This window comes from Poeciliopsis prolifica, unplaced genomic scaffold, assembly GCF_027474105.1.
Source record: "Poeciliopsis prolifica strain line A6 unplaced genomic scaffold, Auburn_PproV2 SCAFFOLD127, whole genome shotgun sequence".
Lineage (NCBI taxonomy): Eukaryota > Metazoa > Chordata > Actinopteri > Cyprinodontiformes > Poeciliidae > Poeciliopsis > Poeciliopsis prolifica.
Genome location: NW_026562502.1, coordinates 81,969 through 226,147, shown reverse-complemented (window position 1 = coordinate 226,147; position 144,179 = coordinate 81,969). Strand labels below are relative to the sequence as shown.

Genomic DNA, 144,179 nt, shown 5'->3' with positions numbered 1-144,179 from the left:
TGTTTTTGCCTCTTTCTAATATTTTCTGGAGGATTTTGGATCCATTCGGTTCAGAAAAACCTTTTGCGTTATTGTTGTCCTCTCCAGTTTTCTATCTCTGGAGCAGCCGGCAGCCAGAGTTACAGATATTAATCAACAATAAGCTGCGTCGGCGTTTGAGAATCCAGGACAAACAGATGAAACTAAAACAAACTCCAAACAGAAAAGTTGCTGCAAATCCTCAGAGAGCGATGAGTGTTTTTATTATTGAGTCTGTGAAGGTCTATCCCGCGCATCGTCTCACCTTCAGCACATCCCCCCCCCCAGTCCCCCCCAGAACCCCCAGTCCCCCCCCAGAACCCCCAGTACCTCCACCACTTGGCCCAAAACTCTCACCGTAGATTTATGACTGTGTTCCTACTAACCCAGGTGAGAAGCAAACACCTTGGTACTTCCTGACTCAGCCGCTTTCCTCCAGCAGACATTTGTCTCAGACGCTGAGCGGTAACCGCGGTAACAACAACCAGTAAACCTGATGGATGACCTTCATCAGGTTCAGCAAAGGTCACCGCTGTTTCTACGCAGACGATCTGCTGCTGTTAGCCGCGACTGAAAAACCCACAGGAAGGCAAAATCTGGCCTGTGATACAACAGTTATTTCATCTTTGGCTTTTCCATCATGAAGTCTCTACTGAGGAATGAACACATGAATCACATGAACACATGAATCACATGAACACATGAACACATGAATCACATGAATCACATGAACACATGAATCATATGAATCACATGAACACATGAACACATGAATCACATGAACACATGAATCACATGAATCACATGAACACATGAACACATGAATCACATGAACACATGAATCACATGTGTATCACAGATTTGAACAAACATCATGGTTAATAATTCATAAAATCTGTAACAATTCACAATTCGTAGCAGTTGACATGGATTTATATTCATCCCCCTCTCAGTCTGACACCCAGAAATAAAACCCAGAACAACCAGTTCAGTCATCAGCAGCAGACCAACCAGAACCAGAACCAGAACCTGCAGCTTGTTGTTCCATGATCTACCAATCTGCTCCAGCTCTTTGCTTCTTTGCTTCTGGTTTCTGTTTTCCGCCGCTCCTTCTGTTGCTCCGGCCCGTTTTCAGGAAGCTGACAAACATCGGTGATGTAAAGAGGCGACAGACTGCAGCCGCGGTCGCCTGCTGCCTAATTACCCAGATTACATCATCACTTCCTGCCCGGCCTGCGGTTTGTCGCAGCTCAGTTTGTTCTGCAGCCACTGAAAGTTTCCCCGTCCACATCCCCCCGCTTGGCCCGATACTTTCACACTAGATTTATGGTTTCCTTGTGACGGCCCAGGTGAAAAGCAAACACCTTGCTTCCTTCCTGACTCAGCCGCTTTCCTCCCGGAGCGCAGAGATTTGTCAGCGTGGATCCGATCCGCGCGGCAGCAGCAGCCTGAACGACCACACAGCGATAAAACTCAACAAATTCAGGAATTTAGATGAGCCTCTCAAGCTTATTACTCATAAACCCCCGAGAGGAAGAAACAATGAGGACAGCCAGCTGGAAAACCCTCAGTGAAGAACAAAGCGGCGCAAACGGAGCCGAACACCTGCAGAACCTCCATCACCGGCACCGAGGTGCCGCTCTCCGACCTGGATCCATCCGGCAGGACCGGCTGGTTCTGGACGTCACACACTGCTGGAGGAACCAATCAGACGCAGGAACACACTTCCTGATTTAATCTCACAAATTCATTAGAACCCGGTTAAAGAAACAGAAACAGACAGACTTTATAAACCTTAATGTCTCCAACATTTAATACAAATATTAAACACTAAAGTTTCTAGTTCTAAAGCTAAACTTAAGTGACTGATATTAATATTAATAGTTATCTGTAGTTCACTTTTGTTTTATTTCAAGTGATTTTAAATATTTGTAGTAGAAATTAAACCAAAACTGTTTAGTGTTTTTGCAGTGTTGATTTCTGTATTTAAATCTAATTAAAGATGTGAAACACGGATAGATATGAACTGTAACTGTTTCATCAGGTTCTGTGGAGAAAAACCCTGAAAATGATTCATTTCATTTCAGTTTCCTGCAGCTTCAAACTGGTTCCTCTTCATTCTAACACGAATGTTTCAGTTTGGGCTCCAGGACTCGGAGCTGAAGCCGTGAAGCGCAGCCAGCAGTCGGACGCACAAAAAGGTCAGAAGCATAAAACCGAGCGGAGGCAGGAACAAAGCGCTGCTGGCGTCGGGACGGTTCTGGTGCCAAGCAGCAGATGTGCTTTGATTCATTTAGAAGACGGATCGTCCATCAGCTCCGTCCCAACACCGCGGCGTCTCCCTGATTCAGCACAGTCCTTCGCAGCAGGCGGACATTTGTCATCGGCTGGACCCGGATCGGCTGGACCCGGATCGGCTGGACCCGGATCGGCTGGACCCGGATCGGCCGCCGGAGCGCCGACAGGAAGGTCGGCTCTTCTCCGCTGAAACGCTGAAGAATCGCAGAGGATGGAGACGTTTGGATCTACCTGCTGGAAGGACAGCAGCTTCACGTTCCGTCTCGCCGGCACCAGCTGATCCGGACCTCCAGCGAGCAGCTGGGCTGACTCAGCGCCGGCCGCTCAGACCGGACCAGTAGCACCAGTCTGCTGACTCAGCGCCGCTCCTGCAGGCAGCTGGCTGCAGAAGGAGGCCAGGAAGAGTCTGGCAGCTGCAGGAGCAGCTGGAGGTCAAACATCCAGGGAGCCTTTTGGGTTTGAGCCACAGAACCGGTGCTGGCCTGGTCCGCCGGTCCTCATGTCGGGTCCGATCATAAACGCCGTCATCGCCCTGAAACATCAGGACAAACATCAGTCCAGTGCTACAGACCGAACCGTCGGCTTCCTGAAGTGAGACGACGAACCGACCACCTGGGAAGGGTCAAAGGTCATCCATTATTCTCCAGAGAAATCTCTATCTACAGGCCTCAGTTAGCAGGTCTAAGGTTAAAGGTCGTGACCCTGAACGTCTGGCTGCCCCATCTTTCTAGAAACAAGATGGCCGCCGGCCTGCAGTCAGCAGCAGGAGGGGGACGAGACTCCTGGGACGATGTCCCCGGACACATGTTGGACCAGGCACGGTGGGGAGGGGTCATGCTGTGGTTCTGAAGTCCAGAACCGTTGGACAGAACCACAGAGTCCAGTTGATTCCTGTTTTCATCAGGATCTGGTCAGACGGTACAGTTGACCAACATGAGGCTCCAGCAGCCAGTATGGACCTGTGGTTCCTCCACTACGGACCTCCAGGTTCTACCGGGTCACGTTAACCGGCTGATCAGTGGAAGGTCCGGTCCGGATTCTGTGGGTTCACCGTATTCTCCTGAGAGCTCTGTGTTATATTTAGCCGCTGGAGCCGCTGAGGTCTGCGAGCTGCCAGATGGCGCCGGAGCGCCGACCTTTTCCAGGTTTTTTCAGGACGTTATGTAATCCTGGAGCTCAGCGGCGCCACCGCCTGCTCACAGCCAACAGATCCAGAGTTTCTCCCAACACGGCCATCTTTGTTCCTGGCATGGTCCAGTGTGGTCCGGTCAGAACCAGCAGCGTTTCTCCCTGCGGCTCCTCCTAGCTGTCAGGAAGACCGAGAGCACGCCGCCGCGCCTGCGCTCATTATTATTATGGTTCTGCACAGAGAAGAACCTCGGCCCACCGGGAGGCGCCGACGAGCCGGAGGCGCCGGGCAGAAAGATGGAGGCAGAGACCTTCGGCCTGCATGCAGGAGGAAACACCATCAGCTGGAGGGAGTAACAGAACCGCTCAGTTTGTCATAAAACAGCAGCAGAAGAAAATGTCTCAGATGAATATCCTCATTAGAAACAAACGCCTGACAGCAGAAGAAGAAACACGACGAGTTAAAACCTTGTCACTCAAAGCTTTTTCTGAAATGTTGGTTCCAAACCAGCAAAACGTTTCATCCACATGGAAACAAAAAGAATCTGATTTTACTCCCCAGACCTGCAGGTTCCCCTGTTACCAAGTTATTCTGCTGCTTGGACACCAGGTGGCAGTAATCACCACAAACAGGTCCTTTAAAGTCTCCAAATGACAGAACTAAGTTACAACAACTCATCATTCATCATCAATAATCTATCAGAAGTTAAAAACAACGTTTAGTCGACGTCTCTTTCTAAGCATAAAAACTTTTCCGTTTAGTTTTCAAGGCAGCAGGTTAATGTTGAGTTAAATTAGCTGCAAATGTTTTATAGAATATGAAACAATTTGCTAACGTTGTTAAATCTACTATATAGTCTAAAATTGATCAAATCGATGCAGCAGTGTTTTCTAGTGATATTTTAGCAGATTTTTCTGCAGGAATTATTCTAATTAAAGCAGATTTGTGCTGCAGGTTAAACTACCTGAACAGTAGTGGATGTTTACGGCGACCCGGACGGAGTCGTTCTGGGTCTTTATTCTGGCGGAACCGCTCCGGTTTGCTGGATTAAATCCTTCCTGTCAATAATAAAGAGCTTTCCTTCGCCACACGTGCCACTGCTGAGGCAGATAAAGCTGAAAAATGGAATTTTAATTTCCACCTCCGCTGCAGTTCCAACAACGTGTGTGCTGCCCTTTTTTCCCTTTCACTGCGCCGTCACTGAGCTAGAAGTAAAATGTGCAAAGGGAACACTTTTCTTTGGCGTTCCTCCGGAGGAGAAAGGAAACCACAGAGGAGGTCGTTTTCTATTCACTCCTCCATCAGCAGGTTGCTGCTTCAGCCGCACTTTCTTCCAGTAGAAATGTATTTTTATCAGGCACACAGCTGGGCAGCAAAGCCCTGAATTCACCGTCTAACACAGGCAGTCATTATTTCACCCTCAGCCTCCTCCAGCCAGAAGGAGCAGGTTTAACCCTCTGATCAGCGCCGACACGCCGCGCCGCGTTAGCCGCCTCATTAGCCGTCTAAATGCCAGCTCATTGGTTAATGTTGTGATGCCCACAGAGTGGGAGTGGGAGTGTTTCTGCCTCAGTGGGCAGAGTGGGGCCTCCCGTTTTCAGGTGGAGCCTCCGGAGTCCGGCTGCCGCTGTGCCCTCGAGCAACGAAACCAGGCGCCTCCTGAAAAACTTCTGCTGTTTCTCTGGAAAACTGCAAAGAAAAAACGTCTGAAAGTTTCTGAGTGGCTGATCTGAACATGTGAAGTCAGAGAATTAAATTTCAAATGAGAAGCAAATGAAGCCGTTTCTAATCTGAGAACACCTCGGAGTGTGAGGTCACGACCGCTGCATTATGCATCTGGATGCTGCTGCGCTCCGGCCTGCAGCCCGGCTTATATAACCTGCACAGTTCATGCAGTGAGCGCCAGCACAAAACAGCACAAAACGCAGCCATCGATCAGCCGGGCTTCACTGGGAAGATTTTACCACCTGGGAGGAAAATGATTACAAAAAACTAGAATATGAATTATTTCTGTTAAGCTAAGTTTATAAATATAAACATTAATAAATGACATAAAACCAAAACTAAATACGGTGTGGAGCGTTTGCCTGATTAAAGGAATCCAGTCTGAAAAAACAAAAACTGTTTTGTTGTCAGTAACTCGAACATGAACTCACATTAAATTCCTCCAGGTTTCATGAATTTAATCTGATTTTCAGTAAACGTCTCTGGATAGATGAGGTTCTGTTCACATGAAATCACTGTCAAAAGTTTTTTATGAGTCTGCAGTCATTTTTATCTGACTAGAAATAAAAAGTGTTGATCTTAACGAACCGCCTGAACTGATGGACTTTATTTGTTTCATTGTTAATTAGAGTTGGATCCAAACGGTTCTGGTTGCATTTTGGATGGATGGTGGTTGGATGGCGGATCAATAGCAGATCAATAGCAGATCAATACGTCGTCTGGCCCATCGAGGCGTTCAGAGCTGCGTTCAGTTTGAATCATTAGAGCCGGTTGAAAGCTGAGGGGTTTCCTCTCTGTCTGGGTCGGATTACAGATCAGGAAGAGCCTTTTAGTCTCCATGGAAGCAGAAAGCCGAGTAATCAGAGCTGTAATTACAGGCAGACGCTGCAATCAGAGCGGAGAGGAGCAGCGCCATCATCATCTGCTGCAGCCGTCCATCACTCCCCACTATAACACTCCCTCACAGCGTCCAGGGAGCGAGTGACCAACCTGCAAAGGTCACAAAAGGTCACGATGCTGACCGACCTGCAAAGGTCACGATGCTGACCGACCTGCAAAGGTCACGATGCTGACCGACCTGCAAAGGTCACGATGCTGACCGACCTGCAAAGGTCACAAAAGGTCACAATGCTGACCGACCTGCAAAGGTCACAAAAGGTCACGATGCTGACCGACCTGCAAAGGTCACGATGCTGACCGACCTGCAAAGGTCACGATGCTGACCGACCTGCAAAGGTCACGATACTGACCGACCTGCAAAGGTCACGATGCTGACCGACCTGCAAAGGTCACGATGCTGACCGACCTGCAAAGGTCATGATGCTGACCGACCTGCAAAGGTCACGATGCTGACCGACCTGCAAAGGTCACGATGCTGACCGACCTGCAAAGGTCACAAAAGGTCACGATGCTGACCGACCTGCAAAGGTCATGATGCTGACCGACCTGCAAAGGTCACGATGCTGACCGACCTGCAAAGGTCACGATGCTGACCGACCTGCAAAGGTCACGATGCTGACCGACCTGCAAAGGTCACGATGCTGACCGACCTGCAAAGGTCACGATGCTGACCGACCTGCAAAGGTCACGATGCTGACCGACCTGCAAAGGTCACGATGCTACCGACTGCAAAGGTCACGATGCTGACCGACCTGCAAAGGTCACGATGATGACCGACCTGCAAAGGTCACGATGCTGACGACCTGCAAAGGTCACGATGCTGACCGACCTGCAAAGGTCACAAAAGGTCACGATGCTGACCGACCTGCAAAGGTCACGATGCTGACCGACCTGCAAAGGTCACGATGCTGACCGACCTGCACAGATCCGCTCAGCGTCTCCTGCCACGCTGCATCGCTTCTAAAATATTTCCACTTCCTGCTTTTGGAGCGCTCTCCGGTCCGCGTGGCATTCACATTCAAACTGAACCAGAGTTCAACCGAACCCAGAACCAGAGGTCACCAACTGGACCGGACTCTGACTCGGCAAACGGATTTGGATTTTCTCTGAACCTCGGTGTTTGACTTCACGTTACTCACTGGCTCATGATGGAGGACGATCAGGGAGGCGTCCCTCAGGGCTCCGTCCTCCAGCTGCTGTCGTTCCTGATCTCATGTCGTCTCTTCTTCACGTGTCGCCTTGTCGGGTTTTTCCAGCCTCATCCTCTCACTCTCTGAGCGTCCTTCCTGTCAGCTCGACTCCATCATCGTCGCGGCCCGCGGGCCTCTCAGCACCACTCAGCAATCACTCTCCCCATCCTGACTCTGAGTTTCATGCCGTCCTGATTGTTGTTGACACATCGATCAGATCTGGTTAAAGACCAGCTTTCAGACGCGGTCGGCCGGTCGGAGTGAAAACCCGAGCCTCGTTATCAGCAGAGTGACCATCGCTGCTTCGCTTCCAGCATCCATCAGCCGCGTCTATCAAGATCAGCCGTTATTCTCAGAGGTTGATCGATGCGCTGCTTTCAGACACTTAGATTTTATCGACGCAGAGCAAAGTGGGACTAAATAAAAAGTCAAAATGGGAAACTTTTAAAGTTTATTCCTCAGATTTTCCTCCTGATCTGTGATCTTATTTTGCTCCATCGGGTCCGATTACCGTTTGGAAGAGACGTGATGAACATCGAATGTGTTTTTCCTGTCGGCTTCACCGTCCTGCCGTCAGTTCAGCTCAGAAAACGAGGAGGAAGTTGATGAGAGATCTCCAATCTGCTGCCTTCGTCGCTTCATTTCACCCAAACACACACAGGGAGCTTCATTACGGACAACCTGGAGCTCAACATCTGTCTCAGAGCCACACGTTACGCAACAGCAGCAAACATTTACACTCAAAACCAGGAATCCTGCTCTGGTTCCTGGACTTAATATCTGACTTCACTTAAAATAAGACAAAACTAAAGTAGAAGTGACTTTATGGGACTTTGTTTTAAATAAATAGTTGCTTAATATGGATGAAAAACGACCAGTTCCACTGACACATCACTTCGTTTATAACAAGATGTTTGTTCTAGAAATGAATAAGAATTCCTCAGTGAGTTTTAGTGTTTTTCAGCCTCAGATCACCCGCCCTGATCCACCCTGATCCACCCTGATCCACCCTGATCCACCCCGATCCACCCTGATCCACCCTGATCCACCCACCCCGATCCACCCCGATCCACCCTGATCCACCCTGATCCACCCACCCCGATCCACCCTGATCCACCCTGATCCACCCCGATCCACCCTGATCCACCCTGATCCACCCCGATCCACCCCGATCCACCCTGATCCACCTGATCCACCCGATCCACCCTGATCCACCCTGATCCACCCACCCCGATCCACCCTGATCCACCCACCCCGATCCACCCCGATCCACCCCGATCCACCCTGATCCACCCCGATCCACCCCGATCCACCCTGATCCACCCGATCCACCCTGATCCACCCGATCCACCCTGATCCACCCTGATCCACCCACCCCGATCCACCCTGATCCACCCTGATCCACCCCGATCCACCCTGATCCACCCCGATCCACCCCGATCCACCCTGATCCACCCAGATCCACCCTGATCCACCCCGATCCACCCTGATCCACCCTGATCCACCCGCTGTGACAAGTTTCTCCTGTCCTGGTTTCTAATGTGACCCGAGGGGGAAAGCGGACGGGTTGCCTCAGCTTCTGAAACCTCCTGTCTGATGCGCGGTTCTGCTTCCTGTCGCCTGCAGTGTGCGTGTCCCGGTTCCGGTGCTGTGACATCGACACCACGGCGGGTCTGGGACAGATGTGGTGGAGAACGAGGAAGACCTGCTACCAGATCGTAGAGCACAGCTGGTTCGAGTCCTTCATCATCTTCATGATCCTTCTCAGCTCGGGAGCTCTGGTCAGCGGCCGCCATCTTGGTCCTGCTGTACAGGACGCAATGCGTTAAATTTGACTTGACCTTTCTCCCCTTATCGCCCCCTACAGGCCTTCGAGGACATCTACATCGAGCAGAGAAGGGTCGTCAAGGTGGTGCTCGAATATGCTGACAAGATCTTCACCTACATCTTCATCCTGGAGATGGCGCTCAAATGGCTCGCCTACGGATTCAAGAAGTACTTCACCAACTACTGGTGCTGGCTGGACTTCCTCATCGTCGATGTAAGACATCGCCTGCTCCGTCACTGTGTGGTGTGTGTTGTGTGTGTGTGTGTGTGTGTGTGTGTGTGTGTGTGTGTGTGTGTGTGTGTGGTGTGTGTGGATATGTGTGTGTGTGTGGATATGTGTGTGTGTGAGAGAGAGAGAGAGATCTGTGAAAACGGGACAGCAGGGACGGAGTGTGTTGTTTCCTGATGGAGGATGTGAAAGTCTTAAGGTTTCAGAAACCAGCATGTTGGAGTTAAACTTGAGGGTTTTAATGGGTTTAACTGGAGACCTGAACAATGAGTGGATTCTCTCGGCTCCGCTGTTAAAACGCCCCGACATCCTGCTGACTCAGCTGAAACACGCAGCCTGCAGCTCGCCCGCTCCCTCTCTCTCTCTCTTTCAAACATGGCGTCAGTTTCAGTAAGTTTGGCTCCATCCTCCTGTTTGCTCTTGAGGCTCTGAAGGTTTTTAAATCATTTTATTTAAATAAGAAGGAATCCTAGAAACATCCCTGTGGAACTTTGTGCTGCAGATTTTCTTCAGTTTTTATCTTCATGTGTTGAAGATGAAACACATGAAGATCGATGAACCTGAATGGAAACTGATCAGCTGCAGATCTTAAAGAAACGATTAGATATGGGGGCGCTGTATTATTATTATTATTATTATTATTATTATTATTATTATTGTTATTATTATTATTATTATTATTATTGTTGTTGTTGTATTAATGAGGTGTAAAGACAGATGTTGTCTAATCAAAGTCCTGTTAAAAGCATCTATCTGCCAGTTTGGTTTAATAAATCCTGTATTTGAGCAGCTCTGCTTTACCTGACCTTAGACCTCTCCCTGACCTCTCTGTGACCTTTCTGTGACCTCTCTCTGACCTCGCTGTGACCTCTCTCTGACCTCTGGGACCTCTCTGACCTCACTGTGAACTCTCTCTGACCTCTCTGACCACTCTGTGACCTCTCTGTGACCTCTCGGGACCTCTCTGACCACTCTGTGACCTCTCTCTGACCTCTCTGACCTCACTGTGACCTCTCTCTGACCTCTCTGTGACCTCTCTCTGACCTCTCTGTGACCTCTCTCTGACCTCTCTGTGACCTCTCTCTGACCTCTCTGACCTCACTGTGACCCCTGTGTGACCTCTCTGTGACCTCTCTCTGACCTCTCTGTGAACTCTCTCTGACCTCTCTGACCTCTCTGTGACCTCTCTCTGACCTCTCTGTGAACTCTCTCTGACCTCTCTGACCTCTCTGTGACCTCTCTCTGACCTCTCTGTGACCTCTCTCTGACCTCTGGGACCTCTCTGACCTCACTGTGAACTCTTTCTGACCTCACTGTGAACTCTCTCTGACCTCTCTGACCTCACTGTGACCCCTGTGTGACCCGTAGATCTCAGTTCTGGCCTACCTGGCCCAGTTCCTCCCGGTGAACCAGGTCTCCACCTGCGGGTTCTCAGGACGTTCAGGGCTCTCCGTCCTCTCCGGGCCGCGTCCCGCTTCGCCGGTATCAGGGTAAGAACCGGCTGACCCGCCCGGTTCTGTGCGGTTCCGTCAGAGGAAACGTCTCGGGCGGATCAGAACCTGAAACGTTTCCTCTGTGTGGATCCCGGACTCGTCCGTTCAGACTGGCTGAGCGGCGCTTCTTTCCTCCTGTGAATAACGAGACGTTTCTGGCCTGCAGCGCCCCTGGATCGCCGCGGCGCCCTGCGCTCCGTTTCTCCTCTTCTCCTCCTCTCTTCCTCTCGGCGTTAGAAGAGCCGCTAACTCCTCCTCTCTCTTCTGTGTCTCTTCCTCTTCCTGCTCCTGTCCCTGCTCGTCCTCCAGGTTTCCTTGGTCAGTCTGGTGGCCAACACGTTGGGTTACTCCGACCTGGCGGCCATCAAGTCCCTGCGGACGCTGCGGGCCCTGCGGCCCCTCAGGGCCCTGTCCAGATTTGAAGGCATGAGGGTAAGAGTCAGTATTAATGTGCCAACACCTGAGCACCAGCTGCCAGCAGCTCCTCCTCTGCTAAGAGGAGGATCCTCGTTCTTCGGACGAGAACCGAAGAACCATGAAACCGTCTGTTGGAGCGTTAACATGATGATCACCAGAAACACCATTCATGCAGATTTTAGTTTCATTATCGTCAATAAGAGCTAATCAATTCACTTTATGTCATTAAACCAGACAGCAGTTTACTCTACAGAACCGGTTCTCATCCAGATCCAGATCTAATTCAGATCCAGTTCTGATCCAGATCCAGTTCTGATCCAGATCCAGTTCTGATCCAGATCCAGTTCTGATTCCGATCCGGTTTTGATTCAGATCCGGTTCTGATCCAGATCCGGTTCTGATTCAGATCCGGTTCTAATTCAGATCCGGTTCTGATCCAGATCCGGTTCTGATCCAGATCCGGTTCTGATCCTGATCCAGATCCGGTTCTGATTCAGATCCGGTTCTGATCCAGATCCGGTTCTGATCCAGATCCAGTTCTGATCCAGATCCGGTTCTCATCCAGACACTTCAAATCCAAATTGAACACGTCCAAGTCACTGCTAATCGCAGCAGATGCATCAATGAATCAATCAATGATGAGATTGATGTGATTTTTTGTATTTATCAGAATAAATCAGTTTCATCTCTCAGGTGTTGAAATAAGGAATATTTCCCAGAATCCTCGTCTCCTGTCCCTCGTCCCTCATGTCATTCTAACCATCGTTTCTCCTGTCAGTATTCAGAGTCTCTTCAGGAGTCAGTATTACTGAGTGGAACCGGGTCGGCGTTCTGCAGAACCTCCAGAACCGAGTCCAAATATTATTGTCTATAAAAACTTAACAGCGACAATCTGACCTGAAATCAGATCAAATAATTTGAAAATTGTAATATTATTAATATTAGTGGAAAGTCATTCACAGGTGAGTTCTGCAGGCGCCGTCGACTCGGGTCCACATCAACCTTCGTCCTCCTCTTCCTCTCTGCTCGGGTTCCTGTGGTGCATTATGGTAGAAACGACTGGAGCAGATGGAACCAGAACTCTGAGATTTTGAACTCAGAATGTTTGAAATGATTTTTAAATGAATGAAAACATCATTCAGGTTAAACTGTTGATGTTCAGATCAGCTCTGATAAGAATCCATCTTCTCTGTGTTGTTTGAAACCTGCATGTCTTCCTGACCCGCTGATGGTCCGGTGGACGGACGCCGACCCAAACCAAGCATCACCCTGAACCCAACAGATCATTATTTACAGTGCGTTTCTGAGGAAATGCTGGATATATTTTGTCTTAATGAAAATCATTCGGTTCTAAATTTAAATATCTGAACTTCTGGTTCCGCCTGACCATCAGAGCGCCGTTCTGCCGTCTGGACGCGGGGCGACCCGGGGCGACCCGGAGCGACCCGGAGCGACCCGAGGCGACCCCCTGACCCGGTCCGGTTTGTGTGCAGGTGGTGGTGAACGCCCTGATCGGCGCCATCCCCTCCATCATGAACGTGCTGCTGGTCTGCCTGATCTTCTGGCTCATCTTCAGCATCATGGGTGTCAACCTTTTCGCCGGGAAGTTCGGCCGCTGCGTCAACCGGACCGGCTTCGTGTACGACGCCTCGCTCATCAACAACCGGTCCGAGTGCGACGCCGCCAACGACACCTCGCAGCACTACTGGACCAAGGTCAAGGTCAACTTTGACAACGTCGGCGCCGGATACCTGGCTCTGCTGCAAGTGGTGAGCGTCACAGAACCAGAACCGCTGACCGGGCTGACTGAAAACCCGGTCCAGTTTGGATTTACATTCACATCACAATTTCTATCATTTCTGAGAAAAAGATTCAACTTTCACTGAACATACTCTGTAAAAAATGATTGATCTCAGGCAACGGTGAGACGTACCGTCTCTTTAAGAGGTAATTCCTGGAGCAAACCGATTGCACCTGCAGCTTGTGTTTGTGCCTTTAACCTTTCTGTTTGAATCGGGACAAAGCTGCTCCCGCCGAGCGCCGCGGAAATCAGAGCCTTCCTCGTTTTTTCACTTCCAGGTCTGAATTCAGACTCAACAGGAAGTGAGAGAAACTGCAGGCGCTCCGAAAGATCACAGCTGTTTTTAGAGCATTCAGAGGCGAACCGCCCACTCCTGCTGGACCGGACCGGACCGGACCGGACCGGACCGGACTGACTCCGGTCCGGTCTGCAGCCGGTCCATCATTTCTTCTCTCTCATCATCTTGTCTTTTCGTTTCTTGGCCTTCCTCTTCCTCTGCATCTTTTCATCAAATGATGCAATAAAATCATTTTGCTGCATCAGTTGATCATTATATTGATCGATTCTGATTGATCAGGCTAAACTTTCATTTCCATCAAACTGAGTTGGAGCCTCCTTATTGTTTCATTTCATATTATTTTATTTCTATGAAAATAATTCTTACAACATTTAAGATAATTATCAAAATTATTTTGTAAAGAAATTAATTAAAATAATTATGTTAAAATTGTCAAATTATTTTAATGGAATAACCTTTAAAAATAATCATTTTAAACTGTTATTTTCAACTTAGAATTGCTAATTAAAAATTATTGTTTATTTTTTATAAAAAAAAATATGAAAACAATTATTTTAATGTAATTTTACAATTTGTTTAATTAAAAATATAATTGTCAACAGATAATCAAAATATCCAATAAACTTCATTTCCAGAAATGTTTATAAATAATAATTATAAATGAATAATACTAGAAGGATCGTTTTTGATTTTTACTCCTTTAATTTTTCTATTTTTCTGAACTTGGTTTTTGTTTTTCTCCCTCCATAATTTCCCGTTTAACGGAACATGAATAAAACCGGTCAGGATCCTTCCTCCCTCCTCTTCCTCGCTCGCCCGCCTCAGGCGTCGGAGAGGCTTTTATTTTTAGAGGCAGGTGAAGCGACGGATCTACAGGTAGAAGAAAACGGTTCAAATAATAACCTGAGCGAAAGGAGCCAGCGGAGGGGATGTGGGCTGGAGAGACGAGTTGAGAGGATTAAAGGTTTAAAGTGAGAGGAAGAGGAGAGACAGAGGGATGAAGATGAGGAGGAAGAGGAGAGTCAGAGGGATGAAGATGAGGATGAAGATGAGGAGGAAGAGGAGAGACCGAGGGATGAAGATGAGGAGGAAGAGGAGAGACAGAGGGATGAAGATGAGGAGGAAGAGGAGAGACCGAGGGATGAAGATGAGGAGGAAGATGAGGATGAAGATGAGGAGGAAGAGGAGAGTCAGAGGGATGAAGATGAGGAGGAAGATGAGGAGGAAGATGAGGAGGAAGAGGAGAGTCAGAGGGATGAAGATGAGGAGGAAGATGAGGATGAAGATGAGGATGAAGATGAGGATGAAGATGAGCAGCTCGACCTGCAGAAAACCTCAAGAGTTTGTCAGAATCCCGTCGCCCTGGCAACGAGTCCCTCAGCACATCTCAGCGTTCTGCCGGTCGGCGCGGCAACCGTCGGCGGGGGCAACCTTTCCATCAGCATCTGGAAAGTTCTGCACACTGTAAAAAATGACAGTTTGATAGAAAGACCAGAACAACAACATCATCATCACTATTATCATCTTCATCACTATTGTCATCATCATCACTATTATCATCTTCATCACTATTATCATCATTATCATCTTCATCACCATTATAATCTTCATCATCACCATTATCATCTTCATCACTATTATTGTCTTCATCCCAGCTGAAGATGAGGACAGTGATGAAGGTGAGGACAGTGATGAAGATGAGGACAGTCTGTCTCTTGTCGTCCTGCTGGTTATGAAGTTTTAGGTTTCAGTTCCTCAGACTCAGACGGTTCTGATTCTGTCACTTTGCTGATCCATTCAGACAGAAAACTAGGTAGAAGTTGGACACGCTGCCACCTGCTGGTGGGAGTTAAAACTGGGTAGAAGTTGGACACGCTGCCACCTGCTGGTGGGAGTTAGAATCACATAAACTTCATTTTAAGCTTAATGAACTTTTGCAATAAATTTTTTAGAAAAGTGTCTTTGTGTAGATTTGGGTTAATTGTTCTTGCGGTTCTGACCCGTGTCCGCTGATCCAGGTGTCAGCTCAGGTCATGTGACCTCCGTCCAGGTGCATCATGGGAGTGATGAGGAGGCAGCAGCTTCGCCGTTTCTCATGTTTCGTAGTTGTATTATCTGAGGATGTGATCTTTTACAGTGTAACAATAATGGCAGGTGGTAACCTGCGGCGAGGAGCTGATTTCAGCTCAGAGTGGCGGCCGCCAGTCGCCCCCTCACATTAAACAGATCTGTTCCTTCACACACATCGTTCCCTCCGCTGTTCTCCACCTGCCCCCCCTCCCTTAACCTTCCTCCTCCTCCTCTTCCTCCCTCCCAGAGGCAGGAAGGAAGCCCTTAAATGGCTTTAATGTTGCTTCATTGATGACCTCGGCAGCAGTTTTCGTCCTGTTAAATCGCTGCTAAGTCGACCTTCGTTTTGATGCGCCGCTGCAGGAAATGAGCACTGCGTTGCCGTGGCGATGCAGAGGAACTCACTTGACCCGCTCAGATGAAGTGGGAAGCCAGGCGACTAGACGCCCGGTCGTCCAGGCGTCGCTCCGCTTCAGCAGGATTTACACCAAACAGCCTGGGAGGCTCGGTGGTGGCAGCCTCATGCTGTGGGCTTCAGGTTTTCATTCATTTTGTTGTTTTTGTTTCCAGGCAACCTTTAAGGGCTGGATGGACATCATGTACGCCGCCGTGGACTCCAGAGCCGTAAGTCAGCGCTGATCTCTGATCTGAACGCCGATTCAGCAGCCGGGGGCTCAAACTGCGGGCCGGGGGCCTCCTGAGGCCCTCAGAGGGATGATCATAGCTGAGGAATCAGTTAATGCAGAAACACATTTAGTAACAATGTTGGGGTGAAGCTCTCACTGACAGCAGGACTTTCAAAGCAAACACAATGGAAACGTGAGGCTTTTATTTGGAATTTTATTCATTTGGATAATAAAAACAACAACAAACATCCAGTTATCAAAACACAGCGAGTCAAATTCTCACTGCATTTTAATTTAAAAATCCTAAATGGAAACATTTCAGACACAGTTTGTTGTTTTTATGTGAGAAACATTTTATGTTTGAATTGCAGTGATTCTCAGATCTTCTCTGCTGAAACTGCTTTGCTTGTTTCATAACTGAACAAGTAAAATGAAAGATTGAAGAAGTTTTTTGAGTTCTATGTAGGAAAATTGAGCGAGATGCAGCCGGACGCTTCGGGCCGCGGCTCCTGATGGTTTCTTGAAGCTGCTGGTTTCCTGCTGCAGGTGGAGGAGCAGCCGATCAAAGAGATCAATCTCTACATGTACCTGTACTTCGTCATCTTCATCATCTTCGGCTCCTTCTTCACCCTCAACCTCTTCATCGGAGTCATCATCGACAACTTCAACCAGCAGAAACGAAAGATGAGCATCAAGCAAAACACGACTTGGATTCATTTCAGAATTTCTGATTTTTTTGTTGTTTCAGTAAAAATAACTGAATTATTTCTGTGTATTTTAATTAGGAGGGCAGGATATCTTCATGACGGAGGAGCAGAAGAAATATTACAACGCCATGAAGAAACTGGGATCCAAGAAGCCGCAGAAGCCCATCCCCCGACCCCTGGTACCAGCAGCCCTTCACAATAAAAGCACAAATTCAGGCTATGTTCAGAATGGAGAAAATCAAAATGTTCCATTTTTCCTGCTGAGAATGAATTCAGATGCCTGTAACCTTCATCACAAGTTTAGATAATCCAGTAAATTAGTTTGATTTGAAATAATTAACATGTTGTTTGCTGAAATGCTACGCTAGCTTGAATTTGAGCCAATCAGAACGATGATCAATAATGTTTCAATCAGTTATTTTAATTTGTATTTTAAAACAGAATACAATTTAGTACATTATAGGTTTGAAATCATTTCTGATTAAAATATTTATCAGATTTTTAATAATTTTGCATTTGTTTTCATCCTCCCTCTACCTGTTTGAGGCTCTCTGGCGCCCTCTGGTGGAACTGAGTTTGAAAAACACGGAACAGAAAATGATTGAAATGATTCACTGCAAAACACAAAATCTTCCACGTGTTATTAGTTATTAGGACAAATATCTTAGTAAAATAAAAGTAAATTTTCAGCAAGAAATATGAGTTTGTTTTAAGTTAATAATTAATATTGAGGGAAAAAATCGACATTATTTCACATTTATCAAGACATTTTCTCAGCTGTGAAACAGAACGAGAACATTTTCTGAAATAAATGAATTTAGTTCATAAAAATCACATTTTCTGAATATTTTACATTCAGTTTCTCTCAGCTCAACTTTTCCCAGATGAAGATCAGATGTTGCTGTGGAAGAAACTTCAAAAATCAGAGGTTTACAAACATGCTGTGCCTCAGAAAAGCTTCCTAACCTTTGACCTTTTCCACTCTGTCACACGTTGACTGTTCCTTTAAAGGATCTGAAATGAATCTTTATTCGGAAAGTTTCTTCTGTCCAATTAAAGATCAGAGTTTAGTTTGGGTAAAATCTCCTTTAGGCGTTTTAATCTTCACTGACTGATCAGACCCGATCAGACCCGATCAGAACCAGGAAGATGGTGCTGAATGGACCAGTCTGTGAGCCGCCGTCTGTCTCCGTCTCCAGAACGACCTGCAGGGCTTCTTCTTCGACCTGGTGGGGAAGCAGGCCTTCGACATCATCATCATGGTTCTGATCCTCTTCAACATGATCACCATGATGGTGGAGACGGACGAACAGTCGCCGCAGATGGAGAAGATCCTCTACTACATCAACCTGGCCTTCATCGTCGTCTTCACCACCGAGTGCAGCATCAAGATCATGGGGCTGCGCTGCTACTTCTTCACCGTCGGCTGGAACATCTTCGACTTCGTGGTCGTCATCCTCTCCATCGTCGGTGAGCGCTGTCGCTTTAAGGCTGAGGCTGATTGAACAATGATCGCCAAGTGATCGGGTCAGAAACCAGATCAACCTCAGATGGTGAACATCAGCTGACTGTTTAGCTAACAGTTTGTTTAGCTAACTCTCCGTTTAGCTAACTCTCTGTTTAGCTAACTCTCTGTTTAGCTAACTCTCCGTTTAGCTAACTCTATGTTTAGCTAATGGATTGTTTAGCTAACTCACTGTTTAGCTATTGGTCCACTTAGCTAACTGTCCATAAAGCTATTGATCTGTTTTGTTGGCAACATCAATAGATCAATGACTGAATAAACCAGCCAGCTGGTAATAAATTTGCATTTCCCCACAGTGGCTGCGAAAAAGCCACTTGTTGGTAGTTAGCTTTACCCTAACTAACTAGCAAGCAAGAGTTCATTAGCAGCTATTTACCGGTAGCCGAAACCATCTCAAGTCACATGAATGTATCTTTGCACAGAAAAATCCCACAAAAAAAAACTACATAGAAATTACATAGACATTAAGGCCAACTTATTGCTTACCCATAAATTTAAGATATTTTAAGATGGAATGTTAGATTTATGGACTGAAGTGTTTTTAAGGACTGGCTGGTTTGGTCTCCAGACGCGGTTCTGTTCATCATCTTTACCGTCAGCAGCTTACAGTGACACCCAGACAACATGATCCTGAGACCGTGTGTGTGTGTGTGTGTATGTGTGTGTGTGTGTGTGTGTGTGTGTGTGTGTGTGTATGTGTGTGTGTGTGTGTGTGTGTGTGTGTGTGTGTGGTGTGTGTGTGAGAGAGCTCCTCCTCCTGTTATCGCTCCGGGGTAACAAGGGGAAGATGGATGAATTACAGCGTCTGACTGATTTGCTCGTAGCAGGAGAGCGGCGACTCAGTCCTCCAGAACCAGTAACTCAGGCTGCAGTAAACCCGACGGGTCGCCGCTGAACGGAGTGAGAGTTTCTACATGAAGCAGCTCACAGATCGACTCCAGATAAAAGCATCTGAAGACTCACAGATTCCCGGTTATTCCCACCAGGAAGGACAGATGATTATTATGTTACCTGAAATGTGCTGTTTTAGTTTTACTTCATCAGAAACATGCTCTGAGTGATGCTTAAACTCCTACATCCTGGCAGAGCACAGAAAGCAAAGCGCTGATCCTCATCCAGGTGTCACATATTTTGTTTTAGGCTGTTTTTTTCCTGACGGTCCAATCGACCCGGTTCTACTGGAACCAGAACATCTGCTCCACCTCTAGCTTCTCTGAGTCAAACCAGCCTGTTTCCCTCCTGGCCTGTGGGGGCGCTGCACCAACAACCACTGCAGGAAAACGACACTAAAACCTCTGAAGATGCTGAGAGCAACTTCCTGTTTCACCAGATGAAACAAGATGGAGGCGTCAGAGTTTAGTGATTTGTCTTTAGTCTTTGGCTGAAGACCAGGAGCCATTTCTGCTGCTATCGCTAGGCTAAATGTTAGCTTTGGTTGGATTTACCCAGAATGCCCTGCGGTGTAGTCACTTCCTGCTTTTGGAGCGTTTCTGGTCCACTTGGCGTTCACATTCAAACTGAACCAGACCCAGGTTTGGAGGACCAGAGGTCAGAGGTCGGTTAGGTTCAAACCTCAAAGCCGAACCGGACTCCGGTTAGCTCAACCGTTCATCCTGATTCCTGGTTGGTTTTGGTCAGTGTGTGTATTTTCTGACAGTTCATCTCAACTTCATTTGGTTTCTTCTTGTCTTTCAGGAATCGTTCTCGCTGATATCATCGAGAAGTACTTTGTGTCGCCGACTCTCTTCAGAGTGATCCGACTGGCCCGGATCGGCCGAATCCTGCGCCTCATCAGAGGAGCCAAGGGCATTCGGACGTTGCTGTTCGCCCTCATGATGTCACTTCCTGCCCTCTTCAACATCGGGCTGCTCCTCTTCCTCGTCATGTTCATCTACGCCATCTTCGGCATGGCGAACTTCGCCTACGTGAAGCGGCAGGGGGGCATCGACGACATGTTTAACTTTGAGACGTTTGGGAACAGCATGCTGTGTTTGTTCCAGATCACCACGTCTGCAGGGTGGGACAGTCTGCTCAGCCCCATCCTCAACAACTCCCCCGAGGAGTGCGACCCCCACCTGCCCCACACCGGCACCACCGTCAAGGGGAACTGCGGGAACCCGTCGGTGGGCATCACCTTCTTCGTCACCTACATCATCATCTCCTTCCTCATCGTGGTCAACATGTACATCGCCATCATCCTGGAGAACTTCAGCGTGGCCACGGAGGAGAGCACCGAGCCGCTGAGCGAGGACGACTTCGAGATGTTCTACGAGGTTTGGGAGAAGTTCGACCCGGAAGCCACGCAGTTCATAGAGTACTCCAAGCTGTCGGACTTTGCAGATTCTCTTCTGGAGCCTCTCCGCATCGGCAAGCCCAACAAGATCAAGCTGATCTCCATGGACCTGCCCATGGTCAGCGGAGACAAGATCCACTGCCTGGACATCCTGTTCGCCTTCACCAAGCGCGTCCTGGGCGAGTCGGGCGAGATGGACGCCCTCAAGCAGCAGATGGAGGAGAAGTTCATGATTTCCAACCCTTCCAAGATTTCCTACGAGCCGATCACCACGACTCTGCGGCGCAAGCAGGAAGACGTGTCGGCCACCATCATCCAGAGGTGCTATCGGCGCCACCTGGTGAGGCGCCAGATGAAGGCCGCCTCCTACATGTACCGGCAGTTCACCACGCCGCGGCACGACCGCAGCGAGGGCGAGGAGGGCGGCGAGGTGATGTTTGGGGAGGACGCGCCGGAGAAGGGGGCTGATCGCCACCATGATGAAGGAGAACTACGGGTCCAGTCTGCTGGGGGTGGAGCGCTCCTCCACCATCTCCTCCACCTCATCGCCGCCGTCCTACAGCAGCGTGACGCGAGCCGCGTCCGAAAACGTCCCGCCGCTCACTGCCACGGCACAACCGGCCGGCGAAGGCAGCGAAGAGACAGAACCGCCTGAAGCCGACAGAAGACGGAAACAGAACCTTAGCAGGAACCCAAAGAGAACAAGTTCTGATTGTCACTGAATGTACCGAAGCTGAGGACCGTCGGATCAGCCGGAACCAGAGCTGGACGATGAAGAGAGGAAGATTCAACACCTTTAATCTTTTCCCATTGGAGTCTGAAAGGAAAACGTTTTTCTGAAAGCAGATTCTGAAGAACCGCCAACAGACGAGGCGTCAGCCTGCAGCGAAACATGACGAGCTCGGTTCTGACCGGTCTGACCCGGTCAGATATCACCCGTCATTTATCACCGCGGCGTCGGGAGGGTCTGCCTCCTTACCGTTCACCGGCCGTAGGACCGGCGGGTCCGTCTGCGTTTCTGGCTCAGACCTGACAGACAGCAGCGCATTTCACAAAGATCCTTTCCTAGTAAAACGTCGTTGATGTTCCAAGTCTTTTAACATTATTACTATTTTATATTTTTAGAGAAAGTTAAAGAGAAGCCTTTGGAGTTGCGCTCGCTGTGATGAACCGTCTGGAAATCGAGAGATAAAACCTCAAAACCCGAAAAAAACAAACAATCTTTTGATTTTCTTTTGGGCGTTTTTTGCACTTTTGAGTTTACATTTCGCCGTCACTTTACTGGCCTTCAGTCAAAAGACGGGAGGCGTTTCTTCTGCTCTGACACCAAAACCAACGAATGCACAAAGAAATCCCAAACTGCGACTCGCCTGGGTGATAATCGCCTAACGAGAGCTGGGCGACCTGCGACCTGCCCCTCAGGAAGATCATGGAAGATCATGGAAGATCATGGAAGATCTTATCGATCTGCGAGGCTCCATCAGATGATGACGGGATCTGAACCGTCAGCAGGTTCAGCATCTCTGGCTGATCCTCATTACCTTTCGGTCCGGTCCGAGTTCGGTCCGGTCCGAGTTCGGTCCGGTCCGAGTTCAGTCCGGTCCGAGTTCGGTCCGGTCCGAGTTCGGTCCGGTCCAAGTTCGGTCCGGTCCGGTCCGGTCCAAGTTCGGTCCGGTCCGGTCCGGTCCGAGTTCGGTCCGGTCCGAGTTCGGCTGGATGCGTTTCTGGTTCGGTTCCGACCCGGATGAGAGCTCAGGATGCTGATGTCATCGCTGGCTGCCAGCAGCGTCCAGGAGAAACCTGAAGCTCTGGTTTGACTCTTTGTCATTTATAACCACGGCAGATTTTGAACTTGTATGAATTTATACAAGTTTATGTAAATGATTCAGTTTGAAACTTTGTCTCTGCACAAGCAGCTGCAGCCGGAGAGACTGAAGTTTTGTTTCCCAGGATGTTTTGACCTTCAGTTGACCTTCAGTTGACCTTCCTTCAAGGTCAGGCCTCCAGTTTGCGGGTTGGGCTGTAAAATCCTCTCTGCTGATGCCAAGCAGCTTTGGTTGAAGGTTGAATTCCTGTTGCAGAAACACATTGAGGCTCAAACTTCACTGCAAAAACACAAAAACATGTTGAGTCTGAGTTGTAGTAAAAATGTCAAAGTTATCTTGAAATAAGATAAAACTAAGAAATGTAGATTTTAATCCAGATAAATCATTTTGTTTCCAGTAATAAACGACTTAAAACCAATTAAAAAATTTTAAATTAGTTTTTATTATTTCAAGAAAACAAAGATGTTTGAACAGAAATATTTCATGATTTGTGTTTTTGGAGTTTTGTGGATCAGTTTGGGTTTGCTGGTCATGAATCAACACAAGAACAGGACGCCGTCCCACAGCAGTGCGTGACCCCGCCGCTGACCTCAGCTTCAGTACAAACCAGAGGTAATTCCAGACGGACTGCTCTGGTTTTGGCACAGAGGATTTGGTTGGTTTTCTGGACCAGAACCAGAAACCCGACTCTGCTGCTCAACCCGTTTCCTCAGCTTTGACTCCATCTCAACATTTTATCAGCAGAAAACAGAAAAGATCAAAAAACACAAATTTCTGAACCTTTTCTACTGAAATATCAGAACAAAAACCCAAAACATTCGATCAAACCTTCTCAGGGAACCAGAGCTGCTGTTTTGGTCCAGTTGGTCGAAATGAACCGGTTCGATCCGGTTCAGTCCAGTTCGATCCGGTTCAGTCCGGTTTGATCCGGTTCAGTCCAGTTCGATCCGGTTCAGTCCAGTTCGATCCGGTTCAGTCCAGTTCGATCCGGTTCAGTCCGGTTTGATCCGGTTCAGTCCGGTTCGATCCGGTTCAGTCCGGTTCGATCCGGTTCAGTCCAGTTCGATCCGGTTCAGTCCAGTTTGTGGCGGATGCTTGTGCTGAGGCGTAACAGGCAGGTTGGTTGGTTCTGGACCCGAGCAGAACCAGGAACCGGGCTGCAGGTTTTTCTTGGACACTGGAATCGTTTCTGCTCCGAGGTTTGAAGCGTTTCACTTCAGTTTGGAAACAGTCAGAGATGAGAATCTAAATTTTCTTTGCTTATTTATTTATTTCTTTAATTTCGTGTTTTGGGGGTAGAGAGCGGAGCGGCCGACGCGGAGCGGCCGACGCGACGCGGCTCTTTATCTATTTGCACAAAGAAACTCAAACAGACAAACTGCTGAAGCAATAACTGTTTGCTGAAACCGGTTTGACTCGGCCGGACAGGATCCACTTCGACACTTTGAGCGCCGCCTGAGGAACTCCTGCGGCGGTGCAGCACTGAAACGGTGTTCCTGTGGACTCCCAGCCAATCCAAGATGGCCGACAGGAAGTGGAGATGTTGGGTGAAGCTGTACAGCGTCGGCTCCGTCCGTCTCACCCGAGGATCTTTACTAAACGACGCTTTAATAAACACATTTTAAATACGACACAAGGTTTACTGGCACCGTCTGGACTCTATTCTACTCGTGGAGGACAGATGACCATGAGGTAAAAACACTGCTGGACTCTCTGAGGCGTTTTCAGGTTGCAGTTGTGCTGAAGGGCTGTTTTCAGTAGCAATAGACCCAGAGTGTGCCTGGATACATGAAGCCAACATGCCAAGCCATGCCGCCCGTCCACTGATTCACTGATTGGCTGCTGCAACATGTGGCCTGTTGGGTAACGAGTCACAGTTTTAACCATTAACAGCCCACAGCCCCCCTCCCAACAGCTGAAATCAGGCGGCTGATTGGATCACTAGCTGCTGATAGTTTTACCTGCAGAAAGGTTCAGATTCACTGAATCAACATTTGATCACTATGAGAAGTCCTCAGAAACCCGGAGACACAGGATCAGGTAAACGATTTGCTGCTCGGTGGTGAAGGTTCATGGAGCAGGAGTTCAGATCTGGTCCGTTAGTTTCTAGAATCTGTCCTGTGATCCATCAGATGATAACAACATTTACAAAGATGATCCTGATTATCAGTCAGTTTGTTTTACCTGAGGAAGCAGATGGAGCATTCATTCATTCATTCATTCATTCATTCATTCATCCTGAACAAGCATGTGGTGACAGTGGAGAGGAACTCGTTGCTGCAGCAGGTCCAGATCCGGGTGAGTATGAGTCTGATCTGCTGGATGTTTGGGAACCGACTGAGAAACGGGAATCATTTCAATAAAACAAAGAAAAACTCGTTTAAAATCTACTGATGGGATCAAGACAGAAAAATCTGCACTACAAACAAAGTTACCAAGTTTCTGATCCAAATATTTAGAGTAAAACTGACTTTAAAAATCTTAACATTAATAAAATAAAACCAGATTTTCTGCCAGTTGAACTTGAACATTAAGGAATTATTGACTGAAGCTGGAAAAGTTACTTATGAATCATTTTTATTTCATGAGTTTAGATTCTGTAGATTCTGCACTAGAATCTCGATCAAGACTTTGTAACATTTAGTTTTGCAGTGAGCGAGGGATACTTTCTATTTCTAGAGGTCTGCAGTTCAGCTGGACGGTGAAGTGAGGGGAACTTTCTGCATGGAGACGTTAAAACGTAAAACCCGGAGCGGTTCTGACTCGGTCAGCGCAGCTTTATGTGAACAGGTCAGTCTAGAGCTTTTTTCCAGAAGTTGTTGTGCCTTATCTGACTCACTTGGCAGCAAAATGCACAACCTGAAGCTGGTTTCAGTGAATCTGGACCTGGGATTCAGGGTTCAGGTTCAGTCCGAGCACAAACCCGAGCTGCCAGCTGTGCGAGGCTAGGTGGCGCTGTGGAGCCCATGTTTGGGTCAGAGGGGCTCTGGGAATCTGCTCCTTCTTCCCTGTTTGAAACCAAAAGCTGCTTCTTCACCTCTGATATCCAAACACGGAGAAAATGCACAGAAACCTGGTTCTTCTTCATTCTTACTGTCGTTCTATTTTTGTGTAATAGATGCAATACAAGCGTTGTGTCACCGAGGTGAGTGATGCTGGACAATAATACAATAATAACGATGATGTTTTGAAGTTTTGTGGATTTTTCCGGGCATCTTCTCACTGCTTCAACCACGTCGCTCCGTTTACACCGCAGCTGGTTTCATGCGGCTGTCGACCCGTTTTTACTCCGATTCCATATCCAGAAGCTCATATCTCCGTAGGACACAGCAAATATTCCCCAAACGTAGCTTAGCTGGAGCTAAACGATCTGCTAAACCCGGCAGAAATATGTGAACTAAATCAGACGGAAGTGTCAGTAGTTAAAGTAGACGGCAAAACCAAAATATGAATTTAAAAAGGTTTTTTTTTGGTCCCGAGTTAAAAACGAGTCTGAAGCTTTTCTTCTGCAGACAGCCGGTGAAACCTGGTGTAAAGAGGCGACAGCCGTGCCTCTGTGACCTCTGACCCCACCCCGCTGTTTAGACACAGTTACACTATTATAACATGAAGATCTATATATAATTATATACATATACTTTTTAGTACTTTGAGTTGAAATACTTTTTAGTATTTTGCAAATAAATGTCTCTGTATATAAAAGAAAAAGCCTCCTGTAATAAATGAACAGAAGTTTAATTCTGGATGACATGTTTGTTTGTTTGTTTGTTTGTTTTTGTTTGGTACCACAACAAAAAATAATGTTTATATTTTATTAATAAGTCTCACTATTTCGGTCTGCAAAGCAGAAATAGACTAAAGATGTTGGAAAAGTAAAATTCTGTCCTGATGAATAAAAACATGAAGGATCAAATCAGAACCGATAGAAAAATCAAAACATCGTCTGAAAACATCAAATGTGTCAAATCAGTCGATGACAATAAACATTTACCAGCACTGGATACAAATCATTTTAATAACTAAAGAAGATTACAGTTCAATAGGATTTCATCAACTTTCCTGTTACTAAACATGAGCTTCACTTAAACTTTGTGACAATATTACACTTACTCATTTTCTCTCTGAGTGACAGGCTGCTACAGTTTCAACAGCAGAGGTCACTATAGAGAAATGAACAGGTAAATTCAACTCGAAATGATCTGGGAAACAACAGAGACAAAAATCAAGAGCCTCAGGCGACCAACACCTGGACCGGCCACCAGGTGGCAGCAGCCAACACCTGGACCAGCCACCAGGTGGCAGCAGCCAACACCTGGACCAGCCACCAGGTGGCAGCAGCCAACACCTGGACCGGCCAACACCTGGACCGGCCACCAGGTGGCAGCAGCCAACATCTGGACCAGCCACCAGGTGGCAGCAGCCAACACCTGGACCGGCCACCAGGTGGCAGCAGCCAACACCTGGACCAGCCACCAGGTGGCAGCAGCCAACACCTGGACCAGCCAACACCTGGACCAGCCACCAGGTGGCAGCAGCCAACACCTGGATCGGCCAACACCTGGACCGGCCACCAGGTGGCAGTAGCCTCCTCCAGGTTTCCAATAGAAGCAAACTGACGGTAAAGTTCAGCTCTTCCTCCTCCTCATCATCATTCGTCACGTGGCCATTAAGACATGTCATTCTTTAGTGAGCAGGAAGTTAAACATGTTATCTGCTCTTTTTTTGAAACGTGGATGTGAAAAGGTTTTGATGAATTGAGAGTTTCAGGATTTTAAACTCTTTCTGCTGTTTCGTTGCTTCAGGCATCAGAACAAAACCTGAAGAATCACTAGAACCAAAACTCAAACACCTCCAGTTTCCATGTTTGAAGATATTTTTCAAAATTCAATAATTTATTTTATTGAAGGAACTTCAATCTGTGTCAGATTGAAAGTGGTGCCATCGTCCAGCAGGGGGCGCTATTGTAATAACTGCTGCCTTCCTGTGACAGTGATACTGATGATGTCATCGTTGGCTTGTGTTGTTGGAGGTGTGATGAGAAATCATGGTTATAATTCTGTTGCCATGTTTGTCTTTATTCCTGGTTCGTTTATGTTTGTTTCATGTTTTTCCAGGCATCTTCTCACTGCTTCAACCACGTCGCTCCGTTTACACCGCAGCTGGTTTAAACGGTGTTTCAGATCTCAGTTCATCTTTGACACAAAGAGAAAACATGACAGTAAAGGTGTTTAATCACCTGGGCAGGGGCGGAGCCTAAGGAGCCTCAGTTGCAGTCATGCATTATTTCAGCAGAAACAGATTCAGACTCCAACACAAACAGAACAAAGACACAAACTGGATCAGGTGAGTGTTAACTTCATGTTCCCTCTGGGATGGAACCAGAACCACCGGTTCTCCTTCAGAACCAGGCTGATACCCGGCTTCATGGATCAGTGGTTCCTCTCACATTCTGATTTCCTGTTTGAATTTTTTTGTTTGGATCTTTTCTTCAGACAAAATCCAAATTTGAGAATGTGGGAGATTTTGAACATCTTAAAGCTGCAAGTTTTAACTGTTTGTTTCACTGGTTCTCTTCATTATGTTCATAATAATGTTCATTATGTTCATAATAATGTTCATTATGTTCATAATAATGTTCATTATGTTCATAATAATGTTCATTATGTTCATAATGTTCATTATGTTCATAATGTTCATAATGTCAGAGAAAAGCAGCTTAGTGAAGGTAAATCAGTCTGACTGCATGCAGTGCAGCTGAATCAGGTTCATATTTAACTGGATCTGAACACAGAACCAGTTTCAATCTGGGAGGAAAAACGTAAAAAAAACCAGAAGGAAAATTCAGACAGAGATCAGATTCTGTTCTTATTGCAGCGTTGGGCCAAAGCTTCAGCATTCATTCAGCATTCATTCTCGATATGTTCAGCAGAATCGATGTGTTTACTGGGACAGACAGAACATGAGGAAGTTCATTTTGTAGGAATGTTGAGCAACCAGCTGGTCCTGATTCTGTCAAAGCTTCAGATCAAAGTGTTTGAAAACATTTTACCTGATTTACATAAAAGATTCAGGTTTCAGTCTTTCCTAAAAGGATCTCAGTGTTTCTGCAGTTTTACAGTTTCCTGGAAGTTTGTTCCAGATTTGTGGTGCATAGAAGCTGAACGCTGCTTCTCCATGTTTGGTTCTGGTTCTGATATAGAGCAAAACCTGAACCAGAGGGTTCTGGTTCTGGTTCTGGTTCTGATACAACAGCAGATCTTTCGTGTTCAGTGATTTATAAACTATCAGTATGTTAAAGTCTGAGCCACAGGGACCCAGTTCTAGACCTGACAGTGGAACTGGGTCATGTGCTCCGTCTTCATCCATCCGCCCATTTTTTACACCTTTGACCCTGTTGGGGTCAGGAGCTGCTGGTGCCAGTTTCTAGTGACACATTTTGGGCGAGAGGCAGGGGTCACCTGGAGAGGTCACCAGTCTGTAACACACACACACACACACACACACACACACACACCCCCCACACACACACACACACACACACACACACACACACCCCCCACACACACACACACACACACCCACACACACACACACTCACACCTCGGGAGAATTGAGAGGACTCAATTATCCTGACAGTCGTGTGTTTGGACTGGGATGAGGACCCACCATGCAGATTCTTCCTGGTTTTCCATGTTGGGATCCTCAGATTCCTGGTTTCAGACTCGTGTCCAGTGGGACGTCTGCTTGGGGAACTGCTGGTTGGTTTGTTGGGATCTGGTTTCTATTTGTTTCTGTTTGTTGAACAGTTAGCGTTTGGTTCTGTCCTGATCTGTGAGGATGGAGAAGTTCTCATGTTGCCTCCAAAGGACAAGCTGAGATTCAGGTCGTTCTGTCAGATTTGTGGTCATCGGGCTGCAGCATCAGGCTGCAGCATCAGGCTGCAGCAACAAGCACAGCAGCAATCAAACCGGAATCACAGGAATTCCCTGAACAGGTTTCTGCACTTCGAAGGGAATTCACAAGGAAAAACAACATCTGACAGTTGAGGCATCCACACTGACTGCATGATATCAAACTCCAACATGACGTAACGGCGCCTCGTTCAACAGATTCTCAGAACTAAAGGATGGGATTTATTTTTGGGTAACGTCTCAAGAGAGGGAGACAGTTTGTCTCAGAGCTCGTTGTCTGTCTGTCTGTCAGTTTCGTTATTTTGAATCTTCAGTGACTTTCTCCCGTTTACAGATCCAGTGATCAGATCCACATTCACCATTCTCTGGAGAAGTTTGCTAAAGTCCTTGGTGGAAAACAGAAGAACTTTATTCTGGTTTAGTTTGCAGGTCAGAAGATAAAGTAAAAAAAAGTCTCTGAATTCTGATAAAATATATAAAACTGACTAAATACCAGCCAGCAGACATCAGAAACACCATGAAGAAGAGGAACAGTCAAAGCCCGATGTTTCCTGCTGGAATCAGGTTCATGATGATGGGAATCATTTTTTTCTGCTTTATAGGACAGTTACTGGAACTGGATCACTGGGACCCGACTGGTTCTGGTTCTCTCTCTGACTGACTGAAGTTCAGAAGATGGACTAAAGCAAGACAGGACAGAACCATCCAGGTCCAACTTCCTGTCAAAGAGAAACAATCACTGTCAACAATATCCTCCATACTTCACCCTGAAGCCTCAGACATGAAGTAAGAAAGCAGTTTCTGATTAATGTCTCTCCACAAAGACATGATGGAGCGAACATTAAGAGGCTGATCTGAATAAAATGTAACTTGATTTTTAACTGATGATGGAGTTTAATAAACACAAAGTATGTTAGAAAATCAGTTTGAATGAATTGATGGATGAAAACAGAAACAACGATTCACTGATGGTTCAGGAGTTTCTACACTGGGAACAATGGATCCAGCTGTGAATTAGAAGAACTGGACCCAAATGATTCATGGTCCAGTTTATCCACTGGGAACATGAAGCTTCTAAACTGGGAGCTTCATGCTATCAGCACCTTCTTTGTTGTTGGGTTTCATTTAACGTCCAGTTTGTTTTCTTGTCTTCATTCTCATGTGATCCTCAGGATTACGGACGTGGATCTGAGAACGTGCAGCAGTCGTTCAGCTTCACGCCGATGATGTTTTCAGAAACAAAAAACCTCAGAATTATAGTTTTGATCGACCCAAAAGAACCAGATATTTAACTTTGTGTCATAGAAATGATCTGCTAATCCAAACATGATTCAAATAATTCAGCTGATTAGTTTGTTTTACATACAAATATTTTTATATTTTTAAACATGAAATCTTTTGGATTTAGGTAATGTGTGCCAATATTCATAAACTTTATTGAAAAGTAAAACCAAAGAATAAAATGAAAGACACAAGTTAAAGGTGCAGTTCCAAGATTTCACACAGGCTGATCCCAGCTGATCCGTTTCTGTCTTCAGTGGACAAAGACTAAACGTTCTTCAGAGACGTGATGCATGATCACAGACATCATGTGCTGCTGGTGCTGCTCATGATAAAACAGGATTTTTCTCCTCCACACTAATCAGCTCTCAGAGCAAATGGCCTCCAGATCTGAGAAACAAACCTGATGAGGCGGATGAGGGTTGAGTCTGACCCAGTCTCACTCTGGACCTGAAGCTGATGAGCTGTTGTCCTTTTTAGAGTTAAATGAACAAAGAAAAACAAAAATATATTCCCTGGATGTGATCCAGACCAGTAGAACCCGTGGAGAAAATGTGCAGATTGATCCAACAGAACTTTATATTTTCTGTTCCTTTGCAGCAGTTTGTGTCCAGACATTATTAATAATAATCAGTTTTATTCATAATGCATTTTTCAATATCAAATCCACATTCTGATGGTAATATCAAGTCCAGTATAAATCTAACTGTACTGGGTTGTAGATTTCAGTCTGATAGAAGTGAAGCCGCCGTTCAGTCCGGGAATCAAACCCAAACCCATTGGCAGGGAAAATCCTGTTTCTGCTTCCTGCATCGCCCATCCTGACTGATGTGATGTGAATCATGACATGTTTGTGTCCCAGAGGTCAAAGACAGAGAGCAACTAACTGTCCATCTGTGAGGAGTGACCGGTCCATTGAGAAGCCTCCATTCTTCAGTGATGAGCCTGGATCCTCAGACACACAGTAAGAAACCAGATTCACCAGATCCACCAGATTCACCAGATTCATTAGATTCACCAGATTCACCAGATTCACCAGATTCACCAGATTCAACAGATTCATCAGATCCACCAGATTCACTAGATTCACCAGATTCACCAGATTCACCAGATTCACCAGATCCACCAGATTCACCAGATTCACCAGATTCACTAGATTCACCAGATTCACTAGATTCACCAGATTCACCAGATTCATCAGATTCACCAGATTCACCAGATTCACCAGATTCATCAGATTCACCAGATTCACTAGATTCACCAGATTCACCAGATTCACCAGATTCACCAGATTCACCAGATTCATCAGATTCACCAGATTCACTAGATTCACCAGATTCACTAGATTCACCAGATTCACCAGATTCATCAGATTCACCAGATTCACCAGATCCACCAGATCCACCAGATTCACCAGATTCACCAGATTCACCAGATTCACCAGATTCATCAGATTCACCAGATTCACTAGATTCACCAGATTCACTAGATTCACCAGATTCATTAGATTCACCAGATTCACCAGATTCATCAGATTCACCAGATTCACTAGATTCACCAGATTCACTAGATTCACCAGATTCATTAGATTCACCAGATTCACCAGATTCACCAGATTCATCAGATTCACCAGATTCACTAGATTCACCAGATTCACCAGATTCACCAGATTCACCAGATTCATTAGATTCACCAGATTCACCAGATTCACCAGATTCATCAGATTCACCAGATTCACCAGATACACCAGATTCATCAGATTCACCAGATTCATCAGATTCACTAGATTCACTAGATTCACCAGATTCATCAGATTCACCAGATTCATCAGATTCACCAGATTCACCAGATTCAATAGATTCACTAGATTCATCAGATCCACCAGATACACCAGATTCACCAGATTCACCAGATTAATCAGATTCACCAGATTCACCAGATTCATCAGATTCACCAGATTCACCAGATTCACTAGATTCACCAGATCCACAGGATCCACCAGATCCACCAGATTCACCAGATTCACCAGATCCACCAGATTCACTAGATTCACCAGATCCACAGGATCCACCAGATCCACCAGATTCACCAGATTCACCAGATTCACCAGATTCACTAGATTCACTAGATTCATCAGATCCACCAGATACACAAGATTCACCAGATTCATCAGATTCACCAGATTCACTAGATTCACCAGATTCACCAGATTCATCAGATTCATTAGATTCACCAGATTCATCTGATTCACTAGATTCATCAGATCCACCAGATTCACCAGATTCACCAGATTCATCAGATTCACCAGATTCACCAGATTCATCAGATTCATTAGATTAATCAGATTCACCAGATTCACTAGATTCACCAGATTCATCAGATTCACCAGATTCATTAGATTCACTAGATTCATCAGATTCACCAGATTCACTAGATTCACCATATTCATTAGATTCACCAGATTCATCAGATTCACCAGATTCACCAGATTTATTAGATTAACCAGATTCACTAGATTTATTAGATTAACCAGATTCAGAGAATGTGTTGCTGGACGTGACTCTGCAGATGTTTCCATGGGATTTCACATGAATAAAAAAAGACTTTTGGGAACATTTCACACTGAGCAGCAAAGCAGAGGACAGAGTATGGAGTAGATTGGTTGCCATGATGTGGTTGCTACGGCGTGTTATGATGGATCAGATTTTGATTGTTTATCCGTTGACAGTTTCTCAAAACAAAAACTTCTGGCTGATAGTTGAGCTCAGAGGCTTTCTGGGGTCAAAGAAAAAAACAAAAAAAAATAAATAAATAAATGCAACAACTGAGAAGAGACCGGCCATTCGGACCGCCACCATCAACACCACCATGTTGGTTTGATATTTGTGACCCAGACCAGTAGAACCCAGTTATGAACAGAACATTTAGGACGATTCAACAAGACACTTTGAATATTTCACTCTGGAACATGTTTGTGTTCCAGAGGTCGGAACCAAAGACGGAGAGCAGAACCTTCAGCATCCAACTGTCCATCTGTGAGGAGTGACCGGTCCATTGTCAAGCCTCCATTCTTCAGTGATGAGCCTGGATCCTCAGAGTAAGAATCCAGTTTCTCATTGAACCAACCACAATTTAAACTTTGATTCCTGATTAGAAACTGATCCAGGGAGACAAGTACATACACTATATTGCCAAAAGTATTTGCTCACCCATCCAAATGGTCAGAATCAGGTTTTCAGGGACTGAGTTGCGTCCCTGAATGACGCAGCTCAGTGAATCGTCACCTGTCAGCTGTATCATAAGGAATGAAAGTGTTTTAAAGCTTTAACTTGTCTGCAGCAATTTGTGTCTATAGCTTGTTTTTGATTGATGTGATGTGAATCATGACATGTTTGTGTCCCAGAGGTCAAAGACAGAGAACAACTAACTGTCCATCTGTGAGGAGTGACCGGTCCATTGAGAAGCCTCCATTCTTCAGTGATGAGCCTGGATCCTCAGACACACAGTAAGAAACCAGATTCACAGAACATGTTGCTGGATGTGACTCTGCAGAGACCAGTCAGGGTTTAAACCAATTCTTCTAAAGTAGGACTGAACCTGGGGCTCCTCCAGGACCCAGGTATCAGCAGGAGTAATTTATTATCATCTTTATTCATGCTTGACTGATGAACAAGCCTCCGGTCACCAGGTGTCAGCAGTGTTTGAAGCACACATCATCAACGTTCTGACTCAGCTTCTGGTGCCTGGTTTTGGGTAGACCTGGATGAACATCTTTAGCTTCAGTAGGAACTATTTTAAGGGAGAAATGTCTTCACAGAAGGAGGAAGAGGAGCAGCGTTGGTGAGGAAGAGCAGCCGTCCTGCTGTGCTTTGTGTCAGGAGGTTCTGATGGATCCGGTCTCTACCAGCTGTGGACACTGGTTCTGCAGACACTGCATCAGGTCCTACTGGGACCAGTCTGCTCCATCTGGACCCTCCTCCTGCCCCCAGTGTGGAGAAAGACCCAGAACAGCAGCTGGACTGCTGACAGCCAATCAGAGCAGCTGTGCTCCAGGTGAGACTGAACTCCTCCAATCAGAGCTTCCTTCTGTCGTCTGTTGAGCCTGTTTTTAAAACATCTTTATGTGATCAGTTATTTCAGCTAACTGTGTATTTCAGCTTCTGTAAATGTAATATATGCATATGACCCAGAAACTTATGGTTTTGCTCTGCAGTGGGTCTATTTTCAGCACTTTGTTGACAATGCATTGAAAGTGAACATCTTAAAGCTCATGTTCATGATGATGTATGAAGAAAAACAACCTGCTGCTCTGCTGTTGTTACAAAAAGTACAGGGTCTCAGTCTGAATGGCAGAAAACTTTATTTACTTTGACAAAATATTACAGTTTACAAGATATATATATAGATTTGTATATGAAACGTAATTCTAACAATGACACTCAATTCCTAATGTTGTACATTATTTTGTTCCAACTTAGTCACACAAAATCATGGTTTCAAAATCTTTTCTTCTGTGTTTCAGCAGATGTTGGTCTGCTAGAGGTTTTGGTAAAACTGTATGAAAGCACATATTGTGACATTATGGAAGCTTATTGTACATTAAAGTTAAGGGCAGATCAACAAAATATTGGTGTCTATGACCTTTTGGTGGCAACATTTTTGGGCAATTTTTTGCTGCAGTGTACCTGCAGCATGTAATAATTGCAACACTCATGTCATTTCCAGCCTAATTGTTCTATAAACACATTCAGTTCAGTCTTTGATTGAGAAACGAGATGTTTCAGATACTTTTGTTCCAGCTAAATCACACTATGTCCTGTTTTTTTCTATAAATGTTTTCTTCTTTATTTCAGCAGATGTTGTTCTGCAGCAGGTTCTTCAGGAACATAAAATCAGTCTGAGGCAGAGATGTGAATGTGTGACTGAAGGAAGTGATGAAACAGGAAGTAGAACCCTCCTCAACAGGATCTACACTGATCTCTACATCACAGAGGGACAAAGTGAAGAGGTTAATACCCAGCATGAGGTGAAGCAGCTGGAGAGAGCTGCCAAGATCCAGAACCTCCATGACTCTCCAATCAGGTGCCATGACATCTTTAAAACCTTCCCTGACCAACATGGAGCCATCAGAGTGGTTCTGACCAACGGCGTCGCTGGTGTTGGAAAAACCTTCTCAGTGCAGAAGTTCACTCTGGACTGGGCAGAGGGCTTGGAGAACCAAGATGTCAGTGTGGTGGTTCTGCTTTCGTTCAGGGAGCTGAACTTGATCAGAGATCAGCAGCACAGTCTTCTCTCCCTGCTCCATGTTTTCCATCCAACACTCCAGAAGCTCCCAGCAGAGCAGCTGGCTGGCTGCAAACTCCTCTTCATCTTTGATGGCCTGGATGAAAGCAGACTTTCACTGGACTTCAGCAGCAGTCAGCTGGTTTCTGACGTCACACAGAAATCATCAGTCAACGTTCTGCTGACAAACCTCATCAAGGGGAACCTGCTTCCCTCGGCTCTCATCTGGATAACTTCCAGACCTGCAGCGGCCAATCAGATCCCTCCTTCATGTGTTACCAGGGCGACAGAAGTACGAGGCTTCAGCGACACCCAGAAGGAGGAGTACTTCAGGAAGAGGTTCAGTGATGAAGAGCTGTCCAGCAGAATCATCTCCCACATCAAGACCTCCAGGAGCCTCCACATCATGTGTGGAATCCCAGTCTTCTGCTGGATCACTGCTACAGTTCTGGAGAACATGGTGACCTCAGAGCAGAGAGGAGAGCTGCCCAAGACCATGACTGACATGTACTCACACTTCCTGCTGGTCCAGACAAAGAGGAAGAACAACAAGTACCATGGAGGACATGAGACAAGTCCACAGGAGCTGATGGAGGCTGACAGGGAAGTTCTTCTGAAGCTGGGGGGCTGGCGTTTGAACATCTGGAGAAAGGAAACATCATGTTCTACCAAGAAGACCTGGAGCAGTGTGGTCTGGATGTCACAGAGGCCTCAGTGTACTCAGGAGTTTGTACAGAGATCTTCAAAAGAGAGAATCTGATCTTCCAGAAACCAGTCTACTGCTTTGTTCATCTGAGCATTCAGGAGTTTCTGGCTGCAGTCTACATGTTCCACTGTTTCACCACCAAGAAAACAGAGGTGATGGAGAAGTTCTTGAAGAAAGATATTACCAACTTGAAAATAAAGGTGAGAAAGAACTTGCTGCAGCAAAAAAACTGTGAAAAATCTCTAGAGCACTTTATGAAAAAAGTAATGAAGAAATCCCTCAGCAGTAAAAATGGCCACCTGGACCTGTTTGTTCGTTTCCTTCATGGCCTCATTCTGGAGTCCAACCAGAGACTGTTAGGAGGCCTTCTGGGTCAGACAGAGAACAGTCCAGAAACCATCCAGGGAATCATCAACAATCTGAAGGAGATGAACACTAATAGAATCTCTCCTGAAAGATGCATCAACATTTTCCACTGTCTGATGGAGATGAAGGATCTCTCAGTTTATCGAGAGATCCAACAGTTTCTGAAATCAGAGAACAGATCAAAGAAGAAGCTTTCAGAGACTGAATGTTCAGCTCTGGCCTTCATGCTGCAGATGTCAGAGGAGGTTCTGGATGAATTCGACCTGAAGAAATACATCACATCAGAGAATGGGCGACTCAGACTGATTCCAGCTGTGGGAAACTGTAAAAAGGCTCGGTGAGTCCAAATGTCGTCATTGGGTAAATGCTGATTCAGCACTATTGTCCGAATGTTTATTCTTGATTAGTTGCGTTGGTGCTGAATGTTTATGCCGATAACTTCCTGCTTGATACTTTGTACTATTTCAACCAATCAAATATCTTTGCGCTGAGTTCAGACCTGCTGTAGTTTCTGTTACTCAGAGAAGTTTCTCATTGGTTCCTGCCATAGCAGTGCACAGGAATTTCAGGAGCTGCTGGTTCATCATAAACCTGGCCAACAAAATAAATACTTGCTAACTTTTTCATAATTTATTTAATGTTTATAGAAATGACAAGTGGACCAAACTTATATAGTGTTTTTCCAGTCATTTTGACCACTAAAAGCACTTTACACTAGAGTCACATTCATCCATTTGCACTCACAAACACATTTACACGCCAGTAGGCAATTTGAGGTTAAGTGCCTTGCCCACAGGCACATCAACATGTGGCAGGAGGAAGCTGGAATTGAACCTACAACCTTCCGATTGCAAGACGACTACTCCACCATAAAGCCACAGTCGCCCCAGAACAAACAATACAATCGCTCTGCAAGCGGCCGAAATGGGTTTCGTCCGTTGGGTGGCTGGGCTCGGTCATCCGGGAGCGGCTCAGAGTCGAGCCGCTGCTCCTCCACATCGAGAGGAGCCAGCTGAGGTGTTCATAGCATCATCGTTGCTATGATGCCTGACAGCAGCTTTCGTATTGGGAAGAGACAAGTTATTGATTGATAGTTGGATAGAATAGTTGTTTTCTGATCCAGAGTTTTTGCCGTCACTCAGCCATTCAGGCGGGTCCCATTCCTCAACAGTTGGTTGACTTGTACTTCTCGGCATTCATGCAGTGAACTAAACTTCTTCAGGCAGCAGAAACTGTTCAAGCCTGGTGCTGTCCACTTTTTCCTACCAAGATATTCTAATAATATGTCATAAAATGTTTTGGTTTTGGTTTAAATATTTAAATCTGTTACTAGAAGAAGCATCACAGTCAGTGTGAGGATTAGTTTTTTTCTGTGTTTATTTTGGTTACTGAGTCTCTGTTGTCCTGGTTGCTCCTGTTTCTCATGGTTGTTTCCTTGTGTATTTAAACCCAGCTGTGTTCCAGCTGCTACTTCAGCCCATCTGTGCTGCCTGGATTATTGTACTGAATCACCATTAAATTAATCATTTCTCATCACTGCATCTACCTCACCACTCTACAACTGCTGTTCATGACTATCACTGCATCATATTTCAGATTTTTTGGTTTCAGTTAAATGAATTTTCTCCTTTTGATTTGTTCACAGTTCAGTTTTGACCTTCATTCTGTTAGTTTCATCTCATGTCTTTTCTTTCTGCAGACTGAGGGACTGCAGTTTGTCGGAGTTCGGCTGTGCCTCTCTGGTCTCGGTTCTGAAATCCAACTCTTCACATCTGATCGAACTTGACTTGAGCTACAACAAAGAGCTGAAAGATGCAGGAGTGAAGAAAGTCTGCGGTTTTCTTCAGACTCCCTTCTGTAAGCTGCAGAGATTAAAGTAAGACGCCAAGGTTTATTTGACTTTTGATATGACAAAGTTTTGTTTGAATTACAAACATTTATTTTAAGTCGTTAATAAAATAACAGTATAAATGCTGCGAAATGACAATGGACACAGTGGATCTCACTATCTGGCTGACAGAACATAAAGAGGCTTTGGAGCAAATGCATCCTTTTAGAGATGTTCCCTGATTTAACAACTTTAGCTACTGCTTGTACTTCCAGTGCTGCAGAGTCTGGATTCAGTCTCCAGATCCATATAAAAACCCTGAACTAATTAATTACACATGAATGGGTAACGCATGTCCATAGTTTAAGTGTGAGTCACATGTATCCATGTAAAGGGTCGTGGATTCTCTATTCAGCTTGTTAAATATTACTCAATGAAAATTAAATGCAGTTGAATTGAATCATTTTCATCTTTAAAAACAATGGATAAAAGATTGATTTTTCAAACTGGATTAACAGCAAAAGCACTCTAACAACCTCAGGGTGGGGCGCTCTCATCCACTGGTGGTTTGTGTCTTATTATTAGATCTATTGAATCAATTGGATCTGGAGTCGCTTCAAACCAGATGAAAACATGCTGATACTGCATTTTCTTTTTGGTGAGATTTCAAGAATTCACTCAAAATTCACATCACAGTTGGATGGAAACGTAGGCAGAGAGGAAAACTTTCCTTAAAACCTTCAGCAGGAGCTGGAAGCTCTTTGTAGTCGCCTGCCATTCACACACAAACTGATGCGCCATATTTCTCTGTTAAAGAAAAGTACAATAATGAATTTCTATGTCAGAGTTTGGATATGAAAGTGGATTTTTAAAGTACTGCTGTACGCCAGTATTAATATGTTCTATTTCTGCGTGTTTCAAGTCTATTTACATTTTTGTAATTTATTTGCTGATATTTCCATTTGAACACATATGCTGACCTCAGTTGACTTTTGCTCTTTATCCAGATTGATGAGCTGCAGTTTGTCAGAGATCAGCTGTTCTCATCTGGCCTCAGCTCTGAAGTCCAACCCGTCCCATCTGACAGAACTGGACCTGAGACAGAACAACCTGAAAGATGCTGGAGTGAAGGATCTTTGTCGGTTTCTACAGAATCCTCAATGCAGGCTACAGATATTGAAGTAAATTAGAATGTTTCAGTGTTTGCTATTTGAAAAGTCTGTTGATAGGTAAAAGTCTGTGTCCTGCCAACCACAGACAGACATATGGTTGATATTCTACTGATCCACAATCGGGTCCAATTAATGTTTCTTCCTGTATTACACTTTCTCCATGATTTATAAAATGACCAGGAAACCTGAAACAATGAGTTGAACGTCAGTGTTGGGCTGCAGGTTTAACTTCAACGAATCCAGTGACTTTAGACCTGGCAATGGGAGAAATTCCTATTCCCAGCAACATTTCCAGCAAGTTTTCAGACTGAAGCTGAAAATTGCCTGAAAATAAGACGAGTGGAAAATATACCTAGTAGTCCATCCCATGGTAGACACTAGTAGTGTAAATTAGGATATATAATCACTGAATGATGAGTTAAGAGCTGAAGTCAGTAGGTCTTTATTGAAGCACCAACATGTTGGCATTAATATTCATGAGACTCTTTAACTGATTCTGTTGGTTGGTTAACCTGAAACCTGCTGGTTCAGCTCACATCTTTTATTCTTTTCTCAGACTAGAGAGCTGCAAGTTGTCTAAAAGTAGTTGTGCTTCTTTGGCCTCGGCTCTGAAGTCCAACCCGTCCCATCTGACTGAACTGGACCTGAGAGGAAACGACCTGAAGGAGTCAAATGTTCAGCAGCTGAAGGATTTTGTAAAGACTGTGAGGTCAGTGTATGAGAGAAGTGAGGTCAGTGTATGAGAGAAGTGAGGTCAGTGCATGAGAGAAGTGAGGTCAGTGCATGAGAGAAGTGAGGTCAGTGCATGAGAGAAGTGAGGTCAGTGCATGAGAGAAGTGAGGTCAGTGTATGAGAGAAGTGAGGTCAGTGCATGAGAGAAGTGAGGTCAGTGCATGAGAGAAGTGAGGTCAGTGCATGAGAGAAGTGAGGTCAGTGCATGAGAGAAGTGAGGTCAGTGCATGAGAGAAGTGAGGTCAGTGCATGAGAGAAATGAGGTCAGTGTATGAGAGAAGTGAGGTCAGTGATACTCTCGCTCAGCTTAAAGTAAAAGTAGCTTGGTTAAAAGTTCTGAAGTGCTTATTTTAGAAAATACTTAAGTATTTAAAAGTATATTAGCTTAAAAATACAGAAGTACTCAAAAGAACTAATGAGATTTTCTAATATCAGTAGTTTGTTGTATTGTTTTTTTCACAGGTCCTTATTACTATTAAAATGCAATAAACGCAATATTTTGTTTTTTGTTCATCTTCTCAAAAAGAATAATGAAAACAGGAGAAACGTTTTTGTCCCCACAAACAGGAACACTGGTAATGATGCCAGACTTAGTAGAAAAGATAAAAAACAAGTGATCAGGTTGATGTTGGTCACAGCTCTGAGATCAGTCTGACTGCAGCCTGGAAACCACTGGCTCTGATTTCACAAACCATCATTCATTTAGTCAGCAGCTGCTCTTTCTGCCCAAGTCCACTCCTCCCATCTGGACATGTGTCCTCCTGTCCTCAGTCTCATCCAGATGTGTTCAGGGACAGTCTCCATGTTGGACAGTCAGCTGATGTTCCAGCAGCAGATGAGATGTTCATCAGCAGCAACAGCAGCTGCAGCAGCAGCAGCAACAGCAGCTGCAGCAGCAGCAGCTGCAGCAGTGAAGCCTTCAGACTCTCAGCAGTTTGTTTCCACTGTGGACTTGAGTGGAACCTGCAGAGGAAGCAGACTGGATGCTGAAAGTGTGTGTAGGTGTGTGAGCTTGGAGCTCAGTGTGTTCACTGCAACACGTTAAGATGAGAGCTGAAAGGAAGCTGCTCTGATCAGGACTGAAGGCCCTGCTGCTGTTTCTACTGGATGTGCTGCGTCACTGACTGCTGCTGGAGAGAAGCTGGAAACTCACTGATCTGATCTGTGCGTCTTGCTTCTCTCTGCAGGTGGAGGACACCATCTTTGTAATGTCTCTGTTTCCTGCTGATCCTCAGAAGCTGCAGCAGTTTGAGCCTAGAGACTCTAATTTGATCATGATGACCTTTGACCTGAAAGATTTTCACCATGTTTATTTTCTCATGGAGCAGCATTGAAGACTTCAGGACTCTCTGCAGTTTGTTTCCACTGTGGACTTTAATTTCTGATATCGTTTCTTTTCTTTGGATCGATGAAAATGAAACTTTACTCTGTTTAGAGACTTTTACATTTTTATCTGAATTTGATTAAACTGGAAAGTTTTTTTTTCTATTTAATTTTCATTCTGTAACCAAGAAAAAAAAATAAAGCTCAACTCAAAAATTTTCTTATTGATGCAGATTTTGGATTAACATGTATTTTACTTTTCCCATTTGTAAAATGTGAAAATATTTTAGATGTTTTCTGCAAATGTTTCATATGAAATTGTCATTTTATCAGCTGCTGCAAACAGCTCTGTGAGTTAATGAGGATTTCTTCAGTAAGACAATAAAACCTTTTGATTTTAAATGAAATATTATTATTTTATTCTTCATAAAAATTTGAATCTAAAACTTAGTGAAGATAAAGTTTTATTTGCTCCAGCATCTCTCTTTTGTGACAAACAGTTTTTGGAGCAGGTCTAGAAAGTGATTTTGATGATAAATTATAATGACAATGAATAATGATAACATAGAAACAAAATATTATTTTCTCAATGAATTAAGTATCAAATAGTTTGTCAGTTGGGAAAACAAAGTCATTAGTATAACTTTCATTTTGGAAGGGCCTAAATTTGTCTGTTTTTTCTGTTACATCATTTAAATGTATTTTATAGCAGCTTTTGAAAACATTTATTCTAATGAATTAAAGTGTTGTTGATATTCACCATTAAAAGATGTGAAAATAGCTTCAGATTATTCACCAACTGCTCAATGTTCATGATCTTCTGTCAGGAGGAACCTTTGACAGAGAAGCCGCTGTTTCCGTCGAACCGTATTTAGGAACGGACCAAACAGCCTGGCTCCCGAATTTAAACTGGAGTTCAAATCCCTCAGAAACTTTTTATTTTCAGGTTGAAATGAAGTTTCGGGGGAAAATCACCGACATCGCTTGTTTGAACCACTTCACCAGTGAGTCCCTTTAAACTGTTAGCATGTTAGCTTGTTGAGATGCTAATGCGTTAGCTTGTTAGTGTGATCAAATGTGAGGAAATGTTCACTTTAGGTGACTAACAGCTCCCAGTTTATCCTCTAAAATATTTGTTCATCTAGAAAAACTGTCTTCCAGTTATTAACTGTAATTATTAACTAATAATAGATTAAGTTTATCAATCAGTTTAAATTCAGTTTTTTAATGAAACTCACAGTTTTTCAGTCTGTTGTTGGTTCGTAAACCTTAAAAAATAAAACTATTATTTAGTCCAACAGCAGAGGTTTTGTGTGCATTTAATCTGTGAGATAATTCCAGAGAATCTTCCCACATAAATACTGAAATCCTCCAGGTTTCAGCATTTAGCCTGATCCCGAGACCAGGTTTCAGCATTTAGCCTGATCCTGACACCAGGTTTCAGCATTTAGCCTGATCCTGACACCAGATCTCAGCATTTAGCCTGATCCTGACACCAGGTTTCAGTATTTAGCCTGATCCTGAGACCAGGTCTCAGCATTTAGCCTGATCCCGAGACCAGGTTTCAGCATTTAGACTAATCCTGAGACCAGGTTTCAGCATTTAGCCTAATCCTGAGACCAGGTTTCAGCATTTAGCCTGATCCTGACACCAGATCTCAGCATTTAGCCTAATCCTGAGACCAGGTTTCAGCATTTAGACTAATCCTGAGACCAGGTTTCAGCATTTAGCCTGATCCTGACACCAGGTTTCAGTATTTAGCCTGATCTTGACACCAGGTCTCAGCATTTAGCCTGATCCTGAACCAGCTGTGTCTAAAGCTGCTCCTCTGTCCAGGAGTGGTCACCACCATCTCCAAGCTCACCAAGACCTGCGTCCTGCGGCTGACCCCGGACCACCTGTTCTTCATCGTGCCGGGGAAAGTCACCAACGGAGGAGTCGGCATGTGGTGTCACCTGCTGCAGGTCTGACGGTTTCATCCCGGATCATCTGCAGGGTCACAAACTGCAGCTTTGGCCTTTAGTCTGGAGGAACCTGCAGCTTTTCCATCTGATGCTGCAGGAGAATCTGAAAATCCCTGATTCTTTTAACATGCAATACGTTTCATCTGACTCTGTAATTACATTCTAGATTTCTAAAAATACAATTTGATTTGTTACAACTAGATTTACATTCCCAGGAATGGTAATTTAAAATATCTGTGTTTACATTCTGACTCGTAAGAATAATTCAAGATAAGTTCAATTATGTCTGGGATTATAATCCCAGATTACTAATTTATTTGTGACTTATTATTTGATTTCACAATATCTGCAATTTAATTTTCTCTACTATTTAAAATACAAAAAGTGAGACACCTGGAACTCTCTTTATAACTAGTCATAGTTTAATTGTGAATACTTGAAATAGGTGATATAGTCAGTAATTCATTGTAGATATAAAACTTAGTGGGAAATCTGACCTCATTTCTACTAATCAGAATGTAATGAGAGAAATATTAAATCTGTAATTTTGTAGTAAAATTATTCACCAACTGATCAGAGATATCTTCGTCACTAATACGTCTTATCAGAAACCAGTTTCAGATATCTGTGTTGACACTGATTTTATGTGAAAACGGCTTGCCGTACGGGAGAGACAGAAATAAAATCAGATTCTGAGTCCAACCAGGCAACTGCAGAACTTTGAGCTGAACACAACCAGATGATCTGAGTCTGTTAGAAACAACTGGGTCAGATGCTTTCATCAGAGGTCAGAGGTCAAACCTAAACAGCAAAGCTATAAAAATGATCAGAAACTGAGTGAAAACCTCAGACAGACCTTTAGAGCCTGAAGCTGCTGACCGAGACGTTTTAGTGACCGGTTCTGTTCTCCTGCAGGCCAACTTCTTCCAGGAGTACCAGATGGAGGGCGTGACCTCTGAGGTCCAAGAGATCTGCCTGGAGGTGAGTCCAGAACCCTGGAGCCGGGCCCTGAAGACGGTCCAGTCCGCCAAGTCGGTGAAGCTGAAGCTGACCAGGAAGCACTGCGCCTGTCTGACCGTCGCTGCTGAGCTGGTGAGAGAACTCTGGTTCTGTTCTGATCATCTCTGAGCATTTAGAGCCCGCTACGAACCAGAACCAGAACCAGAACCTGAACCAGAACCTGACTGGCAGAGGTTCTGTGATGCTGCGGGCCAAAGGCTGGGTCAGACCCGACTCTGGGTCAGAACTTAGTTCACTCTTCTCTAACTGATGAATCGTTTCTTCAGAGTGAATGAAGTTCAGTGGTTTGTCTGATGACCTCTGACCCCTGACCTCCATGTCCCGCCAGCCCACCCTGTCCAGCGTCAGCAGAGTCGTCACTCACGACGTTCCTGTTGACGTGATTCCTCGAAGGCTCTGGCAGGAATTCCAGGAAGCCGGCGTTCCGGACTTTGATGTGAGGATCGTGTGGGTCGTTTTTCAATCCCAGAGTTTCCTCTTCATCTTCCTCATCTTCATCTTCATCTTCCTCTCCTTCTTCTTCTTCTCTGGCGAAGTCGTCTCGTCTTCATCCCTCCTGCTGTTCCTCTCCAGGTGAGCGTCTACCTTCCTCCTCTGAAGATGATGAAGAGTGTGGTGGACAGGATGAAGAACCTCTCTAACTTCCTGGTAGGACTCCCAGCTCTGACTGGTCCAGGTCCAGTTAGAGCCCGGTTCTGTTCAGCTGTCAGAACCTCAAACTGCCACCAGATGGCGCCGCAGCATCAGAGCCTCAGTCTGGTTCTGTTTCATATTCGTCTCCTTGACGACGTCCCAGTAAAACCAGTAGCTGCTGCTTCATGTGTTATTATGGTCTGGATCAGTGGAGCTTGTGTCCATGGAAACAAGACAACCTGTTGCTTTAACGGCTTTTTTCTAACAGATCATCAGATCAGCAGTTCAGTTCAAAGCAGCCAAAGAAAAACTTCAGGAAAAATTGAGAAAAAGAGAAAAACTGAGTTTTAAGATCTTGAGTTTGATGATCATCATTTCCTGATGATCCAACATGGAGGCGACACGTTTCAGGAGTTTTTTCATTTCGTTCTGCAGCTTTAATATTTGGACCAAACCTGGAAAAGGTAACTCTGGTTCCTCTTGTTTTGTCTTTGAGGCTCGTTTTGTTCCAGAGATTAATCCGATCCTCATCGGAGGTTTGATGCTCTGGAATCTTCTCCTTCAGACAAAACAAACGTTTCAGGAAAGTTTGTGTGTTTTCAGGTGATGGAGGCCAACCTGAACGGAGACATGAACCTGAAGATCCAGACCGACCTGGTTTCTGTCACCACTCACTTCAAAGACCTGGGAACCCGGCATGGGGTAAAACATCCAGAACCTATTGGACCAGAACCTATTGGACCAGAACCTATTGGACCAGAACCTGCTGGTCCAGAACCTGCTGGTCCCATCCAGAACCTATTGGACCAGAACCTGTTGGTCCAGAACCTGTTGGTCCAGAACCTGTTGGTCCAGAACCTACTGGTCCAGAACCAAAGTCTCAGCTGTTGGTTCATAAAAGGAGCAAAAGGACAGAATGTGACATCTCCTCTCCAGACTGAAGTCCTGGTTCTGGTTCTGGTTCTGGTTTCTTCAGACTGACTGAACGTCCCCGTGTCTCTGCAGGCGAGGACTCCTCCCAGGACGGAGGTCCGTCTCAGAGCAGAGACCCAGAGGTCATGGCAGAGGTCACGGTGGACATCAGGAAGCTGCAGCAGTTCCTCGTGGGTCAGCAGGTCAACCCCAGCAAGGCCCTGTGCAGTGAGTCCCGCCGCCGATTCTGAGTTCATCCAGAACCACCAGCTCCTGTCACGCAGACCGGTCCAACAGAACCGGGTGCTTTGGGCTTCCAGAACCTGCAGGTCCAAAACAGTCCAGAAACAAGCATCTGTGTTGCTGATGATGTTTTGCTCCTGGAGGACGGTTCTGTTGGACCCGGACAGCCAGGCTCAGCATTGGTCCGTTTCAGGTCCACAGCGGTTCTTCTGCAGCGGTTAAAGTGTCCCTGGTTGTTGTCTCCTCAGATATTGTCCATCAGAACGTGGTCCACCTCGTCCTGCTCCATGAAGACGTTTCTCTGCAGTATTTCATCCCTGCTGTGGCCTGATCCTCTGGTTCTGGTTCTGGTCGGGTTCACTGGGAGCTGGAGCGTTCTTTCTCTACTGGACCCGGAGGAGCAGATTCAGAACCGCCATCCAGACTTTCTAAAGACTTTACCTGCTGAACTGAGCGGCTGCATGAAATGTTTTATATTCATACAGAGATGAAGGATTCAGTGTCTGAATCGCTTCTTAAAGATTTTAAATCTGCTGGATCCAAAAGCCTCCATGTGATTCTGTTCTGGCCCGTGATGGACCGGACCCGTCCAGCATGTTCTCCTCCACCCTTCCACCTGACGGAGCCTCAAATCCAAGACAATGAGACGTGAATCAAGATTCTGTTTTTGGACTTAATAAGGATTAAATACAAAAGTTTTATTATCAAAATGATTAAAACTGAAGATTACATTTTTGAGAAACTTGTTTTATTTTTTCTGTTCATTTCCTCTGGTTTCTGCAGCCAACAGCCAATGAAACACAAGAAGAAAGAAAGTAGTGGGGGAGGGGCGTTATCACACAACTTGTCATAAAAAAGATAAATGTATTAGTTTTATTTCTTGGTTTTTCCTTTCCTCCAGGTCAGTAGGTGGCGGTATTGCACCTGTGCAGTTGATCTGCAAACCGCCATTTCACACCATCAGAAGAAGAAGAAAGTTTTCGTTTTTTTTGCTGGACTCGTCCAGTTTCCCTCCATGCGGACCTCAGTCTCTGCAGACTCTTTATCTGGATCATCACTGCTGCTGCAGAAACTGAAGCTCAGAGAAAATGTGAGTTTAAAACACCGAAACTCACAGCAGAATCACCAGCTAGTTTCACTGCTTACACCAATAATTACTCTGGTTTCAACCTGCAGCTGATGATCAGAAATGTTACTGATAGGAAACAGTTTGTCAGCAGCTGGAAGGGAAGTTAGCATGCTAGGCTAACTGTGGTTCTTTAGTTTGTCTGATAAACTGATGTAAAGTTTATCATTTGGTTCTGATGAAGATCTGAGGCTCCAGCTGTTTGGTCTGAACTCAGAACCAACATGGCGCCTTCAGAACCTCAGATGGGTCAGCATGTTATAACTAGCATGTTAGCTTCAATCAAACAGGAAGGAAACATTTCAATATATTTTATCAGTCAGCATTTAGATTGAATCTGCAGCAGCTGATTTGATTCTGATTAAATATAAAGTTCATAAAAGTTTGGATCATGTAGCAAATCAACTGATTAATCAGTTGATAATCAAATTTATTGATTTTCATTTGTTGTCATTTTAATTTGTTGATAGACATATGCTTCTCTAGCAAATGTTGATACATTTTTAAAAACTTTATGTTGAACAGAATGACTGGCCAACATCTAAAAATGCACCAAACATTTATCCAGTTTGGTGCATCCAGCCCTGATGTTGAAAACAATAAAATAAACCTCATTATATAAATAAATCTAAGAATGTTTTTGGCCCTAAAATTTTGTTTCCCCTACAATTTAAATGTCAAAAGGTCAAAAGGTCACAATCATCCTCAGCTGACTTACTACACAACTTGTCTAAGTTTTGCACTTTTCTTGTTTGACCCGTTAATAATAAACCTTCATCACAAATTATATAACGTTCCATAAGCCTGACTGCTTTCTCCACAGAGACTTTACTTCAGGACTGATCACATTAAATTAACTTAAGCATCTCTGCTAAGTCTTTTATTTGTAGGTTATCCAATACCTGAAAGGAAAGGTGCTGATGTTGCTGCCATATTTTCAATATATCAATATATAGTCAATATATATTAATTACTTTGCTGCTCCTGCAGTAATTAATGTTTAAGATTTAAAACTAGTTTTTCAATTGAATGCAATGACCCTTTATTTAATGGGACAATAGATTTTGTTTTGTTTCTGTTGATTTTAATATACATGTTGATATTAACTCTGACACGTTTTCATTGTGATTTTATGACTTATTAACGTTTGACTTTGGACGGCTCATTGCTGACCAGATCTTGTCCAGGTTCTCTTCCTGCTGTGTCAAAGTTCACTCTTGGTGTTTGTGTGTCTCACATGCTTTGTTGATATTGGGATCAATTGGCTTCACAAATATAAGACGCCATACTTGTTCCTTCTTTCTTATCGGCATGGGAACAACTGCTAAGTATGCAAATCCTGAACATTATGACGTTTATAGCTTTAGCTAATTTGCGATGCACATCCTCAGATATGTCTCTAACATCATAACATACTGCCAACATTCACAGCCAGATATTCTAACTCCTCAATCAACCTGCAAACAAAACTTTTTCATTTTGGATTAAAGATTTAAGAAACTGTAAAGAAAACTTTCTGTTTCTTTGTCTCTGTAGAAAATCAGAGCTGGAATGAAGTGAAACCTCAGAACTTTCAAAAATACATCAACATTAAAGATCCGATGAGGGAATCTGTTTCCTCTGCAAAGATCTTCAGAATGCAACAGAGTAGTCACTCTGAGGTGAAACCATGCAGCTGTGAGAAGTGTGGACAAGAGTTCATCTCTTCCACAGACCTAAAGAAACATGAGCAGATCCACAGTGGGAATGAGTCACACAGCTGTCATGACTGTGGAAAAAGCTTCCGCACAGAAAAACACGTCAAAGCCCACAGTGTTGTCCACACTGGAGAAAGACCTTTTAGTTGTGACCAGTGTGGAAAGACGTTCAGCCATAAATCAAGCATTTATTTCCACAAGCAAACCCACTCAGGAGAGCCAGAGAAACAGTTCACCTGTGATCAGTGTGGAAAGACTTTTAGAAATTCTTTAAACCTGAATGCCCATAAACGCCGACACACTAAACCACGACGATACTCTTGCAACGAGTGTGGGAAAACCTTTGCAAATCGTCTTCATTTTGGAGACCACCAGATGGTCCACAGTGGATTAAACCCCTACAGCTGTGACCAGTGTGGAAAATGTTTCATAGTCAGCACCTCCTTAAAGAAACATCTCCTCCTCCACCTGGCTGAGAGGCCATTTGTCTGCGATGAGTGTGGAAAAGGTTTCATTCGTAAGACTGACCTCAGAACCCATCAGCTTGTCCACGCTGCAGTTAAACCCCACAACTGTGAAGAATGTGGAAAGTGTTTCACAACAAAATCTAAGTTAAAAGCCCATCAGAGCTTTCATATTCAGGGGAGATGCTTCGTCTGCCAACAGTGTGGGAAGGCTTTCCACACCAAAGCAAATCTCAGCAGACATCAGAGGGTTCACACTGGAGTTAAATCATTTTGGTGTGGGGAGTGTGGAAAATCATTCAGCCAGGAAGGGAACTTAAAGAGACACAGCTTCCTCCACACCGACAGAACGTTCTCCTGTGATACATGTGGGAGAACCTTCACTCAGTGGCACCAGCTGAAAACACTTCAGGTCATCCACAGGGGAGCAACACCATACTGCTGTGGTCTCTGCGGGAAACTCTTCATTCGGAAGACATCCTTAGTGGCTCATCACCACATCCACACTGGAGATAAACCGTACAGATGTGAGCAGTGTGGGAAAGTCTTCCACCGAACTGAGCGGCTCAGACAACACCAGAAGACCCACTCTGAGGAGAAACCCCACAGCTGTGGGCAGTGTGGGAAGACTTTCAAGCTGTCCCGTTATCTAAAACAACATGAGAAGACTCACAGCAGCAGACCAGAGGACCGGAGTGGATCAGGGACGATCCAGTCTGAGGTTGGTGAAGATCTGGCTGCTTCTCAACTCTTTTGTCCTGGATTATTTTATTATAACTTGAATTTATAATTCAAGTTATAAATTGAATTATAATTCAATTTATAACTTGAAAGTCCAGGGTGAAAGTCCTTTGCTGAGAGTTTTAGTCAAATGTCGGTGCCATCTCAGTAAAATGTTCCAGGAACCCTGACTTCTCCTCTCTGTATGTTTGTGGTTTTAGAAGCGGAGCAGCAGAAAAGCAGCTGCTTCTCAGCCCAGCGCTGGTGGAGATCCAAACGGTTCTGGGAGAAAAGTCAGCGAGGAAAAAGCTCCAAAGGTCCAAATCTGAGACCAGTGAAGACGACCTGAACGTTCAAAACTGTCAGATCAGACTTCAGAGTTCATGTTTCTAACGTTAATCCTCCTTTTCCAGCAAACCCTGACCTTTGACCTTTAATGCCATGTTACCAGGGTGGATTTCCATCATTATTCTTCCTTTTGCTGCCGTTTCATAATTAGATGTTTCTGGTTCTCCCTGTTGATGCTATGTTTAGGTAGCTAGAGAGCTAACGGTAGCTAACAGCAGAACTGGGACAGCTGGTTCTGGAGGGACCAACAGAACCAGCTTCAGATCCAGCAGAAGTTTGTTGCAATGGTTGCTGAGACAGAAGATTTTCCTCATGGAAATCATCTACTGCAGCTGAAAGCTCTTATTTTGAAAGGTCTATTTGTCTCTGTGTCCATATTGGTCTCTGTCTCTGTCCTTCACTCGTCCCAGACACGTCATTAGTGTCCAGAAGCAGTTCCCTGAATGCTGTGGGAACGTTCATCAAGCTGCAGCAGAGGTCGGCTCACACCAACATGAAAAACTGACACATCAGCGCTTTTTACTCGTCTTCAGACAGTCAGATATTTGACCAGAGAAATGAATCAGTTTCACAGTTTTCTATATTTGAGAAAATCTGGCAATAGATAAAGAATATGAGACTCAACCTGATTGTTCTAAAACAGGTTGATTTAGAAATGTTTCATTTGTTTCTCATGGATTTATGCATCAGAATGAACAGGATGTGCTGAGAGTTCTGCTCATTTCCATGTCGCAGTGAATACTGGACCTTCCCTCTACTTGCTAATCCAGGGTAGAAAATGGGATTCAAACTGAATCTGGGCTGCAGGTTCTGGGTTGATGACCCAGTTGGACTTTTTGAGCTGCTTCCAGCTCCATGTTTGTGGAGTTTGGATCCTGTTAATGTTTCTAAGTTCTGGAGGTTGAATAATGTTGCAGATGATGATGGTGATGATGATGATGGATCTGCTGCTGTTCCTGTTCAGCCACCAGATGGAGCCTCAGCAGAGTTTGGAAATGTTGCTGCTGAAAGTTGCTGAGGTTTTTATTTCTGCGTTCAGACATATTGATCAGCATTTGATCGGCTCAGTTTGTTCCTGTGAAATAAAGAAAGTTGAACCTTCTGCTGGTGGAGACGATGATCAGTCACATTTTCCCATCCGGGTCAAACTGCACAGAACCAAATGGGATTTCAATTTTCTCAGCTTCGTTTTGTTGATCTTTGGATCAGTAGAACCATCAGAACCAGTTTCTAGGTTCTACCTCCTGAAACTGGGCCGAGTTTCATCCATCCAGTTCTCAAGGTCAAAGGTCAGCTGATCACCTGAACGATCAGCTGCGACTGTTCCCATGGAAACAAGAACAAGTAGAAACCAGGTATGGATCAGGTATTGATCAGGTATTGATCAGGTATTGATCAGGTATGGATCAGGTATGGACCAGGTATTGATCAGGTATTGATCAGGTATTGATCAGGTATGGATCAGGTATGGATCAGGTATTGATCAGGTATGGATCAGGTATGGATCACGTATGGATCAGGTATTGATCAGGTATGGATCAGGTATTGATCAGGTATGGATCAGGTATGGACCAGATATGGACCAGGTATGGATCAGGTATGGATCAGGTATTGATCAGGTATGGATCAGGTATGGATTAGGTATTGATCAGGTATGGACCAGGTATGGATCAGGTATTGATCAGGTATGGACCAGGTATTGATCAGGTATGGATCAGGTATTGATCAGGTATGGACCAGGTATTGATCAGGTATGGATCAGGTATTGATCAGGTATGGATCAGGTATGGACCAGATATGGACCAGGTATTGATCAGGTATGGATCAGGTATTGATCAGGTATGGATCAGGTATTGATCAGGTATTGATCAGGTATGGATCAGGTATGGACCAGGTATTGATCAGGTATGGATCAGGTATGGACCAGGTATGGATCAGGTATGGATCAGGTATTGATCAGGTATTGATCAGGTATGGATCAGGTATTGATCAGGTATGGACCAGGTATTGATCAGGTATGGATCAGGTATTGATCAGGTATGGACCAGGTATTGATCAGGTATGGATCAGGTATGGATCAGGTATTGATCAGGTATGGACCAGGTATGGATCAGATATTGATCAGGTATTGACCAGGTATGGATCAGGTATGGACCAGGTATTGATCAGGTATTGATCAGGTATGGATCAGGTATTGACCAGGTATGGATCAGGTATTGACCAGGTATGGATCAGGTATGGACCAGGTATGGATCAGGTATTGACCAGGTATGGATCAGGTATTGATCAGGTATTGATCAGGTATGGATCAGGTATGGTCGGCTCAAGACCCGTTTATTTTCCAGGTCTTGGTCTTAGATTGTGATGTTTTCTTGGTCTCATTGAACAAACCGGGTCAAGAAATGTAACTGTCCTTGACCTTTATGAAATCTTCTCTAATGTTCGATGTGTTTTTAATATCTGTTTATTTTCCAGGTCCTGGCCTCAGACTTGGTCTTAGATACTCTGATGAAATATTTTCATTCAGATGATCTTATACAGAAAAATATTTTGTAAATTTCTCTCTGTTTTCTTAAATGCATTTTACATTTATTATGCAGCGTGCACGCAGATTAAATTTTAGAAAATGTGCATCATTGCATGGCTGCACTTAGTAACCTTAGTAGTTTATTATGGTGGTTCTTAGTTTAATACCAAGCAGTTTTGGTTGAGTAATTAACCGTCTTTCCTTAACTTTTGCATTTTGTGGTGAACAGAAAGTGATGTTCTGAAATATTTATCACGGTTCTAAACATTTGGTCTTGGTCCAGGTCTCAGAACAACGGGTCTTCTTTTCATCCCTGGTAGAAATTGTCTCTTCATCTTCTGGAGGATGATGAAGGTCTGATCCTCATCATCACTGGAGAAGCTGTGAATCATCAGACTGGGGTCTCTGGAAGCTCTGGTCCAGCCTTCGGCCCTGGGCTTCCTCAAGGGAGAGCAGAGGTCAGAGGTCAGTTGACTCCTTCAGGCTGGCAGCAGAATGAAGGTCCATGGATTCACTCAGACCTCTTATCAACTAGTAGATCCAGTGGCTTGCCAACATCGGGGTGAGAATGCGTCTGTGAATGACTGAATGTAGTATGAATCATTTGGGTCCAACTGGCTTTCATGTTGTCAAATAAAGATAACAAAGCTAAAATAAAAAAAATGCCTTTAAATGCAAAATAGATTACACATGTATTCAATCGAGGAGATAAAACATCAGGAATTGATTTTTCTGCTTCTAATCATTTAGCAGAGTAACAGATGTGTTTTTATTTGATTATTTATCAAACTGACAAGACATTTAAAAACTTTGTATCCCAAGTTGTTTGGTTGTGGTTTGTTTATTTCTGTTTCTTAGTTCCTTTTTTAAACTTAGTTCAGCAATGTTTTTGTTTTACCTTCAGAGGATTAGTAAATATACCTGAAATGGTTCTAAGAAGAATAGCTAAACACAGAGAGAGAAAGACAAAGTGAGAGACAGTCATATGATTTCCTGATTAAATGAAAGTGAAAGTGACAAGTCACTTGACACGGACAAACAAAAGATATCTTCGTGCTGCATTATAGTGAGTATAATAGAAACATATATTTTGCACTATTTTTATGTTTTCCAGGAGTTTTTAGGTATCAGTGAGTTCAGTCCCATTTGATTTTGATGTACTGTGCTATAATTCTAACAGGTTTTTATAAACTGCATAGTCAGTTCCTAAGTTCAGTTGCTGGGGTTGGTGTTTCTCTGAAGTTAAACATTCACAACAAACTAAAATATACTTTCACATGTATATTTTAAAGTTTTAGGAAAAACTTCAAAATATACATACAGTATATTGAAAAATTATGCTTTTAATGACGTTAATAGAGCTTTGGAACGTCCAGCTCTAGATGTAGGGATGTGAGCGCCATCTTGTGGAGACATATACATTACCAACAAAACGACTGTCTCACAGATATTTGTAATTTTTTAAGTTACTTAAAATAATTTATCAATGGTATGAAATTGGAGAGCCTGAGGAGGAAACCCCAGCAGAGGAGCTCAGCATGGCTGCTCACTCTGAAGAGGAACAGGAACTATTTGTGTTGAAATATGTGAAAAGTTGGAAGTGTCTGTTTTCTCTCATTTCATAATTTAATGAGGGAAACATTCATAAAACGTTTGATTCAAGCACTTGAAGTAGCATGTAAACAGGTGACGTAATGAATCACATTTTAAGGAAAAATTTGATATTTAAAATATTTCAGGTAACATACATGTAATGAAAGATTATGTTTTAAATAAACGATAACACAATGAAAAAAACGGAATAAAGTTTGTTTGGGTCTGTGGCCTTTAAAGATGGCGATTGAGCGAGACGTAAATGTCATACGCAGTGATGTTGGAACGAAATCCAGGCAGCACTGGAACCATACTTGAGTGAAACACAGGCAACATTAACGAGACAAGACTAATGACAGCAAAGACAAGAAATCGGTGGGGAAACACAGACACATGTGAATATAGATACAGAAGGGGTATTCAGGGGAAACGAGGGACAAAAAGAAACAATAAAGGGGCAGATGCAACAACATGGGGACTAATAAACACAGAAAACCAAATCCTCAAAGTTTCCGTATTGACAAGTCTTGGTATAAGATATTTTACAAGTACACCTGAAATTAATATTTGTATGAGACTGCTGAAATTATTACAAATATTTAGAGCGCCGTTAAGGCCCAAAACTTCAATTAATTAGATTTTTCTTTGTTTCCTCAGCTTGACTACAGCTTAGAAGATGCCTTTTCCTTTGAAGAATATAATTAAAGCCACGTTCCTCCAATACATTTGCCCTAAGAAGACGCCCTCCAAAATTGCAGTCAATAATGAACATGGATCTTCACATGAAAAGTAAGAGAAATGCCACAGGTTTCAGGACAACAAGGAGGGGGGAAAGAGGGCGGGGCCAGATAATGCTTCTGCATGTTGGTGTTTCCTCAAAAGCCTTTTTTTTTCTTTTTTTTGCCCCGATTTTTCTTTTACGACAGTCTTGCAACATCCTGCAGTGTGTAGTGTTTTACATGTATTGAATATGCCTGATGTAAAATCGGGCATATTCAACAGGGTCTCGGCCCGATTATCACAGCCTGTTGAATGTGACAGGGAGCCAATCAGAAATCACGATGACGTAAGAACGGAGGGAATCCCAAACAGTTGACATCGGAGGTGATATCTCAAGATGTTTATTACTATATGTAAAAGTCATTTTTATATAGCTGTATGCGGTTATGTTTATTCAGTTAAAATGTTAACTATGATGAATCATAACTCACCTCCAAATCATAGAGCAGCAAATAAAGCAGCTGCTCCTTTTATCAAACGCCTTTTCTTTTTGTTTCTTCTTTTATTGCTTAAAATGATCCACAAACTATCACTGCTGCTCCTACATCATGGTGATTATTCTGAATTCACTGTGGGATGTTGGGGTTTTACTGGTTCTTGTTCTGGAACCGGGATGTTCAGTGGAACCGGTTCTGGTGCCGTGTTGCTCCTGGACCCACGAACCGACCGAACCTGTTGGACTTTTATCGGCTCTGAGGTCACAGAGGTTTGGGAAATTGGCCAACGATCCTTAAACCGTGAACCAGACCTAAAACTCACATCTCCTCTCAACCTCTGACCTCACTCTCTCTGACTCTGGTTGCTATGTTAGCGGTTATGTATCCCTTCAAAATAAGATGCAGATGCACCACAGAAACAACATTTTACTTTGGTGAAAGTTTTAACTCAGGATATCGACTGATGGACCCTGAGCTGTTTCTCCATCTGGGAGACGAGAGACACTGAAGTGATGCTGATGCTCAGGGAGACACTGGGTCTCCATGGTGATGCAGTCTGAAGCTTCATTGGCTCATCAGGTCACCTGATCATGCAGAGCAGCTTGGACTGTGGGAATCAACCCACCGGCATAAACCCATCCTCCTGCCTCTCTGGGCCTTTGTGATTGTCATGAACAGTTAGCAAATCTTCAAGTAGACTCTCTAAGGGAATAATAAAATTGCAATCTAAAGACAGGGTATGGAAAATCAGAAGGTTGTACAACAAACAAATGTAAAGTAAATGTTACCGGTTTTCCTTTATAGATGGTCTCTTATCCAGAGAAAGGGTCCGTTATGGAAGGAAGATCAAATGAAGATGGAAGAGAATCCACCTTCAACCCAGCGCAACCTGCCTATGACCAGGAACTTCTATCCAGTTGAAACTAATAAGTGTGGCCCACTTTACATAAGGTAAGACACTGGCTGCTGTTTGATGTTTGCAAACTGATGCCATCCAGACATTTTAGTGACCATTTTCAAGACATGATGCTTAAGACTCAGATAGAAAGTACCACAGGAGATTTTGCATGTTCTTTCCATGTTTCTGTGGGTTCTTCCCAAATACTGACCATTCTTTAACTGTCAGGTGCTTTTTAGTACAGGTCTTTATCTCTTCTGTCACTGATTGATTGAAAGGTACACGTGTGTAAAAATCACCTATCCTGTGCTCTTGATGTAAACCTTCATGTGGTGTTTTTGCTTCCTAATGTCAGTCAAACCCAAAATAAGCCTTAATTGACAGTGAATTGTTTTTTTTATAACATCCTGCTCACTTGTTTTGCTGACTGGAATTTTCTGCACTGGCCTCTACAGGTAAGACAATGAATAAATATATGCCTTTACAAGTCAGTAATAGCATAATCAGGTAATTGTTTCTAAATATTAAAAACATTATTTTTAATTATTTTTTGTATTTAACCTTTTTGAAAGATTTTCTGGTATTAAACTGAACAAGCCAACAAATCCCACATTGCAGAGAAAGTCATATAAAAAATCTTTCAAATCTATTAATAATAATAATAATTATGATAAAGAAAACTGACTGCAATAGATTTGTATTTGATTCTTAGATTTATTGGTGTCCACTGGAGGAACTTGTTTTGGAACATGCTTGGAACTCACTATTCAACAGCCTGCCAACATCGCATTTCAGCAGTGAAGAACCTTTCATCTCCACTAAGTTCTCAGCTTGCATTCCTAGACAAAAGGTAGACTTTCAGACACATCTCAAAGTTAATGGCACTAATTCAGTTTGTATTATTTTTCATCTTCACAGCAGCTGTAGCAGATGTTCAAAGCTCAAGTCTCCTGACATAAAAAATATGTTGTTTCAGTAGGAGTAGGAATTATGGACCAGATTATGCAGAGATAAACTTCCCTTGTGCAGTGAGTGACCTTATCCAGATTTTTCCAAAGTTCAGGGGTGAAACTGGATTTGCAAACAGCATGTAAGTGACGAGAGTAAGAATTTTCAGACAAGGCAAGAGCTTGCAGACAACAGAATTTTTCTGATGGAATAATATCAAAACCAGTTTTTGAATAATTGTGTATGTTACGCCTGGTTCTGGTTTACCTATTTCTTAAAAATTCTAATCAATGCTCATCAATTTAATTGAAATACCTGGGAAGAGAAGGTGTACCAAAAGTCCAAATTGTTCAGTGCCAGCCAGGGGTTATTTTTGACAAGTGGGCAGTTATACAGTAAACTCAGGCTTTCTTTGGTTCTGAGCAAACCTAAACATATCTTTGTGGGGTGGTCCAGGTAAAGTCACTCTTGCCTGTTTTATGTGGCCCCACATCATCAAGCCCACATTATTTAGGACTGCGTTGGAGTCACATCAGAGAATAGCCACAGGTTCATCAGGAAGTAAATGTGTGAGTGAAAGGACTTGGACTTTCAAACATTGTGTTGATATTTGGACAAAATTAAAATCATACTTACAAATTATTTCATATGTAGGAAATACATATGAACATCTCATTTCATCATGAAGCAGTCTGTCAAAATTAATATAAGTGCAACACACTGTTCTCTTGTTTGTGAGTTTTCTATTTTTCTTTCTTTGCTTCTGAAAACCATGTTCTGTGTTTATGGAAACTGTCCCCTCTTGGCCATTGTCCCTCTCAACTGTTCTAGATGGAACAGAAAGGGTTTGCTGGAATAAAGACCAAGCGGGGTGTCCCTATCGCAATGTTTCTAGTGTTCATAAGTTAAGTTGTTGATGGATGGGACCACAACAGAAACTTTATTACTCATAAATGCATAAAAGTATTGTATTTGTTCTCTGATGACTATTTCCATTTCAATAATGCCCAATATGAAGTACAATTCTTCACAAGACGCACACTGTAAAACATTTGAAAATCAAAGTCCACCTGCTGCCTTTAAAATGCAATTTAAGTCAACAAGAAAATTGTATTAGTTTAAGTTAAATTAAAGTTTATGAAGTTGATTCAACAAGTTAATTAATCTTGAATTGAGTTTTACTTGATTCAATTTAAATCAAATAATTATTTCGCAATATGTCCTCGCCTAATTAAAGAGCACACATTTCTCTATTATATTTATTCACAATATCAAGGTAAAAATAGTGAATGTTATTAAAGATCAGAATGGATTCTGCTGAAGAACATTTAATGTGAAGAGGACAATAAAATAAACATTTGCCTTAATAACACAGAGTCAGATGGAAGAGATCCTGAGATGGTCGTGTAATACATATCCATCTAAAAATATATAAACATTCTGGGAAACAGTTCCCACTCCTGACTTTTTCTTCTTATTCAACTCTTGGAGGTTTGACAAAATTAATAAACTTTAACACAACTTAATACCACACATTTATCTTTCACAGACTCTAACATTTAGGTCCAACACCTAAAACTCACAAAATGTATTTAACTTAAAGAGTAGAAGTTAGTGGACACAAATAAATGCGACTCAAATATTTTATAGCGCAACACTTCTGTGGATTTCAGTTATGTAATCAGTTGACATATCATTTTTTATATGTATATCTTTTTGTCCTTTCTTGGAAAAAAGAAAGGACACTGAAGTCATAAACAAATGACTTACATTAGTTTCCTGGGATCCAATTGAGAAAATGCAAAAATGTTCATGCTGAAGGTAGGAATAATAACTTAATGTGCACAAGATTAGTCAGACAACACATTTTATAGATTGCATGCATTAACCTGGCTTGCTTGGCCAGGTTCATGAAAAGTGAACTTGGCTTTGCTTTTGCCTTTGTTGAGACATCAATCTTTATTGTCCTACTAAAAGTCTAATAGGTAACAGCATGCAGATGTGGCACACATGGTCCTGGACACTTACTGATGATCATCTTTATGCCCTTTGAAATGCTAATTAGAATAGAACATAAAATACTGTCTTACTTTTCTTAACTGGTTCTACTTTCTGGTGCCAACTGCACCTTCAACTTGGGTGTTTGACGTATTTTCTGCTGAAGTAAATTGACACATCCTGTTTCTTTAGTAGACTGCATGAAGTCCAAAACCGGGGATTCTGGGTTCTTTCAGAACCCAGACAGTCTGTGAGCAGGGATGAGTTTCAAAATCTTTCTCTAGATCCTGGATCAGCAGACCAAAGGTAGGAAAACACTTCATATTTCGTATCAAGCCATGTTTTATGAGACAATGGAAGAGTGTAAATTTCTCATGCTTAATACTGCTTATGTTTAGACAGATGACGTTCATTTACATTATATTTCATAAAGAAGTTCTTAGTTTTGCCCCACACTTATTTAAGATCAAATCTGTCTAATTCTTGCTAGAGTAAGGGAGTGTGTGAGGGGAGAGGGAAGTACAGTCCTATTATTCTACTGTTTAGCTATTTGTCATGTGGCTTCAGTGAGGGATTGTGGGTAGGATTTATCTTCATTGTTAATTATTTCAGTGAATTGTTTAACACGGGGTTGTTGACTTTACTCAGCATTAAAAAAACAAGTTAAAAAAGTAAGTTAAACTTATTAAAGTGTGTTATGTTTGAAATACCAAATCATAGATATCAATTAATTTGGGCATAGTTCCATTTATTTAGAGTTAATTTTTTGACTGTAGATAGTACAGGTTCCAGAACTGAATATCCAGACAGATAATTGCCTGAAGTCATTTTCATCTCAAAACAACAATTAATGACTGAGCTTCCTTACTATTTCAGAAACCATTTAAACTTTAATATTGTTATATAAAAATCAAATGGCCTTTAGGAAGATCAGATCTTAGGATTTTGTTCCAGAAAATGCTTTTCTGATTTCTAAGAAAGATAAGATCTTTGTATTTGTTGAAACTTGCCATGCAGACCAGAGTCTCCAGTTTCCAGCCTTCTGACCATGAAGAGCAACAAATCCAAGAAGGAGCCTCTTTGGTTCAGGAATGAGTCGGATCTCAGCAAGTAAGAGAGCCTAATCTACTGTGAATCTTCTGATTTGTTTAAGTGTCTTTCATTGTTGCTGAATGATTAACTTCTCATTATAGTCAAAGACATTAGTGTGTTTGATAAATCCCATAAGACACATGAGGTGAGATTGTAAAACTGAAGATGTTTTCCTGTAGTGTTCACTCAATGTCCTCTAGAATTAAAGCTGAAAACCACGGCCTTTTCAGTGACACAATCGTTCTAATGAGAAAACACCAAGCAGAATGAACCAGAAACATCTGAATGTCTGTTTATGGGACAGTGTGGGAGGATTTCATTGTCTTCTCATTATCTGCTGATATCAGGCTCTATAAATCTTTGTGTGGTGTGAATAAATTTTCTCCTTTAACAAATCAGAACAACTAAATCACATGGAAACTGTTTTTTACTTTGTTTACAGACTTTGCCAAAGCCGTAAAATGGATGTTTCTGTTGAGGAAGTGAAAAACAGAAACATTTTAGTGTTACAATGGCTGTTCGGGAATCACCAGTACAATGATGAAGATCAAGAGGTCACCAAAGAACCCGGACCTCCACAGCCAGAGTAAGAACTCTCATGTGATTTGATACTGGAAATGGACACCATCCTATTGTTTTAACCCTTTTTTTAGACTTGGTGACCAAATGTTCCTGTTTGAGTCATCACTGTAATCAACTGGAATGTAATAGACATGAAACGACAAAACTGTAGTGAGACATTTTAGTTGACACTACTGACTTCAGGACAGATAAACATTGAAAAAGTTAAAATACCAGACAACATTTTAATGAAGGGGGTAGAAGTTGTCTTACTTTTTCTGTAAGACATTCAGCTGTCAACACTTGTGTGTTGACAGCTGAATGAAGGATACCTGTGAACAACAGTTTCCAAATTGTGAAAATACATTCCAAGTTGGAGTTCAACCCCCAACAAACTTTATTCAAAGCTGATCAGTCGATGCACAGACACATGGTTTGTGAAAATTTGTATTCCCACACACATTGTTAAAAAAAGTCTCTAATTTATGATACCTCCTCCGTTTCCATCCATTCAAGATTTAGTAAATATTCACGAATCCTATTTTTATAAAAGTTGTTAAGTGAAGGATCATATAAATGTTCAAAAGACAAAAGTATTCATGTCTTCTGGTGTTACAAAAATATTGCTGTCTGAGAGCATTTCCGCATAAAACAAGACAAACCCACTTCTGACCAATCAGACAGCACTTTGCACACAGTCTGCCAAAATAGTTTGAGCAGGGCCTGTTGAGCTCGACAGGCGGACGCCTGGTTGTGAACAAAATGGTGGAATTTTTGTCATGTGTCTATGTCAAATAAACAAAAAAATCTGCTATGACTTAAATCACTTTTTGTAATCCCTGGTTGCATGTCTCAGGTAGTCCTGCAGGAAGGTGAAGGAAAAATTTAAATACAGGGAGAATAAATGAGAGCGAATTGCTGATCTAATCATAACGAAGGAAAACAGAAAACAAATAAGACAAACTACAAACCCCAGTAAAAAAACAAAACAAGAATGTCATGGATTTCCTTTTCTTGGAAGATGCCTTAAGATAACAGTTTAGTGAATAAGTAATATGTAAATATCTTCTTCCTGTCTCTAAGAATCCCCTGGAAGGGTCTCATATTATTTATATGACACCATATGAAATAATAATTTAAAAAATGGGATGGAAGATTGCCAAACTTCTCAAACTTTTATTAATAAAAATGAACAGATATGGGTTTTCTCTTCACATCATAGTTATTCTCTGCTTTGTGTTTGTAACACAACATTTTGGTTAAATAACATATATTTTATGGCGAGGAGTCACCATAAAATATAGTCAAGGAAATTTGAAAATGTTTATTTGAATACTTGTGCTATAAACTGTTAGTGACTATTCTAATAAGACAGTGGCAAACATTAAACATTTTAACAGCTGCAGCAGTTTGTTTTCAGCCTTTAATGTGTGAGTCAGTATTGGTCTTCAGTGCACATATGCTTGTGTCTGCAGGAGCTATCTCATCGGTTCAGCTTGTTCCAGCCCTGCTTCTCTGAGTGATGACTCTGGGTACTCAGAAATCCTCTCCTGTCCTGAAAATCATCTTTTATCGTCTGGGTAAGAGAACATCTTCTAATTGATGTCAGGGCTGTAGATTAAAAACTATTTAGAGGTGCCAATGAACATGAGGATAGAAATGATTCCACCTAAACAGTGAGACTGTTTTGATTATGCTTTAACCATGAGGAAAGGTTGGCTCTCTGGTAGGTGACATAGTTTAACTCAGGCAGTCTTCATCCTTCTTTTCACACAAGGCAGGGCTTATCTTGCTGAAGCTGATTACATGTTAACAGATTCATTGTGTTTTTTGTCTCAGAATGACTGAAGTCTGGGTGATGACTGTTTGTGTGGATGACAACAAGGACAGACCAGCATCTCCATTCTCCAGTTGTCTGTCTGAGATCAGTGATTGGTCCACAGATTAACTTATTGTCTTCACTAATGAACCTGGCCATTAGGGTATAATGTAAGAATTTTATCTGATTCCCCTCTCAGACTGAACACAATCTAAAAGGGAAAGGTTTGTGAGAAGGGAGCATAAAAATTGAAATAGCTAAAAAAAATAAAAAAAAAAGGTTTTAAATATTGTCAGATTGTTTCTTGCTAAGTATTTGGTAAATGATCGAGGTTAATTCTTTTGAACTTTTCTTTTTGTAGTTTCTAGTATCAACTCACCCACTAAGGATAACAAGAAAGATATATAAATTTCTGGTTTTCAAGGAGTCTCTACCACATCACACAAAGATGAACTTCAACATGTATTGCTGACAGCTTTAATGTATCAATGTTTTTGAGATTCTAAACCCTCTTAAATTGAGGGATCTAATTAAATTTCTTCAAAGCCTAGTTCAGCACTTGAAACATTAAATCATCCTTAAGGAAATGGAATAACATAAATTTTTTCTGTGTCTTTGACCTTTGGTCAAATGTAATATTTGTACAATCTGACCAATGTATATATGTAATTACTAAATAATGTCATTACTAGTTCATAGTAATGAGTTTTTATAATAGCTGAGTAATTATTGAACCGACTTTGTGGTTCAACTTTGTAATGATTCACCTAATTTCTACTTGTAAGAAAGAAGTTTGGTGGAAATCCAATATAAGCTGAACAAATTACTTTTTCCGCCTGATGGACTTTATCTCAATATACCAGTGAACATATTACTTTCCATTCTTTGTCTTTACAAATACAGTGTTTTTTGTCTTCAGCTTGTCTCGTCTCAGAGTAAAGTTAGCATTTCTTTCTGATTAAGATTAATCTTGTTTCAAGATCTAAAAAATGTTGCATTAGAACTTATGTACACTACTTTGTAATGTAGTGAATTGCATTATATTTATAAATTCATTCCTTTACTTCTATAACTTTATTAAACTGTTTTCATGTTTGTTGAAAAGATATTTTGAATAAAGTGTGTTTTATATCAGATTTTTTAATGTGTAGATTTCACTGAATAAATCTTTAAAAGTTGGAATGTGATGTGTGTAAGAGTCAAATTAAATTGATTGGCTTTAGAATATTGTTACAGTATAAAGGTCTGAGCAGCTGCAAAACTCCTGGCTGAAATTATGGACTTGTTCTGCTTGGAGTGTGTTCTGTCACAGTTTTCACTTTGGAACAAGAAAGAAAAAAGTAAGCAGACATTAGCAATTAAAGCTTTTTATTCGAGTAATTTCTCTGTTTCGGGTAATAAAACATAATTAAACAAATGTTGGATCCAAGCCACGCTGTCTCTTGGAAAAAAGTCATTACCACCTAAATATCAATAATCGATTGCTTCTTCTTTAGTTGTCAAAGCAACCATCAAATGTTCCTAGTAACTAGTAATCACTGTTTAACATCAATGTGGAGGAATTTTTGCCCACTATGCTCTGCAGAATTGTTCCATTTAGCATGAATAGACTGCTCAGTGTCTATCTCTTTCAGATTTAAGTCCAGTATTAGGAAAAAGGACACTCCAAAAAGCAGCATTTTTAGGGCCATTTGACCATTCTGCAAAACTCAAGCGAGATTGAGCATAACTTTACTCAACTGAGGCACTGATGCCTGCAGAGCTTTAGATGTTGAATTCCTGGATGACTACTTTTCATCAGTTAGCCTCTCCTGACATTCACCACAGTTTTTGAATCTCCTTGAATTGGTGCACTGCGCATTGCTTTGACATATTTTATAATGTTAATGTTCAGTTGCTTTCCTTTGAAACTGGACAAGTTAGATTTTTTTAAATTGTGATTATCATGTTCAAGTGGGATACTTTTCATCTGTAAGACTACACTATACAACAGTAGAACGCAAATGCTTTAATTATTAAAATTTACCCTTGTACTGCTAAAGGAAAACTCATTATGGACAAAATTCAAGAAGATTTCTGAATTCTCATTGCTTGCATTCCAAAATGCAAGCAATGAGTAAAAATGCATGGATTATTTGTACTTTGTTATGCAGATTAAATTTTAGAAAATGTGCATCATTGCATGGCTGCACTTAGTAACCTTAGTAGTTTTATTATGGTGGTTCTTAGTTTAATACCAAGCAGTTTTGGTTGAGTAATTAACCGTCTTTCCTTAACTTTTGCATTTTGTGGTGAACAGAAAGTGATGTTCTGAAATATTTATCACGGTTCTAAACATTTGGTCTTGGTCCAGGTCTCAGAACAACGGGTCTTCTTTCATCCCTGGTAGAAATTGTCTCTTCATCTTCTAGAGGATGATGAAGGTCTGATCCTCATCATCACTGGAGAAGCTGTGAATCATCAGACTGGGGTCTCTGGAAGCTCTGGTCCAGCCTTCGGCCCTGGGCTTCCTCAAGGGAGAGCAGAGGTCAGAGGTCAGTTGACTCCTTCAGGCTGGCAGCAGAATGAAGGTCCATGGATTCACTCAGACCTCTTATCAAACTACATCTGGTCTGTGTGGCCTGGAGGTAGAGAACCAATGAATTAAAGTAAAAAGTGCAGCACAGTAAAAATACTCCTAAAAGTATTTTTCCCCAAAAAGTCACTCAAGTAAATGGAACCAGTTATTATCCAGTTCTGATCTGGAGCCAAAGATCAGAGTCGGGTCCATTACTGGTTCTCTCCTCTTAGTGAAGCAGTAATAGAGGAGAAGGTCCTCCAGGGGGCGTCTGGGAGGTCAGTGTTAAGGTTGGTCACAGATTCCTGAATGATTTCCTGGCTGATTTCAGTTCAGAGGATCTTTTAGTTCCTTTCAGTAGAAATCTGAACTTTCCACCATGACTCCTGTCTGACTCCAGCAGAGCAGCAACACACGATGCTTTCCAGAGTAACTGAACCAGATAGGAAAGGTTGATGGGTGCAGTTAGTTGGTTTGGACAGCAGGTGGCGCTGCTGCAGGGGACAGAGGGAGGGCAGCAGCTTCATGTAGGGACACATAGAGGCAAACATGAAGCTTTAAAACCTCCTGAAGTCTTCAGCTCCACTTTCCCTCAGATTTCCTCTGAAACAGCTTTAAGGTGGAGAAGATTCAGGAAAACCAACATGTTGCTTTATTCCTGCAAAGCAACATGTTTTGCTTTCTGGCTTTGCTTTGTGGCCCCTGCTCCATTGTAGGGCATCCAGCTTGGAGGTGGATGATGACCTGCAGCAGTCACCTCCACATCACGTCTCCAACCAACACAGATCGTCGCTGAGCTGCTGGAGGCTCTGGAACATTTCAGTGAGACACTTAGAGACACTTTGGAGAAGAAATCCCCTTAAATAAGACTCGACAAAACCACACTACATCCAGATCCACACAATTCTGATCAAGCCTGTTTTACCAGAACGTTACTGGACCCAGAGTTCTGACTGGAATCTTCATCCAGTTTGGTTTGAAACGAAAAAAAAATGATCTCAGGTAGAAAATGATCCGTCTAGAAATGCAGCTAAAGGTTAAATGCTGTAGAAATAAAGACAGAAATATTACAGCTGAACTAAAGCGATCAGATCTTGCAGTATTTTCTGCTGATCAGTTTCCTGGTTTATGGAGAACTAAACTCCTTCATGCAACAATATGCTGACTGAAAATAAGCTCAAAATTGAGAGAAATCAGTTAAATATCAATCAAATATGACATCAGTGTTTCATAGCTCAACCGTCAACACAAAGGAAAGAAGATATGAAAGTTTGAAATCATCTTGATGGGGCGGAGCCTCAGGTGAGTCAGGTATCAGATCAGGTGAAACAGGCTCAGATTCTATTTAGTTCCAGAAGAGAAGAGAAACTGGATCAGGGTGAGTGTTGACTTATCCTTGTGTTCCTTTCTCTGGGTTTTCTCTTTGTGGAGGGAACCAGAACTCAGTTTGGTTCTCCTTCAGAACCAAACTCCTGGCTTCATGTGCCTGTGGCTCCTGTCAGATTCTTAGTTCCTGTTATGAGAACAAAGTTCTTTTGAATGCATCATTGGTAATTTTATTCTCCTTTTTCTAACTTTTTGAATCAGATTTTTAATCATAACTGATGGACCTGTGGAAAACTTGTCCTGCAGGGTTGGGTGTGTAGCCAGACCCGAGTCTGAAGTATCTGTGTGTCACATATAAAATGTCTTAGCCATAACAAAATCACCTTGATTTATGCTGCTGATATCTAATTTTCTGCTTTTATTTAGATTTATATAATTGAGTAAACATGTAAATCAACAAAATGCCTCTAGAGTCCATATTTTACACTCAATTGTCAGACATTTAGCCACAGTTCTTACATATCAAGAAAACATCTTCACCACTATAACCATTATTCTATTTCAGAGCCTTACTCATTTTTTAAAACATTTGTTCATTAGAAAATTAGTAATATCTGCTACTGTATTGGTTGAATTGAATTTCTGCAACTGTTTAGAAACACCTACTAGTAAACCTATTAATATATTTCGCATTTAGAGTGATATTTCAAATATTCATTTTACTGAATAAAATAAATGTTATTTTATTCTCTTCAGTCTAAACCTGCTGCAGAGAAATGACCACAAGTGTGGTCATCTATATACACAGATGATCAAAATACTTGTGTGTATTTTTTTGGAGAAGTGTTTTATTTTCTAATTGGGGTTAAATATCTGTGTTAGTGCAGGTAGTTCAAATGAACTTAGAGCCTCTCAGTGCAGATCAAAACAAAGCAGTCAGTGTTTCACAGTCAGTGTTTCCGGTTCCTCCTTTCTGTCTGCTTCCCTGACAGACAGGGAAGCAGAAAATTAATTAAGTTGTTCTCTGTGGGAATCTTGGACTGACCCGTTTGTCCTGATTCTTTAGCTGTGAGCTCACAGTCAGTTTCACAGTCAGTGTTTCACAGTCGGTGTTTCACAGTCAGTGTTTCCGGTTCCTGTCAGACAGACTGAACCACTGGGAACAGGAACAGGAGGACAGATCACAGCAGTAATTAGGAATAGTTCTAATCCTTCTAATTAGAGAAATCCTTCTGGTTGGAAGGATGGTTCTAGAGCGGTCTTCTTCCTACTCTCTGACCCAACATTTGGATTTCAGACCTCAAACTATGACTGCTGAACCCTTTTACTGAGACTGAAACCAGTATGTGTGAAAACAGCGTCTTCTGCCTTTCAGATCACACAAAGTAAAGATTTTAGATTGACCTGCTGAAGTTTCCTATCTAAAGGGCAGTTGGTTCTGGGTCATCAGGTCCAGTTAGTGTCCCAAGTTTTGTGGAGTCATGCTACTGTTATTAGGTAGTTATGTTGCTGTATGTTACCATGAGAAATGCTGCTGGTAAGTTGCTCTTCAGGTGATGCTGATGTTCAGATTGATGTTAAAATGTTACATCTTTTACTGATTCATCTTGGTGATCTTGTTCAGACTCAGACAAGCAGGAGGACTGGCAGACCATCTTCCTCTCAAGCAGGTCTGGACCTGAAAGGTTTCAGAACCGCTTCTGTAACTGAAACCTCCAACAGGAGTCACTCCAACATATGATGAAGTTACTGTTCAGGACCAACACATCACAATGTGACAGAACATGCTCACTGCTTCATTCATTACATCTGACTTCAGTTAAAATGTTGTTGTTTTTTAAACTGTTTTACCTCTAATTTCCTTCATGGACTCAGGTTTTCAGGAGGTTTTGAAGAGATGAGCCATCAGGCATCAGAAGGTCATGAAGAAGTGAAGGAGAGAACAATTCAAACCCACATGTTACCTGCTGGAATCAGGTTCCTCTGATCCTCTGAACACGTCTCTCTCAGACTGACTGTCGTCCAGAAGATGGAAGATCTTCTGAACCGGAGAGAAAAACGTCCAAGATCTAACTGTCAGTCTGTGAAGACGGCCGTCTCCAAAGATTATCCTCCAGACCTCAGTAATGAACCTGGACTCTCAAAGAAAAAGTAAGAAACCAGTTACTAACTGAGTCACATGACTCAAATGAGGCATAATACATCTAATATTAACTGGAAGATCTTTAGTGTGTAAATAAAAAGTAACTTAAATTTCTTTTAAGTTAAATTAAAGCTGAATACACTAGAAGAATGTTGGTCAGCAAATCAGAAGTCCAGAGTAAATGAATTGGTGAAAATGAGGAGCAACAATCCAGGGGTTGTCTGTAAATCACAAAAGCTTCTACATGATTCCCCCTCCAAACCTTTCTTCACTTACTTTCCATTTCTTTTTGGTGTTTCAGAACATCAAACCAGTCTAAATTTTAGTCAAAGACAACATCAGTTAAAAATGCAGTTCTGCTGAGGTCCAAAGAATTTAGGAGCGGAAGAAGAAGAAAGTATTTGATGTCCATCAGTCTGGAAATTGTTATAAAGCCATTTCTTATGAGAGGCATAAACATGGAAAAGCTTCTCAGGACAGGCTGGTCGACCTATGAGCACAGGAACAACTCATCCAAATTTACAAAAGATCCCACAATAACATCCAATGAGCTGCAAGGCCCACTTCCCTCAGTTAATGCCAGAGGTCATGCCTCCACTATAAGAAAGAGGCTGGGCAAAAATGACCTGCATGGAAAAGCTCCAACATGAGAAGCACTGCTGAGCAAAATAGCTTTAAGGCATGTCTCAGTTTTTCCAGCACACGTCTTGATGATCCCCAGGACTTTTGGAAAATCCTTCTGTGGACTGACATGGCAAAAGTTGAACTTCCAAAGAGATGGCACTACTTTTCAGGTGGTAGTTTGATGGTCAGGTTTTTGCTGCTTCATGACCTGGAAGACTTTCTGTGGTAAATGGAATCATTCATTTTGCCATCTACCAAAATCTTGTACTACTCCTGCCAGCAAGTCCACCTCTGAACACCTGAAGAAAAACAAAAGGAAGACTTTGGAGAGTCCTAGTTGATGTCCTGACCTGAATCATTTGAAGATGTTGTGGTGAAAACCACTGTAGCCAAATGACAACTATTTCTGCAAAGATGAATGAGCTTAGATTCCTCCACAGCTCTGGAAAAGACTTATTGTAAGTTATCACATTACAGTTCTTTCCAAAGGGTTGCCCAATTAATTATTATATTTATGGGGCCAAAACTCCTTCAATTACAAATTGCATTTTATGTGTACTTGTGTTGTCTTTGATTAATATTTAAATAGGTTTGATTCTCTGAAACACTGAAGTATGATAAACATTTAATAAAAATTAAATCAAGACAGGTGAAAACTAATTTTTACTACTGTAGATTCTTGAGTTTCCCCCAAACACGATACCTTGCATTCCTACAAGATAAGTCAATGTTTTCTCTGAGAGCATTTCAGTTATTTCCTCATTCTCACTGTCAGGTGTCTCTCGGCAAACACCAGACGGGGAAGAACAGAAACTGGACTCCTGACAGCCAGTCAGATCAGCTGTGCACCAGGTGAGACTGAACATCCAGAATCAGATGTTCTTATAACATCTCTGTTGAACCAATTCCGTGTCTTTAGTCGGAATTTTGGGTCAATGTTTTTAGAACTTCTTGCTAGACTAAATGTAAGGTTTGTGATCAGCCTAATAACCTTTTGGGTTTGCTTGGATCTTTTTCAGCACTTTGTGCTCAATTCATTGAAATTTAACATTTTCTTAAAGCTAGTGCTCATTTTTTGCCAAAAGACAAAAAGATGGGAAAAGCAACATGCTGTACTGCTGCTTTTACAGAAAGACGGAACAGAAGTCTGAGTGACACAAACCTTATTTACTCTGACAATATGCTGCAGGTTCGTTTCTGAATTAGTATATCCAACTTGTAATATTTCTAACAATCTGTAATTTACTTCTAAAGAGTCAAATCAGTTCCACATCATTTCAAATCTGTAATTGTTCTTCAAAAACACCCAATCCAGGCTCTGACAGACTCAACGACCTGTTCTGCCAGATTTAAGTATTTTTTAAATACTTCAATTTAAGAAAACTAAGAAAATCATAGTTTTCTTTCATTAAGGTTGAAAAATGTGAGAGGGAAACATCTTTCTTTTTCTCAGCCTGTGTATTTGTGGGAAAAGATCATTTACAACTAGTAAAATAAGAGCAGGTAATGCATGTAAGGGACATGTTTTTGTCAGCATTTATTCATCTGATCTGCTTTGTGGATTAAAGCATAACTGAAAAAATACCGGCCACAGAACAGAGGTAAAAGTATGATATGTGATAATAGAGAAATGTTCTGGTTCTAAGGATGGAACCACCTGTTGCGCATCACATCATGTGAAAACAGAGACATTATATTCATAATACAACTTAATGCTCCAGATGGTATTGTTCAACTTAATTACACAAAATCATGTTTTTACACCAATTTTTGTTTTGCTCCAGCAGATGTTGTTCTGCAGCAGGAAGTTCTAGAGGAACATAAGATCAGTCTGAGGAGGAGATGTGAATGTGTGACTGAAGGAAGTGATGAAACAGGAAGTAGAACCCTCCTCAGCAGGATCTACACTGATCTCTACATCACAGAGGGACAAAGTGAAGAGGTTAATACCCAGCATGAGGTGAAGCAGCTGGAGAGAGCTGCCAGATCCAGAACCTCCATGACTCTCCAATCAGGTGCCATGACATCTTTAAAACCTTCCCTGACCAACATGGAGCCATCAGAGTGGTTCTGACCAACGGCGTCGCTGGTGTTGGAAAAACCTTCTCAGTGCAGAAGTTCACTCTGGACTGGGCAGAGGGCTTGGAGAACCAAGATGTCAGTGTGGTGGCTCTGCTTTCGTTCAGGGAGCTGAACTTGATCAGAGATCAGCAGCACAGTCTTCTCTCCCTGCTCCATGTTTTCCATCCAACACTCCAGAAGCTCCCAGCAGAGCAGCTGGCTGGCTGCAAACTCCTCTTCATCTTTGATGGCCTGGATGAAAGCAGACTTTCACTGGACTTCAGCAGCAGTCAGCTGGTTTCTGACGTCACACAGAAATCATCAGTCAACGTTCTGCTGACAAACCTCATCAAGGGGAACCTGCTTCCCTCGGCTCTCATCTGGATAACTTCCAGACCTGCAGCGGCCAATCAGATCCCTCCTTCATGTGTTACCAGGGCGACAGAGGTACGAGGCTTCAGCGACACCCAGAAGGAGGAGTACTTCAGGAAGAGGTTCAGTGATGAAGAGCTGTCCAGCAGAATCATCTCCCACATCAAGACCTCCAGGAGCCTCCACATCATGTGTGGAATCCCAGTCTTCTGCTGGATCACTGCTACAGTTCTGGAGAACATGGTGACCTCAGAGCAGAGAGGAGAGCTGCCCAAGACCATGACTGACATGTACTCACACTTCCTGCTGGTCCAGACAAAGAGGAAGAACAACAAGTACCATGGAGGACATGAGACAAGTCCACAGGAGCTGATGGAGGCTGACAGGGAAGTTCTTCTGAAGCTGGGGAGGCTGGCGTTTGAACATCTGGAGAAAGGAAACATCATGTTCTACCAAGAAGACCTGGAGCGTGTGGTCTGGAGGTCACAGAGGCCTCAGTGTACTCAGGAGTTTGTACAGAGATCTTCAAAGAGAGAATCTGATCTTCCAGAAACCAGTCTACTGCTTTGTTCATCTGAGCATTCAGGAGTTTCTGGCTGCAGTCTACAGGTTCCACTGTTTCACCAGCAGGAACTCAGAGGTGATGGAGAAGTTCCTGGAAGAAACAGACAGTGAAGCATCTCTGGAAAACTTCATGGAAAAAATGTTGGAGAAATCTCTTTTCAATAAAAATGGCCACCTGGACCTGTTTGTTCGTTTCCTTCATGGCCTCATTCTGGAGTCCAACCAGAGACTGTTAGGAGGCCTTCTGGGTCAGACAGAGAACAGTCCAGAAACCATCCAGGGAATCATCAACAATCTGAAGGAGATGCGCACTGATTACATCTCTCCTGACAGAAGCATCAACATCTTCCACTGTCTGGTGGAGATGAAGGATCTCTCAGTTTATCAGGAGGCCCAACAGTTCCTGAAATCAGAGAACAGATCTGGGAGGAAGCTCTCAGAGATCCAGTGTTCAGCTCTGGCCTACATTCTGCAGATGTCAGAGGAGGTTTTGGAGGAGTTGGACCTAGAGAAGTACAACACATCAGAGAAAGGACGACAGAGACTGATTCCAGCTGTGAGGAACTGCAGAAAGGCTCGGTGAGTCCAGATGTTCAGATGTCCACAAAGCACATGTAAACCAGTCTAGCTTCCTGCTCAGGGTGTACAGTTGGTCCAGTGTTGCAGGGGCCAGGAATAAAATCACACTGCTCTTCCTGTATCTGAGTTAACCAACAAGTGTTTCTGTCCAGAACCCCTGATTAAACCTCACCAGGAACACTTAGAATTGTGATCCCTGTGAGGTTGAAATGTGCACACTCTGCAGCAGCAGCCCTTTCAGAACAGCGGTATCGCCGCCCCAACCTTCCAGTCCAGGAGAGCTACCCTTATTACCCATACAATATTTCTATAAAATTATTTAATTTATCATTTTTAATAACTAACCTGATATATGGCTAAACACTTAAAATGAAATATACTGTATATGACTTTAATGTGTTTAAATATTTTGAAAAATCCTTTTCTCTAAAGCAGGCTGAAATATGACCTAAAGCACGACTGTAACATGAATAAAGACCAGGACAATAACCCAAACCATAATCTGAAGCATGATCTTAACTGTGAACTGAACAGTTTCACTGGATTATGTCTATGGAAAAATTATGTAAACAGCAGATGTTTATCAGATGATGACATAACATTCATATTTTAATCTGCATCAGATTGTCTGATTTAATTTTAACTGTACTTGTTCTCTAATCTCAGTCTTGTTGGCTGTAGACTCTCAGAGAGTGAATGTAAAATTGTGGCCTCTGCTCTGAAGTCCAATCCTTCCCACCTGACTGAACTGGAAATAAGGGAGATTTTTGGAGTGAGGACCTTCAGAGACTCTGGCATAAAGCACCTGTGTGACATACTGGAAAGTTCAATCTGCAAAGTAAAAATCCTGAGGTTTGTTTTTCTCTATTGAACTAAACTCTTTCACCAACATTTTAATACATATTATAGTAACTCATTCTAATTCTAAACATTTTTGATTAAATGGCACAAAAACTTTATCTGAGGTGAAATAAAAGTTTTAAGGCATTTTTCCACTGGCAAGTTGTGCGGTAGCCAGTTAATGTGGAAAAGCACCTTTAGTTCTGTATTTGGATTTCATACATGACGAGTGTGTATGAAATGGAAAAGTTCATTACCAAGCACTACTAGATGAGATCGCTCTATCACGTTAATTTGTATATTGTGCAGAGAGTTTACAAGACAATGAATAATGAAGCAGAATGAAGGAAAAACCTTTTTGTCAGACTTGGGTGAAATTGGTCCAGCTGACAACAGGATTTTACTAGCAACAGCTGTTAATGTGTATCCTGTCTTTCTGTAGCACAACCGTTTTTCTAATCTCGTTCAGCTCTTTAGTCTAGGAGCCTTTTTGAGATAAATGGGATATAAACAATGCAAGGACTTCTTAAAATTACTTCAGACTTTCTGAAAATATCCTCTCCATTATTTGAGCATTATCTAATATAGCTCATGATAAAGGAATCAGAATGGAAGCGGAAAAATCTTTGAAAAAATAAACAGCATTTTTTTTCCGAAATGTTTCCAAATATGATGAAAACTGGAAAAGGAATGTGTCTCATTAGCTTCAACCTTTAACAGACACAACATTGAGCTCTAAACAATTTTGATGGTTGGATGAAGAAATCTGATGAAATTTGAGACAACACAAATCTGATGAAGAAATTTGTTCTTGTTTCTTTGGTTAAAAAAGAGATTGATAGTACATTGGTGTTTTTGTAATGCAGAATCCTGTCTGGCAGTAGAATATAGAATCCTCTGTTTTTAGCCTTGTGTCACGTTTTTATGTTATATTGAGTGAAATTAATTAATGTTATTAATCCTTTTAACTTCACCTCATATTCTATTCTTTATTCAGTTTGAGGAGCTGCAGTTTGTCAGAGATCAGCTGCTCTTCTCTGGTCTCAGCTCTGACCTTTAACCCCTCCCATCTGACTGAACTGGACCTGAGTTACAACGACCTGAAGGATTCTGGAGTGAAGCAGCTCTGTGTTTTCCTCCAGAATCCTGAATGCAAACTGCAGAAATTGAGGTATGGTATCATGCTTTAGTTTATGGTATCATGCTTTAGTTTATGGTATCATGCTTTAGTTTGGAGCTAATATTTATGACATTAAAGTTGGGTTTACACGAATCGACAGACATATTGATATTAAACTGCTCCACACACAGAATCTTCATGGTGAAGTTTAGTTTGGTAGAGGAAAAATTTCTTCATTTTCAAAACTTCTCATGATTTCTTAAAAAATAAATAAAAGAAACGATTGCATGTCCCAGCTGTCTTACACAATGAGGAAAAGAAGAAGATAGAATGAAAAATGCAGATTGGACTTTTATTTGAATGTTTTGAATTAATTTACAACTTTAATATGATTTATTTTTCAAAGTCATCCATTGTATTATGGATGACTTTAAAGAATCTCAGTTCTTGTTTCTGGGTGACGGAGGTCGGAGTTCATCCTGCGGTCGATAGGTTGCTGGTTTAAAGCACCTCGCTCTGACCAACAGCTGGTTAGCGCCACCACTTGCAGAAAAAGCACATTTCAGCTCCTGGTATCCCTCTGACAGGAACATATAGAAAAACTCTGATGTTGAATCATTTTGCAGACTAAGATACTCAAACATGTCACACTATAAGGTTCTGGTTCTGTCTGTCATCAGTTAAAGTTAGTTATGCAGTGAAAATTCACCATGATATAACGATGTTAAAGCTATAGAATAATTGTTAAATAGTTAATTTATCCATATTGTTTTCTATGAAATAAAAATTGGCAGGAGAACATGAGTTTGATGCAGCTGCAGCTGGAGATGAAGTCAACAGGTCTTGATTCAGTAGCTTGTCGTTTTTAATTTCAGTCACTCTTTAACTCATCCTGTTGGCTTCAGCTCACATCTTTTATTCTTTATTCAGATTGAACAACTGCGGCTTGTCAGAGATCAGCTGTTCTTCTCTGGTCTCAGCTCTGACCTTTAACCCCTCCCATCTGACTGACCTGGAGCTGAGAGACAACAGCCTGAAGGATTCAGATGTTCAGCAGCTGAAGGATCTTGTATCAGGTCTAAGGTGAGTAGATGGCTGTGCTGGGTGGTTCTGGACAGGCAAACGGGCCGATACTTCTGTAGAACTGGTCCTGGTCCCTGTTTTGGTTCCTGTGCTGAAGACATGGATGTAACAGACATGTCACCTGCACTTACTGTATCTGCTACTTTTTTCAGCTGTAACTGTTTAATCCGCTAACATGTCATTTTTAAACATCTTGTAGCATACATGCTACAGGATCAATTCTGAGCTCAGCGATGGCTTCAAAGGTTCTCTGCTTTGAATGTGTCATTTCCTCCTGCACCACGGATCAACGTGAAGAAGGCTTCTGGATGCTAAAGCTGGTTAATGCATTGAGAGAAGAGGGTTGGGTAATGCGACTGTAGACTGTTAGACATCCAGGCAAGTCTTCTCCAATAAACCAGATACATACATTCTTTATGATTTCTGAGGTAGGTTATATTCTGCAGGCTTAGAGATCCAAGTGCTTGAAGGACAGAGCTGGTTAGATAAGATCTCAGAGTAAGGAGTGAAATGGTTCAGCACCTCACACAAGGTGTGTGTAGGTGTGTGAGCTTGGAGCTCAGTGTGTTCACTGCAACACGTTAAGATGAGAGCTGAAAGGAAGCTGCTCTGATCAGGACTGAAGGCCCTGCTGCTGTTTCTACTGGATGTGCTGCGTCACTGACTGCTGCTGGAGAGAAGCTGGAAACTCGCTGATCTGATCTGTGCGTCTTGCTTCTCTCTGCAGGTGGAAGTGGAAATGAGCTTTATAAAGAAGAGAATCGTCTCTGTTTCCTGCTGATCCTTCGAAGCTGCAGCAGTTAAAGAGATTCTGACTGGATCATGATGATGATGAACTCTGAGATGAAAGATTTTCATCCTCTTCATTTTCTCATGTCTTTCATTTTGTGTCTGATCTTTGGATCAGTGAAGATCTACTGGAAAGTTGATTCTTTTTCATTTTGTAACTAAAAAATTAAAGTAAAGCTCATCTCAACAATTTAGACAGATTTTCTTCATTCTAAATAAGTTTTTGTATTTTCTATAGATGATATATTAAATCTATCCTGAAGATCTTTGAGCTGCTCTGGTCATCTTACTACTGGAAGTGATGGTTTCTTCCAATGGAAGAGTCGACTTTTTTGTAATTTTAAGTCAAATTTTCTTATTTCCTTTTTTTCTATGTTAAATTTGAAAGATTAAAACACGTGAAGTTTCATCTGCTGTAGAACCTCCTTTGCTGAACATTGGAAACATTTTCTCAGAGACTTTCCGATGTTGTTTGGGGGATTTTCTCTGTTCTTCTTGCAGAGCGGTTCTGGTTCTGTTGGATCTGTGGCTCCATCTGAAACGAATTCCTCCTGTAGAGCAGCAACATGTGGAGCAGCTCATCCATGCGCCAGGCTGGTTAAAACCACCACAGTGTGTTTGTCTGTTTTTACTGCCTGCTGTAAAGTAATTACTCCCTCAATATATCAGATACTTTGGACCTTGAATATTGAAGAAGGATGTTTTCCTACAAGTAGAGCAGCAGTTACTACTTCTGTCATTTTTCTGAATATCAGCTCAGCTGACAGTTTTGCATGTCAGTTGAGCTGTTAGCATGTCACAGTGAAACGTCTCTGCAGCACAGAGCATTCAGTGTCTTTCTAGACGAAATCTCCTGAAATCAGACTGAACTAAACCTGCAGAGTCACAGTAAAACCAAATCCACTAAAGTCTGATATGAGCTGATTCTCAGGCTAACCAAACAACTACTGAACCCGGGACTAACTGAGATCTTCATCCAGTTTGATTTTAAAACACAGCTACGACTTTTACAGTCAGAAAGTTAGTGGTTTACAGAGAAAAATATATATTTCCTGCAAATGTAAACTGACTTTAAATTAGCAAAAAAACCAAAGAAAAACAGAAAAACTGTTTAAATTTTATAGCTCAACTTTACTATTGATGCAAAGGGAAGAAGAATTACAAAAAAAGATGTTTAAACAGGTAAATTCAGCTGGACGGGGGGAGGAGTCTCAGGTGAGTCAGTTATAATCAGATACTAGATCAGGAGAAATGAGTTCAGACTCTATTTAGTAAGAGAACAGAACAGAGAGAGGAAACTTTATCAAGGTGAGTTTTATCCTCATTGTTCCTTTTTTACTCTGGTTTAGTTTCTGCAGTTACTATGCAAATCAGCTTCTTTTACATTTCACCCAAAGGCAACTCAAAGCACTTAAACATAGAAGTTAAAGACAACATACAATCAGAAAAAACATCAAATACATTAAGACTAAACAAGGTTTTTAAAAAACACTTTGAAAGGTTAAGAGTGAGCAACAGCAAATATGAGTTTTTGAACTAATTTCAATGGAACTGAAGTTGGAAATATTCCAGATTTCTGGAGCATAAAAGCTGAAAGCTGCTTCATTTAGTTCTGACTCATGGAATGGTTAGTAGTTTGCTTCAGATGGTTTTAGTGGTTTTAGTGGTTTTAATGGTTTTAATGGCGTTGGAGAAGATCAGACTAGGCTTTAGAAAGGGCTTTATAAACCCTTAGAGCTGCACTGACATCCCAGTCTTTGTGTTTTTTCTAAGGATTCTCACAGCAGCTTCCTGAAGAAGCTGAAACTGACATTGATGTTTTTCTGATAGAAAAACAGTTGTAATAATCAAGTCTGCTTAAAACAAAGGCATGAACTAAATTCTTAGTCTTGTTGGAATGAGTCTTTTTTATTTTTTAGGTAGTAATATGCTTTCTTTATGATAAACTGGAAAATAACAACTAAAAACTCAGTGTTACTCATTTCTGTTTGTCAGACTGAAATTTAGATGATGGATGAGTTAAAGGAAGACAAAGCAGAACCTCCAGGATCCAGCATTCCTTTCCTGAATAATGTCTCGTCCAAATCAAGACCTCCAGACCTCAGTAATGAGGCTGGATCCTCCGACATCAAGTAAGAAATACATTTCTGTTTCAGAGACTCTGCAGAGACAAACGGTGATATTAGCTAGTTGACTGGCATCTTGCATGAACATATTGTAAGATTTTTCATTTAATCTTAAATCTGAAAAAGCAAAGAATCAGTACAGCAATGTCTCAACCCACTGACAGTTTATGTTCAGAGCTTCTTTAGTGTTTTTTTGGTTAATGTGATTTGAATAAGATGTTTGTTTCAGAGGTCAGAACCACAGAGAGATAGCAAACCTCCAGGATCCATTTGTCTGTCTCTGAGGAGTGACTGGTCAAAGAACAACCGCTTCACTTCAGTACTGAACCAGGAGCCCCAGACACAGAGTAAGAACCAGCTTCTAACTGATCCACTGCCAAAAATGCCCAAAGCAAGTTAAAATGCAAAGTTCTGCTAACAAAAATGGTACTTTATTTTTATAAACATTCAAGAATTACTGACTGAAAACAATCATGTCTCAATGAAAGGTTACTAGTTTATTTAGTCTTATTTAAAAAGTACAAAAACAACTAGAACCTAGAAAGAATATTCAGCTGTCCATCCATTTCAGAGAAGATGTAAAAAAAGTTAACATTTAACATTGGTTTTATTTCGACTGATCAGATGGACGGACTGGATCCCTCAGAACATTTGGTGCCAAATAAACCCAGAAACAGCAGCGGTCAGATCAAAATGGGACATGAGAACACAGAGCATAGAGTGATAGAAAACTGAAATAAAGCAGGAATGAGAATCATAACATGGACGTAACTAAAGATCAACTGCAAACAACTTGACAATAAAGCTACAAAATGAGCAGAAGACCAAAGTCCAAAAGGGAATCATAAAGTCAAGTTAGTAGAGCCAACTTTATTTTGAACATAAAAGAAACTGAACATTGTGACATTTCTAATGTTGCTTATCCGTCTTTCTGGCAATCAAACAATTAGTCAACTTTTCATCTATTGGAAAGTAAAGCAGTTTGGCTACATTTTTGATTCTATAGGAAATCCAAACTTTGATGTGGACAATTCTGGGTGAAGTTTGGTGAGTTTCTGATATGGTTAAGGCCTCTTAGATGTGGATGTGCAATTTGTTGGAAAAATACAAATAGGAAATGTTGCGATTACAATAGGCCTTCTCAGTGCTGTTGCTGCTGCTTGGGCCTAATTATTGTCCCTGAAATGGTTTGAAACAGACAAATACAATAAACAAAAGATTAATCATAAAGCCAAATATAATGCAATAAACCCTTCAACCAAGAAAATCCTTAATATTCTGAGTTTATTTGCAAGCCAACATTGGTTCGTTGTTGCATTGGAACTTCTTGAACCAAAGTGTTCAGTAGAACAGCTCCACCTTATTGTCAGTGAATTATTTCAGTGGTAAATATCTTCAAAGATGGAGGGGAGGACAGAAGCGTTGGTGTGGAGGAGCAGCCGTCTGCTGCTGTGCTTTGTGTCACGAGGTCTTGATGGATCCAGTCCGTACCAGCTGTGAACACTGGTTCTGTAGACAGTGCATCAGATCATACTGGGACCAAGTCCGCTTCATCAGAATTGTCCTGCCCCCAGTGTGGGAAAAGACCCAGAACTTCACCAGGTGAGATTGAACATCTACGACCAGAGCTTAATTCCATTCTTCAGGATTTGTCCCACAATAGCAGGTTCAGTCTCCATGTCTCCATCTCCGCTCCATCGCGTCCTTGAGAAAGACACATGGACAATAAACAAAGAATGCCGTTTAAACAGTAGAATAACAATCTGAGGATGGATGTGACAATTGTTTACACATTATTTGAAGTAGAAAGTCAGAGCTAAAATGATAAAATCCTAATGTTCCAAAGGCCTTTGTTCCAACTTTTTTTAAAACTTTTTTTTCTCTCTACTCTACACACTGTCTTCTTTTTTATTCAGCAGATGTTGTTCTGCAGGAAGTTCTAGAGGAACATAAGATCAGTCTGAGGACGAGATGTAAACATGTGACTGAAGGAAGTGATGAAACAGGAAGTAGAACCCTCCTCAACGGGATCTACACTGATCTCTACATCACAGAGGGACAAAGTGAGATGGTTAATACCCAGCATGAGGTCATGCAACTAGAGAGAGCTCCCAAGATCCAGAACCTCCATTGACTCTCCAATCAGGTGCCATGACATCTTTAAAACCTTCCCTGACCAACATGGAGCCATCAGATGGTTCTGACCAACGGCGTCGCTGGTGTTGGAAAAACCTTCTCAGTGCAGAAGTTCACTCTGGACTGGGCAGAGGGCTTGGAGAACCAAGATGTCAGTGTGGTGGCTCTGCTTTCGTTCAGGGAGCTGAACTTGATCAGAGATCAGCAGCACAGTCTTCTCTCCCTGCTCCATGTTTTCCATCCAACACTCCAGAAGCTCCCAGCAGAGCAGCTGGCTGGCTGCAAACTCCTCTTCATCTTTGATGGCCTGGATGAAAAGCAGACTTTCACTGGACTTCAGCAGCAGTCAGCTGGTTTTGACGTCACAGAAATCATCAGTCAACGTTCTGCTGACAAACCTCATCAAGGGGAACCTGCTTCCCTCGGCTCTCATCTGGATAACTTCCAGACCTGCAGCGGCCAATCGGATCCCTCCTTCATGTGTTACCAGGGCGACAGAGGTACGAGGCTTCAGCGACACCCAGAAGGAGGAGTACTTCAGGAAGAGGTTCAGTGATGAAGAGCTGTCCAGCAGAATCATCTCCCACATCAAGACCTCCAGGAGCCTCCCACATCATGTGTGGAATCCCAGTCTTCTGCTGGATCACTGCTACAGTTCTGGAGAACATGGTGACCTCAGAGCAGAGAGGAGAGCTGCCCAAGACCATGACTGACATGTACTCACACTTCCTGCTGGTCCAGACAAAGAGGAAGAACAACAAGTACCATGGAGGACATGAGACAAGTCCACAGGAGCTGATGGAGGCTGACAGGGAAGTTCTTCTGAAGCTGGGGAGGCTGGCGTTTGAACATCTGGAGAAAGGAAACATGTTCTACCAAGAAGACCTGGAGCAGTGTGGTCTGGAGGTCACAGAGGCCTCAGTGTACTCAGGAGTTTGTACAGAGATCTTCAAAAGAGAGAGTGTGATCTTCCAGAAACCAGTCTACTGCTTTGTTCATCTGAGCATTCAGGAGTTTCTGGCTGCAGTCTACATGTTCCACTGTTTCACCAGCAGGAACTCAGAGGTGATGGAGAAGTTCCTGGGACAAAAGTATTATAAAACATCTCTGGAGGACTTCATGAAAAAAGTCCTAGAGAAATCCTTCCAAAGTAAAAATGGCCACCTGGACCTGTTTGTTCGTTTCCTTCATGGACTCATTCTGGAGTCCAACCAGAGACTGTTAGGAGGCCTTCTGGGTCAGACAGAGAACAGTCCAGAAACCATCCAGAAAATCATCAATAATCTGAAGGAGATGAACACTGATGAAATCTCTCCTGACAGAAGCATCAACATCTTCCACTGTCTGGTGGAGATGAAGGATCTCTCAGTTTCAGGAGGCCCAACAGTTCCTGAAATCAGAGAACAGATCTGGGAGGAAGCTCTCAGAGATCCAGTGTTCAGCTCTGGCCTACATTCTGCAGATGTCAGAGGAGGTTTTGGAGGAGTTGGACCTAGAGAAGTACACATCAGAGAATGGACGACTGAGATTGATTCCAGCTGTGAGGAACTGCAGAAAGGCTCGGTGAGTCCAGACGTCTTTACTGTGTGAATGCTGATTCAGCATTACCACAATCCTGTTTATTCAGCATTATTATTGCTTCATTCTTTGTAGTATTTTCATCATTAATATGTCTAAATGCTGAGCTTCGTGGAGGTCTGTCTCTTGTCCTACATACTTGAATTAAATGTCAGAACTGCCCAACTAGCATTGGTTCAACTCTATAGATTTCTGCAGATGAGCTCAGCTATGTTAAGGTGTGCTGAACATAGATTCATCTAAAAGTTTCAGGGCAGCAGTCCTTCAGGGCTGGACTTTAGGACTACTTATCTACAACATGTGTAATGTCACCTGTCAGAAGTGAATGTTAAAGAATGTTTTATCCCTTCTTATCTTTACCTAAAACAACACATACATTCAAAGCCATCATGTTTTTGCCTTATTGTTCAATAATTATGCACAATCACAGGTGAGCATTTTCATCACTCTGTCCTCTGCACGTTGTTAATGATTTTTATGCTCATTCCTTTATGATCCAGATGTTCTGGAACATTGACACATCTAGAATAGACGGGTCCCTGAGGACCCAAATTGAGAAACACTGATGCATAACTTTCTTGCTAGTGATTTATATCCTGCTGCGAGATACTGGATTGTTTTTGAGCTTCTGCACAACTTTCAGCTGAAATCTTCCCTGGTTTGTGTTTTTGTGCTTTATTACCAGGTGAATTACCTCTTTTGACCAACCTAATACTAAAGCAGGGTATCTGATTGGCTGTCCTTTTTATTTGTGGATATATATTCCCAGAACTCCAGAAACAAAGTTCCGACTTTCCATATTTTCCTGATTTTGGCTGACCTTCTCCTCTACTGAGGCTGCTCTTACTGCTGCTGTACTGTATATCACCTCATTCATATTTTAGGGATTGTATTCCCATTATCTAGGAGATGCTCTGGAGATACTTCACTCAGCTTTGCTATCCCGTGTCAGATATGAGCAGCAGTCTACACGGTGCTTATTCCCCTTTCCAAGTGTTGCATCTCCTGGAACACTGAGCTACAAGCTGTTTTACTGTCGACTGTTTATGTTCATATATTAAAGATGTAACCAGACTGATCTCTGACAAACAATGATTTGAGCTGCATATGATCCAAACTATGACCTGAACCATAACTAGTAACCCTGATCAGGACCTGAACCTCTAACTGAACCTGACCATTACCCAAACCAGGTCCAAAATGACCACATCATTACCTGCATTAATGTCTTAATTACAACCCAATCCATGATCAACTCAGGGCCTAAGCTATGTCACAAAACATATCCTGAACCATGACCTGTATCAAGCCACGTTTGACTGCAGATCTTCAGTGTCTTGCCTCTATAGAGCCAATGTGATCAGATGATGACATCAACATGTAGTCAATGGAGTACTGTTTGTCTAATTGCAGGCTTGTTGGCTGTGGACTCTCAGAAACTGAATGTGAGGTTGTGGCCTCAGCTCTGAAGTCCAACCCCTGCCGCCTGACTGAAGTGGATATAAGTTTGATTCACAGAGTGCGAAACTCTGGAATGAAGCATCTGTGTGTGTTACTGGAGAGTTCAGTCTGTAAGCTACAGACCCTGAGGTTGGTTTTCTCCATTTTCCTCCTCCACCAACTAAAATGACTAATTGATGCTTTGATTTTCATTTTAAGATCCAACTTTTCAAGCAAATGTAATCAAATAGGTATAAACTTTCAAGACAAAGTGAAAACCAATCAGGTCCTGCAGATTGATTAGAATTTTTCTCAGAGGAGCAAGAGGATTGACTTTCTGCTGAAGGGAACGTCCTGACTGTTGTCTGTTTATGCACAGAAACGAGTCGAGGACTTCAACAAGTGTGTTCCAGTTACTGAAGGTCACAGTTCTCACACTTCTTGTAAAACTTACTCAGCTAGGATTGCCCCTCATAACCAGTAACACTGATTCTTTGTTCACAATCAGGATCACAAGCCATGGTTGTGAACAATTTTGTCTTGTTTGGGATCTTCAAAATCTCTGCTTTTTGGGAATGATATGGCTCTGTTGGCTTCTTCAGGCCAAGGTGCACCGCAGGAGGTCACTGCAGGAGGTTACTGCAGGAGGTCACTGCAGGAGGTCACTGCAGGAGGTCACTGCAGCAGGTCACTGCAGGAGGTCACTGCAGGAGGTCACTGCAGGAGGTCACTGCAGCAGGTCACTGCAAGAGGTCACTGCAGGAGGTCACGGAGGAGTCACTGCAGGAGGTCACCGCAGGAGGTCACAGCAGGAGGTCACTGCAGGAGATCACTGCAGGAGGTCACTGCAGGAGGTCACTGCAGGAGGTCACTGCAGGAGGTCACTGCAGCAGGTCACTGCAAGAGGTCACTGCAGGAGGTCACGGAGGAGGTCATTGCAGGAGGTCACCGCAGGAGGTCACAGCAGGAGGTCACTGCAGGAGATCACTGCAGGAGGTCACTGCAGCAGGTCACCGCAGGAGATCACTGTAGGAGATCACTGCAGGAGGTCACTGCAGGTCACTGCATGAGATCACTGTAGGAGGTCACTGCAGGAGGTCACTGCATGAGATCACTGTAGGAGGTCACTGCATGAGATCACTGTAGGAGGTCACTGTAGGAGATCACTGCAGGAGGTCACTGCAGGAGGTCACTGCATAAGATCACCGCAGGAGGTCACTGCAGGAGGTCACTGCATGAGATCACTGTAGGAGATCACTGTAGGAGGTCACTGCAGCAGGTCACTACAGGAGATCACCGCAGGAGGTCACTGCAGGAGGTCACTGCAGGAGGTCACCGCAGGAGATCACTGTAGGAGGTCACTGCAGGAGGTCACTGGTGAATGTAAGAAGGGAAGAGACTGTCCCCTCCCGTACGTTTGAGCCCATTGTTCTAAACCAGAAAGAGGTGGACTGTCTCTTTGAGTTGATCTGACTCAAATATCTTGACAGATACTCTACACTTGGTTTCTTGTTCATGGGTGATTGTAGGCTGGAACAGCAGACAGACTGATGGATTGGGGTTATACAGGTACTTTTTCAGTCTGCTATAGTGAAGAAAGAGTTCAGCCAAAAGTAAAGCCCTCAGTTTACCAGTCTGTGTTATTGTGCTCACCTCTGATGATGAGACACAGAATACAACTGAAGAAAAATCCCAACACAAGTGAGCAAGAAACTTGATCTGAGCTGAAGGAGGAGGCTGGAGAAAAACATTTCTGGGGACGTTCACTAAAATTAATCTACATTTACTATAAATATTTAGTACTTAGTTTAACCTGCATCCTATTGGTTTTACTTGACATGTTTTATGTTTTATTCAGATTGAATCTCTGCAGTTTGTCAGAGATCAGCTGTTCTTCTCTGGTCTCGGCTCTGAAGTCCAACCCGTCTCATCTGACTGAACTGGACCTGAGCAGAAACGAAGACCTGAAGGATGATGGCCTGAAAGATTTATGTGCTTTTCTACAGAATCCTCTCTGCAACCTCCAGGCATTAATGTGAGACATTATGTTTTTAGTTTTAGTTCTGATATTTACCATGTGAAAGACGAGTTAACACTAAACTGGAAGCAGACAGATAATACTGAACTTTGGGTGAGGTTTTTTTTAACCTCTTTTCATAAGTTATCATGATGTAAAACAATGAGTTAAATATTTAGTGAAGGTTACAATGTTATTTGTCTTTCTAAGATATTACATTTATTATTGAAAGTTCAATATTTGTTGCTGACTTTCATTAACAAGGTTTTAAAGAACAGAAACATTGTGAGGAAATGTCTTCAAGCCCGCAGGCTAATGCTGCAGCTAGCACTTTGTTTTGGAGCTGGTGGGTTGGCAGTTGAGTTCCAGGCAAGACATTAAACCTGCCTTGCCTAAAGGATCCAGGTCAAGGCACACTGGATCCTAGACGATTCTCTGCTTTAATATGCCTGATTCAGATTATTGCAGTTCCGTTTCTGTTAATTCATGAAATCAATTTTATTGGACAAAATATTAGTTGTAATATTAGATATTTCTTTATGTTTGTATGACTTTTATGTGTTAATGTTTCATCTTTAGTCAGTGTCTCGACAGCCTCAGATGTCATGTTTTGTGCTCTAACCAGACTGGAGGGCTGCAGTTTGTCCGAGGTCGGCTGTGCTTCACTCGTCTCAGCTCTGCAGTCCAACCCGTCCCATCTGACAGAATTGGACCTGAGCTGCAATGACCTGAAAGATGCTGGAGTGAAGATACTCTGTGGTTTCTACACAATCCCATCTGCAAACTGCAGAAATTGAAGTAAGACACCATGTTTTAGTTTTGGGCTGAAATGTATGTTGTGAAAGCTGCTGAGGATCCTTATGGTAAAAACTTCTTCACTGCTTGTTCAGTAAAAGATCATTTTCATTTTTCAAACTGTCTTTAATGTACTACATACAACAATAAGGTTCTAGATCTGTTTGTTTCTGTACTTACAGTCAGTTTTACATTTAATATTCTACCTGAAAACACATTTTAATGGAATCCTCAACATTGGTTTATTTATCTGCTTTAAAAATCAAATTTCCTCCAAATCTACTGGCTTTCATGTTTCTTTGAAATTAGAGACATTAAATACACAATGAGTTTGCATAGATGGAGCTGATTGAGTTTTAGGGTCAAGTAAAGTTACATTAACTGTAATGAAAGCTCTTTACTTCTCTATTGTAGCATTTAACCTGCAGCAAAGTAGCTTCAGCTCACATATTTTATTCTTTTTTCAGATTGGAGTGTTGCAGGTTGTCAGAGATCAGCTGTGAATCTTTGGTCTCAGCTCTGATGTCCAACCCGTCCCACCTGACAGAACTGGACCTGAGCTGGAACACCTTGACAGATGTTGGAGTGAAGGAACTTTGTGTTTTCCTGCAGATGCCTTTCTGCAAAATACAGAGACTGAAGTAAGATTTAAGCTGCATTGACATCATACTGCAGACATATGGCTAATAATCCACACTGAGAATCTTCATTAGAAAGTCTATTTCTCATTGGTTTGTTCCAAAAAAGTTTAGTTCTGTTTTATATTTCCTCTCATGATTTAACAAACTGAGTTTAACTTTGTGCATTTATCATCCATAACTTCCCATAATCCAGTAAATTTAAAAACAATAAATTAAGCAATTCACTTCCAGCAGCATTACTTCAGTGTTTAAATTATTTCAAAGTGTTTAAGTTATTTCAAAGTGTTTAAGTTATTTCAAAGTGTTTAAATTGTTTAAAAGTGTTTAAGTTATTTCAAAGTGTTTAAGTTATTTCAAAGTGTTTAAGTTATTTCAAAGTGTTTAAGTTATTTCAAAGTGTTTAAGTTATTTGAAAGTGTTTAAGTTATTTCAAAGTGTTTAAGTTATTTCAAAGTGTTCGGTTCTCAGAGTTGAACACGGTGAGGATTCCAGTGACTCTGAAAGGCTTCAGGACTCTTGTTGCTCTCGTTCTCTATAAAAAGTTGCTGCTGTTGTGGTTTCATCTCAGTTACATCAGTAAAGGTTGAATTCATACGAAGTGAAAGACTGCAGTGTTTAATGTTAGTAGACTTATGTTAAAAGATTTGGATAGAAAATGTCTCCATATGTTTCATGGCCTATGATCAACTTATTTACTTAAAATAAGTGTTTAATATTTGTCTTTGAGTGATTGAGTTTAACCTCCTGATTTAAGGTGAGAATATTGACAGGATCAGGAATCTTGTTTATAAATTTACTCCTTATGTGAATAATCTAAAATGTGATTCTGTTTGTTTAAACATTGAATTAAATTGGGTTGAATTCAATCAAATTGTGAAAATGTTCTTTGTTCAGACTGAAGCTGTGCAGCTTGTCAGAGACCAGCTGTGTTTTGCTGGGCTCAGCTCTGAAGTCCAACCCGACCCGTGTGACAGAACTGGACCTGAGCAGGAATAACCTGAAGTACGAAGAAGTTCAGCCACTCAAGGATCTGGAGAAAAGTGCAAACTACCATCTGGAGATTCTAAGGTCAGAGGGCGATTTCAGTGAGTCCAGCTGTGTGTTGTCAGCATATTGTCCAGAACAAAGTTGGTATCAGAGCAAAGACGTTGAATTTTGACTCATTCTCAGTGTTAGGAGGAAAACTGCAGCCTTCACAGCCTGGATGAGGTTAAAGCTCAATTACACAGCTGGATGTTTTGTGAAAACCTCTGCATCTCATTTGCTCTAAGATGCTGTATTAGAATATTTGCCACACGACTGTCTGCTTGTACGTCCATAAATAAGAAACAACTGATGTGCTGCGTCACTGACTGGTGCTGGAGATTCAAGCAATCACTGATCTGCTGTTGCTCTTTCTTCTCTCTGCAGGTGGAACTGGGAATAATGTCTGGAAAGGAGGAAGCATTTTGTGCTGGTGGCCTCATAAAGAGACTGACTGGATCAAACCGATGAGTTGGAAGATTTTTGTTTGATTTAGACGCCTGTCGTTTACTGTCTGATATTTTTGTCTCTTGATCAATAGATGAAATTCAAATTCAGCTCCATTAACGACTCACTGATCTGATCCTGGTTCATTTGGAAAGTTGATCTTTTTTCTCATGGATTTTTAGTTTGTAATAATGTCATATAAAATAAAGTTCACTTCAAAGTTTTCAGGCTGCATGTTTGTTTATTAAATTGTGTTTTTTGGTGTTTTTTATATATTTTATATTCTTAGAGTTCAAATGATGGCTTCATTAATTAGAGGATGAAACTTTTCTTTCATGATTTTTTTACATCATTCTTTCTGAATTTAATCTAAAACTTCCTCCTGTGCAGCTTGTGCTCCATCAGGCGCTTCTTGCTCCTGATTCTGTTGCTTTTCTTTCTGGACCGGACCTAGAAGGGAACCTGGAACCAGATGATGTGGTTCTGTTTGTGTTCAGACTGTGGCCCTCATGTGGCCTGAAGTGGCCAAAGTGAAGCTGTTTGCTGAGATCCAGCTCCGGGTTGAGAACCTTGTGGAGCGCTGCCTCCAGGTCGGGATGGATTTTACTGGAAGCTGTTCTCCAGGAGGTGATGCCAGCAGCACAGGGAGACTCACTTTGCTCTGCTGGATGGTAAGGACCGTTCACTTTTTTCAACTAAAACATGTGAAATTAAATTTCAACTACATAAAATCAGTTTTTTATTAACAGGTAAGATCAACTGGGTAAATTTTCAGTCATTCAGGCAGAGAAAACTGGATTCCTTTTGCGATTGTAAGATGTTCTTCCTGCAACCGGCAAAATAAAGACTGTGAGCTTCAATGGAAGATGAGGAGAGTTCCCTCGTTACTCCTCTGATGTCACACTGCCCTGAATGCCAGCACTGAATGCTAGGAACTGAATGCTAGGAACTGAATGCTAGAAACTGAATGCTAGGAACTGAATGCTAGGAACTGAATGCTAGGAACTGAATGCTAGGAACTGAATGCTAGGAACTGAATGCTAGAAACTGAATGCTAGGAACTGAATGCTAGGAACTGAATGCCAGCACTGAATGCTAGGAACTGAATGCCAGCACTGAATGCTAGAAACTGAATGCTAGGAACTGAATGCTAGGAACTGAATGCTAGGAACTGAATGCTAGGAACTGAATGGTAGTTGTTTTCTACAGTCTTTAACACATTTCAATTGTCACACAGTTTTTTTGTTTGTTTTTTTTGTGAAACGCCGTGATCAGAGGAGATGAAGATAGTTATAGTTACAATTTACACAAAGATTTAATTTATGTATCCAGTGAATTAATTCAAAAAGGTTTTCATATAGAAAATAATAACTCCTCCACAGCAGATCATTCTCTGGCAGATATCAGCGCAGCATCGACTGCTGAAGATTATTTATTGTCAAATAAATAACAAATATTTAGAAATTACTTTCTGTGAGTCTTTCCAGGTTGAAGCTACATTTAAAGTTTTAAATGAATCACTTTGGGTTTTGCAATAATTGCATATTTAAGGTCTTTGGAGCGCAGTTTATGAATCGATTCCAATTGGTAGAATTGATTTGTAATTTCTAATCGGAATAGTGGGACACCGATCAGTTTAGGCATTATGGTAAACAATGATAACAGTTGAGAGTGTTAGAAGTTCTAAAGTCATTTAATTTGTTTGTAAATTATATCCACATTGTGAATAATAAGAAAAATATTTGTCAAATAAACAGAACAAAAGTGTTCTGTGAATGGACAGACTAAGTTGGCCAAAAATGTTTTACTGACCAAACCTCTTTTCCATCTAGTCCTTATTAAATAAGGCAAAGGAAATTATATTTTAGACATCAAAATGTATTATTTGAACTTCAGCAGCAGCAGATATTTGTTTCTATCTGTTTTCTGAAATGAACTGCTGATCTGTGACCTGCAGCACCACTGCATGGATAACCTGAGAGTAAAATAACTAATGGATGGATTAATGTAATGTACATTTGTCTCTAAAATATGAATTTATGTTTTATGACTTTTGTTTGGAACAGTTAGGATAGATAAATACATCTCCATAATGATTCCTTATTATTTCAGATTGTTTGTTACTAATATAATTTTAACATCCGAAAATAAAGATTTACTAAAGATTTAAAAATAAAAAAGGGACATACCACGCGACAGACATACACGTGACAGACATACCACGTGACGTAACACGTCATGAAGCCATTTCTTTACTGTTTAATTTGTAATTAATTTTACATGTTGAAAGTGTTCTCAGGTGTTTTCAAAGGCGTTGTCAAATAAAATGCGTTATTATTATAGTTATTAAAACACAGCTGGTACAGGAAATGGTGTCACTAGCGCCCCCTTCATTTCCGGAATGCTCATTTCCATATACGGTATGAGACTGACAGGTCGGCCCGCAGCGAAGCGGACTTGGATGCAGTGAGTACAGACTTTATATCAAACTGGTTCTGACCCGTTTTCAGGCTTTTCCGGGTCAGAGGAGAGAGAACAGACCGAACCTTTCAGTCACAGTTTGACTGAAAGGTTCGGAAGTTGAAACACAGGAAGTTGAGCAGCAACTTCCTGTGTTTAAATGAATCTGTTTGTCAAAGTGGTTTAATGTCACATATTTTATTGCTGTCGTTTAAAGCTCTGAATAGAAAGTTCGTCACTAACTCTGGAAACAAACGTCTTTATGTTTTGACGCCTGTCAGACATTATGAGCTCAAAGTTGATCAACAGGTTTGTTCTGCCAGTAGAGGCTCATGGGAAATGTAGTTGACCTCTTCTGACTCCAGAACCTGTTACAGTAGAAATACTGAAAGTTTTTTAACTTTATTTTCTTTAAGTCTAAAACATCCATCTGAACTATAAACTGTAAATATTTATTCCACAAATCAAATGAGGATTTTAGTGATAAAACAAACAAGTCATGTGACTGTAAATAGAAAATGAAACTAACTTTGTTCTGCAGATCAGGCTCCATTTGAGACGGAGGACAGAAATAACTTGTTTTAAGACATGAGAGTTTTGTTTTTATGTATCTTAGTAGAAAAACCAGAATAAAAACATCTGTAAACAGATTATTAGGGGATAATAAGATAAAAATATTAATATTTTTCTGAATAAATGTATAATATTAGCAGAATAAAGTTGTAATATTCAGATTTTATTCCAGTATTTTCATGTTTTCTTTTCTCAGTGTGTCCATAATACTCCATCATGTTAACCTGGTTTCTCTGATTATGGAAATCATAAAATGTGACTCATCAGTCCTTCCTCATCAGTCTGAGGTTCATCAGAAACTGAAGTTTCTCTGATCTGTGGAGTCAAACCAGATTTAACCTCAACAGATTTCCCTCTCTTCCTCCTCTCTGTTCTTTCTCTTCCAGTTGAACGTCTTGTTTCTCTTGCAGCAGTGAGAAACTCTTTGTCTCTTTAAGCTGCTGGAAAACTGATCAGATCTGCTGAAAGCTGAGAGGATCAGATCAGATCTCTCCTCATGAGATCCATGGATCACCTGATCCTGAAGTCACTGATTGTTGGTCCGTCTGGAAAATATTCCTTCCACATATTCCTGCCTCTCAACAGGAGGACTGGCAGCCCATCTGAAGGAGGTCTGGAGCCCAAAGGGTTCAGAACCCCAAAGGGTTCAGAACCGCTGCTTTAACTGAGCCCATCTGTTCAGGACCAACACATCACCACTTCATAGGAAATGTTCACTCCTTCATTCACTTCATCTGACCTCACTCTGGATGTTTCTGCAGACCTGGAACATGATTCCAGTTTAGGTTTCAGACTCAGATCTGAAATGTTCTTCATAAAGTCAGAAGTTCTCCAGAAGGTTCTTGGATCAGCCAGCAGACATCAGAAGGTCATGAAGAAGTGAAGGAGAGAACAATTCAGACCCAGATGTTACCTGCTGGAATCAGGTTCCTCTGATCCTCTGAACACGTGATGGGAATCAACTTTCTGCTGACTGGGTCACTGGGATCTGACTGGTACTGGTTTCTCTTTCAGACTTACTGAGGTCCAGAAGATGGAAGATTTGGACCTAAAGGAGAACCGACCAGAACCTCCAGGATCCGACTGTCCCTCTATGAGGAGTGACTGGTCCAAGGGAATACCTCCAGACCTCAGTGATGAACCAGAACCATCAGACCCAAAGTAAGAAAAAAATAAGACAGATTTCAATAAGTTGTTGTTATCACTGCTATCATGTCCAAATGATGCTCTGTCGCAGCACAAGGCTCTTTCTAAAGTTCTTAGATTAATGCAAACTGGATCTGAATCCAGTTTACTGGTTTCCACCATTAAGAATGATCCATGTTTCTACTCTGGAGTCTAGATTAGAATCAGATTTTGGAGCCTCTGATGGAAACAGTTTCTGCTCTGACTCAGAATAAATAAAGATTTCAGATGATCAATACAACCAAAGAAAGATCAATCATAACAGCAAATATCATGAAATACTTCAAACCAGAGATCATCAATGTTCTGAGGTTCTGTTCTGACTCGGCTTCTGGTACCAGGACAGCTCCAGCCTGCTGTTAGTGAACTATTGCAGTGATGAAGAAATGTCTTCACAGAGGGAGGAAGAGGAGCAGCGTTGGTGAGGAAGAGCAGCCGTCCTGCTGTGCTTTGTGTCAGGAGGTTCTGATGGATCCGGTCTCTACCAGCTGTGGACACTGGTTCTGCAGACACTGCATCAGGTCCTACTGGGACCAGTCTGCTCCATCTGGACCCTCCTCCTGCCCCCAGTGTGGAAAAAGACCCAGAACAGCAGCTGGACTGCTGACAGCCAATCAGAGCAGCTGTGCTCCAGGTGAGACTGAACTCCTCCAATCAGAGCTTCCTTCTGTCGTCTGTTGAACCAATTCAACGTCTTTAGTTGGGATTTGGAAATTCAAGGTTTTATAAATCTTCCTGCCAACTAAATGTCTGTATTTCCAGCTGGTGTAAATGGTTTTGCTTTAAAGTGACTCTGTTCTCAGCTCTTTGTGCTAATTGCATTAAAAACTGAACATCTGATTAAATCTGATGTTGATGTATGAACTAGGCAGCCTAGTACTGCACTAGTGACATGCTGGGAGAATAACTTTGTATTATGGAGTGTAAAAGTCAGTCCCAGGGATCTTTAGATACAAATTCACCACATTATTCAGTTCTGACTAGATGAATAGAAACAGAATCAGTAACTCCAAAGGAAACAACAACAGTGATTTCACTGCACTCAGTAAACTTGGATGCTCTTCTGAGTTCAACACCTGCCTGCTACCTGTTGCCCCCTGACTCAGATTCATGGCCTACAGCGCCATCTAGTGACCAAAGAGGAAATGTATCACATGTTTGGTTCCTGCAGTGCCTGGAGACACGAAGGTGGAAAAAGCAACAGCTGATGTTACAGAGAGAGAAAGTTTGAGTCAGAAACCTTTATTTACTCTGATAATATAGCAGAGATTACAGTTTATATGTTTCTCCATATTTGTTATTTTATTAAAGGTAAAAAGCCCAATGCTTAACCTGCCAGGCCTATAATACACTGAAGAAAACCCTGTAATAATTCTAATAATCTATTGTTTTCTTCTAAAGGATGAAATCAGTCCCATTTCATTTTCAAACTACTATTGTTCTTTAAAAACATCCAATCCAGTCTTTGACAGAAATAGCATTTTAAATGTGAACCCTGCCAGATACAATCAGCTGTTTCTCTGACAGATTAGAGCTTTTTCTCTAGATTTCCTTCATTAAGGCTGGAAAATCCCAGTGGAAAACATTTTCCTTCTTTTCAATCTCCTGAAGTTTCTATTTGTGGGAGAAGTTCAGATAGAAACTGTAAAATGAGGACATGGTGACACGATGCAGAAGAGGTTATGTTGCTCAAAGCATTTAATGATGTGATTCTGTCAGTGTTTACTCATAAGCCTGTTGCGATAAACAATCAATCAATTAATCGCACGATAAATTAAAGCTATCGACCTCATTTCATTTATCGGCTATATGTTTCTTCTGGCCTTTTCTCTTTCTGTTGATGAATGAAAAAGGCTAGGTGCTCTCCACTGACCCTCCTTCCTCATTTCCTTAATGCCCAGCGCAAACTAACCATCTTAAAGCTGTCGGCCCATTTCCAGAACCTGAGAGCCCAAACGTTAGCCGACAGAAACACGAGGTATAACGGATCGATCTGTGGTTGTGATGGTGAGGAGAGAGGTTGGACAAGGAGTTAGCAATGGCTGTTAGCCACTCTAACCCAAAACAGCAGGATGCAATGTTGAGGTTTTCCACACTTTCACTTTATTTCGCTTCGTCCATTTAAAGCCAGATCTCCATGGTACTAAGATTAGAGTCTCATACAATGGACTGCTCCTCATCATCACAGATCATCTCCTCTACAAGAGTTCTCACTCTGCACAATAGTACAACAAAGGAAAAAGGGAATAGGCGCCCCCTTGTGGTGATACCTGCTCATCTCTAGGAACCAAGCAGTATAATGATTGTTACATGGTGTAAATAATGGCTACAAGTCCAGTTAACTCATTTTAAAACCAGGCATTAATGAATGCTTCACTGCAATACATGTGGCTGGTGTCAGTCTGACTGAATGAAAATCATTATAATATATTTATGTCACGTTAACGAAGAACAGCTGAAAAGTTACTGGGTTTACCAGGCCATATAGTATACAGACTTTATAATCTGCACAATTTTGGTTGAATGCAGTATTTATTTCCACTTTGACTTTATATTGTTGAGTTTTTATCCAAGTACATATTTTGTTGTTAGAGACTGAGAATCCATTTTATTTGTTTTTGGTTGTTTTATCAGTTCCAGTGTTTAGTGTTCTTTTGAAAATAAAGTGCATCTATTTTTGGCACACATTATTACATCATTTCCATTAAATCAGTGTAAAAAGGTCTTCAAACAATATTATCGTTTATCGCAACAATTAATTGCTCTGCAAAATTTGGTATTGTGACAGGCCGATTTACTCATCTGATTGATTTGTGAATTAAATACTTACATAGAACAGATTCTGGTCACAAATCAGAGGCTGAAATGTGATGTTTGATTATAGAACAATATTCTGTTTGTGATGATGGATCAAATTCTTTCAGTTGGGTTATTTTTACTTCAGTTGTTTCTTCTTTATTTCAGCAGATGTTGTTGTTCTGCAGCAGGAAGTTCTAGAGGAACATAAGATCGTCTGAGGAGGAGATGTGAATGTGTGACTGAAGGAAGTGATGAAACAGGAAGTAGGACCCTCCTCAACAGGATCTACACTGATCTCTACATCACAGAGGGACAAAGTGAAGAGGTTAATACCCAGCATGAGGTGAAGCAGCTGGAGAGAGCTGCCAAGATCCAGAACCTCCATGACTCTCCAATCAGGTGCCATGACATCTTTAAAACCTTCCCTGACCAACATGGAGCCATCAGAGTGGTTCTGACCAACGGCGTCGCTGGTGTTGGAAAAACCTTCTCAGTGCAGAAGTTCACTCTGGACTGGGCAGAGGGCTTGGAGAACCAAGATGTCAGTGTGGTGGCTCTGCTTTCGTTCAGGGAGCTGAACTTGATCAGAGATCAGCAGCACAGTCTTCTCTCCCTGCTCCATGTTTTCCATCCAACACTCCAGAAGCTCCCAGCAGAGCAGCTGGCTGGCTGCAAACTCCTCTTCATCTTTGATGGCCTGGATGAAAGCAGACTTTCACTGGACTTCAGCAGCAGTCAGCTGGTTTCTGACGTCACACAGAAATCATCAGTCAACGTTCTGCTGACAAACCTCATCAAGGGGAACCTGCTTCCCTCGGCTCTCATCTGGATAACTTCCAGACCTGCAGCGGCCAATCGGATCCCTCCTTCATGTGTTACCAGGGCGACAGAAGTACGAGGCTTCAGCGACACCCAGAAGGAGGAGTACTTCAGGAAGAGGTTCAGTGATGAAGAGCTGTCCAGCAGAATCATCTCCCACATCAAGACCTCCAGGAGCCTCCACATCATGTGTGGAATCCCAGTCTTCTGCTGGATCACTGCTACAGTTCTGGAGAACATGGTGACCTCAGAGCAGAGAGGAGAGCTGCCCAAGACCATGACTGACATGTACTCACACTTCCTGCTGGTCCAGACAAAGAGGAAGAACAACAAGTACCATGGAGGACATGAGACAAGTCCACAGGAGCTGATGGAGGCTGACAGGGAAGTTCTTCTGAAGCTGGGGAGGCTGGCGTTTGAACATCTGGAGAAAGGAAACATCATGTTCTACCAAGAAGACCTGGAGCAGTGTGGTCTGGATGTCACAGAGGCCTCAGTGTACTCAGGAGTTTGTACAGAGATCTTCAAAAGAGAGAATCTGATCTTCCAGAAACCAGTCTACTGCTTTGTTCATCTGAGCATTCAGGAGTTTCTGGCTGCAGTCTACATGTTCCACTGTTTCACCAGCAGCAACTCAGAGGTGATGGAGAAGTTCCTGGAAGGAAAATACAGTAAAACATCTCTGGAAGATTTCATTAAAAAAGTCCTAGAGAAATCCTTCCAAAGTAAAAATGGCCACCTGGACCTGTTTGTTCGTTTCCTTCATGGCCTCATTCTGGACTCCAACCAGAGACTGTTAGGAGGCCTTCTGGGTCAGACAGAGAACAGTCCAGAAACCATCCAGGGAATCATCAACAATCTGAAGGAGATGAACACTAATAGAATCTCTCCTGACAGAAGCGTCAACATCTTCCACTGTCTGGTGGAGATGAAGGATCTCTCAGTTTTTCAGGAGATCCAAGAGTTCCTGGAATCAGGGAAGAAAACTGTCAGAGATCCAGTGTTCAGCTCTGGCCTTCATGCTGCAGATGTCAGAGGTTCTGGATGAGTTGGACCTGGAGAAGTACAACACATCAGAATTGGGGAGACGGAGATTGGTTCCAGTTGTGAGGATCTGCAGAAAGGCTCGGTGAGTCCAGATCAGTCCAGATGGCAGAGTTACTGTAAAAAGTAACTTGGTTAAATTACTGATTATGTGATTTGAAAAGTAACCAAGTTACATTAAAGTAACTTTTTTAGTTACTTTCAGCAACTCTAAACAACAACGCTCAGCCACCTGTGAAAATTACTTTAATTTTTGCCAATGCTTAATTGCAAGTTATTTTATTATGATGACATCTGCAATGCATCTCCACTGATAATGTTGAACTGAAGGGGAAATTGTTTAATGGTTACAACAGCACAAAAAAAACTGTATAAATTTTTCTGTGTTGCTTTATTGTCTGTAAACTCTATATAGGACAATAAAGGATTTTAGGCCCCAACCCTCCCTGCTCCAGCCTCCAGGTTCTGTGTTACAGCTCTACGTTTGCTGTCAGTTTGCAGCGCACAGCGCTTCTCCCACTGGATGTGCTGCTTTCAGCCTCCTGGTCGTGTTCAGTTTGTTTCCTCCTGCTGAGATCGACTCTAAACCTTCCCACAATCCATCACAACCAACGTATTGATCTCCACTGCTTTAGACATTCCAGCCTCTTCCAGTTACTGGGAAAACCTTCAGTGCTTCACCAGGAAAGATGCTGCTTGATGTGTGGAGCCACAGAGGATCATCTGATGGGAGACAGGAGGACAGCTCTGGAAGCATCAGGATGCTTTTAGCAGAGCTGCTGGGTCCATTCATGACCATCATGATGGATATTTCATATCTATAGTCGGGGTGGTGGGGGGCAGTCTGGAGGAAACTCAACTTTCCTTCAGCATCTGGCTGCAGCTGAAGCTCCTGGTTTCCTCAGGAACAGAACCAGAACCAGGATGTTAGTTATGAAATGATCAAACTCAGTAAATGGATGTGAAGACCAGATGTTCATCAGATGATATCAATGTTATTAAATGTGTTTAAATAGATGATCTGGTTTCATTAGAACTGACTTTATTTCTTCTCTAATCACAGACTTGGTGGCTGTAAACTCGGAGAGGCTGAATGTGAAGCTGTGGCTTCAGCTCTGAAGTCCAACCAACATCTGACTGAACTGGAAATAAATCAGATCCACATGCAGGGAACCAGAACAGAATCTGGACTGAATAATGTGTTTGAGATCCTGCAGAGTTCAGTCAGTAAAGTGAAGAATCTGAGGTTTGTTTTCTCTATTTATCCTATAAAATCTTTCATTGATACTTTAATATTTATTTATCTACACATTTATTCTGTTTCTTTAAAAACAATCTGCTCTCAAAATGTCAGAATATAATTTTTAAAATATTTTGCTTTATAAATAAATTATTTTCATTTTTCTGACTTGAGAATATTGATCTTTATTTTTCACTATAAATGTTTTTAACTGATGAACAAAAATAAGTTCAAAAGTCAAATGATAATAATTAATGATGGAGATGTTTCAGTTTGTTCTGAGAAAGATTAAAATGATCAAATTGATTTATTTCTAATTTCTTCTTCACATTAATAATAAAATGTTCCTTCAGATCAATAGTAAAGACGTCTCTGTGTCGTCACTGCAGCAAACATCTGGTCTCCAGCTGTCCTCTGGTTCTGGTTCTAACCAGAACCAGAGAAGTTCTGTTTGTATAAAAGAAACTATAATATGAATAAAAACTGTCAGCAGCAGCAGCCGGTTCCTCCAGCTCAGCTTTGTCCTGAAGCTGTGGTTCTGTTGGACCGGGTCAGAGCAGAACCGTCTCTCCAGTCTGGCAGCTGACAGTCAGTTGGAGCCTCGACTCTCTGAGCTCAGAGACGCTTCATCAGGTCACTGATCAGAAACTAGAGCTGATTCAGATTCATCCATCATGTTCCTGATGATCAGATGTGATCAATAGTAAAGACGTCTCTGTGTCGTCACTGCAGCAAACATCTGGCCTCCAGCTGTCCTCTGTCTCTGCTGGGATGTCACCAGGTAGATGGACAACATCTGCTTGTTGGTGATTGGCTGAGCCGTTGTCATGGCAACATGCAGGTAGACAGGAGGCAGCATAGCAGCTTCTAGACCAGGACTCTTCAAATCCAGGCCTCCATGTTTGGTGACCTTTAACCTTTAGATGTTTCTGCTTCAACACCTGAATGAAATGATGAATTGTCCCTCAGGACGCAGTCCGGTTCTCCAGAGTCCTGCTGATGACCTCATGATGGGACTCAGGTGTTGAAGGTCACAGGACGCCGGCCATCGAGGCCTGGAGTTAAAGATCCCTGGTCCAGACCGAACCAGAATCGGTTCTAAAGTATTCCTGACCCATAGTTCTGTAACTATGGGTCAGTTTGAGCCAGTTCTACTGGCTCAAATATTAAACATCAGTTCATCATGTTTCTGGGATTTATACATTCAGTGAAATTAATTCTCTACATTTTGATTATTAATTTGTTCATATTTCAGATTTAACCTGCATCCTGTTGGCTTCAGCTCACATCTTTTATTCTTTATTTAGACTGGAGTACTGCAGTTTGTCAGAGATCAGCTGTTCTTCTCTGGCCTCAGCTCTAAAGTCCAACCAACATCTGACTGAACTGGACCTGAGCTACAACATCCTGACAGATTCTGGAGTGAAGGAGCTCTGTGGTTTTCTACAGGATCCTCAGTGCAGAATACAACGATTAAAGTAAGAAACCATGTTTTAGTCTGAATCTGATGTTTCTGATGTGAAAGTTGTGTTGCCATTAAACTGCAGACAGATGGCTGATATTCTACTGATCCACTCTGAATTCATGGCAAAGTCGGTTTTCTTCTTCTATTTGATCCAGTTAAAGTTTCTCTGTATTATAAAAGCACAAGCAGTTCCTCCTCCCACCATCACATTCAACCAATCACAGCCTTCATTTCACAGACACCAACCACACCTGCAGAGAGAAGGTCAAAGGTCAGATTGGAGAATAAAGGCTGATAAAACTCTGATATTAGGATCATTAAATGTCTTAATATCCACAAAATAATCAGATATAAAATCTGATAAAATGTCTTTATGTCCAAGACAGACTGAGGCTTAATTCACTAAATAATGATGTTCATCCACATCTCTGACCTTCTGATCATAAATGATCAATAAACCATCATTGATAAAACCACAAACTTTATTAACCTGTAAAGATGAACAGATGTAGAAACATCAGGAATCAGATTGATATTTAAAATGAATCTGAACTGAAATATTAGAGCTCAGTCCAACAGAAACAGTTTCATTTTGACCAGCAGCATCAATCTAAGTAAATGAAAATATATTGAAACATTTGATAACCTGTGTGAATAAATGCCAGGTAAACAAAGTATTCCCTCCCTTTCCTTGGTTCTGTCTAATAATGTCTGAGGTGAAGCAGCAGGAATCCTGTGAGTTTGTGACGATGCAGCAGGAAGTTGTGACGTTGACAGGAGGAGCTGGATGGACGCACGGTGGGACAGCGGATAGCAGAGCAGCTTTATTTCTAGACAACTTTAAACAGGACCAAAGAAGACATGGAGCAGCAGTCACATGATCCAATAATCTACCAATAAACCATCAATAGGAGATAATCATCAATACAACAGCCCTGGATCAAAATATGAAGATAATCATACAGTCAGTCAGAATCAAGCAAATGGAAATGGATGAAAATAACAATAAATTGATCAAATTCAAACTTAGACAAAAGTCAACATTTGGTTTGAAGCAGGAATTTATTGATCCTCCAGATAAATCAGTCAGTTCAGTTTCCACTCATGTGTTCATGTGTTTATGAATGAGTGAAGTGTAATTATTGCAGCTGTTGGTCCTCCAGATAAATCACTCAGTTCCAGTCAATAGAAGGTCAAAGGTCACTGTGGAAATGAGCTACTGCCATTAAATCACTGCAGCATTCATTAACAGCACTAATGTCACACTTTGGTTCTAAAAGTCCATTTTAATTCCCGACCAGAACCACTGAAATATTCTAACAACACGTCATAATAACGTGATTTGAGCTTGTTTGTTATTATGCAATAGCCAGCCCGGCCCTAACTCTCACAGATCCTTGGACTGACTACTGACCAGCTCTCAGATTGTTTTCCTTGGACCTTCTATCTTCTGGTGTCGAAAAAGATACGTCTAGCTCTAACTACCAACAGTCCAGAAGTTATGACCCTTTTCAGTTAACAAGCAATCAGTTGAGTAGCCCTCACTACTGCATAACTCCAATAACCTCTTTGTTAACTGTAGCTCCCTCTCTAATAATAACGAGCACTTGTTAACGGCTTGATTAGTTTCAGTGACTTTGTGAGTCCCAGGGTCATTATCTATGTAACTATTAAAGGAAAGTCCAGAACCACACATTCCTAGAATCACGTACATGAATTTTACATCAAGTAGAAGAACCATAACCAATAAATGACTCAATTATTTTCAATGTCCACAAACCTCATTAAAATTTTAATATATACATTTATTAAGCAAGTATTGAACAAGGGTAAATGACAACCAGATTAATTATCAATGATTATAAGTATTTAGGAACAAAATAAATCTGAATAAATCCACATAACCTTCCCTAACTTCGTTCCCTGAACTGTGTCATTGATTAACTAAATCAGGCTTTGTGGTGCAGACAAACTCGTACCCAGATGATGGAGGATCTCGGCAACAGAAGACTTGAATGTCCTTAAGACAGAGTCTTGTCTTAGTATGACAAACCCAAAGCCCCTTTCAAATAGAAACAAAGCAGAGACGGTTGTCTTCCAAACGTCCCGATCTTCATCACTCTTGTGACCTTTGTTCAATCACCAAGTCTGTTGCAGAAATCTTGAGACTATTTTGGGCTGAGTGCAGAGCTACGTTCAAATCAGGCATCGGGTCCCATCGCTTTTTCAGTGCATGATCTCTACGTGGTGAAGTAGTTAGAGCTTCATTCCCTCATTAACGAGCTGGTCATATGGTGCACCATATGGAATGTGGGAATCACCTACCAGAATAAATCAATTCTCCTGTCTCTTCTCTGGGCCTTTTCCCCTTAATAAAGAAGCTTTCCAAAGACATCTGATCTGTTTCTGACTCATTTTGCTGCTTGTGGGCTCAATGTTGGTGCAAGACATAACAGAGAGAATCCGGTAAAAGGATTTTCAATAAAAACATTCTCCAGACTCAAATAATACATAAAACGGAAATATTTAATTATTTCTTGTGTGACCCGGTACCAATTGGTCCATGAACTGGTACCGGCCCGGGGATTGGGGACTACTACTACACTGGATGCAGTTGGTCCGCGTCTGCCTGTTGTTGGTCCATTGTTTTCTGTAATTGCTGATGGTAGCGTCTTGCCCCCTCTCCCAATCTCAGCCGATCTTGTTGATCGTAGCTTTGTGTTGGACTCACCTGACTCTTCGTTTGCTGCTTTAATTGGTGACTGCAGCATTTTCGCTCCCTCTCCCAATTTTAGCAAGCCTCCTGTTCGGAGTTCTGGGTTGGGCTACATGTTGCCCCTCTGTGTTTAATTGGTAATGATGTTTTCACCCCCTCTCCCAGTTTTATTTTTTTGTCCTTTATTCTGGACATAGCTTACAGTGTTAGCCCCTTTGTTGCTCTTTTATTGTGGTTGGTGACAGTAGCTACTCCGCCCCCTTTCCCAATCGTAGTCTGCTCTGTCTGCCTGACTCGATTCAGTTTCATATGTCCAGAGGGTGGACGACTTTCTCCAGCTTGTGAGTCGATTCCGGCTGGGCAGACAGCTTTGCCTTCCTGTAGATGCTGGGCAAACTAACATCGGTTACTTGGGTTGTGCCCTTCGGTCTGTTGTCACTGCACCCTTTGTAGAGGTGGATCAACAGCTGGCTCCTGGATGTCAAGCTACACAGGCATCGCAAACTTGTGGTTATGTGGCCATATTTTTGTGTCCAGAGTCAATGGAGAAACGGGACCTATTTGTCAAGGGGGGTGACCATGGGGGTGGTTGTGTGTCGCAGAAAGGTGGTCATGACAGATGTCAGAACTTTGGGATGGGGTGTTATGTGGCAACACAGGATGGTTCAGGGCCGCTGGTGCCCACAGGATTGCTCCAAGCATATAAATGTGCTGGAGCTACATGCTGTGTATTTGGCACTCAGGCACTTTTTGCCCCACCATAGGAGAGACATGTCTTGGTTCAGTCAGACAACACCTCTGTTGATCATTACCACATCAACCACCAAGGTGGGACCAGGTCAGCGCAACTTCTGAAGGAGACCCAGAATCTCCTGGAATGGGCATCTGTTCACCTAACCACCCTACAGGCGGTGTACTTGCCAGGGCTGCACAAAAAGATAGCAGACTCCCTTCCCCAGCAGGCGCCAGCTCCGGGAGAGTGGTCCCTCCACAGAGACATAGTCCGCCTGATCTGGTCCTCTATGGTTTTCTCTTACAGTGTCTGCTGGTGCACTGGGCCAGGACGCTTTGGCTCATCCTTGGCCCAGGGTCTTCCTATATGCCTTCCCGCCCCTTTCCCTGATTTGGCCGACTCTTCAGAGAGTTCTCAAGGAGGGCCACAGGATGGCCATCCTGGAGAAGGCCATCTGGTATCTCCATATTGGACGGCACAGCCATGGCTCCCACTTCTACAGAGTCTATGTCAGTGTTCCATGGTGTCTCCCAACCAGGAGGGATTTACTGTCTCAGTTGGGGGTCAGATATGGCATCCTGATCCTCAACACCTCTGGCTGTGGGTGTGACCGCTGGGAGACTTAAACAACAGCTGACTGGGTATTCAGCTCCTGTCAGGCACACTATTTTGAGTGCCAGAGCATTCTCCACTCGTCAGCAATATGAAAACAGATGGCATCTGTTTTCCTGCTGGTGTGACTGGATAATGATGATCTAGTCACCTGTGGGATAACCACTATTTTGGAGTTTCTTCAGTCTCTTCTTGATAAGAGCTGCTCTCCTTCGACACTTAAGGTATATGTAGCGGCTATATTGTCTAGTCATGCTGAGATTGATGGCTGTACAGTGGGGAGCCATAATCTGTTTTTGGGACCTGTCCTTGGTCCTCAGTGCTCTGTGCCATCCTCCATTTGAGCCTTTGGTTCAGGTGGACCTCAAATTGTTGTCATGTAAAACTGCTTTTTTGTTGGGTAGTGTCTCAGATAAGAGGGTCAGTGTGCTACGTCCTTCCGTCAGTCCATCATGTCTCAGTTGGAGTTTGAATGGCTCTGGTGTTACCTTGTAGCCAAACCCGGTGTTTGTCCTTAAGGTGTTTTCTCATTCTCATTGTGACCAAGCATTGAGATTGGTGTTTTCAGCCCATGTCAGGGGAAGCTGGTGATAATACTGTGCCCAGTAAGGGCACTGGAGGCATATATTGCAGCCAGTGCTGCTATAAGACACTCAGACCAGCTGTTCTTATGTTATGGGGCTCTAGATAAGGTTGTCCTCTGTCCAAACAGTGTCTCTCCCATTGGATTGTGGGTGTTTTTCCATGCCTACACTGCAGTCCTGGCCAGCTGGTTTAAAGGCTCCCTCGACCAGGAGTGTTTCCACTTCCTGGGCAGCCTTGAGAGGAGTTCCACTGGAAGCTATATGTGCTGCTGCATCATGGGCTTCTCTGAGCATTCACTAGATTTTACAATGTGAATGTGGCCTCCTCTCATTGTCTTCTCAGTGAGGTTTGTGCTCAGGATTCCTTGCGACATCTGTGGTATTAGTCATTCAGTGCTTTCAGCATCGCCCTCTGGTGGTCAATAGGGATAAAATAGAACAAAAGTCGAATATGTAACTACGGTTCTATGAATCCCGGACGACCAGCAGAGATGCTTTGTCACTCAGAATACTTGCATTTCGTGAGAAGATTCTGTTGGAACAGAGCCTCGGATAACTTCATGCTATACTGCCTCTGATTGTTCGTCCAATATGTCACAGGTGTGACTCTGTTGATATTATTGCTCGAACAGCGCATACGCCTCTGGCCCTCTGGCCATCATCCGGACTTCATAAAACCATAGTTGCATACGTAACTTTTGTTTTACGTATGCAAATATTAAACAGTTCATCGTGTTTTACATTCAGTGAAATTTTCTGCATTTTATTATTAATTGTTCATATTTCAGATTTAACCTGCATCCTGTTGGCTTCAGCTCACATCTTTTATTCTTTATTCAGATTGATGGGCTGCAGTTTGTCAGAGATCAGCTGTTCTTCTCTGGCCTCAGCTCTAAAGTCCAACCAACATCTGACTGAACTGGACCTGAGCTACAACATCCTGACGGATTCTGGAGTGAAGGAGCTCTGTGGTTTTCTACAGAATCCTCAGTGCAGAATACAACGATTAATGTAAGAAACCATGTTTCAGTCTGGATCTAATGTTTCTGATGTGAAAGTTGTGTTTGCCATTAAACTGCAGACAGATGGCTGATATTCTACTGATCCACTCTGAATTCATGGCAAGTCGGTTTTTTCTTCTATGGTTTGATCCAGTTAAAGTTTCTCTGTATTATAAAAGCACAAGCAGTTCCTCCTCCACCATCACATTCAACCAATCACAGCCTTCATTTCACAGACACCAACCACACCTGCAGAGAGAAGGTCAAAGGTCAGATTGGAGAATAAAGGCTGATAAAACTCTGATATTAGGATCATTAAATGTCTTAATATCCACCAAAATAATCAGATATAAAATCTGATAAAATGTCTTTATGTCCAAGACAGACTGAGGCTTAATTTACTAAAATAATGATGTTCATCCACATCTCTGACCTTCTGATCATAAATGATCAATAAACCATCATTGATAAAACCACAAACTTTATTAACTTGTAAAGATGAACAGATGTAGAAACATCAGGAATCAGATTGATATTTAAAATGAATCTGAAATGAAATATTAGAGTTTTAATTCCCGACCAGAACCACTGAAATATTCTAACAACACGTCATAATAACATGTTCTGGTTCTGCTGGTTTGGACTCTATAAACCAGTTTTACTGGATCAAATATTAAACATCAGTTCATCATGTTTCACTTTTACATTCAGTGAAATTAATTTTCTACATTTTATTATTAATTTGTTGATATTTCAGTTTTAACCCATCCTGTTGGCTTCAGCTCACATCTTTTATTCTTTATTCAGGTTGATCAGCTGCAGGTTGTCAGAGATCAGCTGTTCTTCTCTGGTCTCAGCTCTGACCTTTAACCCCTCCCATCTGACTGAACTGGACCTGAGAGGAAACAACCTGAAAGATTCAGACATTCAGCAGTTGAAGCGTTTTGTAAAATATGTTCAGTAAGTAAATGTTTCATTGAGTCCAGCTGCTGTCAGCATCTTGAACTAAACCAGTTCCTATCAGAGCAAAGCTCCAGTGTTCCCAGTAAAGCTGCAGCTTCTCAGTGGGAGGAGAATGGTTCAGGCTTCCTGATTGGACACAGAGACAGCAATCAGCCAATCAGAGCAGCAGCAGCTTGCTGTGTTCCTGTGTTTGTGTTGCTGTGTCCGTGTCTCCAGGAAGTCCAGCTGGACTCCAGCGTCCAGCCGTCCAACATGTCTAGAGACAGTGGTCCTCATTCATCAACCTGTGGCAGCAGCAGATCTGATCTCAGACCTGCTTGTTCTCTCAGTTCAACAGGAAACAACTGATCAGGTTGATGTTGGTCACAGCTCTGAGATCAGTCTGACTGCAGCCTGGAAACCACTGGCTCTGATTTCACAAACCATCATTCATTTAGTCAGCAGCTGCTCTTTCTGCCCAAGTCCACTCCTCCCATCTGGACATGTGTCCTCCTGTCCTCAGTCTCATCAGATGTGTTCAGGGACAGCCTCCATGTTGGACAGTCAGCTGATGTTCCAGCAGCAGATGAGATGTTCATCAGCAGCAGTTTGTGTCTAAATGCAGCAGCAGCTGCAGCAGTGAAGCCTTCAGACTCTCAGCAGTTTGTTTCCACTGTGGACTTGAGTGGAACCTGCAGAGGAAGCAGACTGGATGCTGAAAGTGTGTGTAGGTGTGTGAGCTTGGAGCTCAGTGTGTTCACTGCAACACGTTAAGATGAGAGCTGAAAGGAAGCTGCTCTGATCAGGACTGAAGGCCCTGCTGCTGTTTCTACTGGATGTGCTGCGTCACTGACTGCTGCTGGAGAGAAGCTGGAAACTCACTGATCTGATCTGTGCGTCTTGCTTCTCTCTGCAGGTTCTGATGATCTGTGTAAAGAAGAGAATCGTCTCTGTTTCCTGCTGATCCTCAGATATTACTTTTTTTTCCCTTTGATTTGTTTTGAGCTTTTAACCAAGTAATATGAAATAAAGTCCAATTCAATAGTTTCTTGGCTGCATTTTGCTCTATCTTCATGTGGTTCCTGGATGTTTTTCTATTTGAGATATTTTCTCTTCATTCTTGTGAAGCTCTGCTGACTTTATCTGCTGCTGCTGCAAACAGCTCAGTGAGTCAGTGATGTTTTCTTCAGTTAGAGCAGGGGTGCTCAAGTCCAGTCCTGGAGAGCTACCATCCTGCAACTATCAGATGCATCCCTGCTCCAACACACCTGAATCAAATGAATGACTCGTTACCAGGCCTGTTCATAGCTGAGCCTGGTCTACTGGAGTGAGGCTGCAACCAGAAGTTGCAGGACGGTAGCTCTCCAGGACTGGACTTGAGCTCCCCTGAGTTAGAGGAAGAATATTTTCTTGATTTGAATGAAAAATTTTTTCTCTTTCTGTCCATGCCCCTATAGCCTCAAATCATGCCTTTCCACCATCTCTCACAGATTGTATCTTCCTTTCATGGCAGAGAATAGGAATTGCAACTTTTCAGGATATGTATATTGATAATACTTTTGCCTCATTTCAACAAATTTCTGAGAAGGTTGATATCCCACGCCACCAATTTTTTAAATACTTGCAAGTACGCAGCTTTGTCCGCTCTACCTATTCAAATTTTCCAACCCCAGGGATTCACCGTTAGTTTTCTAAAACCTACTGCCAAATTGAAAGGAGCCATATCTTTTATTTATAATCAAATTACGCTTCTACGCCCTCAATCTCTGAACTCCTTTAAATCACGTTGGGAGGAAGACCTCGGACAGGCCATTTCAGAGGATCTCTGGACACACATTCTGTCGCTAGAGCATAAATCATCTATTTGTGCCAGACATAATCACCTTCAATGCAAACTTGTATATCGCAGCATTACACTAAAGCACAGCTAGCCAAGTTTTACAACAATGTCTCTCCTGCCTGTGATAGATGCCAACGTTCTCCAGCCAATCTGATCCACACTATTTGGTTTTGTCCTCAACTTTCCAACTATTGGTCCAAAGTTTTTGCTTTCCTGTCAGACATTTTTGACAAGAAATTGCAGCTTGACCCATTGACTGCTTTGTTTGGAGTTGCTCCTCCTTTCAGAAATCTTCTTTAGCATTTCTGACCTTTTTGGCAAGGAGAGTGATTATAATAAAATGGAAGTCACCTCAACCTCCATCATATGTCCACTGGCTTCGAGATACGTTGTATTTCATTAAACTTGAGAAAATTCGGTTTACTTTAAGAGGCTCTTCTACAAGATTTTTGGATTTGTGGAGCCCCCTGTTAGGAACCCTTACAGAGATTCATTTCTCTAATGTCCCTGAATGATGAGGTGGTACGTATGTAGCTGAGGTTTATCATTTTTACCTATGTCTCTTTTTCTTCTATCTTCCTTCTCTAGTTTGACTGATATACTGACTCTAGTATCCCCTGCACCAGTGTTTTTTTATTTATTTTATTATTGATGTATCTGTTTCTATTTACTCTGATCTGATCCACTTGATGTATTTCATGTCTGTATATATGTGGGTATGTTTGGGTTCATTCTAGCCCATTAGGTTTGTAGGTTAAAGGTACATTAACTGTGTAACTATTGTACTGCCTTCACATTGTACCTCACGTTAAAACATAAATAAAGTTTTGAAGAAGAAGAATGAATATTTTTATTTCACACTCTCTCAAGGTTAAATCTAAAACATCCTAGGAGTCAAATAATCTTTGTAACCTCATCAACCAGCTGACATGATTCTCATATCATCATTAGATATGATGCATGAAGCATTACTTTTTTATAGGTTCATGATGTCAAATGAGTTCAGTTGCAGTGATTTAATTATCTAGCAATAATATTATATTATTATCTAGCAATAATATTATATTATTGCTAGATAATAAAGGAATCACTGATGAAATTGATGAACAATTGTGCTAATCACAGTTAACTCTTAATCTGCCAATGGTGCAAATACATTATATTCAGAGTAAAACTCAATCTTTAGTTAATAATTCAATAAAACCAAAACATTCAGCAACACTTTGCTTTATTTGCCTTTAGTTGTTGCTTCTCTCTCTGTTCTGTTCAAAACTGGACAAGTTAGATTTTATTCTTATTTTATTCCATCTTCAAGTGGAATATTTTTATCTGTAAGACTACAACATACAAATAGTATAACACAACCGCTTTTATTTTTAAAAACGCCCCCTTAAGAAAAAATTATGATAAAACCAAGATGAAGAAAGTTTCATTTCTATATCCAGTAAATATGTTTGCACTTTGTAATTCAGATTGAATAAAAATTTACCTTCCAATTATGTGTAGAATCCAAACAAACTTGGAAAAACCTACAAGTTAGAGGAATCAGTTCAAATTTGATGTATAAACTGTAATCTGGATGTTGTTTTTATGTGAGCATTTTAAGTTTTTGTTGTATCTTGACAAATCTGAAAATCTACAAACGTTTCTGCAAGAGCAAACCATCAATCCTGTTACTTCCAAACAAAGAAATCCACTTTATTTTACTTCACTTTCCCTCATTTTTCAAGATATTTAAGAACAAAACGTTAAACTCATTTCGTCCAACATTTCAACTTCAACATGCAAATTAGTGAGCTGCAGCTGCAGCAGCAGCTGCAGCAGCAGCAGCTGGTGATGAAGTCCTCAAACATTTCAATCATAACTGAAAACAAAAATGACCAAATCCTGTGGATGTGATGTGAATATTCTGAAAACACTCAGCATCAAACATCCCAGTGATTTCAGGAATCTGTTCTTGTCTTAATGTTCAGTCATGTTAATGTGACTCGATCTGCTTGTTGCTCGTTTCTCTCCAGTTTCCACAATCATAGACTTTCCTCCATCCAGCAGAACTACATCCCTGCTCTCTCTCTGGTCTCAGGTCCAAAGAAAACTGTCCACCTGTCCTGATTTATGACAGCTGCTTCATGTCGTACATGGGAACCTCGGACTCGGCCGCCTTGGCCTGGTGGTCAGCCGGCCGGGCTGCTCCTGGGCTGCTCTTCCGGCCTTTAGGAGGAGGAACTGGAACGGCGGCCTCCGCAGCTCCCTCCGCTCCTTCCTGACCCTCAGCCACAGTCCTTTCTTTCTTCAGGTTCAGCTTCGCTGGGACGGTCTTGGTGAAGGTCTCCTTCAGCTTCTCACCTGATTGGCGGATCTTCTCGCGCCTTTCAGCCGTTACGATTCGCTCGCCGAGTTTGTTGACTTTGGTGCCCAGGTTCTCTCGGGTCTTGCTCATGTTCTCCTTGGAGAAGGTGGTTTTGAAGCTCTCGATGCGTGTCAAGCCTGTCTTCTTCATCCGGCCGGCTGATGAGGTGTCTGCTTCCTCCACAACCATGTACTCTTCGTCCGACTCTGGAGGAAGATCAAACTTGTCTGGTTCCACCTCAGGTCTTGCCGCAGCGCCGCCGCTGGACTCTGCCGGCTCGTTACCTGGTGTGACAGCTTTGACTTCCTGGTCCCTGAGAAACAGAAATATCAATATCAGCATCTAGATGTTGCAGGACAAACCTTTGCACTGACTTTCTTTCTCAGACAGTTTAATAATGACGTCGGGTTTAAATCTGTCGCTGGTCACAATGTGTCATCCAGACTGGAGGGGTCAGTGCAGGTCTTGGTCCTGCATCCAGAAATAAAGCAGCACCTGTTTGTGCAGCTCAGCGCTGAGCTGCAGGAAGCTAAACATATCCGTGAGCTGCAGCTTCCATGTCCAGCTGCATCACAACGTGCAACTGGTCAGGTTTCAGGAAATGTTGAATGAGCAGAAACTGATTCATGATTAATCAGACTTCACTCATTCATACCATGAGAGGAAAGGGAATCTAACTGGTGGCAAGTAAACAGACTAAATGTTTGGATCAACCGTAGAAGTTAACGTCACAATGACATTTCTGATCCGAAACAATCCAACAAAAATCCCTATTTATAAATAAATATGTAACTAAACAATTGATGGAGCCAAATGGACAAAATAAACTTTCAAGGCCATAAATGTTCTGATAACCAGCTGACCTGTCAGAAAACCCAGAACCCACAGATAATAAACATCTGTTCTGTGATTCCAGGAACGTGAAGTTTCTTTAAGTCTTACTGGAATAATGATGACATGAATCGTCATAAACCAGTAAATTGGAATCATGTTAATGGAGAATCAACATCTTTGACTGGTGCCACAAGACACCTGATAGGCTGACATTTCCCGGCCTTAGTCAGGATGCATGCCGGCCATAACTGAGCTGCACAGTAAGTGAACACGTAGCTTAAGCTGCTAACAAGCTGCCAGCTAGCAAAGTCAGGAATCTTCACCTGGACGACTGGTTACTGTTAGATTATTGTCCAAAGAAAAGCAACAATAAGTTGCATCATAAAGGAAACTAAATTATGAACTAAGGTTTAGTCAAGAACAATGAAACTTGCAGCATGGTGTTCGCCGCCTGCGATGAAACTTCAGACTTAAATAACCTCAGTCATTTAACTCAGACAATCACCTTGATAAATCTATATCAATTCATTTTACTCTAAGCAAATGCATAACATGTTTCACTGATCAGTTCAACTTCTATCTGCCATCAGAGCAAAATGAAAAGAACCGATTGGCCAGAGATTAGCAGGGATGAGCAGAGCTCTATATTAGGAGATGCTGGAGGCTCCGACTCAGAATAACTCGGACCGTCAGCTCTCAGCTGGCACAGTCAGTTATATCACAGCAGCTCTGGGGCTCAACACATGCTGCTCTCTGTCTCAACAGTAACTTTGGGACGTTTATATTTGGCTAACAACTCCTTCCTTCAGGTCTGAGACATGATGGAGGGATGCAGCCAAGTCTGAATATCAAATGGTTTTTCTGTAGGTCTTACTTTACATGCATGTCTGGATTTGAGCTTTTTTCCATGGGAACATCTTAATTAAAGGAAAAACAAAGTAATTATAGAAACGTTTCTTGGAGCTATTGCTGAATATTGTGCAGGTAATTGTGTCAGTACGACATCCAAACGTCGCACTGATGTTATTTTCATTCAGAGCTGCAACATCCGTCCAAAGAATGGTTTCAAAATGTAACTGATTGATTTAAAGCAGCCAAAAAGTTTTATTTCTCTAATAAACTCATGAACAGCTCAGATCTGAGCAGCAGAACTAAATAACCGAGTCGCCGTCATGTTGGCAGCTGCTGACTGAGAAGAAGTCAAATGAGGCCTGATGACGTTTGTCCTTAAACATTCATATTAAATAAACTCAGATTAAAAGACTTAAAGCAAAGACAAATTTCCCCCAAACTTTTTCTAAAAGTCTGGAGAGAATCTGGAGATATTTAATGAAATTCTGATGAAACAAACTTTGTCTTTCACAGAGAGGAAAATCCTTCTGTATGTCACTGATATGAATTATTCTCCTCTTGTTAACATGATTAATATAATCTTCTCATTAGAACTGAACAAATTTGTGTTTTAACAGGTTTGACCTTCTGCTGTGTTTCTAAAAGCAGTTTGAATCAGATGTGAAACTTTTCTTTGCCTCTGAGTCGGTTCAGTGTTAGAACAGTAACTGGCTGATCAATCCACCCATCAGCTGATTGATCCGATCAGCTGATTGATCCGAGCTGATTGATCCGATCAGCTGATTGATCCGATCAGCTGATTGATCCGATCAGCTGATGCTCCAAACGTTTCCTGTGAAAACTCGTCTAATTCGCTACGTTGGGACTGTTGGTGCAGATGTAGCCAGTCTCTTGCTCTCGGTGTTTTCCATGCGGCTGACATTAAGATCGTTACCCAATGCAATCATTACTTTGCTAAACAGAATTTCAGAAGTTTTTCCAGAGCCAATGAAGCATCAGGATGTCCAAACAGTTGAAATGTTGGTCCAGTGAGCCTCACCTGGTAAATGACCACCCTGAACTTGTTCTTGGCGAGCAGGTCTCCCTGTGTGGCCTCCACCTTCTTCACCCTGAGGTTCTGGTTCTCCACCCGCACCCTGACGTCCTTGATGTGGCAGCTGACCTTGCGGGTCTTCTCCAGCAGCCGGCTGACCGTGGAGCTGGTGTTTGCGTGATCGTTGGTGAGTTTGACGACGTCGGCCTGGATGCTTTTCACTGTGTTCTCCAGCTCCAGCTGACGCTCCTCCATGCGCTGCTGTGTGGCCTGAACGTTGTCCATGAGGCCCGCCACGCGCTCCAGCAGCGCCATGACGCCGCCGGCATCATCTCCACCTCCGGGTGGCAAGACCGCTTTGTCCGTCATTCTTGCTGCTCGCTGGTTTTTCAACGACCTGGTCAGTCGGTCGCTTGAATTCAATGATCCGAATGGAAATGAAGAAGAGATGAAGGGAGATGAAAGCCCTGCAGAATCTGTGAAAGTCAGTGGTGATAAAGAACCAAGAACCACAGCATGAGGGTCGAGGTGTTGGGATCCAGTAGAGGAGAGACAGCGAGAAGGACCAGATCAAACTCTGCAGCTGGAGGCTGACCCTGATGGTGTCAAGTTAATGACTCCACCCTGTTGGACCTGGCAGGGAGGAGCTGGAGGAACCCGATCCAACGAAACACCAACAGGATGAAGGAGCTTTACTGACATCAACGTTCAAAATATATTTGTAGATTTCAAAGAAACAAGACACAAATATTGATCAGTAATTATCTTATTGATCTGTATTGATCTTACAGCAAGTTTTTATTGGCATAAAGACTAAAATGTTGCAACGTCTCAGAGAAGCAGACAGAATGTTTGTTCAGACCTGTGACTGAAAAAGACTTGAATGTTTCCCAGTTTCTCTCTTTTCTCCTCTGCTAAAAATACTGCAGACGGAAAATGACTCACCAAGCCCAGCATGTCTCCTCCACCATCCAACCACCATCCAACCACCATCCAACCATCATCCCACCATCCAACCATCATCCAACCACCATCCAACCACCATCCAACCACCATCCAACCATCCAACCACCATCCAACCACCATCCAACCATCCAACCACCATCCAACCATCATCCAACCATCATCCAACCAACCACCACCATCCAACCACCATCCAACCACCATCCAACCACCATCCAACCACCATCCAACCATCCAACCACCATCCAACCATCATCCAACCATCATCCAACCATCATCCAACCACCATCCAACCACCATCCAACCACCATCCAACCATCCAACCACCATCCAACCACCATCCAACCATCATCCAACCACCATCCAACCATCATCCAACCATCCAACCACCATCCAACCACCATCCAACCATCCAACCACCATCCAACCACCATCCAACCATCATCCAACCACCATCCAACCACCATCCAACCACCATCCAACCATCATCCAACCATCATCCAACCACCATCCAACCATCATCCATCCACCATCCAACCATCCTCCAACCACCATCCAACCATCATCCAACCACCATCCAACCATCATCCAACCACCATCCAACCATCATCCAACCACCATCCAACCATCATCCAACCATCATCCAACCACCATCCAACCATCATCCAACCATCCAACCACCATCCAACCACCATCCAACCATCCAACCACCATCCAACCACCATCCAACCATCCCAACCACCATCCAACCATCATCCAACCATCCAACCACATCCAACCACCATCCAACCATCCAACCACCATCCAACCATCATCCAACCATCCAACCACCATCCAACCACCATCCAACCATCCACCACCATCCAACCACCATCCAACCATCATCCAACCACCATCCAACCACCATCCAACCATCCAACCACCATCCAACCACCATCCAAACATCATCCATCCACCATCCAACCACCATCCAAACATCATCCATCCACCATCCAAACATCATCCATCCACCATCCAAACATCCAACCATCATCCAACCATCCAACCACCATCCAACCACCATCCAAACATCATCCATCCACCATCCAACCACCATCCAACCACCATCCAAACATCATCCATCCACCATCCAACCACCATCCAACCACCATCCAACCATCATCCAACCATCCAACCACCATCCAACCACCATCCAAACATCATCCATCCACCATCCAAACATCATCCATGAACCATCCAACCACCATCCAACCACCATCCAACCACCATCCAACCACCTCCATCCACCATCCAACCACCATCCAACCACCATCCAACCATCCAACCACCATCCAACCACCATCCAACCATCCATCCACCATCCAACCACCATCCAACCACCATCCAACCATCCAACCACCATCCAACCACCATCCAACCACCATCCATCCACCATCCAACCATCATCCAACCACCATCCAACCACCATCCAACCACATCCAACCACCATCCAACCACCATCCAACCACCATCCATCCACCATCCAACCATCATCCAACCATCATCCAACCACCATCCAACCATCATCCAACCACCATCCAACCATCATCCAACCATCCAACCACCATCCAACCATCATCCAACCACCATCCAAACATCATCCATCCACCATCCAAACATCATCCATCCACCATCCAACCACCATCCAACCATCATCCAACCACCATCCAACCACCATCCAACCATCCCAACCATCCAACCACCATCCAACCACCATCCAACCATCCAACCATCATCCAACCATCATCCAACCATCATCCAACCACCATCCAACCACCATCCAAACATCATCCATCCACCATCCAACCACCATCCAACCACCATCCAAACATCATCCATCCACCATCCAAACATCATCCATCCACCATCCAACCACCATCCAACCACCATCCAACCATCATCCAACCATCCAACCACCATCCAACCACCATCCAAACATCATCCATCCACCATCCAAACATCATCCATCCACCATCCAACCACCATCCAACCACCATCCAACCACCATCCATCCACCATCCAACCATCATCCAACCACCATCCAACCACCATCCAACCACCATCCAACCATCCAACCACCATCCAACCACCATCCAACCACCATCCATCCACATCCAACCATCCAACCACCATCCAACCACCATCCAACCATCCAACCACCATCCAACCATCAGCCAACCATCATCCAACCACCATCCAACCATCATCCAACCATCCAACCACCATCCAACCATCCAACCATCATCCAACCATCATCCAACCACCATCCAACCATCCAACCACCATCCAACCACCATCCAACCATCATCCAACCATCCAACCACCATCCAACCATCCAACCATCATCCAACCATCATCCAACCATCCAACCATCCAACCACCATCCAACCACCATCCAACCATCATCCAACCATCCAACCACCATCCAACCACCATCCAACCACCATCCAACCATCATCCAACCATCATCCAACCATCATCCAACCATCCAACCACCATCCAACCACCATCCAAACATCATCCATCCACCATCCAACCACCATCCAACCACCATCCAAACATCATCCAACCACCATCCAAACATCATCCATCCACCATCCAAACATCCAACCACCATCCAACCATCATCCAAACATCATCAACCACCATCCAAACATCATCCATCCACCATCCAACCACCATCCAACCACCATCCAACCATCCAACCACCATCCAAACATCATCCAACCATCCAACCACCATCCAACCATCCAACCACCATCCATCCATCCATCCATCCATCATCCAACCATCCAACCACCATCCAAACATCATCCAACCATCCAACCACCATCCAACCATCATCCAACCACCATCCAACCACCATCCAACCATCCAACCACCATCCAACCATCCAAACATCATCCATCCACCATCCAACCACCATCCAAACATCATCCAACCATCCAACCACCCATCCAACCATCCAACCATCCATCCATCCATCCATCATCCATCCATCCATCATCCAACCATCCAACCACCATCCAAACATCATCCAACCATCCAACCACCATCCAACCATCATCCAACCACCATCCAACCACCATCCAACCATCCAACCACCATCCAACCACCATCCAAACATCATCCATCCACCATCCAACCACCATCCAAACATCATCCATCCACCATCCAAACATCATCCATCCACCATCCAACCACCATCCAACCACCATCCAACCATCATCCAACCATCCAACCACCATCCAACCACCATCCAACCACCATCCAACTATCATCCAACCATCATCCAACCATCATCCAACCATCCAACCACCATCCAACCACCATCCAAACATCATCCATCCACCATCCAACCACCATCCAACCACCATCCAAACATCATCCATCCACCATCCAAACATCATCCATCCACCATCCAACCACCATCCAACCACCATCCAACCATCATCCAACCATCCAACCACCATCCAACCACCATCCAAACATCATCCATCCACCATCCTAACATCATCCATCCACCATCCAACCACCATCCAACCACCATCCAACCATCATCCAACCATCCAACCACCATCCAACCACCATCCAAACATCATCCATCCCATCCAAACATCATCCATCCACCATCCAACCACCATCCAACCACCATCCAACCACCATCCATCCACCATCCAACCACCATCCAACCATCCAACCACCATCCAACCACCATCCAACCACCATCCATCCACCATCCAACCACCATCCAACCACCATCCAACCATCCAACCACCATCCAACCACCATCCAACCACCATCCATCCACCATCCAACCATCATCCAACCACCATCCAACCACCATCCAACCACATCCAACCATCATCCAACCACCATCCAACCACCATCCAACCCACCATCCAACCACCATCCAACCATCCAACCACCATCCAACCATCATCCAACCATCATCCAACCATCATCCAACCACCATCCAACCACCATCCAACCACCATCCAACCATCATCCAACCATCCAACCACATCCAACCACCATCCAACCACCATCCAAACATCCAACCATCATCCAACCATCCAACCACCATCCAACCACCATCCAACCACCATCCAACCACCATCCAACCATCATCCAACCACCATCCAACCACCATCCAACCACCATCCAACCATCATCCAACCATCATCCAACCACCATCCAACCATCATCCATCCACCATCCAACCATCCTCCAACCCCATCCAACATCCAACCACCATCCAACCATCATCCAACCACCATCCAACCATCATCCAACCACCATCCAACCATCATCCAACCATCATCCAACCACCATCCAACCATCATCCAACCATCCAACCACCATCCAACCACCATCCAACCATCCAACCACCATCCAACCACCATCCAACCATCCAACCACCATCCAACCATCATCCAACCATCCAACCACCATCCAACCACCATCCAACCATCCAACCACATCCAACCATCATCCAACCATCCAACCACCATCCAACCACCATCCAACCATCCCACACCATCCAACCACCATCCAACCATCATCCAACCACCATCCAACCACCATCCAACCATCCAACCACCATCCAACCACCATCCAAACATCATCCATCCACCATCCAACCACCATCCAACCATCATCCAACCACCATCCAAACATCATCCATCCACCATCCAACCACCATCCAACCATCATCCAACCATCCAACCACCATCCAACCACCATCCAAACATCATCCATCCACCATCCAACCACCATCCAACCACCATCCAACATCATCCATCCACCATCCAAACATCATCATCCACCATCCAACCACCATCCAACCACCATCCAACCATCATCCAACCATCCAACCACCATCCAACCACCATCCAAACATCATCCATCCACCATCCAACCACCATCCAAACATCCAACCATCCAACCACCATCCAACCATCCAACCACCATCCATCCATCCATCCATCCATCCATCATCCAACCATCCAACCACCATCCAACCATCATCCAACCATCCAACCACCATCCAACCACCATCCAAACATCATCCATCCACCATCCAACCACCATCCAACCACCATCCAACCACCATCCAACCACCATCCATCCACCATCCAACCACCATCCAACCACCATCCAACCACCATCCAACCATCCAACCACCATCCAACCACCATCCAACCACCATCCATCCACCATCCAACCACCATCCAACCACCATCCAACCACCATCCAACCATCCAACCACCATCCAACCACATCCAACCACCATCCATCCACCATCCAACCATCATCCAACCACCATCCAACCACCATCCAACCACATCCAACCACCATCCAACCACCATCCAACCACCATCCATCCACCATCCAACCATCATCCAACCATCATCCAACCACCATCCAACCATCATCCAACCACCATCCAACCATCATCCAACCATCCAACCACCATCCAACCATCATCCAACCACCATCCAAACATCATCCATCCACCATCCAACATCATCCATCCACCATCCAACCACCATCCAACCATCATCCAACCACCATCCAACCACCATCCAACCATCATCCAACCACCATCCAACCACCATCCAACCACCATCCAACCATCCAACCATCATCCAACCATCATCCAACCATCATCCAACCACCATCCAACATCATCCATCCACCATCCAACCACCATCCATCCACCATCCAAACATCATCCATCCACCATCCAACCACCATCCAACCACCATCCAACCATCATCCAACCATCCAACCACCATCCAACCACCATACAAACATCATCCATCCACCATCCAACATCATCCATCCACCATCCAACCACATCCAACCACCATCCAACCACCATCCATCCACCATCCAACCATCATCCAACCACCATCCAACCACCATCCAACCACCATCCAACCATCCAACCACCATCCAACCACATCCAACCACCATCCAACCACCATCCATCCACCATCCAACCATCATCCAACCACCATCCAACCACCATCCAACCATCCAACCACCATCCAACCATCATCCAACCATCATCCAACCACCATCCAACCACCATCCAACCATCCAACCACCATCCAACCATCCAACCATCATCCAACCATCATCCAACCACCATCCAACCATCCAACCACCATCCAACCACCATCCAACCATCATCCCAACCATCCAACCACCATCCAACCACCCAACCATCATCCAACCATCATCCAACCACCATCCAACCATCCAACCACCATCCAACCACCATCCAACCATCATCCAACCATCCAACCACCATCCAACCACCATCCAACCACCATCCAACCACCATCCAACCATCATCCAACCATCATCCAACCATCCAACCACCATCCAACCACCATCCAAACATCATCCATCCACCATCCAACCACCATCAACCACCATCCAAACATCATCCATCCACCATCCAAACATCATCCATCCACCATCCAACCACCATCCAACCACCATCCAACCATCATCCAACCATCCACCACCATCCAACCACCATCCAAACATCATCCATCCACCATCCAAACATCATCCATCCACCATCCAACCACCATCCAACCACCATCCAACCATCCAACCACCATCCAAACATCATCCAACCATCCAACCACCATCCAACCATCAACCACCATCCATCCATCCATCATCCATCATCCAACCACCAACCACCATCCAACATCATCCAACCATCCAACCACCATCCAACCATCATCCAACCACCATCCAACCACCATCCAACCATCCAACCACCATCCAACCACCATCCAAACATCATCCATCCACCATCCAACCACCATCCAAACATCATCCAACCATCCAACCACCATCCAACCATCCAACCAACATCCATCCATCCTCCATCCATCCATCCATCATCCAACCATCCACCACCATCCAAACATCATCCAACCATCCAACCACCATCCAACCATCATCCAACCACCATCCAACCACCATCCAACCATCCAACCACCATCCAACCACCATCCAAACATCATCCACCACCATCCAACCATCCAAACATCATCCATCCACCATCCAAACATCATCCATCCACCATCCAACCACCATCCAACCACCATCCAACCATCATCCAACCATCCAACCACCATCCAACCACCATCCAACCACCATCCAACTATCATCCAACCATCATCCAACCATCATCCAACCATCCAACCACCATCCAACCACCATCCAAACATCATCCATCCACCATCCAACCACCATCCAACCACCATCCAAACATCATCCATCCACCATCCAAACATCATCCATCCACCATCCAACCACCATCCAACCACCATCCAACCATCATCCAACCATCCAACCACCATCCAACCACCATCCAAACATCCATCCATCCACCATCCAAACATCATCCATCCACCATCCAACCACCATCCAACCACCATCCAACCATCATCCAACCATCCAACCACCATCCAACCACCATCCAAACATCATCCACCACCATCCAAACATCATCCATCCACATCCAACCACCATCCAACCACCATCCAACCACCATCCACCATCCAACCACCATCCAACCATCCAACCACCATCCAACCACCATCCAACCACCATCCATCCACCATCCAACCACCATCCAACCACCATCCAACCATCCAACCACCATCCAACCACCATCCAACCACCATCCAACCACCATCCAACCATCATCCAACCACCATCCAACCACCATCCAACATCAACCACCACCATCCAACCACCATCCAACCACCATCCAACCACCATCCATCCACCATCCAACCATCATCCAACCATCATCCAACCACCATCCAACATCATCCAACCACCATCCATCATCCAACCATCCAACCACCATCCAACCATCATCCAACCACCATCCAAACATCATCCATCCACCATCCAAACATCATCCATCCACCATCCAACCACCATCCAACCATCATCCAACCACCATCCAACCACCATCCAACCACCATCCAACCATCATCCAACCATCCAACCACCATCCAACCACCATCCAACCACCATCCAACCACCATCCAACCACCATCCAACATCCAACCACCCAACCACCATCCAACCACCATCCAACCACCATCCATCCACCATCCAACCATCATCCAACCATCATCCAACCACCATCCAACCATCATCCAACCACCATCCATCATCCAACCATCCAACCACCATCCAACCATCATCCAACCACCATCCAAACATCATCCATCCACCATCCAAACATCATCCATCCACCATCCAACCACCATCCAAACATCATCACCACCATCCAACCACCATCCAACCACCATCCAACATCATCCATCCACCATCCAAACATCATCCATCCACCATCCAACCACCATCCAACCACCATCCAAACATCATCCATCCACCATCCAAACATCATCCATCCACCATCCAACCACCATCCAACCACCATCCAACCATCATCCAACCATCCAACCACCATCCAACCACCATCCAAACATCATCCATCCACCATCCAAACATCATCCATCCACCATCCAACCACCATCCAACCACCATCCACCACCATCCATCCACCATCCAACCATCATCCAACCACATCCAACCACCATCCAACCACCATCCAACCATCCAACCACCATCCAACCACCATCCAACCACCATCCATCCACCATCCAACCATCATCCAACCACCATCCAACCACCATCCAACTCCAACCACCATCCAACCATCATCCAACCACCATCCAAACATCCAACCATCATCCAACCATCATCCAACCATCCAACCACCATCCAACCACCATCCAAACATCATCCATCCACCATCCAACCACCATCCAACCACCATCCAAACATCATCCATCCACCATCCAAACATCATCCATCCACCATCCAACCACCATCCAACCACCATCCAACCATCATCCAACCATCCAACCACCATCCAACCACCATCCAAACATCATCCACCACCATCCAAACATCATCCATCCACCATCCAACCACCATCCAACCACCATCCAACCATCATCCAACCATCCAACCACCATCCAACCACCATCCAAACATCATCCATCCACCATCCAAACATCATCCATCCACCATCCAACCACCATCCAACCACCATCCAACCACCATCCAACCACCATCCAACCACCATCCAACCATCCAACCATCCAACCACCATCCAACCACCACCAAACATCAACATCCACCATCCAACCACCATCCAACCACCATCCAAACATCATCCATCCACCATCCAAACATCATCCATCCACCATCCAACCACCATCCAACCACCATCCAACCATCATCCAACCATCCAACCACCATCCAACCACCATCCAAACATCATCCATCCACCATCCAAACGTCATCCACCACCATCCAACCACCATCCAACCACCAACCATCCAACCACCATCCAAACATCATCCAACCATCCAACCACCATCCAACCATCCAACCACCATCCATCCATCCATCCATCCATCCATCATCCAACCATCCAACCACCATCCAAACATCATCCAACCATCCAACCACCATCCAACCATCATCCAACCACCATCCAACCACCATCCAACCATCAACCACCATCCAACCACCATCCAAACATCATCCATCCACCATCCAACCACCATCCAAACATCATCCAACCATCCAACCACCATCCAACCATCCAACCAACATCCATCCATCCATCCATCCATCCATCATCCAACCATCCAACCACCATCCAGACATCATCCAACCATCCAACCACCATCCAACCATCATCCAACCACATCCAACCACATCCAACCATCCAACCACATCCAACCACCATCCAACATCATCCATCCACCATCCAACCACCATCCAACATCATCCATCCACCATCCAAACATCATCCATCCACCATCCAACCACCATCCAACCACCATCCAACCATCATCCAACCATCCAACCACCATCCAGCCACCATCCAACCACCATCCAACCATCATCCAACCACATCCAACCATCATCCAACCATCCAACCACCATCCAACCACCATCCAAACATCATCCATCCACCATCCAACCACCATCCAACCACCATCCAAACATCATCCATCCACCATCCAACATCATCCATCCACCATCCAACCACCATCCAGCCACCATCCAACCATCATCCAACCATCCAACCACCATCCAACCACCATCCAAACATCATCCATCCACCATCCAAACCATCCATCCACCATCCAACCACCATCCACCCACCATCCAACCATCATCCAACCATCCAACCACCATCCAACCACCATCCAACATCATCCATCCACCATCCAAACATCACCATCCACCATCCAACCACCATCCAACCACCATCCAACCACCATCCAACCACCATCCATCCACCATCCAACCACCATCCAACCATCCAACCACCATCCAACCACCATCCAAACCACCATCCATCCACCATCCCAACACCATCCAACCACCATCCAACCATCCAACCACCATCCAACCCAACCATCCAACCACCATCCAACCACCATCCAACCATCATCCAACCACCATCCCAACCACCATCCAACCACATCCAACCACCATCCAACCACCATCCAACCACCATCCAACCACCATCCATCCACCATCCAACCATCATCCAACCATCATCCAACCACCATCCAACCATCATCCAACCACCATCCATCATCCAACCATCCAACCACCATCCAACCATCATCCAACCACCATCCAAACATCATCCATCCACCCCAAACATCATCCATCCACCATCCAACCACCATCCAACCATCATCCAACCACCATCCAACCACCATCCAACCACCATCCAACCATCATCCAACCATCCAACCACCATCCACCACCATCCAACCACCACCCACCATCATCCAACCATCATCCAACCATCCAACCACCATCCACCACCATCCAACATCATCCAACACCATCCAACACCATCCAACCACCATCCAAACATCATCCATCCACCATCCAACATCATCCATCCACCATCCAACCACCATCCAACCACCATCCAACATCATCCATCCACCATCCAAACATCATCCAACCACCATCCAACCACCATCCAACCACCATCCAACCATCATCCAACCATCCAACCACCATCCAAACCACCATCCAACCATCATCCAACCACCATCCAAACACCATCCCATCCACCATCCAACCACCATCCAACCACCATCCAACCACCAGCCATCCACCATCCAACCATCATCCAACCACCATCCAACCACCATCCAACCACCATCCAACCAGCCAACCACCATCCAACCACCATCCAACCACCATCCATCCACCATCCAACCATCATCCAACACCATCCACCACCATCCAACCATCCAACCACCATCCAACATCATCCAAACCATCATCATCACCATCCAACCATCATCCAACCATCATCCAACCATCCAACCACCATCCAACCACCATCCAACATCACCCATCCACCATCCAACCACCATCCAACCACCATCCAAACATCATCCATCCACCATCCAAACATCATCCATCCACCATCCAACCACCATCCAACCACCATCCAACATCATCCAACCATCAACCACCATCCAACCACCATCCAAACATCATCCATCCCACCATCCAAACATCATCCCCACCATCCAACCACCATCCAACCACCATCCAACCATCATCCAACCATCCAACCACCATCCAACCACCATCCAACCACCATCCAACCACCATCCAACCATCATCCAACCATCCAACCACCATCCAACCACCATCCAACCACCATCCAACCATCATCCAACCATCATCCAACCATCATCCAACCATCCAACCACCATCCAACCACCATCCAAACATCATCCATCCACCATCCAACACCATCCAACCACCATCCAACCATCCATCCACCATCCAACATCATCCATCCACCATCCAACCATCATCCAACCACCATCCAAACATCATCCATCCACCATCCAAACATCATCCATCCACCATCCAAACATCCAACCACCATCCAACCATCATCCAACCATCCAACCACCATCCAACCACCATCCAAACATCATCCCCACCATCCAAACATCATCCATCCACCATCCAACCACATCCAACCACCATCCAACCACCATCCATCCAACCATCCAACCATCATCCAACCACCATCCAACCACCATCCAACACCATCCAACCATCCAACCACCATCCAACCACCATCCAACACCATCCATCCACCATCCAACCATCATCCAACCACCATCCAACCACCATCCAACCATCCAACCACCATCCAACCATCATCCAACCATCATCCAACCACCATCCAACCATCATCCAACCATCATCCAACCATCCAACCACCATCCAACCACCATCCAACATCATCCATCCACCACCAACCACCATCCAACCACCATCCAAACATCATCCATCCACCATCCAAACATCATCCATCCACCATCCAACCACCACCAACCACCATCCAACCACATCCAACCATCCAACCACCATCCAACCACCATCCAAACATCATCCATCCACCATCCAACCATCATCCAACACCATCCAACACCATCCAACCACCATCCAACCATCATCCAACCATCCAACCACCATCCAACCACCATCCACCATCCATCCACCATCCAAACATCATCCATCCACCATCCAACCACCATCCAACCACCATCCAACCACCATCCAACCACCATCCAACCACCATCCAACCATCATCCAACCATCCAACCACCATCCAACCACATCCAAACATCATCCATCCACCATCCAACACCATCCAACCACCATCCAAACATCATCCATCCACCATCCAAACATCATCCATCCAATCCACCCCATCCAACCACCATCCAACCATCATCCAACCATCCAACCACCATCCAACCACCATCCAAACATCATCCATCCACCATCCAAACATCCAACCACCATCCAACCACCATCCAACCACCATCCAACCATCCAACCACCATCCAAACATCATCCAACCATCCAACCACCATCCAACCATCCAACCACCATCCATCCATCCATCCATCCATCCATCATCCAACCATCCAACCACCATCCAAACATCTCCACATCCAACCACCATCCAACCATCACCCAACCACCATCCAACCACCATCCAACCATCCAACCACCATCCAAACCACCATCCAAAATCATCATCCATCCACCATCCAACCACCATCCAAACATCATCCAACCATCCAACCACATCCAACCATCCAACCAACATCCATCCATCCATCCATCCATCCATCATCCAACCATCCAACCACCATCAACATCATCCAACCATCCAACCACCATCCAACCATCATCCAACCACCATCCAACCACCATCCAACCATCCAACCACCATCCAACCACCATCCAAACATCATCCATCCACCATCCACCACCATCCAACATCATCCATCCACCATCAAACATCATCCATCCACCCATCCAACCACCATCCAACCACCATCCAACCACATCCAACCATCCAACCACCATCCCACCACCATCCAACACCATCCAACTATCATCCAACCCATCCATCCACCATCATCCAACCATCAAACCACCATCCAACCACCATCCAACATCCATCCACCATCCAACCACCATCCAACCACCATCCAACATCATCCATCCACCATCCAAACATCATCCACCACCACCATCCAACCACCATCCATCCCATCCACCATCCAACCACCATCCAACATCCCAACCACCATCCAACCAACCACCATCCATCCACCAACCATCCACCATCCAACCACCATCCAACCACCATCCACCATCCAACCACCATCCAACCACCATCCAACCACCCCACCATCCCCACCATCCAACCACCATCCACCACCCCAACCATCCCACCACATCATCCAACCACCATCCAACCACCATCCAACCACCATCCAACCACCATCCAACCACCATCCATCCACCATCCAACCATCATCCAACCATCATCCAACCACCATCCAACCATCATCCAACCACCATCCATCATCCAACCATCCAACCACCATCCAACCATCATCCAACCACCATCCAAACATCATCCATCCACCATCCAAACATCCAACCATCATCCAACCACCATCCAACCATCATCCAACCACCATCCAACCACCATCCAACCACCATCCAACCATCATCCAACCATCCAACCACCATCCAACCACCATCCAACCACCATCCAACCATCATCCAACCATCATCCAACCATCCAACCACCATCCAACCACCATCCAAACATCATCCATCCACCATCCAACCACCATCCAACCACCATCCAAACATCATCCATCCACCATCCAAACATCATCCATCCACCATCCAACCACCATCCAACCACCATCCAAACATCATCCATCCACCATCCAAACATCATCCATCCACCATCCAACCACCATCCAACCACCATCCAACCATCATCCAACCATCCAACCACCATCCAACCACCATCCAAACATCCATCCACCATCCAAACATCATCCATCCACCATCCAACCACCATCCAACCACCATCCAACCACCATCCATCCACCATCCAACCATCATCCAACCACCATCCAACCACCATCCAACCACCATCCAACCATCCAACCACCATCCAACCACCATCCAACCACCATCCATCCACCATCCAAACCATCATCCAACCACCATCCAACCACCATCCAACCATCCAACACCATCCAACCATCATCCAACCATCATCCAACCACCATCCACCCATCATCCAACCATCATCCAACCATCCAACCACCATCCAACCACCATCCAAACATCATCCATCCACCATCCAACCACCATCCAACCACCATCCAACATCATCCATCCACCATCCAAACATCATCCATCCACCACCCAACCACCATCCAACCACCATCCAACCATCATCCAACCATCCAACCACCATCCAACCACCATCCAAACATCATCCACCACCATCCAAACATCATCCATCCACCATCCAACCACCATCCAACCACCATCCAACCACCATCCATCCACCATCCAACCACCATCCAACCACCATCCAACCATCCAACCACCATCCAACCACCATCCAACCACCATCCAACCACCATCCAACCATCATCCAACCATCATCCAACCATCCAACCACCATCCAACCACCATCCAAACATCATCCATCCACCATCCAACCACCATCCAACCACCATCCAAACATCATCCATCCACCATCCAAACATCATCCATCACCACCCAACCACCATCCAACCACCATCCAACCATCATCCAACCATCCAACCACCATCCAACCACCATCCAAACATCATCCATCCACCATCCAAACATCATCCATCCACCATCCAACCACCATCCAACCACCATCCAACCATCATCCAACCATCCAACCACCATCCAACCACCATCCAAACATCATCCATCCACCATCCAAACATCATCCATCCACCATCCAACCACCATCCAACCACCATCCAACCACCATCCATCCACCATCCAACCACATCCAACCATCCAACCACCATCCAACCACCATCCAACCACCATCCATCCACCATCCAACCACCATCCAACCACCATCCAACCATCATCCAACCACCATCCAACCACCATCCAACCACATCCAACCACCATCCAACCACCATCCAACCACCATCCAACCACCATCCATCCACCATCCAACCATCATCCAACCATCATCCAACCACCATCCAACCATCATCCAACCACCATCCATCATCCAACCATCCAACCACCATCCAACCATCATCCAACCACCATCCAAACATCATCCATCCACCATCCAAACATCATCCATCCACCATCCAACCACCATCCAACCATCATCCAACCACCATCCAACCACCATCCAACCACCATCCAACCATCATCCAACCATCCAACCACCATCCAACCACCATCCCCACCATCCAACCATCATCCAACCATCATCCAACCATCCAACCACCATCCAACCACCATCCAAACATCATCCATCCACCATCCAAACATCATCCATCCACCATCCAACCACCATCCAACCACCATCCAAACATCATCCATCCACCATCCAAACATCATCCATCCACCATCCAACCACCATCCAACCACCATCCAACCATCATCCAACCATCCAACCACCATCCCAACCACCATCCAAACATCATCCATCCACCATCCAAACATCATCCATCCCATCCAACCACCATCCAACCACCATCCAACCACCATCCATCCACCATCCAACCATCATCCAACCACCATCCAACCACCATCCAACCACCATCCAACCATCCAACCACCATCCAACCACCATCCAACCACCATCCATCCACCATCCAACCATCATCCAACCACCATCCAACCACCATCCAACCATCCAACCACCATCCAACCACCATCCAACCATCATCCAACCACCATCCAAACATCCAACCATCATCCAACCATCCAACCACCATCCAACCACCATCCAAACATCATCCATCCACCATCCAACCACCATCCAACCACCATCCAAACATCATCCATCCACCATCCAAACAATCCATCCAACCACCATCCAACCACCATCCAACCACCATCCAACCATCATCCAACCATCCAACCACCATCCAACCACCATCCAAACATCATCCATCCACCATCCAACATCATCCATCCACCATCCAACCACCATCCAACCACCATCCAACCACCATCCAACCACCATCCATCCACCATCCAACCACCATCCAACCATCCAACCACCATCCAACCACCATCCAACCACCATCCATCCACCATCCAACCACCATCCAACCACCATCCAACCACCATCCAACCATCCAACCACCATCCAACCACCATCCAACCACCATCCATCCACCATCCAACCATCATCCAACCACCATCCAACCACCATCCAACCACATCCAACCACCATCCAACCACCATCCAACCACCATCCAACCATCATCCAACCATCATCCAACCACCATCCAACCATCATCCAACCACCATCCATCATCCAACCATCCAACCACCATCCAACCATCATCCAACCACCATCCAAACATCATCCAACCACCATCCAAACATCATCCATCCACCATCCAACCACCATCCAACCATCATCCAACCACCATCCAACCACCATCCAACCCCATCCAACCATCATCCAACATCCAACCACCATCCAACCACCATCCAACCACCATCCAACCATCATCCAACCATCATCCAACCATCATCCAACCATCCAACCACCATCCAACCACATCCAAACATCATCCATCCACCATCCAACCACCATCCAACCACCATCCAAACATCATCCATCCACCATCCAAACATCATCCATCCACCATCCAACCACCATCCAACCACCATCCAACCATCATCCAACCATCCAACCACCATCCAACCACCATCCAAACATCATCCATCCACCATCCAAACATCATCCATCCACCATCCAACCACCATCCAACCACCATCCAACCACCATCCATCCACCATTCAACCATCATCCAACCACCATCCAACCACCATCCAACCACCATCCAACCATCCAACCACCATCCAACCACCATCCAACCACCATCCAACCACCATCCATCCACCATCCAACCATCATCCAACCACCATCCAACCACCATCCAACCATCATCCAACCATCATCCAACCACCATCCAACCATCATCCAACCATCCAACCACCATCCAACCATCCAACCATCATCCAACCATCATCCAACCACCATCCAACCACCATCCAACCATCATCCAACCATCCAACCACCATCCAACCATCCAACCATCATCCAACCATCATCCAACCACCATCCAACCATCCAACCACCATCCAACCACCATCCAACCATCATCCAACCACCATCCAACCATCATCCAACCACCATCCAACCATCATCCATCCACCATCCAACCATCATCCAACCACCATCCAACCACCATCCAACCATCATCCAACCACCATCCAACCATCATCCAACCACCATCCAACCATCATCCATCCATCCACCATCCAACCACCATCCAACCACCATCCATCCATCCAACCACCATCCAACCATCCAACCACCATCCAACCACCATCCAACCATCATCCAACCACCATCCAACCACCATCCAACCACCATCCAACCATCATCCAACCACCATCCAACCATCATCCAACCACCATCCAACCACCATCCAACCACCATCCAACCATCATCCATCCACCATCCAACCATCATCCAACCACCATCCAACCATCATCCAACCATCCAACCACCATCCAACCATCATCCAACCACCATCCAACCATCATCCAACCACCATCCAACCATCATCCATCCACCATCCAACCACCATCCAACCACCATCCATCCACCATCCATCCACCATCCAACCACCATCCAACCACCATCCAACCACCATCCAACCATCATCCAACCACCATCCAACCACCATCCAACCATCATCCAACCACCATCCAACCATCATCCAACCACCATCCAACCACCATCCAAACATCATCCATCCACCATCCAACCATCATCCAACCACCATCCAACCATCATCCAACCATCCAACCACCATCCAACCACCATCCAACCATCCAACCACCATCCAACCACCATCCAACCATCATCCAACCACCATCCAACCACCATCCATCCACCATCCAACCACCATCCAACCACCATCCAACCACCATCCAACCACCATCCAACCACCATCCAACCACCATCCAACCATCCAACCACCATCCAACCACCATCCAACCATCCAACCACCATCCATCCACCATCCAACCACCATCCAACCATCATCCAACCACCATCCAACCACCATCCAACCATCATCCAACCATCCAACCACCATCCAACCACCATCCAACCACCATCCAACCATCATCCAACCATCCAACCACCATCCAACCATCCAACCACCATCCATCCATCCATCCATCCATCCATCCATCCATCATCCATCCATCCATCCATCCACCATCCATCCATCCATCCATCCATCCATCCATCCATCCATCAATCCATCAAACTTTCACTGCCATAATCCTTTGCTCCAGTTTAGACCTTCTTGTTGTTGAACAGCTGAAAGCCCGGGTTTCATTAAAACATTCTGGCATGGCTGCCATCTTGGTGGAAAGCAGGTACTTAAAAATGGTCCAAAAGGGGCGGGGCCTGTAGTGGGAGGAGCAAAAAGTTCAGACGTCTTACAAAGTAAACGGAACATAAGTTCAAATATTTTACTATTTATTTAACAACACTGAAATTATTATGTTGTTTATTGATCTGAATCAAAAACTAAATGAATGAAACATTGAGATCATGTGAGCCTATAGAGGCCAACAGTGGTACTGCAACTATACATGTAATATTAAATTACCTGATCAATATTTTACATGTTCTTCTATCAGAAGACTGCAGCTCTCATAGCTAACTGCTAAAATCTGTTCTTTATCAAGTGTTTTTTACAGTTCCCTTAACTTTAGCTGCTGCGCTATAATATTAGAATTATTACTAGAAGAAAGAGTGTTTATAATTTCTTAAATGAGCATTTTTGTAAACTGATGCAGGTTCTTCACCGACACTTTGTGGAGACAAAAACAATTGAAACATTTACTGAAAGCCTGTAGAGCAGCTGAGAGATAAAAACCTGATGAGAACAGGTGCTAGGAGGAAAACAAGAGGGAAGGAATCAAACGGAGGGAATCCCCGCCGGTTAAACCTCCACCAGCTGCTGCCTATAATTATCCTGCCAACATCTCTATATTTATCCACCTTCATGCCGCAGACCTGGACAGATTATTGGCACCGATTTTCTGATTCTCTTCAGTTGTTGGTTTTACACACCAGCAGCAGATTCAGTAAGAAAAAGGAAAATTTATTCTACAGATCAATAAAAATTATGATTGTCCATAACTAATCATAATGTTACACTAACTTCACTAATTGCTTTATCTTTGCCATCAATAGAACAGATTTATAATTATTTAACTCTATAAGCATATAATCTCTTCAGGTTTAAAAACACCAAGAATTAATTTTGTGTAGGAAACGTTTTATGAATTATAATAATTACCTTTGTGCTGCAGAAATCGCCGGTTCAGTTAATCTTCATGTTGAATCTGTAAACCTGTCAGTTCAGCCTGAATCAAATCAACAGCCAAAAACTACAGACACATGAAGACTGACTGCAAAGTAACTGCACTTTAAAATGTTCTTACCTCAACACTTCTGATCTGATCTGATTTATTTACTCAACATTTTAACTGCTGCAGCAGAACCCTGTGCAGAACTTTTATTTTAATATGCAGAGAACAAAAACAAAGACCCAGAGGTTCAAACATCATAATTTAATTCTAGTTCAGCTACAGCACAGTCTAACAACTTCACTGGTTCATGCAGGACGCAACATCTACAGCAAAACCAGGCCCAGTTCCTGCAGGATCCACATCCCAGTGACCTCTGACCCCTGGTCAGCGAACACGAAGGAGCCTGTGGCCAGCTTATCGATCTTCCTACCACAATAAAACACTTCGTACCATTGTTACAAATTATTATATGAAAAACAAGCATTTTAAATTATCCTCGGCTCGTTCAAATGCACAAAAACATCCGTATCCATTTCCGGAAATGAAGCACCAATAAAATAAAAATAAAAATAACAACCTGTACACGTTAGCTTGTACCTCATTAAATCTTAAGCAGTAGAAAAAACAGCATTTTGGTTTTCAGGTGCATCTCATAACAAACACAGAATAAAAACAAAGTTAAATGTTTCATTTTCAGTTTGTGACCCTGTGAGACGCAGCGAAACAGAAAACAAACAGCAGAGGGCGCCATGGGGCCCCAATCATCAGGTACAGGGCGCCCCCTGAAGGCCAAAGGCCTCACAACACGTAGGGCCTGATAAAAGTGACTGACAGAATTAAACTGTAACAAAGCTTTACTTTTAGCCAAAACAAATAAATCTGAGATTTATTTTGAATTAAAAGGAAAAACGTTAAATCTGCAACAAAAACATAATTTTGCTTTCCAGAGGAACTATAATAATATCAGATATAAAACTATTATCAGGCATAAACAAAATGGGAAGATTCAACTGAAACAGACGCACTTCAAAGGATGAACTTATTATTCTCTACTTTTCAGTTGGATTTCAAAGATCAACATCATAAAAAATAACCTTCAGCTTTTTTATCCTTCATGAGTTTAAAAAACAAAATCCGTCATTGTGGTCAGTTCATTCCTAACCTGGATCATCCAAAGGGGATTTTCTGGTTTATTAAAGGAAACAAAAATAATGTCATCATAGTAATAAAATCAGATGTTGGAATGTTTAAGCAACGATCAAATATTCAAGCAGAATATTTCAGATTTAACCTGGTTGTGTTTTATATCCCACAGGAAGAATGTAACAAGATTCTTAAAGCAAACAGTGAACAGAGTCATGCTGCGTCCCACAGCGTGGAAACCAAAACCTGCAGGGCACCAGCCTGAAGGTGGCGCTGCAGCAACGATACAATCAGATAAATAAAGGTTCTGCTTCCTGTTGGGTCCACAGTGTTCAGAAAGCAGCTGGACAGACAAAAACATAAAGGGAAGTCTGACAAATAAGGCCCCTCTAAGAAATCAGAAATAAAATACTTTAAAAAAGGGGGAAATAATAAAAGAGGCACCAGGAAGTCGATATAAAACTGTAGTCTGTCTGTGATACGAAAACCGGACTGGTTGGATTTCTATAAAAACATGAGGAGGGAAAATCACATCATCCGAGAAGACGTTCCCGACGGGAAGTGGCCCAGATGCTGCTTCTGTCTGCGGCCACGCTTCGACTTGTTGCACCTCCTGCAGGACCGGAGAGGAAGTGCATGACAGCGAGCATGCGCAAAAAACTGAATTAATTCATTCAATAATTAATAATAAATTAATAAAGTGCAGCCAAAATAAACGATACTTCAGAAATGAATAAAACCCAAAAGGAATTTAAAGGTTGTAAAAATTTACTTCTGGATGTTCCAGAGCAATATATTCATTTTTAATATTTTTTCAAACAAAAACCTTTTTGTAAATTATATCTTTTATCTACATCAGTTGTTCTGTTCAAAGGAAAATGTGTCGGCCCCTGCTGGCTGAACCTGGCACTGCATCCACCGCTTGCTAATCCATGTTCTTACTTTAACTGTCCAGTTTCTCAGAAATGTTGACCTGATCTGTATTGAACGTGCAGCAGGTGTGCGTACCTGGGAAGCACATCACCACGGCAACGATGACTGCGATCTGGACGGCTCCGATGATGGCGGCGATGAGAACGTAGTGCAGCTTCTGGCCGCTGGGCACAACGTACAGGATGTTAAAGTCCAGCAGCTGGTCGCAGCGGGGGCCGCCGTATGCAGCATCACACCTACACACACACAGAGACACACACACACACACAGACACACACACACACAGAGACACACACACACACACAGAGACACACACACACACACACAGACACACACACACACAGAGACACACACACACACAGAGAAACACACACACACAGAGAGACACACACACACACACACACACAGAGAAACACACACACACAGAGAGACACACACACACAGACACACACACACACCACAGAGACACACACACAGACACACACACACACACACAAGCTGGTTACCATGGTTACTGAAACAGCCTCTAAAAATAATCATTGGAAAAGCTGAATGTATGAAATTAGTTGGAACAAGGAGAATCGGACCAGATGGGGGTTCTGGACCCCCTGATGGGGGTTCTGGACGGGTTGGGGGTTTTAGACCGGTTCTGGTCCTCCTGATGGGGGTTCTGGACCTCCAGATGGGGGTTCTGGACCCGCTGATGGGGGTTCTGGTCCTCCTGATGGGGGTTCTGGACCTCCAGATGGGGGTTCTGGTCGGGTAAACCCAGGATTCTCACCTGCAGGTTTGCTGGTTGTGTCTCATCTCACACTGGCCGTGTTCGCAGGTCGAGGCGTCGTCTGCAGGGCAGGGCAGAGCGCCGTCCAGGAAGCCGTTCCCCTCGTCAGGCTTGGACACCGCTGCATGAGTCAAGAGAAGAAGAAAGTTCTGATGTCTGATTGGCTGTCGCAGCAAACAGCGGCGGCGGCTCACCGTAGATGTCTGGTTTCCCCTTTGAGGCGTCGTCTTTCCTGTTTTATCTAAAAAGCAAAACAAAAATATTCTGGTTTTACAGAAAATAAAAAGCAAATCATCTTTGACTTTTAGCAGAGAAAAAACTGCTGACATCATAGATCATAGCAGAAAATAAATCAGGTTTTCGTCAGATTTTTGAAATGTCTCCCATGATTGTTGTTGATTCTTAAACATCTTCACAGACTGAAGATGTTTCTTCACGTTTATTTTGACACAAAACCGACTTTCTGTCTGTTTCCTGTTTTATTCAACTTTCCATTTATTTGCTGCCTGATTTTACAGGTTTTCTTCCTCTGACTTCAGTAAAATCCCAAAACTTTTCTTCCCTCAGGACATGATGATGATGATGATGATAATGATGATGATGATAATGATGATAATAATGATGATAATGATGATGATGATGATGATGATGATGATAATAATGATGATAATGATGATGATGATAATGATGATGATGATATAATGATGATGATAATAATGATGATGATAATGATAATAATGATGATGATAATGATGATAATGATGATGATGATAATGATGATGATGATGATGATAATGATGATGATGATAATGATGATAATAATGATGATAATGATGATGATGATGATAATAATGATGATGATGATAATGATGATGATGATGATAATGATGATGATAATAATGATGATGATAATGATAATAATGATATGATAATGATGATAATGATGATGATGATAATGATGATGATAATAATGATGATGATAATGATGATAATGATGATGATGATAATGATGATGATGATGATAATGATGATAATGATGATGATGATAATGATGATAATGATGATGATGATGATAATGATAATGATGATATAATGATGATGATGATGATAATGATGATTATAATGATGATAATGATAATAATGATATGATAATGATGAAGATGATAATAATGATGATAATGATAATAATGATAATGATAATAATAATGATGATAATTATGATAATGATGGTGATAATGATGATGATAATGATGATGATAATGATGATATAATAATGATAATGATTATGATGATAATGATGATGATGAAGATGATGATAATGATGATGATAATGATGATAATAATGATAATGATGATGGTTATGATGATGATGATAATGATGATGATAATAATGATAATGATGATGGTTATGATGATGATAATGATGATGATGATGAAGTGAAATCTCGATCAGCAGGAAGTTCAGAGTTTTCAGCTTCATGTCGTCATTCAATACAAATGAACTGAAAATGTTTTCACCGTTTCTTCCTCTCCCCCTGACCTTTAACCCTGTTCCATCGTGCCCCTCCTCTTCCTCTCTCAGTGTTTGGAGACGGTTACCTTGGCAACGGCCGACATGTTTGATGTCGATCTTGAGCTGTTTGAGGCAGGACGCCTCGCGGACGTGGCACGGCGTGTCGTAGGTCAGGCCGTCGCTGCCGCACACCGGGTTGTCGTTGTGTCCGTTGCACACGATGTTACACATGCAGCTGGAAAATGAGAAAAGTGTTTGAACAAGTCCAAGATGGCGGCCGAGGCGACTGAACGAGTCCAAGATGGCGGCCGAGGCGACTGAACGAGTCAGAGGAAACTCACAGCAAGTCCTCAGAGTCTTCGTCACATTCGGCTCCAAACCGGCAGTTTTTACATTTGGAGGCTTTTTTCCCTCGACCAGAACCTTCATCATCTGAAACCAGAACACTTCATCAGTTCATCTGCAGCACAAACAACCAGGAGATGAACACATGAATTACCTCCAACTCCAGATCCAGAACCTCCATCTGGCAAACACAGAGAAGACCTGATGTTATTCATCCATTCATCATTCATCCATTCATCCATCCATCCATCATTCATCCATCCATCACTCATTCATCCATTCATCATTCATCCATCCATCATTCATCCATTCATCCATTCATCATTCATCCATCGTTCATCCATTCATCCATCCATCATTCATCCATTCATCATTCATCCATTCATCATCCATTTATCCATCATTCATCCATTCATCATCCATTTATCCATCATTCATCCATTCATCATTCATCCATTCATCATTCATCCATTCATTATCCATTCATCCATTCATCATTCATCCATTCATCATCCATTTATCCATCATTCATCCATTCATCATTCATCCATCCATAATTCATCCATTCATCATTCATCCATTCATCATTCATCCATCCATAATTCATCCATTCATCATTCATCCATTCATCATTCATCCATTCATCATTCATCTGTTCATCATTCATCCATTCATCATTCATCCATCCATAATTCATCCATTCATCATTCATCCATTCATCATTCATCCATTCATCATTCATCCGTTCATCATTCATCCATCATTCATCCATTCATCCATCCATCATTCATCCATCCATAATTCATCCATTCATCATTCATCCATTCATCATTCATCCATCATTCATCCATTCATCCATCCATCGCTCATCCATCCATAATTCATCCATTCATCATTCATCCATTCATCATTCATCCATTCATCATTCATCCATTCATCATTCATCCATTCATGTTCCACATTTTGAATTTTATTCGTTGTAATTTTTCTGTAAAATTTCTTCTTTTTTCTGTTTCAGTTCAAAGACAGAAAAGTTTTTCTCATCAGAATGAAAACCATCAGATGATTTTATTTCAGCCGATTTGGCTAAAATAAAAGTTTTCCAAATGTAAAATGTTTTTTATTTCATGACAGTGAGAATCTGTGTGATGATGAATCGGAGTCGATTCTCTGACAGTGGAGACAAAACGACGGATTTGGCAGCAGGAAGTCGACGATCAGGTTTATGAATAATTTAGGAAGAATGTAATTTCAGGCAAACTTTCCGGTTTGAGATGTGGATGTGAGAGGGTGAGTGTTACCGTGGTCACAGGCTCCCTCCGCCACGATGCTGATGGCTCTCTGCTTCTTGCAGGCGGCTCTGCGGAGGAAACACTCGTTCTGGTACGTGTCTCCGTTGGAGCCGCACACGGGAACAAACTTCTTGTTGCACTGAAACAGAAACAAGAAGATTTCAGAACATTTGAATCACAGATGAAAACGTCCCAGGATGCTGTGGGGCTGATCCTTCGCTGCCAGCAGGGGGCGCTCTCTGTGCCGCCTTACGTGGAACTGACAGACACATTTGATGTCGGCGCCGTTCTCGCGGCAGGTTCCGCCGAAGCGACACGTTCCGGCGTCGCACACGCAGATCGCTCTTCTTATCCGACAAATCTGGAAAACACGAATCGTTCGTTACTCAGGGTCAGGATTAATAAAAAAATACATTTTTAACAAAGAAAATAAACATTGTAAAAATGGACTGAACTTATAGAGCTTTTCCAGTCATTTTGACCACTCAAAGCGCTTTACACTAGAGCCACATTCACCCATTCACACACATTCACACACCGATACGCAGACTGGTCGGCAATTTGGGGTTAAGTGCCTTGCCCAGAGGGAAATCGACATGTGGCAGGAAGCTGGAATTGAACCTTCAACCTTCCGATTGCAAGACGACAACTCTGCCACACAGCCACAGTCGCCCTTGTATTGTATTTCCTGAAATGCAACAACAGCAACTTTATTAACTTGTGGAAGCTCTGCTGCCCTCTGCTGGAGGTTATGGAAGTTCTCAAAATATTTCAACATTATTTTCATCTTTAAACATCAAAATGTAGTAAAAGTCAAAATCAGCTTGTTTCTATTGTTGCTTCATTTCCTTCAACATCATCAGGTTCTGGTCCTCTGACCTCATGGTGGCGCTGCAGCGGACACAACAGAAACACAGAAACACAAAAACACAAAAACACAGAAACAGAAACACAAAAACACAAAAACACAGAAACACAGAAACACAGAAACACAAAAACACAGAAACACAGAAACAGAAACACAAAAACACAAAAACACAGAAACACAAAAACACAAAAACACAAAAACACAAAAACACAAAAACACAGAAACACAAAAACACAGAAACACAAAAACACAAAAACACAAAAACACAGAAACACAGAAACACAGAAACACAAAAACACAAAAACACAAAAACACAGAAACACAGAAACACAGAAACACAAAAACACAAAAACAAAAACACAGAAACACAGAAACACAAACACAACACAACACAAAAAACACAAAACACAGAACACAGAAACACGAAACACAAAAACACAGAAACACAAAAACACAGAAACACAAAACACAACAAAACAAAAACAAACACAAAACACAGAACAGAAACAAAAACACAAAAAACACACACACTCTGATATCCAAGCTTTTAATTTCCTGATGGCAGCTGATTGGCTGCTGGCATTCAGGCCGGCCAATTAGAGGCTGTAGATAGGCGGTGACCTCAACTTCTCCTGTAATCAGTAAATACCACAAAGAGCTGAGCTAGCCACATCCACCTGCTAGCTCATCACACACACACACCACACACCAACACACACACACACACACACACACACACACACACACACACACACCACACACACACACACAGCAGCTGTGTTTTCAGACGAGAACTCAAACCGTTTCGTTGCTGATAAATCCTCCTCACATCTTCATCTTCATCTTCATCAAACTCGTCCCTGAAGCACAACTTCTACACGCTGCGCTGTTGCTACAGTAACCGCTGCCTCAGCAGTTTGTTTACAGACGGTTTCAGGTCTGCAGAGACGCAGCAGAGAGAAAAACCTCCAGATCGTCTCTCTTATCTCTTTTAAATTAATATTAACAACGTCATGGAATAAAGAACAGG

At 43.3% G+C, this 144,179-nt stretch overlaps 3 protein-coding genes and 6 pseudogenes across 3 annotated transcripts; 7 read left to right on the top strand and 2 right to left on the bottom strand.

Annotated features, from left to right (window-relative positions):
- The window catches only part of LOC129355230 (sodium channel protein type 4 subunit alpha-like), a 112,111-nt pseudogene extending 90,843 nt beyond the window's left edge, over positions 1 to 21,268 (top strand).
- Positions 21,269 to 28,933: 7,665 nt separating this feature from the next.
- Positions 28,934 to 42,080, top strand: LOC129355211 (NACHT, LRR and PYD domains-containing protein 3-like; annotated as a pseudogene).
- Positions 42,081 to 42,845: 765 nt separating this feature from the next.
- LOC129355215 (checkpoint protein HUS1-like) lies at positions 42,846 to 47,186 on the top strand. The gene is given in 9 exon segments (XM_055024752.1): positions 42,846 to 42,978; positions 43,811 to 43,938; positions 44,854 to 45,030; positions 45,287 to 45,394; positions 45,532 to 45,606; positions 46,195 to 46,273; positions 46,276 to 46,293; positions 46,597 to 46,731; positions 46,995 to 47,186. Coding segments are annotated over 9 exon segments (855 nt in total). The 5' UTR covers positions 42,846 to 42,926; the 3' UTR covers positions 47,078 to 47,186.
- Positions 47,187 to 54,629: 7,443 nt separating this feature from the next.
- LOC129355214 (uncharacterized) lies at positions 54,630 to 65,125 on the top strand. Its single transcript, XM_055024751.1, has 9 exons — positions 54,630 to 54,694; positions 55,879 to 56,010; positions 57,243 to 57,389; positions 58,049 to 58,186; positions 60,475 to 60,588; positions 61,300 to 61,392; positions 61,817 to 61,960; positions 63,411 to 63,515; positions 63,775 to 65,125. The coding sequence occupies exons 2-9, from the start codon at positions 55,898 to 55,900 to the stop codon at positions 63,881 to 63,883; spliced, it is 963 nt and encodes a 320-aa protein (XP_054880726.1). The 5' UTR covers positions 54,630 to 54,694; positions 55,879 to 55,897; the 3' UTR covers positions 63,884 to 65,125.
- Positions 65,126 to 68,832: 3,707 nt separating this feature from the next.
- Positions 68,833 to 78,041, top strand: LOC129355212 (protein NLRC3-like; annotated as a pseudogene).
- Positions 78,042 to 78,560: 519 nt separating this feature from the next.
- Positions 78,561 to 89,999, top strand: LOC129355216 (NACHT, LRR and PYD domains-containing protein 12-like; annotated as a pseudogene).
- A 2,426-nt stretch (positions 90,000 to 92,425) lies between these two features.
- LOC129355217 (NACHT, LRR and PYD domains-containing protein 3-like) lies at positions 92,426 to 109,235 on the top strand (annotated as a pseudogene).
- Positions 109,236 to 111,701: 2,466 nt separating this feature from the next.
- Positions 111,702 to 115,691, bottom strand: LOC129355221 (caveolae-associated protein 4a-like). The gene is made up of 2 exons (XM_055024756.1): positions 115,103 to 115,691; positions 111,702 to 112,692 (listed from the first exon to the last, which is right to left on the bottom strand). The coding sequence occupies exons 1-2, from the start codon at positions 115,464 to 115,466 to the stop codon at positions 112,142 to 112,144; spliced, it is 915 nt and encodes a 304-aa protein (XP_054880731.1). The 5' UTR covers positions 115,467 to 115,691; the 3' UTR covers positions 111,702 to 112,141.
- Positions 115,692 to 136,520: 20,829 nt separating this feature from the next.
- LOC129355238 (tomoregulin-1-like) overlaps positions 136,521 to 144,179 on the bottom strand; it is an 11,665-nt pseudogene continuing 4,006 nt past the window's right edge.

Excerpts from the sequence above, each read along its gene's own strand:
- LOC129355214 (XM_055024751.1), top strand. The coding sequence starts at position 55,898 with ATGCCTTTTCCTTTGAAGAATATAATTAAAGCCACGTTCCTCCAATAC. Across the intron at positions 56,011-57,242 it reads CATGGATCTTCACATGAAAA|ATGGTCTCTTATCCAGAGAA; the intron begins GTAAGAGAAATG and ends TTTCCTTTATAG. Across the intron at positions 61,393-61,816 it reads AATGAGTCGGATCTCAGCAA|ACTTTGCCAAAGCCGTAAAA; the intron begins GTAAGAGAGCCT and ends CTTTGTTTACAG.
- LOC129355221 (XM_055024756.1), bottom strand. The coding sequence starts at position 115,466 with ATGACGGACAAAGCGGTCTTGCCACCCGGAGGTGGAGATGATGCCGGC. Across the intron at positions 112,693-115,102 it reads CAGGGTGGTCATTTACCAGG|GGGACCAGGAAGTCAAAGCT; the intron begins TGAGGCTCACTG and ends TTCTGTTTCTCA.